The sequence below is a fragment of the Cupressus sempervirens genome, chromosome 4 (assembly GCF_028749045.1).
Source record: "Cupressus sempervirens isolate cs-2001-9-10 chromosome 4, ASM2874904v1, whole genome shotgun sequence".
In the NCBI taxonomy this organism is placed as follows: Eukaryota; Viridiplantae; Streptophyta; class Pinopsida; order Cupressales; family Cupressaceae; genus Cupressus; species Cupressus sempervirens.
The window spans coordinates 452,278,888-452,423,066 of NC_143121.1; the positions used below are offsets into that span (position 1 = coordinate 452,278,888).

The following is a 144,179-nucleotide window of genomic DNA, read 5'->3' on the forward strand; positions in this document are numbered from 1 at the left end:
TCAACATCCTTGGATAATGTGATGTATTTATATTTTGTAATGGAAAAACTAATTTTTAATCCTTGATTATGGTTAATGAATTAAATGGTGACTATTCAACTAGGTTTTTTCTCGCGTATCAACAAATTGATGATGTGGCAAATTCTTAGTAGGACATGGTTCTTACATATGGTATCATAGTAGTGTTTAAATGCTAGGGCCTTGGGCTACTGTGTTAATGTGCACCAATGTGTGTGGGTGCATGTGTTTGATTTGTCAACATGAGTAGTAGAGCTAGAAAAATGGATGGATCAAATAGTGGTCCACAAATTGATGAATCCAATCAAAGGTTGAATAATATATTGGCACTCCTATCCCAATAAGGGCCCTTGATATAATAGCAAGTTCAAAGGATGGATACCTTAAAACATGATGTTAGAGGTAGGCATGCTAAAGAGGGGGCAAGGAAGCAAGATGAGGATCACCTCTTGGATGTCCTACGCAGGCAGGAGGAGGAACAAAGGAAGAAAAAATAGGATGATCAACTGGTTGAGAATTAGGAGGCCACAAGAAGAGAAAAAGATAAAATATGATCATTGAATTGCTACAAATAATATTGATATGGTTTAGATTGCAATTGATTTGAGCAAAGACCTCAAGAAGGTCACCCCATCCACTTTTAATGGCAAAACTTCAAGGGAGGACACTGAAGCATGGATTGTCAATATGAAGAAATACTTTATTGTTTAAAATTACACTAGGAAATCTAGGGCTGTGTGGTCCATGTTTCAACTAATGGGTAAGGTAGCTACCTAGTGGGAAAACATGATGATAGAGAAGAAGTTTCAGCACAATGAGGTAACCTAGGAGGATTTTCTTTAGATTTTTTGCAAGAGGTGGTTACCTAAATTTTTTAATTACAAGAAATCGTCATAAATTTACAATCTATTACAAGGGAGTGGGACAATTGTGCAATATCATGAACATTTCTATCATTTGGTTAAGTATGTTCCACAATATCAAAATGACAAACTGTTCAAGGCCCAAAATTTTGTTATGGGCTTGCAACCTGAGATTTACAATGAGGTCAAAATGCATAAGCTTGAGATCATGGATTTTGCACTCTAAAGACTCTTAAACAAGACCAAAGACTGAAGGATGCAACCCCACTCATATCACATAACAACCAAAACTACAAGTGGGAATACTAGAATGATAGGACATATCAAGATGACATGTAGAAAGGGGATGGAAAGAAACAACAAATCAAAAATATGAAGCGAAATCCTAATAGGAACAAGAATAATGATAACATGAAAAACATCAGGAACCAAAACAATAGGATAAACATAAATGGAAATGAAAGGAATGGAAACAACATGAATTAAAGTAATAGGAATGATGATCAGAGAGGCTCACAACCAAGATGCTTTGTATGTGGTAGTAACCATTATACCAATAAATACCCTTAGCAATCTGATAGAAGACACTTTCCACCTCAGCATCACATTCACACTGCACTTGATCACAAGAAGGTAGATTATTGGGCCACTCCTATATAGATGTCTGATAAAAAATTTAGATACCCTATTTCAATTCTAGTTGGTACTAGTACTACATATTACTTTTTAAACCCTAAAATTGTAGCTAGAATACCTATTAGGGTTGGTTTTATGGCTAAACCTTGGACTATAGAATATGGTAACATAGTTGAGTGTCAGGTAGAATAATGTTGATTCTGTAGTGAGTTGGAACTCCCAAGATTCTAAACAAAGGTCAACCTACATGTGGCTCATTTGGGCTCATGTGATGTCATTCTAGGCATCAATTGGCTAAGTGAGCATAAATCCATAGTTAACTATTAAGACAAGGTCATTAAATACCTTGATGATTTAGGTCACTCAGTAGTACTAAATGGTATCAAACTCCCACTTGAACTGAGATAAATCTTTGCTATGTAATTGAAGAAAGCAAGGCAAAATAGATATCATTTATATGTGACTCATGTCAAAGACAAGGAAGAGACACCACCTCATTTAGAGGATTATCCCATCTTGCAGGAATTTAGAGATGTGTTTCTAGGTGACTTACCAAATTAAGTTCCTAAGAGAAAGTTTGACTTTTCTATCGATCTTATGCCAGGAGATGAGCCTCAATCAAAGTTTCCTTATCACATGACCTCCACATAAATTTATGAATTAAATACCCAATTATAAGAACTTTTGGATCAGGGTTTCATCTGCCCTAGTCTCTCACCATGGGGAACTTCTGTAATCTTTGTCAAGAAGAAGGATGACACCATGAGATTGTGCATTGATTATCACATGTTGAACAAGGTGACCATTAAAAATTACTACCCCCTCCCACAAATTGATGAATTGTCTAATAAAATGAAGGGAGTGACCGTGTTCTCCAAAATTGACTTGAGATCCAGATATCACCAACTTTAAATCAAGGATAAGGACATACCCAAGAGAGTATTCAGAACAAGATATGGACATTACAAATTTGTAGTCTTACCTTTTGGACTTGCAAATGCTCCTACCACTTTCATGAACTAGGTGAACATCATCTTCAAAGACTATCTTGAAAAGTTTGTGGAAATATTTATTGATGACATCTTGATATACTCCAAGAATATAGAGGAGCATGAAGAACACTTGCACATAGTTTTGCAATGCCTTAGATAGAGAAACTATATGGAAAAATCTTCAATTTTTCATTTTACCAAAAGAGATACATCACTAGGGACATATTTTAGTAGCAGATGGTATAATAGTGGACCCCACGAAGATAAAAGCCATTCTTGAATGGCTTACTCCTCAAAACATGGGTGAAGTTTGATGTTTTACTAGGCTTGCTAGTTACTACAAAAAAATTGTGGAAGGATTTTCTAGAATTATAGTGCCTATTACTTCCCTTTAACAAAAGGGAAATAGATTTGATTGGATAGAAGCATGTGAAAGGGATTTTCTGTTGCTGAAGAAAAGGCTTATTTATGTTCCTATCTTAATTATACTAGATCCAAATGGACATTTTGTTTTGACAACAAATGCTTTAGCGGCTAGACTAGGTGGCATATTAATGTAAGATGGCAAGGTCATAGCCTACGAGTCCAAGAAACTAAAATAGTATGAGGTGAATTATGCTCTACATGATTTGGAGTTGGTTGCAATAGTACATGCCTTGTAGATATGGAAAAAATACTTTTTAGGAAAGCCATTTGAACTTAAGACTGATCACATGGGTTTGAAATATATCTTCACTTAACCCCATCTTAATGCTAGGAAAAGGAGATGGTTAGAGTTCTACAAGGATGATTTTGACATTGAATGCATTAAGGAAAATGAGAATAGGGTAGCAGATACTCTCAGTCGAAGAAGGCACATCACTACTATTACTACTTTCAGGACCAACATGAGGGATTATATTCTATAGTATCTTTTAGGTGACACTCATTATGAATGGGTGAAATTAGCCTTGCATACCGACTCATCTAATCCACATTTTGATGATGATGGTTTACTAAAATACCTAAACAAGATATATGTTCCCAATTGTGAAGGGTTGTAAAAAAGTGGTTCTTGAGGAGATGCATTGCACTCCATTTTCAGGGCACCCAGGAGTAAAGTAAATGATGGTTGATGTGAGGCCACTATCCTTTTGGCTAGGACTTAAGCGAGGTGATAGAGTATGTTACCCAGTGTTTGGAATGTCAGCATGTTAAGGCTAAGCATGTTCATCTAGCAAGACTTCTTTATCCATGTGAGATTCCAAAGTACAAATGACAAGTTATTTGTATGAATTTTGTACAGGGACTACCCATGACTTGACACGAGCATGATGTTAATTTGGTTGTAGTACATCAATTAACTAAGGTATCCCACTTCATTCCTGGCATCCTAAACTATGGATCACCTATTTTGGCTAGAAAGTATGCACAAGAGATATTTTGACTCCATGGTGTTATGAAAACAATCATATTTGACAAGGATACTCGAATGACTTCAAGGTTGTGACCTTGTTGATTTTTGACTCAAACAACTGTATTATGATTATTTATTATGGAGATAACTAAAAGTAATTATCCTAATTTGGTGTTAATTGAAATTATGTGATACAATAATTAAATTGGTTTAGATGCTTAATTAAATACATAGTTGTACATGTTTTGATGCTATATGGAATCATGATGTTAATGACGTTATCATATTGTATGAATATGATAGTTTAAGAAATTTATTGGTTATGCTCATGTCATAATATGTTGACACTAACTCCAATATTAGAATCTTCGCTACCATATGTGAGTCTTTGAGTGGTTTCAGGGATGCCAAGATGTCAATGTGGTCAAGGTAGAGGAGGTTAGCTCCTCAAAAGGGGATGATCAGATATCTTGAGCAACCCCACACACCACTTAGATGTTAAATATTGATTTAATTCAATCTACATTTTATTTCTACCCTAAATATTTGAATGGTAAATTTACAATGATTAATATAATTATATATGACAGTGTTGACATTGAGTTATGTATTAGACAATTGGATGAGTAAATAAAATGTATTATTTAATGTCAAAGAACCATGAATTTTTTCTAAACAATGAATAGTTGCTTTGAATTGTTGTAATTAGAGGGGATTACATTTTATCTACATTTAAAACATGGAGAAATGCCAATATGATTAATGAAAACATGTAATGGTAGAAAATGATCTTAATGACATTAACCTATGCACGTACTTAACCACCTTATCAGAAAAGGGGATAAAATTAGTTTAGTAAAACAAGAGATAAAAATTATTTTTGGGCCAATTACAAAGAATGAGGTAGTTAAAAAGAGAATCGAGAAAAAATCTAAAAGGATGCAAAGCTGGAGATCAAGGGAGTTGGATTGAAGAATCACCAGTGTACAATTACAACAAGAACAACCAGGAGCAACCAAACCTTGGGAATCAAGCAAAATCTATAGGTTCCTTCTTTTTTTTCTATTTAATTTTATATAAGTGTGAAGGAACTAGCCCGAATGTACTTATTACTTAGTTGAACCAAATTCTACATGTAGTTCTTAATATCATGCTAACAGTTTATGTGTGTTGTTTAAGTAAGTTGCTATTGAAGTTCATGTTTTTCTCATCTATAAAGAAGTCATTAATGACTTGTAGACTAAAATGTAACAACAATGCAAAAGGTGGAATGCAAGCCTCTGTGCAAAACTATATTAGAATCTGTATTCCCCTTTTGGACTCCTTAGGAAACATCCACATATATCATCTGAAACCTTTCTAGAGGTGGCATGTAACAAGTGTACAATTTGTAGACTATATAAATGCTTCCACTAAAATCCATTGTTTGCATGTATAAGCTAGGTTGTTACAAAACTTGAAAAATATCACTGTACAACAATGAATTATAATTCTCTCTTAAACTTATGCCTACAAGCATGTCAATGCCATAACTTGCACATGTAAATCTTATAATGATGTAGACTCGGTTTAAAGGCACTGAGTGGAATATTTGAGAAAGTTAGTGAAATGGGATGATTGGACCCAACCTAGTGTTGACCTGGTTTTTCATCTTGTATAATTTTGTTACACTCTATAGTGAAAAACCAATAATCCTATGTTTAAATTGTGAGATATGTTAAAATACCCTAGATGAAATTATTTAAATTTCATAAAACCCTTGTTATGTGCCCTAGTTTTCAAAATTGAGGAAAGTGGTGTTTTATAAAAATTGTGTGGGAAGCTTATTACCCTGAGGTTTTACTTTTACCTTTTCCCATATTTATTTTAATTTTACTTTCGTAGAATTTAATTATATTTTCCCTTAACTATGTTTCTACCTTTCTTAAATTCCTTAATATTTTCCTAAAGTATCTTAACCATTGCAACATTTGTGTTTGATAACAGTTGATCTTTGAAAGATCTACAGTGAGCATTTCCCCCAATATGAATTTGCTCAACCTTTAGCAAATGTAGGGAAGCACCTACTTACCACGTAGCACTTTGTGACATTGCCCTTTAAATGTGCTACAAAAGCTTGAGATGTCAAAATGGCTTTAGTATTGTTAGATTGTTGTTAGAGCACATTGAGGATTTCAAGCAATTTCATTGGTTGAGCTAAATAGTGGGGTCACCTTTTCTATTATAAATAATGACATCGTTGATCTTGGGAAGATCTATGATAAGTGTATTACTACAATGAAAAGATGTGTGAAGTTTAATTGATGTAGGAAAGTGACCTAGCAATATGTGTACTTGGATGAGGTCATGCACCCCTAGTTTGAAAAAGGGTGGTAGTATGATTAATATAGTTGGCAAGTATCAGACAAGCTAGAGAAAATACATCATTTTATCGGCTACTCTTACTAACTGGGTCATAAAAGGTATGATATATATGCATTGTTGATCTTGGGAAAATCAATGGAAGGCACATTCTTGCTCCATGAAAGTGATCGAACTTTAACTAATATAGGGAAGCTCTTGCTTGCCACATGGACAAGTGGGGCCAGTCACTCAAAGGGTCGCTTAGTCATGCCAAGTTGGAACATATGCTGGCATGGTACATGATGATTGGTGGAGTGGTCTACGTGTTCAAAGAGTTGGAAAATGATTGTATAAGTGGGCCTGAATCTCTGAAGCCAGTCTTATAAAGTTGTAAGGAATTTCATGATCGTTGATCTCTGGAAGATTGATGATCAACACTTTACCATAATATAGAAGTGCTTGAGCATTATGAAATGTGGGGAAGTGCCTTGTTGATACATGGTAATTTCCAAAAGGGGTTAATGCAGCCATTTTGACTTCAAATTAAGCCATCTGATTCTTCAGGATCGACAATTGATTTTCAAACTTCATGGTGTGACACAAAATATGACTGTTGAAGCATTAAATTTGATCAATGTTGTTTTATGTGAGCTTAATGCCATAATAAAATTGCCAATTCACCATTTTTGAGCAATAAGATTGTAGAATTATCGTAACACAAGGATTTCCATAGTGAAGAGTGAAATTTTTGAAGGTTTTTGACATATTGCTAAGCGAATTCTAGAGAAGAAAAAGCAAGAAAAATGGGTAAGTTGTCTGAGCTTCTGAAAAACTGGGAAATTATAATTTATTTTAAGGTAAAATTTAAACATGCCTCCATGTAAAAAAAAATTGAGGAAAGTAGATTACCTATAGAGGGTAGTATATGATGATTTCTTGGAACAAATGCCACAGTCTATGAATAAATTAGCTAAGGGAAAAGAGCTTATTCTGAAAAGCCCTAGGTTATTGGTTAGTGAGGGTTTTGATGACAAGGAAAACTAGTTAAGTGATGCAGAAGTGCCTATTGGAGGATTAAGGATTTTCTGTAAGTGGTTTGTGGAAACAAAATTAGATACTCCAGTAAACAATGTTTGGGAATTCGATATAGGTAAATTGATTGTTCCAGGAGTCTTCCTTGATGATGATCTACTAGCAAAAATGGCAAAAAAGTATGACCCAAATACTAGAATTATGAAGAACCATATGGGTAATAATCTTTAAGGTTTCACTAGAACTTATCAAAGAAGTTTTTGAGCTAAACCATAACCATGTAATTCATGAAAAAATAGATATGGAAGGCCTCCAAGTTAGGTACAATGTGCAAAGAATATATCAGAGGGGGGGACCTTTGTAGGAGCATTTTGTAAAAATTGGATCATTGCCCTTGGTTACACAAAACACTACCGAGTCTCTGTTGAAAAAATACTTCAACCCTAGGGCACATGCCTTGTATTTTTCTCTTTGTAAGATCTTTGGCATGGATGAGCAAGATCACATTCTAGGCTCCATTTTTGTCATCATTGCTCAAATTTTTCAATATGCAATGAGTTCAATTTTTTATTTTGCTACTCACTTAGCAAAGGAGATTCATAATGGCTTAATAGGGATTGCAAAGGCTAAGGTTGATAAGCCCTTTTGTTGGTATTCCATGCTGATGTATATATGCTTATACAAGGGAGTTACCTTTTTCTCTAAGGAGATGAAACTAGAGTTGGAAAGAGACGGAGAGAGACTCCTTGTTTAATTATGGTGTGCAGATATGACATGGGAGGTAACTGATGCCAATTTTGTCAAGTTTGATAGATATTTTTCTTCTAGGCTCATAATGTTCTTAATAAGGAATAGGCCTAGGATACCATAGCCTCTATTAGAACTAATTAGACCTAAAGACCATGCTAAAGAGTTGTTGATGAGCCATAATTGGGGAGATATCATCCCATATGCAATGTCCATTATTTTCAGAGTTTATGGTTTTTTGAGAAAACCACATGTATTACCATACCAAGTGCCTTTAAAAATAAAGATTGTTGAATTATTGTGGCAAAATGGATCAGTTGAGGCAAGAGATTTGTTGGGTAAATGTAAAGGTACATTTTTTCCCTGTCTCACTATTGTTCACAATTTTGTTTTTGTTAAGAAGGGATAGAGGAACTTGGGAAAATTCTTAGATAGATATCAAATGGATCAGTCCTATGCTCATTTTGTAGACTCAGAGGGATTTTATGACCTCTTTAGAGAAAGGAGTAAGGCTAAAATTTAGAAGCAAATTGTATACTTTCTTGAGGATATAATCAGAAATAGGTTCTCATTGCAAGAATAAGAGCTCGTGAAGGAAAAATGGATAGTTTACAGTAAAGTCTCAGACTTTATAAATGCTTTTGAGCCAGAGTATGATCCCCTAGTAGATAGAAAATATTGGGGCATGAAAGTAGATATGCTAATGGAAAATTTTGCTAGGATTATGCAAACATTGAATGAGAAAAAATAAATCATTATAGAAGCATACCCAGACAAGGCCATTGAGGTGAAGAGGAAGATGGAAAGCATAATGATTTTGACCCTAAGATAGTATACATTATAGAAAAGAGTCAGGTATGTAGTGGCTAAGAATGTACAACATGTTCCTCCGTACAAAAGACCAATGTTTAAGAGCCCACCTGACACACATGCTCCCAAAAAACAAAAGTTTGAGCTAGGATCATATTCTAATGTTGAAGAATACTCACCCACCCAGACTCCACTCAGGATAGATGATGAAGCATTCTTGAGAGAAAAACTGAGGCAAATTGGAGGGGATAGGGATATTATGGTCACAAATACATATATTGAAGGAGTACCTAAAGAACCTACCATGCCATCACTTTATCTCGCTGTTGGAGATTATAAAGGTAACAAAATAGATTTTGTGATAGCATAGGTTCCCAAAAAAATATTAATTATGAAATTTTTGTAAAATCTAGAGCTTTTGCACAAGTCTTATGGAGAAGAAACATTGACAATTTTGAGAATAAGTGTAAGCTAATAAAAGTAGAGCAACCTAGTAGAATGGACTCTGAAATTGAAGAGGAAGTTAAAGCTAACTTCATGGAGGAATTTTCACAAATAACCCCTAAAGGGGGAAGACAATTATTAAAGGACTCAAGAATTTCAATCTTGCCCGAATGGGACATAGCCAATGTTATGATTTTTTATTCTGTCAGGAAAGGAAAAGACACTCAGTTTAAAACTAAGGAAGAGGTCCTACAGGCACATAGAGGATTGAAATACAATAATGATCACCTAGAATTGGTGATATGGTCCATTGAAAAATTGAACAAGATCAAAATACAAGAAGTTTCAAGTGCTAAGCATATGTAGGTAGCCTCATGGTGTATAGAGCAGAGGAGGTAGACAGTGAAAAAGTATCCAAAATGATTAGGGAAATGATGGAGTTGTGGTTGCTAAAAAGTATAAAAACAAATTCCTAGAGCTCAATTCCAAATTTGAAGAAATGTTGAAAGCATAGAAGGAAAGGGGAAACAATATACATCAATTAGAGGCTTAGGTAGCCCAAATGGATAAGCAATTGGGAAAGAGAAAAGTGGGAGAGTTTAGTCAGCCTCAAATTACTTATCCTCACCCCCCAATTGAGCCATTCAAGTCAACTCCCTTAGTAGAATTACCAGATACCTGACAGAGGTCAGAATTTTATACTACCGAGGAATTTGAAGAAGAAAAGAATAAACTTTGGGCCTTTCATGTAGAACTAAATGACTTATATAAGGACAAAATCAAGAAGACAATCTTATATTTTATGAACAACCGGTACAAATAATGGACATGTGGACTAAAATAAAGAATGGTGAAGATGCTTTAAAGCCCATCATGAGTAAATGGGGTAGCAAGGACAAGGATATCATCCTTTTGTTGATTTTAGTTATTAGTCTATCTTGTGAATAGATAGAAAAACCCTTTGATGTGGCTAATGATATATCTAATATTGATTAGAAAAGGGTTGCAATACAAAAGAAGATAATAATGTGTTTTTCGAAATATCATACTAAGAATTTTGAGCCTTTCCCCCATGCATTTAGAAAACTAGACAAATTAAAAGAAAAGGATGAATGGGGTAAAGAATTAGATGATTTATTATGCCTTAGAATAAATGGGGTTATAAATGAAAAAGGGCATGTGCTATGGGAAATGACAACTGAAAAAATCATTAAAATGCAATTATTCTATAATTCCATTAGAGAAGATTTTTTTGAAATTAACAAGTTAGGGAATTTTGTGATCAAGAAGCAACGAGAGGCTTTGAGTTTTGATTGGCCCGATGACACAATCTTTAATAAATGGATGGAAGATTTTGTGCATTCGAAGCAATTAGTAACTAGAGAAACCAATGACAAGGAAATGGACCAAGATGAGATGCAAGCAACTGATACATCAATTCAAGCAAAAGAAGACAAAGAAGAACAATCAGCTGCAATATTCAATGGTCCAAACTAATGACATGGCAATAGGAGAATTAGATGTAGTTGTTGTTTTAACAGTGCACAATGACATGGATGGAGACTCTCGAGTTGAAGTAACTCTACAAACATCTGAACCAGGTCCATCACAAGAAATTCTATTAGTTACATCATTCAAGGAATGACAACAAAATTAAAGCTAATCATGAACCTCTTAGCAACAAAAGGTGTAGTAGAAAGTGGTCCCCACAAAGGAATATTTATAATGAAAAGTCTTTCCGTTGCACTAATTTTTTTCTTTTGTGATAGTAACATTGTAAAAATCTTTATCTTAAGGACAATTGTCAGTACTCTCTAAGCCTGAAGCTTGTTGCATCTCACACAATATAAGTGAGATTCCAAAGTTAGATCAAGGGTTTGAGTCATTGTATAACTTTTAGTTTCGCTAAGTTTTCATTTGGTCTAGTCCTTGTTGCAAGTTTTATGATGTAATTTCCCTACAAATATGAGAATACATTAATTTTCTAGGATCATAGTGTCTTATCCTAAGTTGTTTTGAGTTCTATTTCAATGTTATATAATTCTCATAGATAATTAATACAAGGATGAATTGTTACCATATTCTTTTCTCTGAAATCTTGTCTCCATTTTTGTTGACTGGTTATTTTGAGGTTGTGTAGGCAAAGCCTTTCTCAATTGAATGCAACTAGGATAGGTTGTATATCAGTTCACTATTTCTTTTAATTCAATGGATTAAGTAAATGTTTTAGTGAATATGATAGGATCTCCAGGTAGTAAGAAGGATTTGTGTAAGATTGAGTTTCAGTGAGAATTGTTGATAATCTTGATTGTAATGTAGTCAATTAGGTCAAGAAATTTGATAAACTCTGAATCCTAATGGATGAGGCATTGATCTATTATTTCAGTTTGTATATGAAGAGATCATAGATGAATGATCATCAAGCACAATCTTAAAAATAAAAATCAATTTTACTATAAATGTATGAAGAGTGTCATTGCTGGTCAATACTTGTTTACACTTAATTTATGTGTTTTAGTTAGTTGTTGCTTAGAATTACTTGTAGATCTAAGAAGAATTGTGACTAATCTACTGTAGGGGATGATAATTATAGTAAAATGTGAAAGTAATATCAAATTCTGAATATTTTATCCCTAAGGTGCACCTGCCTTGGTTTTGCAGAGCCAAAAGAGTAGAAGATCTTTTATGATTTTGTTGAAGTTGGGTCTAGATCTAAAAATCATTTAGCCTATCATGGAAAATAGCTAATCCTTAGGTTATTTTGATCTTTAACATCTTGGTATCAAGTATTTTGTTGCCTAGTAGTGTAAACAACACCAACACCGAGCTAACCATTTTTTTTTTGTTTAACTTATGTGCTTCCATGTTACGATTTTGTTCATCAATTGAATGCAACAAGTTCAAAGATGTCTAGTTATTAAATGACCTATGCATATAAGGGATGAACCTAGACTAAATGAAAAACATAAATATTCGACAAGAAGGTTATTGCATCCATTCTAAAAAATCGGTAGAGGGAACCCCCTTATAAACAACCAAGCATCCTATATGATTCAACCAATTCAAGAACACCCAGCTACAGAAATTAAGAGTTTTTCTTGTTACATGTATAAATTCAAAAAGATAAATCTTGGAATTTGTTTGGGATTTTATGCTCTACTAGAGTGATAAGATGTGTGGATTGAAGGGAATTGCAGTCTATGTATAAACATCTCGAAACATATATTATTGATGTACATATATTTGTCCAATAGAAGAAACAATCATGAATACCATATTTAAACATGGGATCAAAATTGTTAAGAGTGATAGAAGCAGAGGTTCCTGGGTCATCACATAATGCTAAGATACAAATAAGATATATGAATTATGAATTCTTAAAGTTTTATGTGTTTCAGTCCACCTATAATATGTGAAGAATTATCAAATATAGTTATGGAAAAAAGTATAATATTAGAATGAATTAGTGCATAATTCTAAGGAAACTGTGCTATATTATGAGAACAATCATTACTATTTTGGTAACCAAAAATCAATGATGATTGAAGTCTTTGATTAGTTAAATGTGCCATTCCACAAATTCTCGAAATAAACTCTTAAATTATAAATGTTCCAATAATATTGAGATGATGCTCACATGAATGCCTGAATTCTCTCTTCAATCCTTATTTATTACATTTGATTACATCTCCAAATCAGAAGTATTGATTGTACAATCTATTACTATGCATAAGATCTAGAGGTGCATTATGAAAAGTTGTTCATTTCAAAGTTAATATTGATTATGGGTCTCCCTCAACCTTGTAGAGGAGTATATTCTCTTAATTTTATTGGTATGATGAATGTAGATAGTACATTCTCTCAGTTATGAATTTTTGTACATGTTCATTGTTCTGAGTGCATTTATGCTCCTTCACAAGATAAGTGAAATGTGGTTTTAAATCGGAGGGTTAGAGATGGATACAACATGCTTTGTTTCTCTTTATCTGCCAATTTTGATTCAAAATGGATACAATATATACTTTATTTATTTCTATAAGCTAAATTTGGCTCTTGAAAGTGCTTTGGCCAAAGTCATTTTATATTATTGCATATGTGTAGATATGTTGTTGTTTTATGTTTCTCTACCACATTTCGTAATTAGACTACTTAGACATATGCGAAAAGTAGTATGTTTCACGACTACACCATATCCATCTGATCCTCTTATTTCGAGTTGCTAGGATTCTCGTGCTAGGGTCAGGGCATTCTTCGTGCCAGAAAGGACCTCGACAGAGTTAAACACTCTGTGGTTGGTGTAATAAAAGCGTTTGGGCCACACTCCCATCTCAAACAACAAAAGGATGATTTTTTATGGTTGTGGAGACCAATACTTGTAGATGGAAACATGTTTGAGGCATCTTGTTTAATTCTATATTTGATGAGATGTGTATAATCATCTTACGATGATCATTTGGATGCATTTTTACTAATGGATAATGTATCTATCATGCTCCTTGAATGTATTTGTTAAATCGTGCATTTTGATGATGGATGGCATGTAGGTCAACATCATTGGATAATGTGATGTATTTATATTTGGAAAATCTAATTGTTAATCCTTGAGTATGGTTAATGAATTAAATGTTTACTATTCAACTAGGTATTTTTTCTGTGTATTAGCAAATTGATGATGTGGCAAATGCTTAGTAGGATATGGTTTTTACAAACGTTTAATACAACTTTGTATATTTGTGATTTCTTTATAATATTTTTGCTTTTTTTTTCATTTAAAAATAATAATTTATTAGTATATATTTTCTAATTGAAAAATAATTATTAATGCAGATATGCATTCTACAATGGTAGGATGGTGTGAGTGTTAATGTTAACTTTTATCTTTCTAGATTAAATTTGACAACTATCTAAACGTCAAAATTTTAAATTTAATTATAAACATAATATATTTTTAAAAATAATTTATAAACAACGCATTAAATATTTGTTAAAATTATAATGATTGGATAAATAAATCATCAATTTTTATTTTTATTTAAATGAAGATGAAAGAAATATAAAGAATTTTGGGTGTACTAAATTAAATTTCAATCATTTTATATTGATATTATGGGTATTCTTTAGATAGATTTATTTGAGATACTAGTTTAACTTCACAAATCTTTAAAAAAAATATTCCTTTTAACTTTTTAAATATTTAAGAATAGCTTTTTAAGAATACATATTTTTATTTTCGATCCAATTTTATGGGTTGTATGATTTAATATTAATATCAAATATATATGTTCTATGTTATATTTATTTTAAGTATATTTCATTTAAATAAAATTTTTTCATTGAACATTTTTATGAAAATATTAAAATTACCACTTCGAATATATCTTAAGAATTAATTTAATTTTTCTTAAATATTAAATTTATTTTTATAAATTAGAATAATAATAAAATTATTATGTAATAACAACTTTTAAATTTAATATTAAGAATGTATTGTGAGACTTGAAATTTGGTGGTTTCATGTCTCAATGTTCTCAACTTTATTCCAAAATAAATATATCCAACTACCCTAAATTCATATTCTTTATTTTTCTTCTAATGTATCATAGAATATATATTACAATCATAAGCATTACACCTCCTTTGGGTAGAAGCACTAATTTTTAGTTCCCAGGAAACTATCACATTCGTGAAAAGCAAATGAGTTTATTTATTTGTCCAATCACAGGCTTTAATTTATTTGCACAATTTTTCTACTTTAGTCATTATTTGTGATGACATTTTTGTCCAATTTCATATAAAGTATTTTTTTCACATTTTATTGGTGGTTGGTTGCTACAGTCATGAGTTTGGTCGTTTTTGTGTTTTGTTTTATTGTGTACAAAATGAATTTTTATTTCTCCAAGTTGTCTTGTACATCAAAAATTTAAAATATTATTTTCCCCTAAACTATAGAGCCATAAAAAAATATTTCCATAACAAGCACATAAAAAATAAATAAGAAAGCAAGACATTATTGACTATAGGTGGTGACTTTGCTTGTCTTGTATGTTTGTCGTACTGCATGGAATCAGATTAAATGAGATATAATTTTTGTTTTGTTTTTAAAAGACATTTATTTTCACCCAAACTATAGGGATATTAAAATATTCCCATAAAAATAGATAATAGATGTTTACAAGAATTTATAATTAATCCTTACATAGGACAAATGTTAACCTAAAATTGTGCCACAATTATATCAAAACAAGAAAAAAGCAAGAAAAATAATGCAAATGACAAAGAGAGGCATTTAAAGAAATATACCTAACATTTCACATTATTAGAGTGCATGTGGGGACTTGGTTTGTTGTTACTATGTGTCTTATTGATGGAATATGATTTAGTGAGTTTTTTTGATATAATCGTGGCACAAATTTAGGTCAACATTTGTCCTATGTAAAAATTAATTATGAATTCTTGTAGACATCTATTATCTATTTTCTATTTATAGCATTGTGTGGTAGTTTTCTAATTGCATTTCTTGAGGACTTTCCTCTCTGTCTTTAGTACTAGAAGGTATGTTAGTATTGAATATTTTTATTTTGATCACATATTTTGTTGTCTTGTTTTTGTAATCATAAGCTTCTTTTCAAATTTATGTTTGGAAAATCTATTTTATTCTAAAAATATAATTGTGGGTTTGTTTCTTGTTTGAAAATTTGATAGGGTTTCATAGTATTTCTATTATGTTTTTGAAATCTATTAAATTTTAGATCTATGCATATATTTTAGAGTAAAATAAGTTTGTGCATGGATAAGTGATTTTAAATTTAGATCAAGGGTCGAAATCTAGTTTATTCTAAAAATATAATTGTTGATTTTTCTTGGTTCAAAATTCAATAGAGTTTCATAGTATTGCTATTATTTTTTCAAATTTGTCAACCATTTTATTCTTACAATATATTTGTGTGTTTGTTTCTCGCTTAAAAATGTGATAGGGTTTCATAAAATTTCTAGTATGTTTTTGAAATTTGTCAAATTTGAGATCAAGAAGAAAACCTTGTTTCCCCATTTTACTTAGAAGGTTGTTTGTTGCCTACAATTTGTCTTTTTTTTGTATAACCTAGCAATAGCATTTCCTTGAAGAGGTGCCTCACCTCTCTTGTGTTTCCTTCCTTGCAAAGGCCAACTATCTTTTGCCTCTAAAAGTAAATGTAAGACCCGTTGTATAGTACCTTTCTTTTCATGCCCTGAAATTAGGATATTATATGTGGCAAAATCTGGATCCAATCCATTTTTCATCATCTGAGTTTTTAGGCTTTCTACCCACTTCAATACTTTACCTTAGTAGAGCCCTCAACTCTTCCCCATCTGGCTTGACACCTTTTCTCATCATATCTCATCCACCTGATAGGCCTTGTCAACCTCTTTTCTCTTACAAAACACAAGCAGAGTAGGGCTGTAAGACCTCAACTTGGGGGAGAGATTCAAACTCACCATTTTCTTCACCATTTCAAAGGCCATGTCACCATGGTTATTTCTTGATGAACTTCACCAGAGTCAAGCACCCCAAAGAGTCTATTATACATGTTTTATAACCAGCATGATGAGTGTTATGTTCTAGACAATTTAGGGTTTAAGTCGTAATTCCTTTCCCACACGACCTCATATATTATTCATGTATTTTTGTTCATACAATTTGTAGTTTATGATGATTGTTGTGTGCTGGATAACTTGGGGGTTAAGTGGCTATACTTTAACTACCTGACCTCAACTTATTCATCTATATTTGATTTGTACCTTTTGTGGCCTTATTTAAGGCTTGCACCTTCTTTATAAAAGGTCTTCCTATGTTAAGATACACGTCTTAGCTATGGTTTCTTTTCAAAAGCTCCAAAGCTTTTATTTTTTTGAGTTTTTTCTTTGGGAATGTGCCCTATACCACATTCATAACAGTGAAATTGGCAATGGGTATTAAATGTCTCTTCTTTGTTAAGATGCACATCTAATCTAGGTCTTCTCTTCATAAGCTTCAATTCTTTTACCACTTGACCTCATCTTATTCAAGCATGTGCCATACGTCATATTTGGTTTATGTTTGGGGCAAATTTGAGGACCCACAACCTCTAAACAAAGAAGTTGATGATGAGTAGTGAAGGTCATTTTCTTTCTAAGATGCATGTCTGTGTTGATGTCTTGACAAGATTTTGAAGTTGGTTTATTTTATATTATTTCAAAAGAAATTTGAGCTTTAAGAACAAAAAAAGTGCATTACCCATGGCCTCAAAAGAGCAGAGATATAGAAGTGCATTGCAATGAATAAAATTAAGCTTTATTCCTTGGGCCAATGCTTTTTCATAGAGTGAGATTGCTTGCGACATATGAGAATTCTAGATCAAATTGCAAGTGCCCTTCTGGAGTTTGATTCTATTCTTTATAAGCTTGGCACAACTTTTCTTTGATGTTATTCATAAGGATGATACTCATCACCTAAAACTTGTTATCCTAGCACTCAAAACTTTTAGGGCCCTTTATAGTAGGCATTCAAATCCTCCTTTTAAACGATCTAGAGCTGTGGATTTTAATGTTAAGATTATTTGTGTTCCCATTTCTTGGTTTTGAATATCATGAGGAACACTGCTACACAAGAAACAAGAGCCATAGTCCCCTCATGGAATCCTATCTTGTGAGTTTGCAGTAGCAACATATAATAGTTTGATTACTAGGAGTACATTCCTTAACCCAGTGAATTTGCTTGTAATCAAGTGTTTGAAAGTAGTAAAATAATCAAAGTTGATGCACTTAAAAGGAATTGAAAAGCAGTTTTTTTTTGTGATCATAATTAGAGAAATCAAAACTTTGTAGGAGAAGAATTTGGCTATTAAATTCTACATGCCTGGAAGAAGAAATTGCCCTGAATTGCTTTGCTTCTTCCTCTATTTTGTCCCTTCTTCTCAGTCAGTAAGATGATTTGGAAAAATTATAAAATTACCTACTTACAATTTTTGGCATCACATCTATTTACAATTCAAAAACCAATTTCTATTTAGCTTCCTATAATTTCAAATTGCCTAAGTAAAGAAGAGAACTGGCATAACATTGACAACATTTGTCAAGACTGTTACTATTTTGAACCAAGTTTTAGGAAAAATATTGAAATAATTGCACAATATTATAAAATAGATAAAACATAAATTAAAGTCTTCATTAAGACTAGAACAAGAAAAAGTCAAAAAGTTCATATTTTTCCAAGCAGTTGCCCTTTTAATTATACACAGCTCTAGAAATCCACTTCATCTGGGAATTAAGCTAAACAAAAATTTTGAAGGTTCATTAATTCAATGACCATTAGTTTTTAATCAAGCAATACATTTGCAAAGCACATAGTGATAAATGAAGGGAAAATAGATTTGTACTAACCAATCTTTTTAGAACTTTGTTTGAGAGTGGATTATTATTAAGTTTTATGTTATTGATAAGGTTGACTATTAGCCTAAATTTTTTTAAATCCGTAGTAAGTAATTAGTTGCTTCATTTGTTGGGAAATTTGTGGTTAGAGATGTTTTTTCAATATCCTTATTCATAATTTTACATTTGTTATCATCAAAACTAATGCAATGTGTAATTTGATGGAACTATCAATTAATAACCCCTCACAATCAAACATAGGAAAATCGAATACTAATGAATTTTTTTTTTCTATAAGAATAAAAGAAAAATTCAATTTTTTCCCCATATGTTGGATGATTCTTTGTCAGTGTTGTATTGGATTCAATGAAAACTTCAATTTGCAATAAACTAGCAAATTTAATTTTCCATTAAAAATGTTCAATTTCAATCCATGAGATACTTCTATTTAAGCCACATAAGTGAGATCCAATAACCAAAGACTAAGCATTACCTAACATACTTGAGAAAGTAGATTAAAGTGTGTGTGACATTGACATGGATGAATGCAAAGCCAAAGAAGCATAAAAATCCTATGGAAGAATCCTTCTAGAAGCCATAATGTGGTAGGTCAAAGGAATCCTTCTAGAAGCCATAATGTTTGCAGTTATCTTCCCTCCATAATTATGATGTTAACTACTCCGTGACTTCTTTCCACATTTATGGTTGTTGTGACCACATTTTGTTTGATATTTCTATCCTTATCGCATTATTCATCATCCACTAAAATTAAGAAAAAGACTCGATGTGAACTAATGTCCACATTCTCCTCAAGATTTATGTAGAGGGGCTTCCATGATTTAGTTCATTGTAGGGTCACATTCTATTGGTGTTTGGAGAGGAGACAAAAATAGTGATGTACAAGGCCCCACAAGAGACCTTTAGGTAGCAATCACACAAGAGTGGCAATTTGTGGTTGTGAAACTTATATATTATTATTATATATTTGTGTTTTGTTGTATTGTAATTGCACTATGTTAAATATATTAGCTATCTTGTTTTGCATGAATTTAGGTCTAAATGTAATCAAATTTAGACTATTTCATCATTTATTCAAAGATTTGTCCTACATTTTATAATTATCATTTATTATTATAGATTATAGTTGCTTGTTTGGACTTTTTTAAGACCTTTCTACTATATGTTATTACACAACCAAGTACATGTTTATATTTATTTGTATCTTATGATGTATCTAATGCCATTTATTTATCTTGAAACCATTGAGGAATATTAGAATGTGGAAAAGAGCATCTAGGAAACAAAGCCTCAATGAGAATATATTGCATTGTCTACATGTGACATCTTATTAGGTATCATTCATGCTTGTTTTTTGTCTTCGATGGTTCACTCGAAATTATAAAGGTGGTTTCCTATGTTTTTGGTTAATCAAAACATGACTTGAAATTCAATAGATTCCTAAGGATGTTCACAAATATGGCCAGTTCTTTCTTAAATTCAAAGTTTAGTCGATTAAGATAGACAAATCTAACAATCTACTCTTGCCAATTTATATAACATACCCAATGATGCACCACAATGGTACAAAAGTTCCACATTACTCTATCCCTTTAACAATTAACAACATAACCATACTAGCTAACATTGTCACCATACCACTTGCGTAATGCCCTGCCACTTGCTTTTGCTATTTGACAAAGACCAGAAGTTTCTTTCAAATAGGATTAGAATACTACATAGTTGTCATGTTATACAATAGGAAGAATGTTGACATAGTTATGCAAAAGCTACAATTAGTCTTTTACATGGTGGGTGGAGCTTAGTATCATCTAAACCAATGTTAGTGTGGGCCTTGGAGAACATAATAAAGTGGTGTCTAAAGGAATTTCAATAATTTAGGTGGGTATAACTATAGAATCCAATATGTGTACAAAAAAGATGATGTGATGGAAGTATACACTATGTCACTTGGGACATTCACATTATCAAAGGTATTGAATGAGTTGATAGAAGTTGTAGAAGGGAGTAGAAGCATAAGCATATGGGAGGGTGATGAAGATCACATGGCCTTGGTGCTGACATGTTATTTGATTGATATAGTAGGGTGGTATGTTTATGATTAAGATAGTTTATTTCATATTTCACATGTCACGGTGGGGATACCAATGAACCTCCTAGATCTAATGTGCATATCATAGCTGCAACATGACCAATTTTGATTTTGATTAATAGAGTCATCATAGATTTCACTTAGAAAGAAGCATTAATGTTGAAGAAGATGGGGGAATACATAGTGGGACCAATATATTCATAGGGTACAATTGAAATAAAGACATTGATCATAATCATATCTTATGTTACTGACAATATTTTCCTTGGATAGTCATGCAAATTTTAATTCATAGCCCCATGTAAAGTGGTATCCATTTTATGTCCAAGCATTTTTAGTAAGAATCATTTATGCCAATCTATCAATAAAACAACATTTCCCACTTAAGAACTTTCTTATTATATTTTCCATCATTAGAATATCTCATTGGTAAAAGAGAATATTTGATTTTATTTATGAATAAAAACTTTCACCAAATTTCTTTGAAAAAAATAATAATGAAAATTTTAATGTTGTCTATTGTTTTTGTTGAAAGTAAACCTACAAGCTCATATTTTCATGTTAATGATAACATGTACTGCATCTTGAATGTTAATATATTGCTATAATAAATAAAACATTGCAAAAAAACACAGAACTAATGAGTATTAATGTGCATCTTCTTGATTTTTCTTTTCAATCATGAAAACTTGTGTTATAGACAATACTTGCGACATGTTTTTCAAAATCTTAAATAATTACTTTCTCTGTTCAGAGAATTATACTAGTGACTAATATAACTAGCTTTAGAAATTTCAAAAATTGTAGAATCTAACAATTGGAAAGTTGATAATAGACTTTATAACATGAAAATGGATAAGCAAGTATGTATTTCAAGGCCACAGTGGGACTGTCCCATTATAGGACCAATTGAATCAACTATAATGTGACATGTCTTCATATTTGACTGTTCTTGTGTCGAGCAATCTCTAAGGACATTGATAGCTGAAGACTCTCTAAAAAATGCTTCAGGAACAATCTTCTATGCTGATATTGTTTCACAATTCTTGTCAAATTGTATGGACTTGCTACAAAAAGCAACAGTTATTGAGAAAATAGAAAATGCTTATGTACGATAATACTTTGTGCCACCAACAAGATATCATCAAGCAATTTGTGCATATTGAGGAACTCAACATGCATCTATTATTGGTGGCCTCTTTTCCCATAAAGCACTTGAAGAGTGTGAGGTTGTATCATGTGTTTATAGTGTTGTGCATCTAGCTATTACTAATGAATGTGATCTTGTTCTAGTTCATGCATTAAATGCACACGCTGCTCACTTGGGTGAACATCTTGTGACAAGAGTAACAAATGTGTACAATGCATTCATGTCTTTGTACATAGATCTACCCAACGGAACTAGTGTTCCATGTGAACAGAAGCATTCAAGTGAGAAACAACTCCAAATTGAAGCAGATTTGACTACTCCAACTATAGATTTGATTGCTCCAGCTCCTTCAACTACAAGCTCTTCATGAACTATTTGATTGTCTAGTAGTACTATAAATTGACTTCTACTCATAAATTGAAAGTACTAATGTCCTAATTATCACATCAACCTTTTCCTATGGTTACATGTATGTATGAAGTGTGAAAAATAGCATAGAGACTTATCCTTTTCCTATTGTTACATGTATCTATAAAGTATGGAGAATACTGCGAAGACTAGGTGCTCTATCTAGGCACTTTATTCTATCAATGAACAAGTATGTACAAGTAATATGAGTATTGTATTGATATATGAATAAAAAGATTATGAAAGTAATGTCTCTTCTAGCTTTGTTATGAATCTAATTGGTTGCAAAGTTAGGATACTATAATTACTATAGAGAACTTTAGAACTTGAATACTAATTATACTATTAACATGCAATGAATAGTGGAACACATCAATGCAAAATTAAACATTGTAATTGATAGTCATCTGTTGCACATTTATTGAATAGTATGTATGGAATCATTTATATTAATGATATTTGTATGATTATTTCCATAAAAAGTGTATTGATGAAAGAATGACACTAAGTTGAAGATATATCTTAGAACTAACTAATGCTTGGTAAATTCTAAGAAATGTTCCTCATTGCAAATAGTTTTTTCATCTCCATATTACACGAGTATGGATTTCCTAGATGCATTTATTTCATTAGATCACAATATGAATCACCTCTCTAAAAGTCCAAAATCTAGTATTCTTGAAAAAAATTTAGATCTTCAAACGAAAGCCAAAGAAAAATATTGGAAAGATATTTTTATGATAAGCATGTTTTCATGTTTAGATATGATGGATGGGGAGACATTCAACCAATACCAAACACTAATCAAATTTTTGTTCTATCCCCATTAATGACTAATGGTGAATTAATTTACTTAAGACATCTAGTGCGAGAATATAGGAAAGCTCATATCATAGTTTATTGTGAAGATATCATAAGACATTTCCCTCCTGGAAATCACATTGTAGAACAATTGACAACCATTTTCAATCTAACATGCAAGACATTATTTTGTGAACTATTACCATTTAGCATGGATGTTGAAGATGAAACACTTTTATCCATAATAAACCTTGTGGTAACATATCCAACCTTTTCACTTGAATGGATTATAAGACATGACAATACAGAGATTCTTGGGTAATGGTATGATGATGATACGGGAGCCTTGGTAGCTAAGACCATAAAACACCATTACTCATGTCATTTTTTTCTTATATTTGAGAATAATTTTGACCAACTTGGCATTCAATTTGTAGCATATATTGGGAGATGGTGCCTTCTTTACTGATGAACTAACGAGTACAAGATGACAATCACCATAAGAATATAGTGATGATGTATAAGCTTATGCTTACTATGAATGAAAGTTCACAAATTGCATGGAAAAGCTATAATATTTTTAACTATGACATAGTATAATATGTATTTGGTCATTTCTATGTCATTTGCTTCTTAATGAAGTATCCATTTAGGCTTCAACAAATGTACTACAATATGTATCTAGTAATCTCCATCTCAATTTATAATATATTAGAGGTTGTTTTGAACTTTGACTATTGCAAACATGCAGATCGCTTTGTTCAGGTAACCATTTTTTTGCAAAGTTTACTAAGAACTAGTAATAGTTTTATCTACTATGTTTAATGTGTGCACAATGATTATGCTACATAATAGATTATTTTTCACATATGTAGAATAAGAACTAGTGACCCAATTAATTACATCTAATGTTGTGAAGGTTTGATTATGCTTTTCTTAATATGACACTTTGATTGCAAACCAGGAAAATCAACAAGGACCAAATACACAACCTTGGCAATTGAGTGAAGAACAAAATAGTAAGTAAAGTTATACATTTGATTAGAATCCAAAAATTTCAAAGTTACAAGTTTCCAAAATCTACTTGTTTCCTTTTGTATTATTTCCTTAAGATCCATGTTAGCATTTCATAAGATCTCTATTGGCATAAGTTTCTGTGTTCAAAGTAATGATTGCTAACAAAAAAAGTTAGAGAAACATTGTGCTTGAATAGATCCCATAGATGCAAACTTACTAATTGTATCATCTTCTTGACAAGCTTACAAAATCTACAATCAGAACCTCATAGAATATATTAGAACACATATACACATTTGTAGGTCGAGACCACCCACAATCTAAGAATTTGTTTTCCAATTTTTGAACTGTGTCTCTAGATTGGTGATCCCCTTGCAGTGAATGGAGCATATCCACAGAACATGATGACTAAGTTGGCTGAGAACAAAATTGACCATGTGCCTACCTATGATGAACTTGTAACAAAAGCATGGATGGCACTAATCTTGATAATATTGGTAGATTTTACACTATTCTTCATAATGGAGAATACTTCATGGTTTGTAATGTTAATTGTAGTGTGTACAGTAGTCATATTGTATGCATTTGGTATGTAACCAAGCAACATACAATAATAGTAATGTCACTAGTAATGACAATAGTAATGACATTTAGTATTTATCGACTAGTAGTGTTGTGATTGATTATATTATGGAAATAATGTTTATAATGGAGATAAGTTATAAGTAACTATTGACAAAAGATGATTATAAAGAATATGACAACAACCATTTTTTAGATACTATTTTCTAGAATTGCATATCATTTTCATTTCTTTATAATTGAAACTGTTGTTTGAGAGGATTGGTAATTTGTAATGCAATGTAAATATTTATGTATTGAAACATGTCTTAACAAAAGTTTAATTGTGATATAGAAACATAAAAGAAGAAATGGAGAAGACATATACGGGTGTTCGTAAGAAAGCATCTGGTCAATTTTTAGCAGAGATAACATTGCCCAAGCTACGAAGACAAAAATGGCTGGGAACATTTGACACAGTAGAACAAGTAGCCTTTGCATATGACATGGCCAACATGTCGATGAGAGGCAATAATGCATACACCAACTTTTGCCATGTCAATTGTACACCTCATAATCAACCTTGCAATGTGCAGAGCACTCAGATCTCAACTATAATGAGATCAAACAGGAAGAAACTAAATTCATGAAGTTGTTTGAATTGCAAGAACGTATTGAAAAAGTTGAAGAAAGCAAAGGATATATGTCATTTTGCAATGGATCTAAAATTCGTCCAAAAGAAAAGTCATATCGAGGTGTTTGGAAACATTCAAGTGGTCATTATGTTGCACAAGTGTGGAATCCTATACAACAAAAGCAAAAATGGCTAAGAACATTTGATACCAAAGAGGAAGTTGCTATTGCATATGATATGGTTGTAATTTCCTTCAAAGGACACAAAGCTATTACAAATATTATGCGTCTAAATACAAAGATACATGAAACAAAAAGTATCTCACTTAGAGAAAGATCAACTTGGATTAAACCTTCAAGTTGAACAATATCCAATAGAAACATATAGAAATGGTCCATTTTCAATGGTCTATACAAATGATCATTTTGGTCATACAATACCTATCATTGAGAACCAACGCTTTCTAACTATGATGCACATGAAACCTAACATCCTTGAAAGTTTTCATACAAATCTAGTACAAGATCTTTCATGGAAATAACATATCAATTCCATATATGTTGCTAGCATAGATAACATGTATTCTTTAGAAAGTAACACAAAAATTCACTATCCATTATCCGAATCAACTTATCCTAGTGCAATTAGACTACCCAATTTTGAAACAAGTTATCAAAGTATGCATCCCTCAAATTTGATAAACTTATGCCCATTGCAACTATTGCAACAAGATGTTTCCCCCATGCACCTATCTCACGAAAAATGGAATTCTACAATTCTCAAAATGGATTCAATTATAGAAAAATATGCTAGTAATGTTCCCAGAGAAAATGTTCCTTCATTTCTAAACAATCTTGCTACCAATCCTAACAATATAGACATGCATGGTGTTAATTATGACACATTTGACTTATCCAGTTTCCATGTGACATCCGGATATATAGGTCTTGATTGTCATGTTCTAAGTGATAATAATGTCATTGAGCTTCACCATTGAATTTATGATTCAAATGGTACACGCATAGAGCAATCTCAACATTATTTCTATTGCTTGATGACATAGAATATCATATTTGATGCAAATATGTGAAGAGAAGGTGCAAAAAGCATAAAGATAACATGGAGACATGATCATAGCAATTTTTGTATTCACTACTTGTGTTTTGTATTAACATTTTTCTTTTTTGAATATTTCATCGATGACTATTTAATATTGTGGTGGCGATGTGAAGAGGAAAGGTGAAAAAAACATAAAGATAACATGGAGACATGACCAAAGAACAAGAGGAGTATCAATTTTTGTATTCGCTACTTGTGTTTTCTATTTGCATTTTATTTTTTGAATATTTCATCAATGAATTCTAATGATGCAACATGTTATGTGTTTTTAGTCTGGTATCTTAATATATCTTTTTCTAATATATGATAGTAGAAGAGATAAGAAGTATAAGTTTTTGTACTACCTACATGTCTTCAAGTTAAAATGTATCATTATGAATTAGTGTATCCAATTATTCCTCTATAAAAATATTAATGTGGAAGCACACTTTTCATGTCATGACAACCATAGTCCAAATCTAAATCATTCTATGAAAGTTGATTGTGCCATACTAGATACTTGTAAATACATATGACTAAAGATTGCAATGTATAGTATAGTTTCTTATAGCAAGTGTAATTTTAAAGAATGAAAAAAAAAAGTAAATAATCCAAGATAACTAAAAATAGTATATTGAATAGATGCATCTTGTCATGCAGGAAAGAAATATCTACATGTAACAAAGAAACATTGTGCAAATATACAAGTGACAAGAAAACCAAGGTGGTACTAGTCCTTTTTGGAACATAAAATGATACAAAATGAAATAGAAATTATAGGCCAAGAGTATTACAAGCCAACATGTCAAGTTAAAACTTGTAGTATTGACATTATACTAGAGAATGAAGGACTATGCAGAGTACCAACATTCAAATACAACATAGGAGACTACTTATTTGACTCCTTGGAATTCCTACTAAATTATAGATACACATCACTTGAGCTGAGAAATGGGACCATTGATTACTTCTTACAATGCAAACAAGAAGGTGAATTAGAAGCATTTCATTCATATAGTATAGAACTTCATCCATAAACTCTATACAAACTGCACCAAGTACATGATCCAAAAACATATTTGTGTAGAATGTGACTTTCTGCAAAACAAAACACACACAATGGAGAAGTCATACTATGGGGAGATATATTTTACATTCATTGGTTATCCAAGTGGTTAAAAATATAAATATGCATTTGGTCAACGATAATAGGAAAAAAGTACCTGCACTTCAATGAATCAATACAAGAAGAGGCATACTCAATCCCCTTTTATGATTCAAATCCTATTGCTAGTCACTTTGAACCACTACCAAGATTACAGTAAGAAAAAAATCATTCATCAAGCACATATGCAATACAACAAACTAAAAAGATTTATAAAAGAGCATAATGCACAACACATTGCAGAAGTTGCAAACAAAAATAATATAGGACATGACAAGATGCACATTAAAAATATCAAACTAGAAAACCCTAATAGAAAGCATGTACTTCAACTATGTCACCTCAACAGATTTATCAGAGATTCTCTAAGTAATACTATAAAAAATACAACAGATGCACTTCAACTATGTCATCTAAATAAATTTATTAGAGATACACAAAATAATACAACAAATGATGCAAATTAGAGCAAGAACACTCAAAATAAGTCAACATACACATCTAGAATCCAAAGAACAAAAAAAAGAGGCAGGACAATGTCATCTACTAAAAAAACAAAAACTAGATTGTAACCAATAGAGATATTTGAAACAATAATCCAGGATATACCAAAATGTGCTCAATTCGTAACTATTGTGTTTCATGAAAAACATTAGACCAATGAAATAAAAGGAAAAGAATAACTATTATACTCTAATGCAAATAAAATATGAAGCACTGAATAATTTCATCTGCCGAACATGCTTGTTTGCATTGAAATAATTCAACCTCCCAACATATAGTACACCAAAAAATATTAGAATTAATGAATCAATAAAAGATATGCAAATCTTGTCACAATTGGAAGAATGACTAGTGTCAATGAGAATTGAATTTGCTCAAATATGGGAATTGGGATACAAGAGATCACGAGTGGGACCGATAGGTTCTATTATCAATGTTCCTGTGAACACAAACATCATACAAAATGCACTACCACAAGCAACCAATAGCACAACAACTATTGACATTGCTCTCAAAAGGCACCTATAATACAAAAATTCATTTCAAATAGGAATGGTGTGGCCAAATGTAGTGATGCAAGCACTCTCAAAACTCACAAGTACACCACTACACATAATGGAAAATGTTAAAATAAAATATGATTAGAAAGAAGCTCTTGAGATTAATGTTGATAATGAAAGGACATATGCAAGTTCTAAAGATGAAACATCCTCTCCAGTTAGTGAAAACGCAACACATTTAGATGATGACAAAGAACATAATGAGCCTTTAGAAACCCTAGTACATGGATTCATTGAATCTAGATCCATACATAAAATGCAAGACAAGATAATTGATGTCGCATCTGCACAAGAGCACCGCCCAATTGGAATATTCAAAGACAAATATGTTGAGGAAATGAATTTTTCCACATTATTCTTTGGAAAACCATGTGACGAAGACATCAGTCAAAGATTTTCTTACCAAAAGATTGCACAATGGGAACTCCTAGAATCAAAAAGGTGCTTTGCATACCACACAAAAAAATCTTCTTCAAGACTATCAAGATATTGGTACAATAGGTACTTTGCACAATGTGGATAAGAATATGAAAGAGACAATTGAAAGGATGCAAACTCCAAGTGAAAGATGTTAAGCAAAAACCAAACTTGGAAAGAATTCTCAAATCAGACATTGGACATGTTGACTTCAAAAGAATAAGAATATCTCCAGACTACGTACACCAAATTAAGAAGAATGTTTTCGCAATGATACACCAACTAGGGCCTCCAACTTTTTTTGTTACTTTTACTAGTGTAGAACAAAATTGGGATCCACTACAAGATTATTGCAAAGTGTTGACATCTTGTATCCTTAAGGTTCTCCCTTTGGTTATCTCCCCATAGCAAACTAGCTTTGTTCCTGGCAGGCAAATTCTAGACTCTATCATGATGGTTCACAAAGTTATTCATTCTTTGGAGGTTGGGAACGGGGAAGGCTTTCTTCTAAAACTGGATCTTTCAAAGGCTTATGACAGGGTGGACTGGGGATTCCTCAAGGCTATTCTCCTAGCCTTTGGTTTTGATGACCAGCTTTGCAAAATTATCCTTCAACTGGTTTCTACCCCTTCCCTTGCTATTATGGTTAATGGTGCTCCCTCAAATTTCTTCTTCCCCTCTAGGGGGCTTAGGCAAGGTGATCCTATCTCCCCTATTCTTTTTATTATTCTTGCTAAGTGTATTGGTAGACTCATTTAGAGGAAAAGATAGGACAAATCTCTATAAGGCCTCAAACCATCATTTGGCAATGTTTCTTTCACTCATTAGTAGTTTGTGGATGACATCATTTTGGGAGGGGAAGCCATGGTTCAGGAGACCAAGGCTCTGAAAAATGTTCTCGACATTTACTCTAAGGGGATAGGACAAATCATCAACTGGGAAAAAAGCTCTGTTTTCTTTGTTAATACTCCAGATGAACGGCAAAGGAAGATTGCTCGTATCCTAGGTTGTGGGGTGGGTTCCCTTCCTTTAACTTATCTTGGGATCCCCTTGGGTCTGAAGCCTCCAAACTCTTTTTGGAACAGAATTCTAGATAGATTTAATAAAAAGTTGGCTGGCTAGAAAGGAGCCACACTTAGCCAGGTAGGAAAATGTATCCTTGTGAAGTCCACTTTGCAAAATCTTCCTACTTATGCTCTAAGTCTTTTTGTGATTCCAGTCAAATTTGATAATAGGATGGAAAAAAATCCAGAGAGATTTCCTCTGGTCTAGCCTTGAAGATAATAAAAGATATCACTTGGTGGCTTGGGATAAGGTCTACCTCCCCAAAAGCTTTAGAGGGTTAGGAATTAGGAAAATTAAGCACCTTAACAATGCCCTATTGGCTAAATAGATGGCACATCCACCACAGCACTGGAGATTGGAGGGATACCATTATGGAAAAGTACCTGAGAAGACCATCTGTTAGGCCTTTGTTAGGTGAAGGAGACTTGTCGGTTGGTTCTTTTATTTGGAATGGAATTCTCAAGGCTAGACCCTTGACAAAATCAAAGGCAGTTTGGAAAGTGGGGATAGGGGATAACATCCTCTTCTGGTAGGATAACTAGCTAATACAAAGACCTCTTATTAATGATCACATCTATGAACGGTGGGCTCACACTTGCATCAGGAGATTTGGCCCCAAAGTTAGTGACTACAAGATTGATTAGGGTTGGATTGACTTGGCTTTAATTTTGCAAGATCTCAAACCCTTAATGAACATGCTCAACTCCGTCATCCTCAATAGCAAAGGTGATGAACTTATCTGGAGTGCTAACTCTACTAGGATTTATTCGGTGACTTTTGGATACCTGTCGCTTTGGAATAGAATGGAAAAACCGGTCTGGGCTAAGGTATGGACTCTGGGCCTTACTCCCAAAATTAATATTTTTTTTGGCTAGTAATGCAGGATAAAATCCTCACCCTGGATAATTTAATTAAAAGGGTAGTACATCCGAAATTGGTTTATTCTATACAAGGAAAATCTAGAGATAGTTGATCATATATTCATTCATTTCCCCTACTCTTTAGAGGTATGGGATCTTATAACAAAGGATTGGAAAGTTTGTCGATGTAAACCAACCACCATAGTGGATTTCTACAGTCAATAGGACAGCCTGCATAGAGGCCTAAAATATGAGGTCATTAGTTCTTGGTCTCTTCCTCACTTCTACTGGGGAATCTGGAAGGAAAGGAATAATAGAATTTTCAGAGAAAGGGTCACTCCTGCCTTTGTCTTAGCTGATAAAATCTAGGGTGCTATTAGAGAAAACTACATGGTCACAAAAAGGGGAAACCTTGAGGAAGGGGGGAACCAAATGTAACGAAAGAAGGATAGGATGATAAAAAGACAAGATGCAAGGTGGTCTTTCCCCCCAGAAGACTGGCACAAAGCCAATTTTGATGGTTCGTCCAAAGGGAATCCAAGGTTGGCTAGATGCAAAAGAATCATTAGAAATAGCCATGGGATTGGAATTGTTGCTCTTTCCTACTCGATTGGGAATTAGACTAACCATTTTGCTAAGGCCAGTGCAGCCTACCATACAGTTAAACTGGCTCTCAAGGTTGGAATCAATAGCTTATGGCTTGAAAGTGACTCATTAAACAATTTTAATTGTTTAAAAGTTATTGTGTCACCATCGTGGACTATTCAAAACATGATAGAGGAAACTCTTGCCGACCCAAAAAAATTCAAAAGGGTACACATTGGACACGTGTACAGAGAGGCAAATCCCATGGCTGACTGGTTTTGCCAATGAAGCAATGAAAAGAAATATGGCCATGAGTTGGAATTACAACGATATCTTTCCGACAGCCGTGAATGAGATCTTACACCTAGAGCATATCTAGGGAAGTATGTTTCAAATCTCGATTTAATAGTGCTAAGTTATGTGAGACGTCTTGCATGCCAATGCCTTAATGAAAATTATGGGATGATCATGAATTATAACTTCATTTCGTACCTCTAGGACACTTTCTAGGCATTATCCCTTATTAATGCAAAAGACAATTTTACATGCAATTCGCAAAGAGAGGAAAAATATGTAGGGAAGGAGAAAGTGAGTTGTTTCTTTGTAATTGATATGAAAATGGTGGGAGAGAATAGTAGGAGGGAGCCTATGGGGGAGGCTGAGAAGTGGAAAAGCAGAACGAAGGTCTAGAAAAGGTTGGAGAAAGGGGGTGTCGCCCGATATATCAAGAAATTGCATGGTTTCGATAAAGAGGTGACCAATATCATGGTAAACTCATGGAAGACATGGCGAGTGAAATTTGATGGTGTCTCACATCAGCTCAATGTGGATGTAATTGCCCAGGTCACTGAAATCCCCAATGTAGGATTCAATTTCTTCAGGGACAAAAAGCTTTCGTCTAGCACTGTCAAGGATTTCACTAAGGATGCAAAAGAAATGAGGAGACTGGTGAAGGTGGAAACCTATTATGAAATGGACTCTATTAAGAAGATATGGTGATATATCTTGCGTGCGTTCATTGAATTTATCTCATTGGACACTAGATTTGACTAGGTAAGGACTCACCATTTCATTTTATTGAATCATTTTCGGCATGGGGTTAAATTTTCCTTTCCTTTCTACTTATTCTCTTCACTTAGCAATAATATTGAGGGTTTTAAAAAGAAGTCGAGTGCAAACCCTGCCCTCCATGAGGGTTTATTGCTTCTTGTGTATGATTTCTTCAAAGCCCAAACAAGGGTAAAAGCCATTAGCTCCACAGGGGGAGGTTCGAAAGATTTTGGAAGCTCTAATTTTTCTACCAATTCTGAAGATGTTCAAAGCTTAGACTCGGAAGCGGGGGAAGACACCTCTTCTTCGAGAAAGAAATAGAAAAAGGGAGAAGTTGTTTCTCCATCTTTTATTAACATTCCCAATAGAAGGAGCCCTAGGATTTCAAACCCTAAACCCATAATCCAAGGTGAGGATGACTATTGTGAGGAAGGAGATGAAATGATGAAGTTAAAATTCTATCCGAAAATCCTAAAAAGAGGAAAGTTGCAGAGGAATTGATCTCAGAGAGGAGCTTTGAGAAATCCCTTGAAACCCCTGGTCCTCGGCCCCAAAGCCCCCAATCTCCCATGGCCCCTGCTCCCTCACTGCCTTAGTAGAAGAATTTAGAGGTTTTAGTGGATGTTAGCATTAAGGAGGTTCAATGCTAAAATGGCCAAAATGGGGATAGTTAGAGAGGAAATAAATCCACAAATCCATGAGGACAGGGAGGGTAATATAAATTAGGAGCAACTTATTGACCCTGCCCTAGTTGTCATTTTTGATAATGCTCTTGAACCTAGCCTCGACTTGCTTAATAATGCAAAAAATTGCATGATTGACAATTTCCACTCAATCAAGGGGATTTTTCACGAGCTTGAGGAATTAAAAGCTAAAGTTGGCTAGATGGATCTTCAAGTCAGCAGCAGTGATCAAGCTCCTCTAGGTGACCAGGCAGGTCGCATCACTAGGGTGGAAAGGAGACTGTAGAGTTTAGAGGCCTTTAATCATAACCATACCAACCAGATGATTGACACCTTGGCCACTCTAAATGAGAACATCATTAGTCTGGGTGAATCCCTTAAAGTAGTTGGAATTAGGAGGGTCCAGGAGGAAAAGGACAGGTGTGAGCTCATGCAAACTGATGCTAACAAGGAGAAGATCAAGGACCTGGCAAGTCGACAAGATAACCAGAAGCAAGAGGTTGTGACTACGAAAACTCAAAGAGACATCAAGGTAGCCAAGATAATGCAAGAACTCGAAGGACATACATATTAATAGGGGTCTTCTGTCCTTTAGTCTTGCCTGTTTTCCTGTATGGATCCTATAGCTTTTTGTTCTATCTTTCTAAGTTGTTTAGGCTGGCTTTTTCTTTCTGGTCGTGGGTCTGTTGTTTTTTGGTCTTATGTAGCTAGCTTCACTTGAATTGGGCTTTTATTTTTATGCTCGTTTATATGTAAAAACTTTTGGGTTTTAGGATTCCTGTAAAACCTATTTTTCTTAATAAAAAACAAAATTGGGATCCACTATTAAGTGCACTTGAACAATTGCACAATGTGCATTAGACAAAAATTGAACAACAACAAGAGTATGAAATAAAATGTGACAAATTCAATTTGATAAAGAAAGACCCAATGACTTGTGTATGATACTATAGGCACAGAATAGATGCAATGAAGAAATTAATTTTAACTGATGAATCATTCTTTGGAAATGTTGTAGATTACTTCTCAGTATCTGAATTCTAGAATCGAGGAAATGAACATGATCATTTCTTACTCTAGGTAAAAAATGCACCAATATATGGAATGGATAGCAATACATCCATCACAAACTTTATCAACAAGTACATTACTTATACAATCAAACATATAGAGCCTAGTCTTTGAATAATTCACAAGCACCACCACACAAAGTGATGTAGAAGACTAAGAAAGATATCATGTAGATACAATTTTCCTTTTCCAACTCTCCAAAGGACAATAATACTTGAATTGTTGTTAGAGAAGAATGAAGCAGTAAGTTCAAAAGCAACAAGTATCTTTGCAAAATTATAAAAGATAAACTATGACCTGTCATACACATTTCAAATGTTCTTCTATGAAGTTGGAACTAGTGAAGAAGAGTATATCTTGGCTCTAAGATCAACTCTACAACAATCAACGCTCTTCTCGCCACAAAAGCCATTAGAAATTTGGAATAATAGCTCTACAAAGAAAATTCCACAACCATGGAAAGCTAATACTGATGCATAATTTGTACTAAATGCATATGCTGCAACAATGTATTGTAGCTCATACATGACAAGAGTGGATAAAACAATGACAAATACATTTAAAAGAGTATACAATGACCACCAAAAAGATAGTATTGATGCAATACGAATGATAACAAAGCTAGGAAATGCATTGCTAAATTTACAACAAATGTCATCGCAACAAGCAACACACATAGTTCTATCATTGCCACTAAATCATAGCTCAAGAAAGTGCATATTCATAGACACAAGAGATTATCACAATCATACATTTATACTCAAACACAATAAAAATTTACTTAAAGAATCTAATGATTCAGAAAATGTCCTCTCTAAATCCTTAGTGGACTACTATTTAACTCAACCTCCAATCCTTCACAGCATATGCCTTGCAAAATTTGTCTCCGAGTATAGCAAAAAGGGCACAAAATACACATGAAAAGCAAAACTAATTATAGTATGATTTATCAACTTCAATGGTGGTTTGATTTTTCACAGTGTAGAGAAATTCAAAAATATGTGTGAAAAATCATGTGATCCTTGTATCTTGCAGATTAGGGTTTCTTTTCTTATCATTTTTCAAAATCTTGTGTTACCCTAGTTATGCCCTGATCTCTATGTTGTTTTATTTTTATTAAATTCTCAAGGTGTATCATCAACATAGTCATTAAAATTCCCTAAGTATGTTAAAACCCTAGGTTTATCTTCAATTTTATGAAAGGGTTTGCAAAATTCCTAAATTCTTCTGCTTTACAGTTTTACGGTGTTAGGGTTTCCCATAGGAGTGTTGTGCTCTCTTTCTTTTGTTTCTATGGTCATGCTTCACTAAATGGTGTAAGAATGTAAAGGCATTTTCGGTTTACAAGTATACGGTTGTGTAACTTGTAACAACGAAGCGATGGACTTTCAAGCTTTTTGGTCATATGATTCATCCCTAGGCGAAGGTGCATAAAAGGTTTTCATATATGGTAAGTTTTGACTTACGGATCCACAATGACAAGTTGAGCAGATGAGTGGAAGCAATTCATTAAGATACCTCTAGCCATACATTTTCCTTTTAAGCATATGAGCGTAATAAGCTTTAAAGTGATCATGTTTGCTAATTTATGGGAGTACGAGTAATAAGTTGAGCGGATGGGCAGAAGGGTGTAATGGTTTGATTTACGCTCTCACGTTTTTCTAAATGGCATAAGAATGTAAAGACTCATCATAATATAAAAGGTATATCATAGAAATATAAAATGGGTTTTACGGTTCTACGCACGAGGGAAGCTCGTAAGAGCAAAGCAAGGTTTGATTTTGTCTACAAGCCTTCATTGTTTTGGCTTGCGGGCAACCGTAAAGTGATGTCATAAAAAAGAACGTGTTGTGTGGGACCTAATAAATTGCCACTTGGGCCCTGAGAAGAACGAATTGGGTTGCAACACATCACATATGTCAAATGGGCCTAGCCTGCGTGGAGGATAACTTAAGTCATTCATTTTGCATGTGCTTAAATCAACAGTGATGTTTCTTTTGAGATCTAATATGGGTCATTGATTTGTTGAAGAGAAAAAATTTCCTTACGCTTCTACATTAGCAAGGATAACGTGTGGACAAAGAGGCGCTTCACATCTTTCTCCACAGATACAAGATTGGCTTAGCATATGAGCGTAAAAGGTAAAATCAGGAACAAAATGAATGCTTTATGCTGGTATGAGATATATTGAAGCATAAGCACATAAAGGTATGTTGAGAGGGTTTGAGATCTTACAACAAAAGGGGCCACATAAGAGCATAAAATGAATTGCAAGGCCATGCTTAAAGAACCATAACGCTTCTACGCTTGGAATTTTCTGAAGCATCACCCGAAAGACATAAGGGTTTGCTAGTTGTATCTTTGGAGTTATGAGGATTGAAGGGTTTGGACTTAGCATATGAGCAAAAGACCAAATTTGAAAAAAGGAGATCAATTGAGGTGTCATGCCTGTTAAGAAAAAGGAGGAATTCATTGTAGCCAAGTAAAAACAAAAACAAAAAGGTACTTTAGGATCAAATTACACAATTGATATTCTTTGCTGACATCCTACAAGGGTGGTATTAAAACTCATGCATGCAAAATTTATTAAAGTTGGTAGATTGCATGATTAAAGTATAACTATTTGATTGAAAGTTCAGAGTATTTGCCATTTCGAAGAGCTTGTGTTTTTTGTTTTGAAAATTCTCTAGCCATCCATAGTTTTGTGTTCTATGTACCATTATTGTAGGAGTTTGAGATAGATTTGCAAAAAATAATGGCTGACATGGATGTTGAAGAGATTCCTGCTAAGGAAGTAAAGGTTGAAGAGGAAGGTGATGATGTTGTAGAGGTCTCACTAGAAGGGAAGAAGAAGAAGGGTATAGTAAAGACTGAAAAGAAAACCTAGGTCAGAAAGTCGAACAAGCATGTAGAGGACTGGTTGAAGATACTTCCAGGGTCATCCAATGCAATTTCAGCTAATGACCATATTTTCAAAGACCCTTACTTCTTATTTAGAGATGCAGAGTGCCCTAAGGTCAATGGGTTTAATCTATTCATGTATTTTTACTAGAACAACACTAAGAACATACCAGTATGCAACCCATGGAATATGAATATGGCAAAATTGATATTCCCTGAAGTCTTTGTTGATGGCTTTGATAAAATCATATAATCCAGTCACAAGGTCATTTCATAGACATAATGAGAGTATTTTATGCATACTTGATACGACTTCTTTCATAGAAGCTTTTGGTTTGGAGGGGCAAATGGATGTGCCCATAGATATTGATGACTTGTAGGGAAAATTTGGGAGGAATAAGACTCACTATCTGAATAATGTGATGCTGCAACATATCCCCTACAATGTCAAAAAGGCAGGGCAGATCCCAAAGAAAGTAGAGGACCATTTGCTGCTAAGTAGATTCAAACACTATTTCAAGAATACCATGTATGGATTACACAAGATTCTGGGAAGTGATGGGGTAGAGGATTGTGTATATGGCTCATAATTTCTAATGGCATGTGCCATACAAGACCCATTTCACAACAAGGAATATGATTATGTGGGATTCATCACGGATAACATGCACCATCAGATTGTCAATGCCAAGAAAGGAGAGATGAAGGACTTCAAATTTCATCATTACTCATTGCTAATGCACTTGATCCTGTATAAAAACATTGGTTATATTAGTCAAGACTTCATTGATCAAACGTTTGATGAATTTGGTGAGTTGCCTATGTAATTATGGACTCACATTCAGGATAAGAATTTTCATTATTCAAATGCAATTATGTTTTTCAATTTTTTTAGTTCTGTGATCATGAGAATAGTAGATCATACTTTCTTTAGGGCCCCTAATGTTTTGAAAACATTACTTAGACCTTCCTTTTTGGATGAGAAAATGAAATTAGACCACAATTGAGGTGATATATGTTTCTTTAAAGAGTGTACCTTGATGAGAATTTATGCATGTCCATGGCCACCTCATATATTACCCAAATATTTGCCTCCTATGTTAGCTATCATTGAATTCTTTTGGCAATTCTTATTGATGAACAAATAGATGATTCCTCCTTCCTTGCATAAACCTACATTTGTGTGTAGAAGTTTCAAAATAGGATATTTTATAATTGGAAAAAATGCTTATGAAGAAATCAGTGAGTATCTAGGTCAGTATAAATTTGCTACTGGACCTTACAGAATGTATGACCCAGACAATTATGTAACCAATGAGGCAAACCCATCCCTGTCGCAGATTTAATTGCTAATATAGTAGCAATAAGGGAGGCTGATGAGTTACTAGGGAAGTATGGTGAGATCAAAAAGGTAGAAGAGGCCTTAAAGAGGCCCAACCTAGACTTCAAGGGTTTTTGCACAGAGATCCCATATCTTGGCAATTTGAGGAAAATGATTGAGAACTTTGATCATATCATGGCCCAAATGCCAAGTGAGCCAATAGGAGAAGAGGCAATAGTGAAAAGAGAATCCCCTAAGCCTAATGTCCAATTAGAAATTGATGTTGAGGAGGAAGAACAACCATCATCTTCCACATGGGTGGCAAAAGGAAATAAGAGACGTAAAATTGTGCACATCCCAAAGAGGGTGGTGAGCAGAGCCCTGCAAGTTATGCCAAAAAATGATCAGTATTTTGCTGATATTAGGCAGAATTACTTGTAGGAAAGGGTAACAGAGGTAGGAAGAGCCTCAACTAATCTAAAAATTATAGCATCCAGATTGGATGATAGACTCATTCAATCTAAGAAATTCATGGAAGATGATGATTTTATTAAATCATCTGAATTCAAAAGTTTTTTTATGTGGAATTAAAAAAAATGAGCTCACATCGAGCCTTATGCCAGGAGAAGATCCTGAGAAGAACAAAGAACTAGTGGATAAATTGCTGGTATATGATCCAGACGATGAGACTATGACCCCTACAGAAACTAGGGAATTGGTGCATAGAAGTGGCATGATTTAAGTGCCAGGATGGGACATAGAAAGGGCCTTTGTACTTGACCAAATTAGAAGGCAAGACAAGGCAATCAGTTATGAAGCCATTAGCAGTGAAAGCCTGAAGAGAGGGTTAGGTTTTAATATAGATACAAAGACCCTAGTTATATGGAGTGTTTCCCCTGACACTAAGAAACCTAACATGATGAATATAGAGGAGACTGCTCAGGGAAATATGATAGTTTGGACATTGGACAATACCACAGGCAAAGAGATTTCCAGCTTGGTTAAACACTTTGCACTCATGAATGAGGCAAAGGTAGATCAAATTGAGGATAGGCTTGCTGCTACATATAATGAATGCTTAGATGTTAGAAATTTGTATGAAGAAGAGCTTAAAACAAGCTATGTGCAAAAACAAAGAATAGAAGAGTTGGAGGGAAAAGTTCAGAGCTTGGAAGAGGAAGTTACATCCCTAAAGGACCAACTCAAAACTATAGCAGAGGTAGAACATGCATAAGGAAATGTGGAAGAGGATAGGCACACTATTGAAGCAGAAATCCAAATAGAGGATATACCCATAGGGGTAACAGTGCTAGTGCCAATGTGGAAGCTGAGGTTTCTCAATCTGATAATGCACCAAAAAGGGGTGTAATGCTAGGTATGTTAAATCACGGGGTAGGCATCTTGAAGAGAATCTCTCAAGATGCATATAATGCATTCACCAATTTGTAAGCTACTGAACAAATGTGCAAAGAAGCGATAGGTTGGCTTGACCCCATTTTTTAGCAATGGGGACCTTATATGTAGTTTTTTGATAGATTGATACCTTTGCTAGCTAAGAATCCAGACCTTCCTGATAAAGTCATTTCTATTAAAGAGGGCATGGATAAAATAAAGGATTTGTTACAATTCTTTATAAGAAAATTGGCAATTATTCAGAATAACATGAAAGTGTTGATTAATGGCTTTTACTCCTTAATCCTTTCAATCCTCTATTTTGATAACCAAATAAAAGATTAGAATGAATGGTCTAGTTCTTTTGACCATATTGTAAATTTGCCACAGGTGATACCCATTTTTGAAGGTGACAATGATGAGTTTGTTTTTAATGAACTCATTGATACTTTGTTCAAAATTGAAATCGAAATAAATAGATTCATCACAGAGGGGAAGGTAGTTATAGATGCTAGGTGGAAAAAGTTTGTTGGTGAGTTAACAACAATCAAAGCATGCGAGTGGCCAACAAAAATATAAGTTATTGTATGGGAGGCAATCACAAAAAATAAAGGCTTTACCAACAGGGGGTAGTTGAAGAAGAGGACAAAATTGAAGATTTGATGCTCTAGCTATCATGCGCAATTGTTTCTACTTTTTTCTATTTATGTTAATGATTCAAAATATTTTGAGAAGTTTGTTGTTTCCCTCATCGTAAAAGGACACCTATCAGTCACATTTTTCCCTTTGCTTGTTGCAACTCATGCTTATATAAATGAGTTTTCAAGGCATTGTGACGAGTCTAAATGGCTTATATAATTTTGTTTTCTTTCAAAGAAAAGTACAGTCGGTCTAGTTGTATGTAGCTGTTTTGAGTTTGCTTTCAATTGTGTACTCTTTGATAATATATAGAAATGACATAATCAACAAGATATTTTGGGCTTTTCATTGAGTTTCTATTGGTCATTGTATTAGTCATCTAAAAGGATAATACAAAGGGTTACTTATATTAGATCTGTGTCACCAATTTATGTCTCCATTTTATGAGTTTGTTTACTTTGAAGTCATTTAAACAAGGTTTAATTGATCGAATGCAATCTAGATGGGTTGTATATTGGTTTTATTGCTGCTTTTAATTCAAGGAATTATGTAAATGCTTTAGTAGATCAATAGAGTTTATGAGTTTATGAGGTGGGTAGTTCATAAGAATGGAAATGGGTGATTACAATTGATAGATTCATTTACAAGTTATTTGAATTAGATCTGCTGCCAATAGTTAATCTTTTGCCCAATGGATAAGGCACTAGTCACCTAAATCAGAAGTGAGTAAGGGTAAAATTCTGTCACCACATATTAGATCAATTATGAATTCAAAATCATTTTCATTCCATTTTGTTTAAGGTTATAATGCTGGTCAGCACTTGTTTATATCTAATTTTTGAGTCTTAGGTAGCTGCTATTTCTAGAAATATTTGTAAACCCAAGGAGAATTATGACCAAATCTACTTATGAGGGATGTATATGAATTTGAGAATGTCAAGTAATAGATAAATTGTGTATGTGTTTAAAAATAGAAGATGAGAATCAGAATGAAACTAATATAATTCTCATATAATAGTATGCATTTGAATCATCCCTTAGGTATACCCACCTTGGTCCTATAGAGCCTAAAGAGTAGAAAACCATCCTTGGTTTTGTTGAAGTTAGATCCAAGTGGTTTGCACATGTAATTGTTAATAGGAAGTGGCTAATTCTAAGGTTATGTGAGTGATCACCTTGGTATTGAACATTTTGTTGTTCAGTAGTGTTAAACACCAACATTCAACAAACACACAGACCTAGAAAACTATTGTAGAGAACAACTAATACTTTATGTGCCATTTATAGTCAATGAGAGCACATTGAAACAATGTTTTGCATCATGGAAACAAGCACATTTATACTATCAACAAATAACCATAACGAATCAAGAAAAGTTTAATTATAACACAACTCCTGCATGGGGTGACATGGAAAAAGCAATCAAGGATCTAGATATTGAAAATGGCAGAATGGATGGCCAAACCCTCACAGTCAACAAACATAAAAAAATTGAGCAATATGACATACAAAAAAAATCCAACACCAGGTACACAAAATACAAAGCGACATATGTTATAACACATTTGAAATTAGCCACTGTCCACAAATTATGGACAATGAGTACTACAATTTGAGGTAAATGCTAAATACAGAAAACAAGCAATGGTCAAAGATATTGTTAAAAAATAAATAAAAAACAATGAGAACCCATTGCATCTGTATTTAATAGGTGGAGCTAGAACTGAAAAGATTTTCACTGCAAAAGTTATATACCAAGCTCTACTTTGGATCTACAATAACTACATTGATAGTGATCCCAACAAACCAAAGGGGCTAATAACTGCTTACACAAGAAAAACAACACAATGTAGGTGGAGTCACATTACATTCAACATTCCACGTACCTTTTATCACACCTGACTTCTTGTCACTCAATAGTGACATACTAGATGCAATGTCAAAGCACTATCATTAGTTAAGTGTACTTCTCATTGATGAGATATCATTAGTTGGTGCCACATTCCTATGATACATTGATAAACGATTGTGTGAGATAATGCAAATGCCCACTATATACTTTGGAAATGTCGATATATTTTTTTGTGGAGACTTGTACCAAGCTCAACTAGTACTTGTCGTAGTCATATTTAAGAATAAAGCAATTATGTCAGAATTGATGCCTTACAATTTTTGGATAGATGATGTTAAAAGTTATTTGTTAAAACATACAGTAAGGCAAAAGGATGAAAAATTCATTAATGTTCTCAACAAAATATGAATGGACATGCAAACAAATAAAGATCTACACTATATCAACAAACAATGCATGAGGAAACCACCATCAGACCCAATACTGCCATTCCTTTTCTATAGAAGAATCGATGTCGATGCTCATAATTAAAAAATGCTTGCAGTAGTTCCTAGTGAAATGAATGTCCTCAATGCCATTGACAAACATGATGAAAATAATAGTGCATTATGCCTACACACACGAACAATTTCACTCCCACATCAAATATATCTTGAAAACCAAATATTCTAGTGGAACTATATGTAGGAAACTACAAGATGGTCTAGTAAATGGATCATATGACATATTCAAAGCATACACAAAATATAATGATTTTGACATAGTTTGGATAAGATTTAATGACAATAAAATCGGATAACAACAACACAAGAAACTCGTACAATGCTATACAGGAAAAATTGAAAATGACTAGGTATCGATACTATGCATTATTTGACCTATCCAAAAGACATTGATCAAAAATAAAATTATTGTATGAAAACAATTCCCTATACAGATAGCATGTGCAAAAACAATACACAGGTCACAAGGGCTTATAATGGAGGCAATGACTTTTGACCCCATAGGTGAGAGACAACATGGATTAACATACACAACACTATCACGAACTAAAACAATTGACTCATTATTCCTGTTAAAACCTCTAACATCAAAAAAATTTAAAATCAAAGAGAGAATACATCTTTAAATGTCTTGCCTACAATCAAGTGCAAAATGACAATTTGAGAATGACGATACATGTTCTCATAAGACACCATCCATGCTATTATATACACTAAACATGCATAGTTTAAAGCCTCACGTAAATGACATAACCAATGACTACGATATAATGTCATCTGAAATCATCTGCATTCAAGAAGTGTGCATGCAAATCCCTAAAATAAATGACCAATTCCAACATTTCAACAACTTCAATGCCTACCACATACATGGTATAATGACACTAGCCAACAAAACCCTAGTCATTTCAAAGATAAAGCAATACAACACAACAAATATAGAATCTATTACAATAACAACTTTGATAAAAAACAATGAACTAAATATATGTAATCTTTATGTAAGACCTAACATACCCATTGAACAACATGCCACTATTGTTCAACAAGTCACCGCATATGTCAAACCAATGATTAATCTATAGTTTGTAGGTGATTTCAATATTGATATGTCAACAAGAAATGCTAGAAAAAATAAATCTTGAAAAATATATGCAAGACCACAACATGAATTACATCATAGAAAAACACAAAATGTATACAACCCATCAATTGATCACATCTAGAAAAACTCGAGTAATATATGTTATTTTTACAAACTGCAAGCATATTGGATTGATCGCCTTGCTACATTCATAAGGTTCCATACTCCATTTTAGATTGCTAATACATAAACAACCAAACACAAAATTAAATAGAAGAACACATATAGTAATACAAATACATCTTACACTTAAGAGTTTTATGTATCAAAGATAATAACTCTAAATTAATAGTATATATTTCAACGTTCTACACTTTTGTGCAACACAATAATGGAAGGAAACAAAAGAACAAGAAAGGGAACACATGTTAAGCAGGAGCAAACAACAAAAAGGTATTGAGCTTTTCTCATCTCCAATAACATGAATTCCCACATGAAAAATGATCAATCAATATATAAATTTATAGTATTTGAAGAAATGTTAAATATCAAACCACTACAATACTAGACTAACACCATAATACTTTGTGCAAGTCTAAACTAGGAAACCCCCATGCAATATCAATCGAGGACTTCAATGCACGAAAAATAGGAAACACTTTTGAAGGAGACATACTTGTCATAAATATAGCAACATTGGATGGAGAAAACAAAATGCTAGAGGTGCTAAGTGTAGACTTGACAAACTTTAAAGGAGAAATGACAATAACTTTAAACGTGACAGGGAACCTCGTACAAGAGTACCAAAATAAGATAGTTCCAGAAACATCCATTATAGTGTTAGGATTTCAAATAGGACACAAAATAACCTTTGACCATGGAGATTCAGATTGCATCTTGAAGCTCCAAGATTCAAGCACAATTGAAACTATACCGTGACTTTGCCAAGAATACAAATTCATACCAAACACCACAATCAAACAGCTATTCACGAGCACAAGTACCTATGCCATTGGTTTAATAGGTGCACTAGTAGTTGCAGGATGATAGATAGGCTCCTAATATGTTGTTGACATAAAAGATGAAAACAATGATGATGACAAAGTACAGGCAAAAAACACACTAAACACTCCTCCTTTCTATGCAACATGTACAGTAGTCATGTTTCTATTGAGCATAAAGTTTTTAAAGTAGAAAATAAAAATCTCTTGTCAATGACTAGCTCCAATTCAACTCTACATTCCAAGAAGAATTCATGCAAATAACAATCCAATTACAAAAGGTGAGACTCATGCAATGTTGTTTAGAAACATTGCACGGCGGAACAATATGGATAGAACATTTTGCATAGGGGTTGCTACATACGTTTGTACACTACAAGACAAGAGAACATTGGATGTCTTGAATGCATTACTACAAACAACACTACAGGTAAGCAAACTCAGATAATTCAACACTTCAACTACTAATTAATTCATACACAAGTTACATTAATATCAAAACATATCTTGTAGGTTGATGGGGTTCTCAAAGTAGCCAACTCATTCACAAATCCATTTCATGCATTTTGTTCCCAATGCAACTTAAAATTTTGAGAATTATGGAATGCTATAAGACAAAACAACTCATTGCAATAGATGCAATCAAGAGGTTCCATATGTATATTCATTATACCTAAAGACTATCATCACAACTGAAAACAAACAAATCATCCAGTGTTCAATAGACAAATCCATTGTTGAACAACTACTACCAAGCCTGAAAGACACAAAAGTTGAGGACTACACATAAGACAAATCAAAGTTCATCTTTATCCTCCAAGATTTCATCATGAAAGGTCAATTCACGTTAAACTAGAACAATGCATCAATCATGTTGTGACAAATGGAGATTGAACAATTTGTCAAAACAAAAGGTAAATATGATTAGTCACAAATTATCATTTATTTAAAATATGAAAGACAAGTTATTATGAGACATAATTACAATATACTAACATGCACAAAATGAAATTTGCAAGTATCATGAATAGCTATAATGACATATCAAGCAATAATTAATGGTAGTTACAAAAGATACCAGTTAATATAAAGTAAGGCGTGTAATCAAATAATGCATATGCATGAGTCTCATATCCAAGTACACTCTTTGTGTCATATGTGTAAAATGAAATAATGTATATGCATTGATTTGCTATGAGACATACTTTTGCTATAACATGATTGAGTAGATGCTTTGCTAATGTAAACTATTATTGAAATACAATGAAAAATTGCACATGCTTTATCCTATTGCATATCCAATGTATAAAACACTATCTAAATTGCTACTTTTAATATGTAAAAATTGTACTTACAACATGTTCTCATGCCACTACTTAGATTATTTTAGCTAGAAATGGTTGCTCAACTTTTATAAGAGAAATTTGTGGAGCTAAGTAGTGGCCCCATGCAGTGGCTTATTTTACTGTTGATTTTTAAGCAACAATTTTTATTGATTTTAAAATTAAAAAAATCCAAACTAATTATTTTGATAGTTCAAAAAGGAGGAAATTTTTTTTATGAAGACATGTGGCAGTTTTTTTAATAAGCAATGACTGCCTATTTTCAGCCTCCCACATGTTTCCCCAGCTTATTTCATTGGCTACAAAATAGCTGCTCCACTTTAACAGAAAAAGATTCTATATTATCCTTTTTTAAACAATTTTAATTTCTCATTAAAACATAAAACTGCCTTAATTTTAAACAAAAAACACTAATAAGCAGCAGCAGCATTAGAACATGATGTTAGATAGGAACTTTAACGTTTTGCATTCTTGTTTCTATTTATTTCAAAACCCAAAAAAAACAAAAAAAGAAGAAAAGAAAAAGAAAAAGAAAAAGAAAAAGAAAGGGCTAGTGGGACAGCGGCGGTTCGAAAGAGAAAAAATTATATGGGCAGTTTCCTTTTTTGAAACGGAGGATGGGGGGACGAACGATATTCTCTGTTTTATGCGTCTCTTGGCGCGAACTGATTGTCAAATCTTATAGCGTGTGGAGGTGGCATTGGTTTCGTATATATATTCGATAGGCTATGAATTATCTAACGTGAGGAAGAAGCCATCCGAGGGTTGGGTCGAGATGATGTGAAATTTGGGTTCCAATCCTCTGCTATTGATATTTCACACTCACCTCTACTCTAGTGGTTTGGGCGGTTCAATGGATAGAACGAGCAGGAATTTCTCAAACATGTCGCTTGAATCTGCGGAGAAGAGGGACGGGAATGGCAAGAACACTTCTTCACACTCATTCCCTCCGCCGCTTAGGCGCCCTCTCGTATGGATTGACTTGGAAATGACAGGTACTCTCCCCTTTTAACTTTTTTACCTGTAATTCTTCTTCTTCTTCTTCAAATGAGTAAAGCTTCAAGCTGGGACAATGTTTATAGGTAAAATATCAACTTTTAAATTAGCATGCATGCGATTAAATTGCTAAGTCGTGTAATTTTGGAAAACCAAATTTTGAATTAGCTGTGGCTCAAACACGGTGTGGCCATGAAAATGACCTAGGTTTTTACCTCAAAGTCATGGAACACTAAAAATGAGCATTGGGGGTTTAGCCGACAGAGCTTTTGATCCCTAAAGGAGTTGTCTTCCAAGCAAGTAGAACTGAACGTTACAAGTTATCATAAAACTAGCTGAATTCAAAGTTAGAGGGCCGTTTTATTGTGGCTGAGCACTTACATAGGTTATATTGAGATTCTATAAAACATCTCAGTGTAAAGTAATGCAAGTGATTTACTACAAGTGGTTATAGCGAGATTCCTTAAAACATCCAATGCAATGTATTGTAAATGATCACTTACAGAGTTTATATTGAGATGCCTTAAAACATACTGGTCGAATCCCGCGTAATGAAAACTCCCAGCTAAATTATTTGTAAATCATCATTCTTGTTATTTATTAAAAAAGCTTACCTATTATATAAATAGGCAGCCACATTGTTGCAAGCTTTGCAAGGGTCTCTCAGCATGAGCAGCACCAAAGCTGCAGTTCTTCTGTGCATTATTATCGAGTGATTGAGTGTTTGCCAAGAAAAAAGATGAGTTACCTACAAAGTCGAATGTTCAACTTGATTGACTATGATTAGTGAGCACGATGACATGTATTCAACATGCAAATACATTTCAATTGATGACGTGCATTCCATTCAAATGATTTTGGCTGTTTCACGTTTTTATGCTTACTTTGATATTTGTTAATTAGATTTATCATGAATTGTGAAGTACCTTTTCTTATTGTTGAAAATTTGAGCCTATCTGTGTTTTTATTTGTGCTTGAGCCACCATTAAACCTCATAAGTCTTGAGAGATGACAGTTTCTAAATGTAAAATTCATTGTTTAGGAAGGTGCAGCAATACTTGATCATTTCAGATGTTGTGAGTGAGCATCTTTAATATCGACATTTCCTATTGTTTGTTCTTCAAAAGAATCCAAATGTATTTCACGAGTAACTTTTTAAGAAAGATTCAAACATGCCAGAAAATTTAATTTGGATGTGAAAGTTTTACTGAAAAGAGTATGCGTACTCAACGCTCAATAGGTGTGAAGCAAAGAAAATAGAGGTTCTTATCCTCACAAATTTAGCTAAGGGTGAAAAACATGATTTAGAAGAAAAAAGAAGCTAGTAAGTTTGGATATTTTGGGCTCTTTTGCCCTTTCTTGCATTTTGAATGAAAAGGATGTAATGTTTTGGTTTTTGTGATTTTGAGAGCTTACTTATATATTCTTGTGTTTATAGTATAGCAACCAAACTTGGTCTCAACAAAATGAAAAACCCAAGAACTTTCGAGATTTTTGAGGATTTAAAACTTGTTTCATACTCTTGTTTGAAACAACTTCAAAGACACAATAACCTCATCAAATAGAAGCTAATTTGACCACATACACAAGTATACATTGTTCACATAAGTATAGATGCAAACTATAGCTGAAGGAATTAGAAAACTTAATTATATACATTTTGTCGAATGTATAAAAAACTCATGGAATATGATGTCCATGATATAAAATGTTCCAAGCATATATAAAAAATAAATCTACAAGTCTATGGCTTGGAGGAGCTTGCATCCCTCATATGTGGGCATCTAAGGTAGGTTCTAAATGATTCATCAACCATATTATATGCTTGTGACTCTGTGCCACGCTTACCAACATTAAGTGTGCTTGTGTTTGCTTGTGCTCTATCCTCCTCTTCTGCCCATGGCTACAACCTCAACCTCTCTATTTGCTTGGTCGATCTGATCAAGGTCCCTGTCACTAAAGACAAGACCTGTAGCCTTAGTGATCCAGTCAGATTGTGGATCGACCTCATCTAGTGTTATTGGGGTGGAGTCATGGTCCAAAACTTGTCCTTGACCAGTAGAACTAGATATTGTGAAAAATATGACTTTCAAAAGCTCAAAGCTGATGCAATACGACATAATTACAAAAAATTAACATGTGTATTTTCATTTATAAGCTGATACAAAAAAAGCTTGGTTGCTCCAAACTATAATGTAGGGTTCGTAATTTTCTTCAAAATAAAAATAGGGTTTGTTGATTGTTTTGCCTTTTGAAGTTTGAAGAAAAGAATTGAAATGATTAAAAAAAAAATCAAGTTTATGTATAGAAAATAAGTGATTTCAAAGAAAAATCTAATTGAAAATGATTCTAATATAAAACATGCATGGCTATTACATCAAATGTATTGCTATTACCATAGTTTAAAATATCGGCAAAATAACGCCAAAATCGTGAGCTATCACAAGTCAGCGGGAAAAAAGATTTAAATGTTGGAAAACGTGGCAATGGTATTTCCAATAAATTGCTGTGTGTATTTTTAATTAAAATCGCGTGTAACCAGAAAAGGGTTAATGAGGCAGATTGTAACCTCAGTGTCGATGAAGACGTAGCTTCACAGACCATTACTAAATCCTTCCACGTTACACTATGTCGTGACATAAGCTATGATCAATGATGCCTTTTGTTTCATTTTTATTTTGGTTTCGTAGGCGTTTTCTAAAATTCGATATGGGTTAGGACTTCATTAATATGTTTCTATAAAACTTATGAAACATAAATCATATTCTATTAAATTTGATATATCAAATTTTTGATAATATAAATTTAAAATGTTACATTTAATTAGTATAAATTGTTAGATTAAAATATAATCATATTATAGAATATTATATTTCAATTTTATTAATTGAACCTTATTAATATATATTAAATATTTAATAATAAATGTTTATAATATTTTTTTTGATCAGTAAACGGCCATAGGCCATAATAGTATTTATTAAAATTAAAAAAACAATTACAATAGCGTTCCTTCGTTCAAATGGGCATTGGTAGGAAAGAACAGGGAAATAAAACCTCCAGTCTAGCCTGAGACCATATTCCTTTATTATTACAAAGTAAAAGGGGCATACCTTAGTCCAAAAATCCATGGTACAATACAACCAAAATCAAATGATGATGAGCAATATGAAAGAATTACATTCCTTAATATACCTGATCACCTATTGACGAGGGTATAAAACTTCTCTTGCAAATACAAAATCTGAATATATTGTCCTTGTCTGATCACTCCAAACAATCTGGTTAATAAAATTACGTCATAATAAGCCAAAACCTTTTAATCTCTAAATAAAGTTGGAAGAATCTTTTATGAGAAGTTTAATGTAGAATCCAAAAATAGAGTTATCCTAACCTCTATACATAAAGCACAGTCATAACCATAGAAGGAGAGTTAGGCATCTACCTGAATATTCTTGTAAGAAAATAAAAGCATTGCCCAGAAATTTCTTTAAGTCATAAACCTTCTTATCATAGAGGCCAACATCCAACATCAGTCCAACATTAAAAGCTAGACCTCCGAAATTGGGATGGTTACCACAGTGAGCATATATACTTATCAGAATTCCATTCCTGCTCCTAATACTAACCTACGCATGGAATGATGACTCTACACTAGTTTAACATACCTAATAATACTCGAATCCATTAGTGATAATGCTTAATAAGAGAGGATAAATATTACTGCAAAACAAGCCACCAATATCTACTATCTGGAAATAATAAAAAAAGAGAAGGGCTAGAGCCGTCAGAATTTCTTGCAATCCATATCCACTTATTAAAAAATCATGATCCGAGTGGGAGAGAAACACCCAACCCTTTAATTATCTATTTGATCCTACCATCTGCATCTAAAACAAACAAGTTACTTTGACAAACCAAATTACTATCCAATCTGGAATCTACCTCATAAGATCAATATCATGCTGAAACAGAGCATCGTGAAAATACCAGATCACAATCTCATTATTTGATTAATTTGAGACTAGTAGAGTACCCATTATCTAAACCTTAACCAAAATTTCTTTAAAACCAAATGATGCATCATAAGGACGAACCATAAGCTGAAAAATTCATGCAAATTCGCAAACCATCATCAGATTAAAAACAAAACCATAAGAAATTGAAGGAGTAGCTACAAAAACGATATATCGATATATTATTATTATAATTGTTGATGCCAGGTACAAAATAAAGGAGATGCAAAATTCTCCTTACGATTGCTGTGAACGAATACATATAACATACTATGATATGTTGCTTTTCATAACAAATTTATCGCTTTCAGTTCTGAATAAACTAAAGTAGATACTATAATCACTAAACCAGATACTAACACTATTACATACAACCTACCCCTTCCCATCCACATTACATACTATCTGACTAAGCACCCAAGATTTCTTATTTTCGATATACCATTATGACCGCAGAGACTTCATTGGGATTTTTTGCTTGAAAATTTGGGGGGAATTCGAAGTCGAACTTCGCCTTGCTTGTCTTCTCTGTGTTAGGTGTAACGAAGTTAAGGGCATCCAAATTCTCAAAGGTAATCCCAGGTTCGATGTATGCATTGACGGTGTTGAGATAATTCGTAAGCCAAGATTTGTTCTTGTCTGCCACAATTCCCATCCTTCCGAGCAGGAAATGGATGTTGGCCTCCATCCTAGGCCATTCCCTATAAAAAGCATAATTTTCGTGAACAACCAGTGAGGGTCGGCGAAAAGTGACCTCTAGCTCTAGAGAGCCAGGTGGAAGCTTCATGTATCTCTCTAGCAGCGGTATTCGTAATTTGTTGTCAATGCTTCTAACCGCATGTTCAAGCCCCTTCCTCCATGTAGGGTTGAAAGTGCTGCAACAGAGTTGGATGATTGCTTTCGGTTTGATCCTTGCTCTAGCCATGCATCCAATGAAGGAACCAATTATATCGCTATTTGTTCTCTAGGTAAAGCTGTAGTCAAAGACACCTTCTCCAATGGCTTTGCTCACGGCCATCCTGGCCATGTCATCCAGAGGGTTCAAAATTCTACTCCACTGCTCTGGCTTAACATTACCACAAAATGCCATGGTGTGAGCCTTCATTGTGTGGAAAACATAAACGTTGGAATCCATTGCATAGAAGACAAAACTAACCGAGGGCATTGACAGCGACATGGATATAAATAACCCAGACCATAAGATCTAGAAACCTCCTAGAATGACCTCATGTTAAGGTGATGCCAGCAGCCCGAGGCACGGGCTAAACATAGAGGATGAGGTAAATAAGCTAGTTCCAAAAATGATGATCAGCCACCTAGACATCCGAAAGGCAAGTTTCATCTTTCATAATGATTTGCAAAGGTGGTGGACTATTAAAACACACTATGTAAAAATCTATAAACACTACCAATTACTTATGTCAAATAAAGGACTGCTCCCCAAAGTGAAAAGGGTCCTCTGTACTATGATCTTAGCGCAAATGACCTATTATAACATAGGGTAACAAATTAAGAAGAAAGTTTGAAATAAGCCTAGGGCCATGAAAGCTCAAAATGTGTATATGCTATGAACCTTTAATAACTTGGAGATTTATACCGTCCGCTCCTTTGTTTGCTAAAGCATCCGCCTTCTGGTTCCCTTCTTGGAATATATGGCATATCCTAGAATCTTCGAGCTGATCAATAAGCGTAAGAACATCGCTAAGTCTAGAGTTTAGTACCCAATTTGGGGTAGCCCATTTCCTAATTGCATTGAGGATAATCTTCGAATCACCTTCTATAATGACTTTTGTCAATCCTAACTCGAGACATAGAAGGAGGCCTTTTTCCAAGGCTTCTAATTCAGCTAGATTGTTGGTTGTAGGCCGAATCGATGATGCTTTTTTGGCAATCCAGTTGCCTGAATCATCATTAAGCCGATAGGCTTTCTACAATCGCAGCAATCTTCAATATAAATATTTTCCATTTTGAAAAAAATTTGACATTTATTTACATGTCAGAAAAACAAAATAGAAATAGACTAAATATTATTATAATTAAAATCGCGAAAATTACAGAGAGGAAATGGAAGTAAAAATGAGGCAGATCAAGAATCTTGAATCCTCTTAGACTCACATAAATATGCAATGATGAAAATTATGGAATTATGAAAATAGGCGCCTCGAGAAGGATATCTCTCGGCTTATATATATATATATATATATATATATATATATATATATATATATATATATATATATATATATATATATATATATATAAATATATAATATAAGCTAGTTTATAGTACAACCAATACTTGCCTTTCCCGGATTGCCTTGGGCTGCTTCGTCGAAATTGAGTTTATAACATCCATGTGGGGGAGGAGACCATTTACAATCTTCCCTAGCCTTCTTGCTGCTCTTGGTATATACTAGGGGCAGGTTGATTAGCTTACTCCAGTTCTTCTTCATGAGTCCATCCCAAGCGGAAAGGGAACCTTCCTCTTTCCTAACCTTCTTGAGATGTGAATTAGTGACTTCCACAATGCTAACTTCTATCTTAAGAAGTAATCCTTCCATCGCCATTTCTGCATCTCAAAAAATGCGTTTGTTTCTCTCCTTCCAGATTTTCGAGGACACAATAGTTGGGCATATGTTCCAGAGTTTGTTATATATCCCCTTAACCACATTAGTTGGCCATCCTTTCAGGAGCTCGGAAAAGGATCTCGATAAATGGGATGATCATCGCAACTTTAGTCTAAGCCATTCCCAACAGGATTGGGAGAATGGACATCTATATAATAAGTGGTCTACATCCTCGATATTATTTTTACATAGAACACACTTGGATGGGCCTTGAAAGCCAAATCTATGAAGCCTATCTTCTGTCAAAATCCTATTTTGAGAGGCCAACCATAGAAAGAAGCTTGACTTGGGCAGGCAAGCAGCATCCCAACATAGATTGAGAGGAATTTCTATATGATCCCATCTTTGTGAATGAATTAGGGTATTGTATCCATTCCTTACACTGTATTTGCCATCCTTCGAAGCTACCCAAATAAGTTCGTCTTTCCTCTTGGTTTGCTTAACTCTCCTGTCAAATAAAATCTTTTCATAAGCCTCTCTTTCCTTGGAGTCTATCCCAACTCCATTCAAAGGTTTCCACACCCATTTGACTGGTCTTTCAGAGGAGATTTTCATCTTATCATCCCTTACTTTATCTCCCCAAATGGATACTAATTTGTCTTTGAGGTCTGAGGGGAAGGGTTTGGAGGCTATCAGGGGGAAACCATCCCAAGAATCTTCCCAAAATAAGGCCTCACCACCCAATCCTACATCCCAGGATAGGAATTTGCTGATAATGTGACGGCACTTTGTCATGAAATTCCAGCTTTCAGATCCCTTGGGGAGGTTCCTCATTCTAAAGATCGACAGAGGATCATCTGCATTAAGGTACTTATTGTATAAATTTTTGGCCCATTTCTAGTTTCTTCCTTTAAACAAACACCAGATAAGTTTAGCACCTAAGGCTTCATTTTGCCATTGTAGGTTCTTAATCCCAAGACCACCCAGCTCGTTAGGTTTGCATATATTCTCCCATTTAACAAGAGCTAGTTTCTTATCCTCTTCGTAGTCCTTCCAAAGGAAGTTTCTAAGCTTCGATTCCAATTTGCTCAATGAACTCTTAGAAAGGGGGAGACATGAAAGAGGAAAGGTAGGGACGGCTGATAGAACCGATTTAATTTTTGTACTTTTTCCAGCCTTTGAGAGCCATTTGTCTTTCCAACTCCCAATCCTAGCATCAACTTTTTCAATGGTGTTCTACCAGATCTTGTTGGATTTAGAACCTTTTTCCAAAGCGATGCCCAAATATGTACAAGGAAATTGACCTTTATTGAATCCCATCACTTTGCAGATTTGGTCTTCTACTTCTTTATTAGTGTTTAAGAAATAGATCTCTGATTTGTCCTTATTTAATTTTTGACTACATGCTGCCATATAGGAATTAATTATAGATTTTAAATTCAAGGCTTCTTTGACTGTACTTTTACTAGGCAGGATAGTACCATCAGCATATTATTGATGTGTGATGTTGGGCATATTACTTGCCATAGTGATATTGGAGATTACCTGTTTGTTGTAGGCATCTGACATCGCTCTTCCAAAGGCTTCTGCCATAATAATGAAGAGGGAGGGGGATAAAGAATCACCTTGTCTGATGCCCCTTGATATTTCAAAAAAGCCCTCAGGTGTTCCATTAATTAGGACTGAAATTTTGGGAGTAGAGATGAATTTGAAGATGAGATTGATCCATTGATGCGAGAAACCAAACATTTCGAGCACCTTATAGAGGAATCTCCAGTCAACCATGTCATAAGCTTTTTGAATATCAAGTTTCATGAACATACACAGCTCTTTACTCTTAGAAGCAGAATGAATGGTTTCTTGAATAGTGATGATACCATCAAGAATAGATCTACCTGGAACAAAACCTATTTGGTCCTTCGAGATTATCTTCGGGAGAAAGACCTTGAGTCTCTTTGCTAAGATCTTATAAATAGTGTTGCAGAGAGCAATAGGTCTATAGTCCCCAACAGTTTCAAGATCATATTTTTTGTGGATCAAAGTTAGGAAGGAATAATTAATTTATGATAACAGAGCTCCACCATTCCTTGAGGCTTCAATGGCTTTCAATAGGTCTTCTTTGATAATGTCCCAACATTTCTGATAGAAGAAAGCCTGAAAGCCGTCCGAGCCTGGGGATTTGCTGAGGTTCATATTAAAAACCTCTCTAACTTCTTCCAAAGTAATAGCTTTATTTAGGAATTTGTTATCGTCGGGAGTAATTACTTTTGGAATGAATTTGAGTAATTCAACTTGCGCCTCCTTGTTAGACCCTTAAAAATTATTTAGAATCCCTTGATAATGTGTAACAAAAGTGTTTGCTATTTCACATGGATTCTCAGTGAGGAATCCCTTTGTATTTCTAATACTAGTTATTTTATTCTTTGATTTGTTGTATAGGGTAGAGTTGTGAAAGAATTTTTTGTTCCGATCCCCTTCATCTAACCAATTCTCCCTAGATTTCTATCTTGAAAATATTTCTTCTTTGGTTAATATGTCCTCCTGCTTGGCAAGTAATTATTTTTCTAACATATACCCTTCATTATTCATGCCTTTCTTTGTTCTTTGTTCCATTTAAGGATCCGTTCTTTCATCATCTTCATTTTTGAAACAAAAATGAACATCTTGGAGGATTCGAAGTTATCTTGATCCCACCATTCTTTTAGATTTTTATTGAAATTTGGGTCTAAAAACCACATTTTTTCACATTTAAATGGGTTCCTTGTTGGTTTCAATGGCTCTACAAGTTCCAGTCTAACTGGGTAATGATCTAACCCAACAATTGGCAAAATGGTAGAATGAATGCTAAAATTATTCCCATGCAAATCTTCTTTAAAGAAAAATTTGTCTAGTTTTTCTGCTATATATGCAAAATCTTTCCTTCTATTGTTCCAAGTATACTTCCCATTATTGATTGGGATATTAATTAGATTATGTCCATCACACCACTCTTTGAAGACCAATGAGGCTTGCGAGAGATGGTGGATACCACCTGCATTTTCAAATAAATTTAAGATAGTATTAAAGTCAACACCTACTAGGCATGAATCATTGATATGTTTATTCATAACAGAACTAATTTCATCCTAGACCCTTTTCTTTCCTAAATTACTTATTGGTCCATATACATTAATTAATAGGAAATGAAGATAAGATTTCAGACTCTGAACCCTTACGCTGATCCAATTATGATTGCAATTGAGGAGATCTATAGACACTTTCCTAGGGTTCCAAGACCCCCAGAGGCTCCTGCTGATTCATGAAATGTGGAGCTCCAGAAACCAAGCATCTTTTTTAAGTTCAATCCTTCTGTCTCACTTAATTTTGTTTCCTGTACTAAAATAATATCCGAATCAAGTAATTTAAGGTTTTGTTTTAGTAACCTTTTTTTGCTAGGGGCGTTTAAGCCCCTAGCATTCCATGTGGTAATCCTCATGGCTCCTTGGGAAGGTTCTTCCCCTTCCTGTTATTAAGTAAATGATCTATCTTCTGCTGTTCCTTGCCGAGTTCATCTGCTTCCTTGAGTTCCTTCAAAGACTTTCTGCATCTCTTCCCTTTCACTCTCTTGTATTTTGGTGAGCTTAGTCCATGATTCATCTGTATCCCTAGATATTCCATGTTCTTCTGAGCACTAGAATTTTCCTCACAGAACTTTCCTTCTGTTTCATCAGCTTCCAGTTCTCTAATTATCTGGTCTATTATGCTTGGTTGATCTCTTTCCTCTAAATACAGGTCTTTTTTATTCATCTTAGGAGTCCCTTTGCCTTCTTGCTCTGCATCCCTTGCATATTCTTTTGACTGAATTTGACCTTGCTTGTTATCCTCATCCTCAATCTTCTGTTAATCACACTTTAGATCTTCATAAGTGTAGTTGTTGCCTCCAGTTTTAAGTATTCTTTGCATTAATTCCTCCTTTTGAGCTTCTGTGCTGTTATTAATGTTCTCAGGACAAAATACTTGAACTAGTTCCTCAGTTGGCTGCTCAAGAAACTAATCTTCTGATCTTTGAGTTGCCAAAATTGAGTCCAAAGCACTGTCCTTATTAAGGAAATTCAGGAGCTCGTTTGCCATGGATCTTACTGTTGTCTTTGTACTGTGGTCCTTAACATTCTGGTTGTCAGCTGGAGTAAATGGTGACCCATCATATTCTGTTGGGGTCTGCCAAAATTTAGATCTATTGCATACCTCTCTGACTGGAGTTATATCTCTATCTTCTGAAACTTGAAACTGACATTGCTCTCCTTTGAGATCTGCCTTCGGATCTTTGTGTACTTCTTCATTACTTGGACTTAATTCAAATAATAAGGAATTCTCAATATCTTCCATATTGTTTTGACTTGTCGTCCCTACTTCTTTGGATTGCTGAATAGATATTTCCTTTGAATCTGGAGTTACCTTACCTGTACCTTTAAGGTCATTGTCCATTGATATCCTGCAGAGGGGAATTTCTGAGTCTTGTTGCTTAAGTCTTACCAAATTTTCTTCCTTCTCACCAGATTCAGACTGATTTTGAGCATTTTGTATCTCACATTCTTCTAAACCTTTAATCTCTTTTGAAGACCTATTTTGCTTTGTATTACTCTTTTTATCCTCTTTCCTACTTTTCGACCTCTGTTTTGCTTTTGACTTATTCTTTTGAGTCCTGTCCAGATTCTTTTCAGATTCCACCACTATAATTGATTTGAGTCTTGTTTTGGCTTCTGGATTAGTCTTATAATTCTCCATGATATTCCTATCATCCTATAGATGCTCGATTGGACTTTCCTCTTCCTAATTATACTTTGAAGATGTCTTTTGAATTGCCGAACTTAACCTCAATTTCTTTTTCTGAATTCTGATCCATGGGAACATGCTAAGAAAGTCTGACGTAAGTGGTAGGGTTCTGAATCTGATTTTTCTGATATCATCAAACTTAATAATTTCTGATATTTCTCCTTCAAAAATTTGTACATTTATGTCATAGGATGCTTTGTTGGTTATAATCTTCCTATGAGTTTGAACTGGTTGGTTAAGCTTGGTTCTGATGAGCAGTTTCACATTATTACAATATTGAAATGAGGAGTCAATGCCTATCAGATCTCCCAATGTAGACCCTAATGACCTAAGGATCTCGATTTGGATCAGCTCTGGTGGTAAGGATTGAATGATGTACCACCTGGGACTTGTAATATCTATCCCCTCTATACTAAAATTTGGACTCCATTTTACAAAATTAACCGAAAACCCATTGAAAAAAACATTCAGAAATAGATATGAACTCATCTTTGATGGATTCATCCATACATCTCAAGTAAAGGATTCTTTCGGAAAAGTGAGAGATACTTACCTGTTCTTCACAGTTATCTTCCAACCAATAAGCAAGTAGAGCAATATCTTCCTTCGGGCCATTCCATATCGCAAAAACTCCAACTTTTTGGCATTCATCCCATAATTCTCCAATTTCCACATTGGAGATGTGGATGGGTGTCTCACTAATTTTGGTACTCTTTTGTGAATCTAGGGCATTACTAGGGTTTTGTGGAACTCTGGGAACCTTGGCCATAGACCGATGGTGGGGGGGAACATAAGAGCTCCTATATGTTTTAGCCAGAGATTCATTAGGTTTAACCCTACTAGAATGCAGAAGTGCGAGAGTCGCTACCAGATTTGATCCTGTTACCGAAGGTGGGGTTTGGGATTTGAAAGGCTGAGCGTACTTAGTTAGGTTAAAGACCTTAAATTGGTTGTCCAATTTCTCAATAGTGAAGATAGACTGAGCTCGCAAACTACTTGAGGAAACTGGATTTATGAGATAGGATTTAGCTTGAGCATTATCCGAAGTTGTATGCCGGAATTGTTCTTCAGGATCTTCTACCTTCTCCAAGATTGAGAAGCTGTTCTTTGTTTGGATTTTGAAGTCATTATACCTTCGATACTTGGTCGAAAGCCTAGATTTGCTGTGATTTTTCGGTTTCATCCATCGGTTTCTGCTTGCGTCGTACGATGGTTTGGGATTATTGATTTGTTCGCTGAAAGCCTACTCTGCCTTTTTCACTTGAAAGCCATGATTCGCCATTTTTCTTTTTTTTTATGTGTTTTAGTTATAAATGTTTATAAAATTATTATTTACAAATTACATTTTAATTATTTAATATTTATTATTATTTTATTAAAATTTTCAATTTATTATATATTCTACAAATTTGGTGTATGTATGCATTTTTAAGAATATTTTAAGAAATTTCATATGTTCAAATGTTAGATAAAAGTGCTAATTTATTGCCGAATTTTTTGCCAAGTTTTTGCTGATTCCGAGTTTTTCAAAAATTTTGGGCTGGCCGAGATATTGCCGATACTGAGTTCTTAAACTATGGCTGTTATGATGCTGGAACATGCATGAAATTTACATGCAACATACCCACATAATTCCCCTCCAATATCATCAAAACCCAATGAGATATGATCCTTTAAGTTTATACTGTCATAGCCGTTCACAAAATTGAACATGTAATGCACCTGCAAATCCTGAAGCAAATCCAGCAGGGGATGATTTGGGTTATCGGCCAAATCACCAAACCATCTAGGGTTTCCGTCCTAGGATTTTGCCGAGCCTTCAAGTAAAACTTCTAACTTGTAAAGAAAAGACTCAAAATAAAAATAACAATCTCTAGAATGCCTTCACATTTCCTGTTTTCATCTTTTTATAATAGCCTTTTCCCTATTTTGAGAGATATACTTCATTTCATATCCCTCCAAAATGCAACTTATATTACATTATAAAGTTGAGATTATAATAAAGTCACTTTATTAATTGACTTTTAATAATATTAGTTTTATTGAAGTCACTTTTAATTAAATTAATCAAAATAAAGTCATCCTTTCAATATTTAATTTGTTTGGATAACTTTAAAATAATTTTAGTTTGCCAACATTTGGAGACCTTCTCAGAGATTGCTTGCCCTCAAGCAATCTGCACCTATTTGCTGAACCAAATACCTCGATCCTATATCAACCTTTGGAACACTGCTCCACCAAAACACTACGGTACTCTGATATCAATGCCAATACACCGCAACTTGTGAAGCAACATAATGGAAATCATATGACACAATACACCGAATCGGTCAATACGTAGATCCCAAATATAGAACCTGATGTATGAGATGAAGTAATAGCCTAATACCAAGGAATCATCACTAGTGATCCAACCATACATGGAGACCAACCAAAGAATGTGATAAGCAACTTTCACATATTCAAAAATCAACAGACCAAGCAAAAGTAGTAGACTCATCTCATGAGGATTTCCCATCAATTAATGGTGTTCCCACATACTCCAATGCATACCCAAAGCTGATGGAACAATTTTGAAAATGTAGTGAACAGTCATGTAGGACAGTCACTTGCCCCTAAACAACCCATGTCATTTGGATCAGATGCCAACCAATATGCAGCTGAACCATCACAATAAAATTTGGAATACAGATGCCATCATCAACACCTAAAGTCCACTCAGGAGTGGCTAGGCCACTGATAGTAACTTCCATAGAATCATTTGTCTGCCAATAATAGTAGTTTGTTGCAGGGGAATTTTGGTTTGTTCGGCTATCAAATACGCTTTCTTTGCCTTTTCAATCCAACTCTCAACTATCACTTGGGGCTGATTAGTGCTGTTGTTCCAAAGTGAATAAATTTTATCCTCTTGTTGGATGCATCATTTACCGCTGATTCATGTTCAACTTTCAAAACTTGAATGCTAGCATTAGGTGACTCAATCACATTATCTTCTCCACGAACATGAGCTGCATTACCTTAAGGATGAAGAGATATATCACTGTTGTTATAACAATCAACACAATAATCACCTGTTTGTGTCGTGCCTTCAACTTTTACAATTATCTCTTTATAAGAAACTTCATTCTCAATACTTGCACTTTGAATGCCATGTTCTGATTTTTTTCATGTGTTTGAATTGCATTATCATTGGAATCAACAAATACACTAGAAGCTGCATTATGGTCACCCAAAGAATCTATACCATCATTATCCATATCAATCTCATGCTTAACATCAAGAGAAGTCATGGTTATCTCTCTTATAGAATTCATTTGGGAATCTTCTGGCAGAAATGATGATGGATCATGTGAGTTGATACCCGATGCTTTTCTTTTTTACTCATAAACTAAATCGGCATGTTTGTCAAATTCTGCAAGTAGGTTTTTGCGTATCTCCATTGAATTTTTTTCTCTCTTGTGCTGCTGTTGTGAACTTGTAGATGTTCTTTGCTTTTTTGTTAAAAAGTAGGTTGAAGTGGTCTATCAGACCTTGTACTTGCTGTCCTAACAACATTAGAGGTTACTCCAGCAGGATTCTCTTGCCAGACTTCACTTCTTTCATCATCTTCATTCCTTGGGTGTGGTTGTACCCTTAAAATTACAAGTCACAGTCAAAAGTTGTTGTTTTGACTGTATGAAAGTTGCATCATCTGCTGCTGTTGTTGTGCCAAATGTGCCAAAACATCTTGTATATTAGGCTGACCATTCCCACCATTATTCCTTTTCTCTGCCATATTCAAAGGGTACTGCTCTTTTGCTTCTTTCAGTTGTGCCTGTTCTTGTTGTTGTTCTTCACCACAAGTATATTACTTGTGTGAACCAATCCCTTGAGAGCTCATATAATCAATTCAAACACATGCACTGTTACTGTTGATAACTGCTATCTGACCCACATGCATCTATTAATTAATTCCAATGTGCAACTAAAAATCTGACATGCAATAACCAATTTTCACAAACTGATTTAAAGTGACATTTAATCATATCTGGGTATCCACCAAACTGACTTATAACACAAATCCACCCACAGTCATTTTCATAAATGACATACAATGGTAACCCTCTTCATAAATTGCTCTTAAACTGACATGCAATCATCTTGGTATTCACCAAATTGCCATGTAATCACATCCAACACATGCACCTACAATATCTGACATGCATCCTGACAGGCTAATAAGGTCACTGTTCTCTGATACAACTAAAATATCCCGAATCAGGATATTGTCTCAAATTTGATTTGGGTTTTTGATTATTCACATGTGCTTCATTTCATTGTGAGATACAATATGCAAATATGTGAAGTAAAAATGCCAAGGAAACGATATAGATTCTCAAGAAAATAATTGATTTCAAAGACAAATCTAATTGAAAATGATTTTGATATAAAACATGCATGGCTGTTGCATCAAATATGCTACTGTTACGATGCTAGAACATGCTTAAAATTACAAAGGTGATCAAGGTGCATAATTTTCCCACCATGTCATCTCTCATCTTTTTGGCCTTCTCAATAGCTCTCAATCTTGTCTCTTCCAATTTCCCACAAAGATGATCTGGTATACTTCCTTTGAGTTCAATAACATTTCTCTTAAACTTCAATAGATGTTTCACAATTGCATTTTCTAATTGTTTTTGTTGATTTTCATTACATCTCCTGTAGAACTTATGCACTTGGTCAAGATTGCCATCAAGTTCAATCCTTTGTGTGATTCTCATTAAATCAGGTTTCCACTACTTTCTTTCTGTTGCTAGATCTATGCCAGGTTGTTCTGCAACTTGTTGTTTTCTGACCTCTTTTGCTTGCTCTTCCCCTCCTTTTCTCCAATCTTTTTTAACTTTTTCTCTTTGCTTTTTAAAGCTTGGTCCACAAGCCTTTGCTTTTTGCCTGACGGTCTTCTTAGGTTCCTCTTGTGATTTAACTTCTATCTTGACTTGTAATCCTTTTAGACTCATCTTCCTTTTTAACTGCAAGCGAAGTCCTTGTGAATCTTCTTGGTGTCATAATCTGTGGTATAGCTTGTACATTGGTAATTTTAATGTCATCCTCTTCTTCCGTTTCTTTTGCTACTGCCTGTGAACCAGTCCCTTCCGTGATAGGCTCTTGTGTTTGCTTGCTGCTAGAGGCTTCAAGTTTAACCTTTGACTGTATCTCACTAGCTCTCATCTTAGCTTCCTGCCATTCCTCCTTGCTCATACATTTTTCTTTTACAATCTCCTCAACCATTTTAGGAACTTTTCTTTTTCTAGTTCCACTATATAGCTGTTCCCTCACTTCGCTTGACTTTTCTTTATATGTGCCCCATCTAGGACATGTAGTCTCTATCTTTGATTCCAATATTGCCTTTGCATATCCTTAAAGCATATTTTTAGTAACCTCATATCCCATAGGATGGATAAATATTTCTCTAGGTTCCCCTGCTTCCATGCAGGTGTAATTAGTCTTAACCATAAAGCATATTGATTCTTCATATTTTTCTACTACTGACCTTGGTATTTTGATCCTCTGCTTCATTTCCATTTCAAATGCCTTACCATTCCAAATAAATCTGCAATGATCATAGACTTGGGCTGTCTGTTTTAATAATCTATGATTAAATACATGGTACATCTTGCAGTAGTCCATTCAATATGTGGCATGTTAGGGAATTTATAGAAAACACGGAAGAATAGATATATAACTAAGGATCCAAATTGTCATGCTTTATCCTCTTTATATTCTCAAGCAACTACTGTCTCAAGATCTTACATACATTAATCTGCTCTCTGTCAACAACCATCTTGTACGTAGTATGAATAAATCCTGCTAAAATATGTTAGGTCTTGAGCTATAGTTCATCTTATACCCAGGAATTTTGTTGATCAATCAAACATCAGTTTGTCTTATGTCTGACACACTCATGCCTCTCCTATCCCATTTGGCACCAATGTTCTTCTCCACCTCTTTCTTAATCAGTTTTTCAACTATAGGTACAATTCCACTATTGCCAAGTCCAGACACCTTGTTAATTAGCTCATTTGTATGCATAACAGGTTGATCACCCATCCACACCATATTATCATGAATTCTGCTTAGAATTATCCTAGTCCATTCTAGTTCATCGAATTCCTCATAAAAGATGTATTGCCAAATTTCAAATCGACCTAGGTGTTCAAACCCTTCTTCAAATGACATGTGATTGTGATAAACCTTGTCTAGATTTGCATATATATATATATATATATATATATATCACTATCCCCAATCAACTCAAAATTTACGAAGGATTTAAGCCCTAATATCCTCTATGTGAAGTACTCCTTTAGGGGTTTGCAAGAATGCTTCCGCAGGTTATCTTCCATGGATATAAATGGATGTTTATTAAATTGATATCTAGGCCGTTCCTTGATATTCCAGACTTGTGGGGTTGCCATTATACTCAGACTTCAAAATAACTTAAATTCAATGCTCATAACAATCTGACAGAATTGATAAATACCTTTGATCATTACGTGTTAGGGCATCAATTGAATTCACTTCCAAATGCTTCAAATCTCCCTCAAATCGTTCTGCTAACTCCTTGCCCTTACACTTTGCTCAAAAGGTAATGAATACCTTTGATCTTAACCCTTAAATCCTTCAAAAAATGAATCTGCATTAATTGCGTTCAAAAAATTTACCAATAGAGCTGATAATCTTTGGTGTCCTTCTGTACTTTCATAATAGATTCTGTGAGCTTAGATGTAGATTCCATTATGTCTCAAAATGCTCTAACTAACCTCGCAGAACTAAATTCCATCACTCAGGGGTCTTGAAATTTTCTGTTGAAATATCCCCTGTTTATGCTTAAAGAATGATCATTCATGAAGATGTAGAAGGTTCAGTGCTGGGCACTGCTTCCACTATGTTCTCTGATGTTTCCTTCGACTTTTGCTTCCATACCTTTGTGCTTGCTTAATTCTTTCCTTTTCAAATGTTTTGTCAATGCTTTCTACCTGTGTTCTATTCACATTCTCGTTCCTTCTTCTATTGCTCACGTTCCTTCTTACATTAGGTGTTCTCATATTGTTATTGTGTCCCTAAGTTACCAGTGTTCACCTCTGGACCCCCCGAACCAACCCATGTTTGAACTGGTCCGTGGATCGAGTCTGGTTTGCTGGGTGGTCTGGGCAGAGTACAATTTTTTCCCTGCTGGTTTGAACTGTTTGGACTATGCTGAAAACTGGTGAATCAAGTTTGAACCGCATGAATAATGGGCCCCGCGAACTGAAACTGCTTCAATATAATGAACCTTGCTCTTCCCACGACATCTATGATCTAGTGACCAAGGCTCCTTGCATGTAAAGTACGAATTTCTCCTTCTTGCTCATTTCTTGACCCAAAATCAGTTTTAGGAGTTTCACTCTTATTCTGATTTGAAGATTTCAGATTGGTCTTAGGTCCTTTAAAGGGCTTTTTGGGAGGTTGAACCACTGGAGATGGGCTATCCAAATCAAGTGCCATCGTGATTGCATCTTTTAAAGTATTCAATTTCAACACTTCGACAAATCCCTTGAACCTCTCACTCAAACCTTCCATGAACAACATTACCTTTCTGTTTTCTGTCATGTCTAGGACCATGACATCCTTTGAATTTCATCAATATAATCCAAGGATCCACTGTGTTTGAGCTGAGCTAATTCCCTGCAGTAAACCTCTATGTCCTTCCTGTCAAATTTACTTATTAGTTTATTACTAAACTCCTCGTACGAACTAATCATGCCATGGTCTTCAGTTACTAAACCATGGTGCTGCCAATCATAAGCTGGTCCATCCAAATGCATAGTACCAAATTTGATAGCATCGGTTTTAGACATGGGCTTAAGTGTGAGAAAGGTATCAGTTTTCGTATCCACACCCTGGCTGTAGTCTTTCTGCTGCCGTAAAATGTTGGTAAGGTGAGCTTGCTCATAGCGTGTTTAAGATCCCTATTTGAGGCCTTTGGCCTTCTATCCTGCCTAGCTCTCACGAATTCCCTTCGCTGGTTCATATACTGAACAAAGCCCAAGACTGCTTTAACATTATCTGGAAATAAATCCCATTTAGCATATGTGGCCATGACATCATCTGGGATGTCTCCTATAGCTCTGACATTAACAACCTCAACCTCATCCTGATGTTCAACAAAAATTGCCATTAAAGGCTTGTCTGAGGTTCAAGTAGGTGAACACCTAGCACGCATTAAGCCAACCAGACTACCACCTGCACTACGATGACTTTGTGGTCTTCTAGGCACAGTTTTCATCTGCTGTATAGCTTGCATGAGTTGTTGCAGAACATTAGCAACATAATTTTGGCCATCTATAAGAGCCCTTAAAGTTTCACTTGCTTCCCTGTCTGCTTCCTCGACTGTATTTGGCCCCGTTTCAGCCATTGAATGCACTCTTCTAACTTCTGAAGTTGTTTTAGTTTTACCTTCTGGAATTTGTGGGGGTTTCCAGATTTGGCTGGGTTCCTTGCGTATTGATGCATTCAAAACGAAAACCCACAAGGTAGTAGGTTCACTGCTCTGATACCATTGTGATGTCCCTGGCTATATGTTCTCATAAAAAATGTAGTGGCTCTTACAGTTGATGGTTCAAACCAGTAGACGATGACGATATATGTGTGTGTGTGTGTGTGTGTATTGCAACTGTTAAATGAGGAACTCCAACTAACAACAAAAAAGAACACCTCCAATTTGAAGAATGGTGATAATAGACAACTCAAATCAATCCGAGGATTAATTCAGATAACATAAAATCGGTATCAGACAAAGAGAATCGGAATAGCAGAGTCTGACAGCTGACGAACAAGTGCAAATCCTAGAAATTGTAGGAAAGCTTATTTAATAACTCACAAACATACAGATGTTCAATTCTTATTCCAGAATGAGTCAATTCTACCAAATTCAAACAATGAAGTGGCAATCAAATATACGACTTGCTGATGAAATACAGTTATATGGGGATTTGTGATGAGCACCTGGAATCTGAGAACAACGTGGCTTGAGATGGCATAGAACCTCATGCATCAACTGATGATACTGGAAATGTAACTTCTTGTATACTTCTTGTTGCTAGCAATGGACTCAACGAGTCTTGACTTGTTGATGATTCGTAGACTTTGGACCATGCAGAGTCCTTCCTTCCTTAGTTACGACACAACTGTGGCTGCCAGCTAGGATGAGGAAAAGAAATTGCCATGCAAGGAAAGAGGCCAACACCCAGGCATGACCGACAGAATTAAAACAACTGAGGCGACATAGATAAAAATATATCCTTTCTCAACTTCTATGCCAAAGACACCCCTTGCAAAAACACTTAGGCCTATCGGGGTGCAGAATAGGCTAATTGTCAACTTTGAATTTAGCTTACAGAAGGGGACATGACACTAGTCGAATCTGGCCAAGTGCACTCGCCACTGACTTACACAGTGAGTCCAAAAGAGTTTTGGGGATTACTTGTCGAAGTCTCACCCCAAGACTCTCCGAGTCCCAAACTTGGGCTACTGAGTTCTAGGCACAGACTCTCAGATACACTTGGTGCAGCTAGGGAGGTAACAAATTAAAAAAAATTGACATTTTTTTTCACATTTTTTTGTTGAATCTTGTCCGAAACAGGTCTGAACAGCAAAATAGGGAAGGAAGGAGAGGACAAAAGCAGTATTTGAGATTCAACAACACAATATTGAAGAAACAATTCACCATCATTTTGATATTGTAGCACCTTTTAGTTCGAGGCCTGACAAATTGAGGAGGTGAAAGAGAAAGATGTAGATTGTATTTGGTTGTTTTTCTCATTCTGATGTGTAATTATATGTTAAACATTTATAAAATTCTGATGCTGTTATACATGTGAAAGTTTGAAATTAAGTGTGAATTATGAAATTTTGATATAATGAGTGTTTGAAGATCATACGACGTGTAATGTTTGAATTATGAAAAATTGATTGTCAAATTAGGATTTTATGTTCTCTACACGCATTAATTTCTTTTTATGTAATACTACGGTCTTTGTTTGGCCAAGTCTATGCCAAGTCTTCAGTCCAAGTACTATTTTGGGCTGCCGAGCTCAAGTCCTGAGAGACCCAAGTGCGAGTCCTTTTTTTCTTTTTCTATTTACATTATATGATTTCATTGAAAAGCTAGTAATAAATTAGCACCCAGTATTTCAGGACCTTCATAGTCTATCCAGTGTGCACTTGTTTGATTAAATATTTAAGTATTTTACATTCTAATTGAATTCTTTTAAAACTCATTCATTCTTATTGGTTTACTGTATGGTTTAGTTTCGCAAATAATCATTTCAACAAGATGTTTCTTAAATGAGAAGATATATCAATTTGTGCATGGGGCTACTTTGACTAATGGAATCAGAATGGCATGTCACTTGCATGCAGGTTTGGATGTTGAGAAGGACAGAATTTTGGAGATTGCTTGTATCATTACCGATGGAAAACTTTTTGAAATGGTTGAGGTAGAACTACCACCATTCTATTAATTTGGTTTTTATTGGTGTGGTTGTGCTCTTTTACTTGTTCTATTTGATTTTATGCAGTGTATTTATAATTGAACTCAACTCTGTCCACTCTTCCACATCTCTTTCCTTGAACTTCGATTATAATCATAATCTCAGGGATTTTTTAGTAGAATTAGTCTAAAGCTATGCCATACTAGACATATTTGAGTCGTACCTTTAAATTTTTTAGCCTATATTATTAGAGAAGGATACGAGTAATAAGCCTTTACAATGTATTAATGATGGACCCTTTACAAGATCTATTTTTATAGTTAACTTAGACAGTAATTGAAAGAATAAAGACATGGCCAATATGTAGCCTTTTATGACCTTTATATAGTTTAGTTCAAACAATAAAATTGTATGGTGTGTTTGACATGCTTGCAGGGTCCAGATCTAATAATACATCAGCCTGAGGAATATTTGGCAAATATGGGTGAATGGTGTCAGGAGCACCATAGTGCAAGTGGTGAGTGCATGTTGGCTTTTGTTTCAACAATTTAAGCCATTTCTAATTTATAATATTTATCGGCTAGGCGCCAAATTATCTTTTTCTGTAGCTTTCAGTATTTTTCGCGATTCATTGTATAAAGATATCTTGCACTTTCTCCCACACAGGACTTGTTGAAGAGGTTCAGAAAAGTGAAGTGACAGAAAAGGATGCTGAGCAACAGGTTTGACCTTAGAAGATAATCCTTTAGTCTCTCTAGGAGGAATTCACATATACTTAAATGAAGTTTTATAGTGACAGCATAAACAGGACAAATCATTGGGGGTATCAAAGCAGATGAATGGACCCTGAATAATGAGCATAAATTTGATCACTTGACAAGGAATAAATCAGAAACACGCCTTCGCTTATGACTTGTAAATTTAATGAAGGCTGGAAGTTGGATTGAAAACTTGTCTGAAAAAATTGAAGTTCAGTAATATGGTCTACACATAAGATAAAGCCTCAGTTTTTAAGAAAGAGAATCTTGGCGTGGCCATGTTTAAATCTAATGATCACATCAAGTCTAAGCTCATGAAAATCATAATATTATGAATGCAAAGACTCCTGGATCATGTAATGAAGTAATAAAATGGTATAATATAGGGAACTCAAGCTCATAAAGGCTTCGAATACTTGTAGGATTTTCTACTAAGAATTCCCTGTTTTAAAAATATTCTCTTTTGGAAGGAAACCATAGTAAGCCATATGCAAAACGATGGCCACTTATTCTTAAATCTCCATTCTCAAGGCTCTGATCTCTGAGGTAAGTATCAGAATTTTTTATTACTGCCACACCTTGCATCAGCTTCCTCTATGACTTGCTTCAATTGAACAGAATATTTGTTTTTTCTTGACCTCTTGTGAAGCTACTTTTTGAAATGATAGTACCTAACTGGCATCTTTATCCAGAGGAGTCCACCAAATCACCATACTTACGAATGTTTATATCTTCATATCATTTATAACTCAGACAGAAGAAAAAGGTCCAAGCCTCTTGTTTCTATCCAACCTTTAGATCTCTATGGTATGTATCAGAATTCTATAGTAGTTCCACACCATGCAGCATCCTCTTCTACATCTTGCTTCAATTGGACAGAATTTTCAGAGGTTGCCCAATTGTGCATGGGTACATGGATATGATACATGATTACGACAGATTTTGGAGGAGAGCTGGTCAAGTTGAGAGTATATATATATAAGATAAAATTGAACTTCCTGATTCACTATAATGACATATGTGTGCAAACAAGGCAGAATTGAGGTGCTTATCGAAGAAGCAGATTGGAAGGTCATTACAGTGAATCAGTAAGTTCAATTTTAACTTTGCTGAATTAATGATTTTCTACTGAAATTCATATTTACTGTTCTTAGGATTAGTGCAATCCTTGGTAGTGTGTCTGAATTGGGAGGGACAGTGACTTACTTGGCTTCCAGCCTAAAACATTGTAATCAGATATTTTGATATAATGAGTACTTTTGTCACCGTGGTTTTTTCCCATCTTGAGTTTTCTGTGTAACTCTTGTGTTCATGTGTGGATGGTATCATTACTTTAATTTTTGCTGATTGTAATTAAACTAATTCAGTTCAGAGATAGATTTAATAAAGTTTTAAACTCCATGTTGTCATTGAAGTTAAGCCTCTTGCGTAATGATATATGGTATTTTAAACTTAATTCTATATTTAGGTTGTATATGGATGAGTTCACCGGTAGCTGCACCTGTTGACAAGTTCATATGTGGTTTAATGTATTGCACCTGTTTTGATTGCAATTGAAAACATCAATTGCAGGCATTTCTTCACCTGTTTTTCATATAACTCTGCTGTAAACTTGATTGATCTTTCAACCTCTTGACTATCAGAATATTAGTGTTATCAGATTTCCACGATCCATACAAAATCGTTTCAGTGTGATCTGAAATGTCGATGCAAAAAATTACAAGAATATTATTTGAAAATATTGGATCGTAATCGTTGTTCACCAATTGTGAAATTGAATTACCAGAAAATTGAGAAATCTTTACCAAGGGTGGTAATATAAATTTGATATTTGTACTCCATCAATGATTGTAATTTGTAGATGAAAACAGTTGTACATAGCAGGAGATCTGAGTTGTGCAAGGAATTGACTACCATTCTTATCTGATTTCCTCCATATAGCTTTTGATTAGCACTTTTGTATAATCTAGTGCTAAGAATGCTTCCCTGGAAAAGCTGCATCTGTGGTGGGGGACAGTATAGATAACTTATTGATCCATCTTGTTTTAGAAATTGTATTGTTTAGCATCTAGTGTTTTTGTTTAGCTAACTACTTAATATGCTTTTGCAGGTTTTGGAATTTGTTAAGAAGCACACAGGTCCTGTACAGCCGCTTCTTGCTGGGAATTCAGTCTATATGGATTTCATGTTCCTTAGGGTACCATATGAATTTCTTTATCCTTGTCTTTAAAACTTGTTATCATTTGCAGAATCAATCTAATGTGTGGTGGATATGTTGTTGTTTGTATGTTTGGGTTTTGAACTGTGCTTGAATTATCTTGTTAAAACATCTAGACTATGGTTTGTACATTTGTCACTAGCTGACCTGGACAATATGTAGGTGGAATTATATTTAAATCTATAAAAGTCAGAAATACATGCATTGATATTTGGAACACTTTTTGTAATTGTTTTTGCTTTGATAAGTAAGTAATTTTTATGGTGGTCAATGCAGTTACTATAGACTCAACACGAGCACAGTCTTTCTGAGTTTATAATGGCCTTTTCCATTTGGTTGCTAGATCCGTTGCTAAGCTGTTAACCTATATAAATTTTATAGATCTTTATTAAGAGTGGATTTTAGCTATTGGCACTGCAGGAAAGATACTTAACATGCATGGGAAGTAGTGGTTATGTTACCAGGTTCAAGTTTGTGTGTGTGTTCGGCAAGAAAAGTTCAAAAAACATTATCAATGATAAAGCTAATGATTAATTTTGAAGAAAATAAATCAATTTTTTCTAACTTAGAATATTGAAGTGTGATGTCCCTAATTTTTATTAGCGGCTTGGTCAAATTAATTAATGAAGTAGTCCCAGAAGTGTAAATGATATTATAAGGACCTTAATTAATTATTGCATAAAGGGGACCTAATTAATAAAATAATAAAAATATTCTATATTGTAACTTTCTAGATACTTGGAGGTCTTTATAAGGTGATGGTTGGGCATTGTAAATTATCGTGGAATGTGCCTAACTTTTCTATGTATTTGTAGAAGTTGAAGGTTGAAGGTAGTTCGCATGCAATTTTGGAGGTGGAAGATCCTACCTATTCTGTGATCACAGTTGCAGTGGTTCACAACCACCCTAGTCTACAATTGGAAATATCATTCCAATATTTCACATTGTGCTTCAAATTTGTAAAGTCTTCATTCGAAGCCAAATTTGTTTGACATCTTGGTCTGAAATTATTGCAATCTGAAGTACTTTTATTATTGTAATCCCTATCTCTGTTCATTTATATCTTATGCGAATATGTACCTTGGTGGAATACCTATAGCATTAATATTCATCATTGTCTGGCAACACTACCAGGTTCAAAATAGTGCCAAAACATACCAAGCACATAACTACCAATGCTATAGTTGTACAGATATTCTGTCGAAGGGAGAAGATATTGTTGCATGGAGAACACAAAAGCATATTGTTGATTGCCATATGGTGTGTACGATTGACACATACAAACAAGTTGTCATAAGCACATTAACTTTGTGGAATGGTCGTATTGATGCACTGATTTGGCCATGTGAAGATACCTCCTAAGAGTGGGAGGGTGAACACCATACGACCATATGGTGATGAAAGGTTGCATCGCCCCTTCGAGCCAAGATCCCCTTTGGGCTGAGATTTCTTTTGGGTTGAAATCTCCTTCAAGACATTGTATTGGTATCAAAGCTGGTGATCTTACTAGTTTGTCGAGAAATAAAATTGGATCATTGCAAGAGTGATGCATTGAGTGAGCTAAGAAGAAGAGAGTAGAGACTTTGCAAGACTTTCAACGCAAGTTCGTCGTTGTTGACCTTCCTTCATATGATTAAGCAACAAGAAATACAAGCACCACTTTTGATTGAATCGCTGAAGCAAACAAGTAGGATTGGGTTATTAGTGGACAAAAGAGGGACATATCTCTCAAATGTTATATAGGATTGCGAATGAAGTATTTGTCCTTTGAGTGTAGTATACTCTATACAAATAGTTAGAAGCAAAAGATTGATAAATGACTACAGGATAAGGACATGCTCACAGATCCATAATGGGATGCAAACACGCAACATACAATGACTATCCCTTCAAGTGGAAGACACCTAAACCTTCAAGATTGCCGCAAAGGTGAAGACGAGGATTACATACATTTCATTGAACCAACACCCATTGATTATCTTGATGGAAATGCTGGCCCTATTGGCAGCCTTTTAAATGAGCATATTCTACCAGTGGTTGATGAACTTCATGGAGATGCTACTGATAATCTCTTGCAGGAGCAACTACAATTGGTTGAATAGCCTTTGGTTGTGCATGAGGCGTGCATGATTATTATCTCGCCATGTGAAGGGCTACCTCATGGAAACAACAAATTCTACTTGAGCTATGAGATTTCACAAGAGATTGATGAGCTTAATCGCATGAAGGCTTGGGATCTAAGCATTGATATATGTGAAGATTGGCTTTTATGGGATCCTAGTGACTCCAGGGATAGCAATGTTTTTATCAAAGTGGCATAGCAGAAGATTGTTGGTGATTTGCTCACCTCACCTACATCCAATTGTGTATAGGTGATCATGATGCATTGTAGAGATTTCAACAAACACATCTACTGACGTCTATGCATGGTTTGGGATCCTGGAGCTTCAGGTGGACAAATGGTCTAATGGCTGATTGCTCGAGGGAAAGCAATCTTTGGGCAGCGAGGATTTGTAATGTCCCCAATTTTCATTAGCTACTTAGTCAAATTAATTAATTTAAGTGGTCCCAGAATTTTATATAATGTTATAAGGACCTTTAATTAATTATTAAATAAAAGGGGGCCTAATTAATAAAATAATAATAAAATATTGTGGCCCATGCGTGTCGTAACTTTCTAGACAGTTGAAGGCCTTTATAAGGTGATGATGGGGCATTGTAAATCATTATGGAATGCCTTTGATTCTTTGTATTTTCAGAAGCTGAAAGCTGAAGGTAGTTCATGTGCAATTTTGGAGGTAGAAGGTCCTCCCTATTTTGTGGTCGTAGTTTCAGTGGTTCACAACCACCCTAGTCTACATTTGGAAATATCGTTTTGGTATTTCACATTGTGTGTCAAATTTGGGAAGTCTTCATTCAAAGGCAATTCTATATTCAACATCTAGATCCAAAATTATTGTAATTTGAAGCACTCTCATTATTGAATTCAATTTCCTCTTGCTTGTGCAAATCTCTTATTTATATCTTGTGTGAATCTGTACCTTGGTGGAATATGTCTAACATTAATATTCATCATTGTCTTGCAACACTACCATTTTTGAAACAGTGCCAAAGCATACCAAGCACATAACTACTGACACCATAGCTATACAAATAGTCTGCCACATGGAAGACATTTTGTTATACAAAGAACACAGAAGCATATTGTTGATTGTCGTACCGTATGTATGGTCTGTACATATAGCAAGTTGTAATATGGACATTAACAATATGGTTGTGGAATGGCTGCACGAATGCACTAATCTGTCCGTGTGAAGATACTGTCCAAGAGTGGGAGAGTGAAGACCGTACGACTGTATGATGGTGAGAGGTTGTGTTGCGCCTTTGGGCCAATATGCCCTTTGGGTTGAAATCTCCTTTGGGACATTACATGAAGTACTTAACGTATTCCAAAATTATTTAGTAGCATAATTGAATATTAGTTACCATAAATATTATAGTGTTGCATAATGCAATTGTATGTACACTCACCAAAGATACGGCCAATGGGTGAAAAATTATAACGAATCAAGGCATGCATTTTAAGATGAAATCTGTGAAATATATGAGGGCTATAAACAGTATGTGCAGACTGGATGTATTTTCCCATATAGGTCTAATAAACATATATGGAGAAAATGAAATTGGGAAAAGATGAAAAGGGAGAAGTGCAGTCATTATTTTCTGGCATGGGTTGCAGGGCAAGGAGCTTAACTGGGCATGAGTGTAAGCCGGCACAGGTCTCCTAGCACTGTTGCAATATTGCAGTTGGATCTGGAATTGAAAAGCAGTCCCGATTTTTCATGCGAACTTCTGCCTTAGTGTAGGATTGTTACCCTGGTGGTGAAGTGTCATCTGTGATATCTTCACGTGCTAACTCAATGGCTCACAAAGAGACATTTTTTGTCAATTTCAAATGATTAAGGCACTGGATTTTGAATTTTTGTCCTGGTGACATAGGTTGTAACAGTTGAGAAAATCAATTTCATGTGACAAACTGGTGAAGACTTGACAATTCTGTACCTAGTGGGATAAAACAATATCAGATACAAGAAATTCCAATTGAATAGGGACAGGTCATTACACCAGCCAAAAGTCAGAAACCCTTAATGGAACATTTTTGACTCAACGAGTTTGCTCTCTTCTTCTTCTAAGGATTGTTGTTAGGGTTCAAACAAATGCTTCTAGAGATTGGTACAAAGTTTAAATATTACAATGGATACTTCTACTTGTCTTACCATGCCCATTTCACTTTCTGATCCTATTTCATTTTGTTGCCATGCATATTCTCAAATTAATGTGTATGTTCTGTTTTTTTAGTCTTGTGCAGTCCATGCATTTTTTAATGTGCCTTCACCCATGAATATAATTGAAAATAGTTGAACAACTTTATTTAATTTAATTTTATCACTGAATATTTGTGAAGATTTTCTCATAGGATTTTACCATTTCTGATCTAGCTGCCTAAACAAAATGTTTATAATACTCGTATGTTTGGTCTGCTGGACACTCTTCATTTTGCTTGCTTCAATCGACTTTTTCTTTTACTTCCTTTGATTCTAAAGATGTAAGAGTTCAAAATGATTACTCTTAAGCTGTTTGTGTTTTACATCATGCTATTCTTGTCCTTCCACTTTTCTTTAGCTCTGGAATATTTCAGTATCATTAATTTTACCTGTTGGCTGAGATTTATTTCTTTATAATTATCATAATCATTTGGGTCCTTACTATCATTCTAAAATCATCTTTCTGAGTTTCTTCTATTCCTAAAGGGATTATTTTGGTGACTTAAAAGGAATCATGTTGGAAGTATGAAGTCCACTAGAGCAGAACAAGTGTGATGGCAATACATATTTAAAAGTCTAAAAAATTACATGTGCTAGAAGAAATCGAAAGGAACGAGGTTGATGGTTATTTAAAATCTGCAGGCAATGGCCAGCAGTCCTAGACCCTCTTGTTTGAGAAAAAATGGAAAAACGTAAGTAGTATGCATTACTTATTCTAGAACAATGGAAAAAGAAAACTAAAAGCTACTTGATTCAACTGTGAACAAAAACAATAAATAAAAAGAAGACAACAACAGAAACACATTAAACCAATGCCATTTAAAAATATTTAGTTATCTTATAAGCTTATGAGTTTATAAAAAATCAGATAACAGAGCATAGTAAGCATGACATAAGCTCATGTTTGTGACATTCTTGTGCCAATTTGGCTCAGAAATGTTTATTCAGATGAGCAACAAGGGTCTGCACAGTAACTACATCAGCAATCTCAGTTCTCAATTTCCTAGGGAGCATTTACAAATAGATGGAGCCCAAATATATGGTGTGCTGGTTCCCAAAATTGTTGGTTGAATTCCTACGACTCAATGCTGGGAATTACAACATAATTTTGGTCAACATCAGAGACTGAAACTTGATAATTTGATCTCCACACTTCAGGCTCTGTGGACCTAGGTGGGTGCACCTTTATCTTAACCCTTGACATGAGTTAAGGCTTGCCAATGCAGACTTTATGAATGATACTCTTGAGTTGGCAAGCATCTTTTCAAGGAGAAATAAAATGTGTTAATGTTTTGATTGTTAATAAAATATTAAAGATGAACTCTGCAATACTTGTGAATAGAACTTCACCAATCTGCAACTTTATATTAACTTACAAGTAGTATGCAAAGACCAGTCCTTAATCCAATTGGGCAAATAGAGTCAACATCCACATGATCTTATCACGAAACCCTCGAAGACAATGTGCACCCCATCAACTATTTGACAGAGAAAATATAAATGCAATCCTTAGCGTAAATGAATTTAACCCCTATGAAAGGAGACCAATTAGACAGATACCATAGTGCAGTATGAGAATATCTGATAATAAAGACCATGCATTACTTTAATCCATCGAACAATAGAATAGATCCAAAGGGACAATAAAGAACATGAGTAATTAGAAAACCATGTGCCAAAAGAGATATATGGAAAGTATCATTGTAGTAACTTCGTTGAGAAGGAAAAACTATTATGATAATAGATAAGTGTCTATTATTAGTCGGTAAAATTATATATCAGCCGACGGGGCCCTTCGGGAAGATTCTTATTAGGTCAGCAAGAAGGTCCGAGCCCTCCAAAAGGATATGATCCGAATGATGAAAGAATTTAAGAACATGCAGAAAGAGCTGAACAGAAATGACCTCTGGTGCACAGAATGTAAGATAGAAGGTCACACGAAGGGATCTTGTCCAAAGAACTAGTTCTGCGACATCTACCAGATCATGGGACATTCCACGAAGGAATGCCCCTTCAATATGAAAACAAGAGGACCTCAACAAGTGTTCCTGACACAGGAGGCTTTTGCGTCAGGAGGGAGCGGAAACACTAGTACAGAGGGTGCCACGTCTGGAGGGTATAGAAATAATAGACAAGGGCAAAACAACAACAATGTCAACAATAATATGGGAGCCGCAGTCAAATTCAGTATGATGTGAACAGCCGGTCAATGTTTTAATGCCGAGCATACAATTTGTGGGGCCACTTTGCCCAAGACTGTACAATGGAAAACATACCAAAGTTGCTATGCAGATGGTGCAGTCCTGGAGATCATGAAGATGCCAAGTGCTTGAAATCAGGAGTGAATCTGATCACCATCAGGACGGATGAAGAGGAGGTTCTGGAAATCATACAGAAGCAAGTAAAATTGTACCCCGACATGAAGGGGGAAAAGAAGATATTAGAGGAAGCACGGGCGAAAATGGAGAAGGTGACGCAGGCAGACAAAGCACACTTGAAGGACACTACTAGTACCTCAGCAAGAAACTGCGCGGAACAAAACATCGTACGGCAAATATTACAAACCGAAGTGCCAGTCAAGATAAATGATTTGCTGCTCACAATGCCTTAACTTCGATCGACACTCGCAAACATCGCTCCAGTTGCTAAACTACCAAGAGAACATGGAAGGGAGAAGGAAAATAGAGCAAGTACAGTGGACCCAATGCTGCTAGCCCTCTCATCTGGATGACATCCGATAGTCGTTGAGACGGAAATTTTGGGAACTGTCCTGATAGATACAATTGTGGGTGGCGGGTCAGGTGTGAATGTCTTACTGGAAGATACCTGGAAGAGGTTGGGACAGCCAACGTTGTGGTCGCCTACGTTTCAATTATTAACAGCGGACCAGCACGGTATCAAACTGTTGAGAGTCCTGATGGCACAACTAGTCACTATCGGAACACAACCGTTCTTGCTCGACTTCGTTGTCATCCCGTTGAAGAGGAGAGGATATGATGCTATTTTGGGCCGAGGATGGCTCATACCAGCAAAGGTTAAGCATGACTGGAAGAAGAATACCCTATCAATGGAGCACGGAGGCAGAAGATTCATAATTGACCTGTGCACACAAATGGCAGGTGAGGAGGTAGCGTTGTCGGATTTTGAAGGCGAAGGTGGAGAGGATGACGAGGGGAAGAAGAGAATGGAATGTGATGAAGAGGGAGTATTGAGACTGGAAGGAGGGTTAAATGAGGACGACCTAGACTCGTTGAATGGCCTTTTCCACTGGTAGATGGAGGATTAGGAGCTCTTTCCGAGCTGTAATATGTTAAGAGTTGAGGAAGGTGAGAAAGAAGAGAGAAATGAATGTCCGAAGGAATACAGAGAAGTGGAAGAAGGAAAGGTGGTTGGGAGTGAAGTTGAAGGGAAGAACATATAGTATGAACCCAGAAAAAGGAAAGATTCCACCGTACGAGTGTGCAAAAAGAAAATGTTACGGCGAACTGGAGATATAGTAGAAAGGTTCCGGCAGTAAGGAAAACACATCATACAGTCTACACAGGAAATAAAGAGGAAGGGTTTAATAAAAGCTTTAGCAGTATGGAGTGAAGGTTCTAAAATCAAGAATACAGTTATTGATGGCAAGGAGTGGCAGTCGATGGAATTCATAGTACTGAGTGTCGGGAACAAACTAGGCGAAATGGAAAACCTGAGGGAGAGATCGTGTAACTTAAATAAATTTGATGAGCGACGATTGTAGGCACAATGGGCCACGGACTTGATACAGAATAGGTGCAAAGCATGCTATGATAAACACCTCAAATTGAACAAGTTCCAACCAAAACAGCTAGTTTCGAAGTATGACAGACGGAATGAAATCAAACTAGGCAAGTTTAAAATCAAATGGGTTAGGCCATACCAGATCCGGGAAGTAGATGGTAATGGAGCAATAAAGTTGTGGACACTGGACGGGCAGGAAATCCTAAAAATAGTGAACGGCTTGAAATTGAAAATATATCAAGCGTGACTTGTTCTGTTGTCGACAAATATCAAGGAGCAGTAGAATTTTGAAAACAAAAAAAAAAAAGAAAAAAAATTGAAGGAAAAAAAATTAAAAAAAGAAGGGAAGAAGAATAGTCACCATATGATATCTTAAAGTAATCTAGGAAGCGCCGTACGGTGGTTTCCATAGCCGTACAAACTTTTTTTTAACTAATCCCATGCCCATACGGATTTTGAAGATAAAGTTCTTTGTTGGGCTGTATGGATTTTGAAGATTAAGTTCTTTGTTTGGGCACGTACGGATTTTGAAGGTTAAATACTGTGTCTGGGAACCGTACAGTATTTGAAGTATTCTAGCCGTACGAAACAAAGAGCAAGAATGGTTTTTCCCATCATACGAACTTTTGAAAGGGTTTAAAGCTTAAGTTAGCATCGTACAGAGTTTACATGCAAGAGCTGAATAATCACCGTACGGACCCTTTATTTGCTGCTATTGATGGTTGATACAAGTTTCTCTTATGGATTTTATATTGCCATACGCCAATTGCCAGGTTCATGTTTTCTAAGCATCGTATGGCTTCCAGCCCCTATGGGTTGCTAATTTTGTAGAACCATCCTAGCTTCCCATATCTGTACGGTGTCTACAGTGGTAGGATGGAGCCGTATAGTGTACAGTGAAGAAAGCACATGAATCTCACAGGAAGCAAGAAAGAGATCCATATGACATTTAAAGAAGACAATTAAACTGTACGTGGGTAAGGAAAGAAGATGCAAGACGGACATAACCAGTTCGTCATATGCTCAAGAGGAGCAAGCAAAGCATAACCAGTGCAAGCACAAATACCATACGGGAAGCAGTCAGAAGAGAAGGCAGAAGGAAGTAGTCAGAAGAGAAAGGAGCAAAAAAACAAAAAAAAACGACAATAGATTGAAACAGTTCAGAATGAGTAACGCATGATGCTCAATGGAAGGGAAGGACATAAGCAGGAGGAAAATGCAAGCAGTTGCCAGAAAGAGTCTGAGATTGGAAGAAAATGACAAAAATGGTGTATTCCATAGGCTTTTGTGTGGGTTTGAGATTGCTAATTTGGTCTTGGCACTACCCATCGACCTCGTTGGGGGCGATGCCCCCTAGACCCCCAATCGGTGTGGTTATCAGTCGTGGGAAGTGTGGCCAGTTGATGAGACTTGGAGTTGCTGCAGGCATGGAGTGTCTATGTATTAGAGGCACTTGGAGTAGGTGTTGGATGTGAGGCTGTCTTGGTGGATGCATAGAGAGCTCGGGAGGAGCTGATCATCTAGTTGGAGGTAGCACAACAACACTTGGCTCAGGGTACCCAGGAGTTGGAAACAAAGAAAGCAACACAGGTGGCTATCAAGGTTAGCTAAGGAAACAATATTGTGTTAGTAAACGTTGCAGATGCGACGTGGTTTGGAGATCAGTTTGGTGCAGACACATAACAAATGAAGTGGTGTGACGGAAGCAGATCTATCTTGCTGTAGTTAGTTAGTTAATGTATTCCAGTTGTTAATCTGTCTCGGATATTTTGTAATTTTTGTCCGGAGATGACTTTTTCTTTAGTTAATGGTTATCTGTTTGTAATATATTGTAAATATTAGAATGTTTCTAATATTTAGTTAGCTATAGTTATCTGTTAGCTTTCTTTAGCTTTCTTTTAGCTAGAATAAAATATTTTTATTCTTTTCAATCGTTTCCTAAGGAAACATCGCTTTATTATTTTGTATATATTGACCTCTTGGTCTCTTTTAATATCAAACAAATATTTACCAATTACTTTTTAATATGGTATCAAAGCCATATCTTTGAAAAGTTTCAAAAAATATTATAATTTCTTGTTAGAAATTTTCAGAGCAATATTTTTCGAAATTATATTCTGTGATATTGGCTTCTTATGGCCATTTTTTCTACAATTGTCATCTTTTTTTCTGCACGTTTCCGCCATTTTTTGTGAAAGACACCACCCTTTTAAATAAATAATTCCAAATCCAAAAACTGACTTAGTTTATGCCATTAAGTACCATTTTACAAGTTCTTTAGGCATATTAGAGGTAATTTAAGGCTATTTTAGGGGTATATAATGGATAAATGATCCAAAAATGACGTAAATACCCCTTCTAGTGCTTTATAGTCCATTATTTATGCCCATAATTATATTTACATTTTGATTTAATATTCTTCCACAAGGGTAACACATATTAGTGATATTACTTATCCCTCTTACTCTTGAATGCATGTTATCTTAGTTCACCTTTATTCATCTTTTACTTCTTATCTATGACTTCAGGCATTTTGCATAAGTGGTCACTTCTCTATCTCGTTCATATGCCAAGACTTCAATTCATTACATTATTCTTTTATGGTTTATTACTTTTCGCACATATATCCACCTCTTAATCGTTTGATTTGTCACATCATCAGAGTACTTGATTTGTATTTTAAGTTATTAAATTAATTATTTGTCCTCTTAAAACTCAGTGAAACTCTTTTTTCCTTCTCGCGCCTCCGTCTTGGGATTATTTCCAAAATTAGAATTTCACCTGTTCTTTTCAACTATTTCTCCAAAATCACAATTTCGGAATTCATCTTTTTAGTCATTAGCAAAATTGCGATTTCAGAAACCTTCTTAGTTACCAGTGAAATCGTGACTTAGGAATCCTTCTTCTTAGTTACTAGTGAAATTGTGATTTCAGAATCCTTTAAAGAGCTGATATCTGAAATCTCTAAGTCATTGCTTTTTTGCTAACTTTATATTTTGGACTCTCCGAAATACCGATATTTTGCCTTTTTGTTGATAGCTTGATTTCCTTCACCCGAATTGGCGAAAATGCATCAATTATTTTGTTTTCGGACTTTTTCATAATATTGTCTTTGCTGCTTTCTACTCATTGTGACTTACCCTCCACAATAGGGTCTCTTTCCCTTACCATTTGCCCCTTATCCCTGAAGGGGTCTAGCAATTGTCCTCTCTTTGCTACCATCAAAACCTTAGGGCTAGTAGGGATAGAAACAAGTCTAACTTGGGAAGGGCTACTGAGGGTTGAGGGAAGAGTAATAGACCATTTTAGGAGTCAAATCCTCGGAGGGAGAAGGATATCTCTCCTTACTAAGGTGCAGAGGTAATGAGGAAGAAGCACGGTAGTTGCTGCAAGTGGCAATCATAGGCTTCAAGATTAAAACATGTTTAATAAGCCTAAGGATGAGATAATGGTGCAAGGTGGTGGCCCCAATTCCACTACTGATTTAAAGAACAAAGTACTTGAGAGAGGATAACCAAAATAATCGGAAGCACACTAAATGATTGTGAAGAAAATGACTCAACAAAGTAAATGATGAGTGTAAATGCTTGAAGCAGTCCTCAAGCATAACTCATGGTATGGATCACCACTATGTCGCATTGTTGTGGAGGAGAAAACCTAGCATAGTGCATTAAAATCCTTTTAACTTATTTGCCAGACTTGAGGAACAAATTCAACACTTCTGCCTTGTTCTTCTAGTCCTTGTAAATCTTCATCCCATTCATTGATAAGCCAAAAGTTCGGGCTATCAGCTTCTTAGAGATCTCCAGTTCATTTCCCCTTATTCTAATCAGTCTTAAATTCTAGTTTCTGGCAAACTCCACTAAGAATGTAGCATCAAACCCGTTAACCCTTTTCCTTGTATTTAGAACTAAAATAACACAATTTAAAAAAGATATAATTTTTAAAATTAAGTACAAAATACAATATGTTGAATATGCAATAACAATCCATTGATTTTATTATTTATCTGCTGATTATAATATAAGCATAATTTGTTTTTCAATGTTTCATTGATTATTCAATCAAAGTTACATACTAAGTATTTTTGACTGAGTATACTTAAAGTTGCCAAAACAAGAAATGTGGCAGCATGCATACTACATAGTTACATTGAGTGAGAATCTTAGGAATTAGAGTCATCTAGTGGATGTCTTAGAAATTAATCCCCATAGTTAGAACTACTCCAGTCAAGTGCCTCTTGTGGTGGGACACTAACTAGTCACCATCTCATCCCTCATCATTTTGCACCAATTCCTTGGAATCGACATTTCACAATGCTGCTAGCCTTTACTTGTGTAAAAAGCTAACTTGGGGCTGAGAGGCTGGATATGATAAATCTGATTAATCTGGATGAATTTTCAATAAATATCCTCCTTATTATCAAGTGACACATAAGTAAACTATAAATATATTAGTTATTAACTTATTCGTGAAGAATATGGTCAAGGTTTTCTTTGCTAAAATTTCAAGCATAGATGGAATTGAATTATTTTCGATGTCTAACTGGAAGTCTATGTAGTGATGCTATCTTTTTGTAACAAAAATGAATATTCAACATTTTTTTCTCCATTTTGTGGATGCTATTTCATTTCTATGGGCAATTAAACTGATGTGCAGATGTACCAAGTTGTAATATAGATTACTTGTTTTCCATATTAATTATTTTTCTTAGACTTGAGAAGAAAGCAGCAATCAGACACGAGGTTTCATGCCTGCATTATTTTTTGTTAATTTACATTTTATCACTGACAACATTAAATTTGACTGCTTTTTTTTTTCTGCAGAAGTACATGCCACTCTTAGCTGATGCGTTTTCGCACGTGCTTGTTGATGTTAGTAGTATCAAGGCACTATGCTGTCGCTGGTATCCAAAAGGTAACTTCTTTCGTGCTTTATTTTTTGCTATGTTCCCATGGTTAGGGAGGCTCCCTGTTTTCTATGCTGAAATATACCGCTTAGCTTTTTAAGACAATTGTATGAAAATCCAGATTTATTGGCAGATACGTCTATTTTTCAGACCCTTTTACATCAGAACAGTAACAGATAGGAGCTTTCTTTTCAACTAAGCATACTGAATAACACTTGCAAGATGTAGATTTCACAACAGTCTGATTCAATAAATGGTCTGTTACTTCAAATAATTAGAAATTACAAGAGGTACTATTGATCAGATTAATCAACATATACAAGAATAGTTGCTAGTGTTAGAAATAGGAAATATTGAGAGGGGTTGCCGGGGGGGGGGGGGGGGGGGTGTGTGTGAATCAGTATTCCACAAACTTTTGCCCAAATATGGAGATATCAATCACAATCTTACAACTCGCATAAATAAATAAACTGATTAAGCTGAACAGTAAACACAACCATAAAGCAATGCAACACATAAGACCATTATTTGTTAACTAGGGAAACCCTGGCCAAGGGAAAACATCAGTGGGGATGGTACCCACAAAATGATCCACTAATCAAAAGTATCGTTTGAAAGATATTGACCCTGTTAGGAGTTTTACATCTGTATAGTGTCTCGGTCCTTGTTAGAAGCCTCGACTCTGTCAAGAGTTGTTAATACAATTACAAAAATGTATGCAAAATGAGCCCACTGCCCAAACATGTCATATACAATGATAATCTGTATACACAATGAGTAGATACAATAACCTCTTTCTCAATGCTGATATCTTCAATATTGGATTTGATCTTTATAACTCACCAACTTTGCATACTTTGCCTTTACATTGCTATAATCATCAAGTTTGTATCACAAAACAGTAGCATAGTTATCACACTAAACACACTTAATTTCGCATTTCAAATCTTTCCTTTATACCACAATATTCAATAATTATTCACTGTTGGCCTTCATGCTTCCACACGTGTCCCAAAATACAAAATTATACTTTGCCCACTTAGGGTTAACCTAGGATGTCATCTCTAATTAGTCAAGTAATTATTTTGGTAAACAAAATAATTCCTTAACATCAATTATCCGATTCCTTAACTCCATCTTGTTTTGTTTGTGCATATCTGCAACTAGTAAAACCTTAATAACTCTTCTGTAGAGTATAAATATCACTCAAGTTGACAGAGATATAATAATCATACAGAATAACAAAATTGAGATATACAAGTAAAACATATAATGAACCATTAATACCACAATACTAGTAGGCGAGGAAATAGTTTTTTTATTAATACCAAAAACAACATGTGTACATTGACAATATTCCAAGTACTTATAGAAGGGTCAGTTGGTTGGAAACCAATCGACACATTCCCTCACCTCCCAATTACCTAGTTTGACTAGCTTTAACAAGTACTAAACACAATATTTAGTTTATTTCGATTACATCTATCCCCCCCCCTCCAAGAAGAAGTCGTCTTCCAGATGACTGCTGAACATGAAAACGACAAAAAATAACTTTGACTTCAAGAAGAAAGATGAGAGGACATCCCTGTGCTTGGAGCTCCCTGCAATTTAGCTTTCTCTATTTTCCAAGCTTCTTGTATTGCAACTTTTTCGGCTTCCCCCTGATGTTGAAGATTCTACATTTCTAGCCCCCATGCCTTAGCCAGGCTTTTTTTTTCTGTTGAAGTTCCAAGAAGGTTCCTTGAAAGGAAACTTCCATAGCTACAAGGGCCTCCATGAGAGGTGGCGATTGTTCCTGTCCACTAGAAATGATAGAATTGCTTGTCCATGTAGTGGCCATGGCCTCTGAATATCCACCTTGCTCTAATAGTCCCCAATTTGTATGGCAGCTAGTCTGCATAAGTGCGGCCAATGCTTCTGTTGCTATTATGATAGCTTTTAGGTTTCGAGACCTAGCCTGTTGCATGAGCTCCCTAGTAGAATGCTCCATGACATGCAACTCGGTGAGAAACAACTTTGCCTTGGCTGCAAAAGAAGCCGTGTTCGGGGGTTCCCCACGCTCGCTTTGTATCTTTACTTGTTCCTCAGCAATTGCTTGTAGAGGGGAAGACACCATCCATGCCTTCTTCCTCGAGTAACTTGTTAGCCTCCTCCAAGACCGTATCCACCATAGCCACAATCGTCATACTTTCTTGAGTGTGGACTTCCCCTTTTTGTTTATCCACTGCTCCTATTGGCTGTACCGCTAGAGCAACTAGATGTACTACTTCTGGGCTGAGAGGTGTTTGCAACCTCACTTTATGCACACACTTTTTTTGGCATCTCAAATCTATTACTTTAGTATAGGAGTGCTATTTTGGATAGATTAGTGACGCCATCTTCGGAAGTGATATTTTGAAAGCCCCCCATGTCAGAATTTGTTGCCTGTCGCCTGCTCCTTCCTCTTCTCTTGCTTGATTTGGTTCAAAAATATTTGTTGTAGCAGTTCTTTCGGGATCACCAATCATGTTATGGTAAATCTCAAGAGATTTTGATATTTTAGTTGGAAGCGGCCCCTCTGCAGGTGGTAAGAAAGTAACTTCTTGTGGAGTCCCCTGCAAGTGACTTAGGTGGATTTCTGTCTCCTGTGAGTCTGCAGAAGATGAATCCGTATCGCTGCCCTCCTCTTCTGAACTCTCTTTGTCCTCTTCATCCTCTTCAAGTGTCTTAGCCACAACTGCTTGTTTCGGTTTCTTTTTCTTTCGTTCGCCCCCTTGTGAGATCCTACACTCATGGTATCCATATGGAGCTAGAATGTCATAGTAGGCTTGTAGGGTTCCACCCTATTAGCCGGTATCAATCTCACTCGGTGCTCGCTGCTCACCTAAGTCCGTACTGCTTTTAAGAATAATGCCACAACATGATGGGGCATGTAAAAAGCTCTGTGTTTCAACTCCATGGATTCCCGAAGTTTGTTAGAAAGAAATTGAGCCTAGTTATATGTTTGTCCTTTACACAGTCCATCCACTATGGGCAACATCCAAAGGGCAATGTCTGAAGTGCGGCTGTCGACTTTGAGCTTACTTTTCACCAAATTTACAATACATCGCCATTCATCATTTACAGTGAAAATTTTCTTGAGACCCCTACTGTTCTTCAAATTTCCTTTCCATTCCAGACTTGTAAGATCTTTTTGGCACATTAGTTTCAATCACTTCTTGTCTTCTATTGTCATAAGGGTTTTTTCCAGTTCCTGCCCTCTATCGGGAATTCCAAACACCCTACTTATTTCTTCTGCTGAAAAATAAATTGTCACCTCCTGTTGGAAATGTTGCACTGTAGATCTATGACATGATCTCTCATAACATGTGATTAAATTCCGTAGTATAGGTTCAAACTCTTTTAATTCAAAAATTGGCATGAAAATTATTTTGTCTACTTCTACTGTGCAAAACACCTTTTTCAGAGGATGATCCGCTTCTGCTTTCTCCCACTAGGTGCTGCACTTGCTTCCCATCACACTTTCAAATGTGATATTCTCAGCCGTGATTTTCTGTGCCATTTTGCCCTTGCTGTTTGTTCTCTTCCTTATCTCTTTCAGTGCTTTCAGTGCGACAGGCTTCTTCTTTTTGGAATCAATAATGTTCTCTCTGCTGGGGTTTCCTATACTTAATTTCACCATTGCGTGGTAATACCTCACTTCCCAACAATTTTTGTTTGTTTGTATGTGCCAAGTGTGCCAACCATTCGTGTGATGTGTTGTTATGCACCCTTCCACATGGACCTTTTCTTGCTTTTGTACGGCTGTAGTGTCTGCCCGTACAGCTAAGGAGTAAATGTTTTCGTACCTACTGACAATGAATAGTACGTAGGGATCTGTTATGGAGTATGTGTTCTATACAGACTCCTTGCCTGGTGTCCTTCATATGGCCATTTGAAATGCTTGCTAGATGTCTTCCTTCTGTACGACAATCTGAACCTCTTCCTTCTGTACGACAATCTACAAATTTATTGCTCCACGTATAGCTTCCTTCGTACACCTTCCCTCCTTCTAGGTCTATACAAGCTGGTTTCCTCTTGTTCTCCTTCGTACGACTGCCTGTTATTCCTCCCGTATGGATACCTGTTTCTCCTCTTGTACGGATGCCTCCTCCTGCTCTATGACTAGCTCCTCCTTGATTACTTCCTCCTGCAGTACAGATGCATGTTTCTCCTTACGTACAGATGTTTGTTCCTTCTGTATGGATGCTCCCTCTTGCCTTACGGCTAGCTTCTCTTGGATTGCCTCCTCATGTTGTACGGATGCCTCTTCTTAGCGTACGACTACCTTCCCCTTCCCTACGATTGTCGCTTCTGCTCCTTGGGACTGCCCTCGTACAGCCACTCTTCCCTCTCTATGTGCACGTACGGCTGTTGCTTCTTTTGGGATGTGAAGCTTGCTGTGAATTATAATAAGTGTGGAGCAACCTCTTTATAGGGAGAATGTTTTCTCATTGGTCACTTTTTGCTTTCCTTGTTTATTTCCTCCTTCCCTACTTATAAAATAACTGGTTCCTTGTTTATTCCTTTCTTCATATACTTTTAACTTAGACCCATTTACTAGGTCTCCGATAGGTTCACTATCTAGAGTAGATAACTTTATTGGGTCATTCTCTTTATACTCTGTGTAGCCCTCTGGGTAGCTTTCTTCCGACTGAGATTCTTTTATTTGCAACATATTACATTTTGCGTGGAAAACTTCATAGTCTCCCATTTGCTAGTGAAATAATCCATTAAGGGAATTTGTGTTGTCATATGAGCACCCCTTCCTCATCTGGTTCCATCCCTTCATAGTTTTCTCCTTCGGAGTCTGATGCAAGTCCTGACTTATCGACTGGTTCCTGAGATCTATGATGTACTTCCTTCCTTTAGTCTCAATAGATAAGAGTGTTCCATTTCCAGTTATGGGTAGCTTTTGCTGTGACCAACCATCCCCTGCCTAATAAAGCATTGTACGCTTTCTTCTCTAAAGTGATGACCACAAAATCTAGAACAAATTTTTGTGTACCAACTATGACCTTTTGTCCCATCAAGGTTCTTATACTTTTGATTCCATGTTGATCGGCTCCCACTAGTTGAAATGTCGGTGGCCAAAGTGTAGGTTTCCCTATTTCCTTCCATGTTTCTTCTGATAAAAGATTTACGCTAGAACCTCCATGAACAATGGTATTTGAAAGTTTGAACCCTAATATATCCATCTCTACTACCATTGGTGGTCTCCCCATTCCTATAGTGAATAGAGTATTGTCTTCTTTCCATACTTCTCCTTCCTTCTCTTTCTTTGAAGTTGTCCCTTTCAGGTTTGCCCCTTGAGTTAGCGCTACCTGCAATTGGGGTAATGTTTCTAATAAATCAAAGATTCTTATTGGGATAGTGGTTTCCAGTACTTGCCTCACAATATTTGGTACATCCCTATTGGAAGTAGGCCTCGTTTTTCCTTCCTCTTCCATGCTATCTCGAATGTCCTTTGCTTCTTGAAATCTTTCCGTCTCCGTGGTAACATCTGGATAGGTTAATTTTCTAGTTTGCATCTTGGTGACTACAAGAATTTCTCCTTTTGGGTCTTCAATATCTATCATATTTACCCCCTTCTGTTTCAGGCAAGTCACATCCTCATGATTGCCTGGCCCACACCATTTACAGAGCATCCCTCCATTTTGTCCTCCGCTTTGGCAATCTTGTGCAAAATGTCCCCATTCATTACATCTCCTACATTGGATCATAGGCCTCCCCTTGGAATCATACTGGATTGGACGTCAGGATGTGTTGTTATTGTTGTTGTTGTTGCTATTATTATTACTCCCTCTCCTGTTATTTCTATATCCTCCTAGTGAGGCTCCTGTATTTGTATTCTTCAGAGGAGTGGAGGGTGGTCTTGATGCAGTGCAAGGCAAGAGAATCCCCAAAGGAGATGTCCTAGCCCCCAACAAATAACCACATAGTGGAAACACAACAACGATGCAATTTTTGACATCAAATCACAACTCTTTATTCATAAAATAACTGTTACATGTAATGTGCCGAGTTGTAAGGCCTTCTCGGTTACGGCCAAATACAATAGCAATTACAATAATAGTTCTGCAAGATCCCTCAAGATCTAATCCAAACCCAAGCTAGTCCAGATCCACACTTTGGTAGAAAGCTCCAAGGAAAATCTGAACTTGTGCTCGCAAGCCCACCATGCAATCTCCTTGTTTTCCAAGACGCAGCTATTAGCTCTTCTCAAACTTTATCCAAGATCCAAGTGTAAACTATCTCATATTCGGCGTTCTGTCCACACACTCTAAAAATCTTCTCTCACTCAGCTACTCCATCTTCCATGCTCTTCTCCAAGTTGGATGATAATCACAATCCTGTTGTAAATTGCCTCACATTCGGCGCTTTGTCCATAGATTGAGGAAAAACTCGCTCTTCAACTACTCTCTACACTCACTCCTCCAAATGAAAGAACAATGACAGGACAAAGCCCTCTACTTATACCAAACCAAGTCATAAGTCAGTCACTAGCAAGTTATAGTAAATAAACCCTCAAGCCACTAGTCGGCATAGCAAGTTACATTAAATAAACCCTTTAGTCACAAGTTACATTTAGTAATGCCACCTATTAAATGCTTTTTCCCTCTTTTGTCCATTTTTATTTATTTTAATTAATTTTTTGTCTAATTTTCATCACTTTCTCTCTCCATTTTAAAAAAAAAATTAAAATAAATTTTTTTTCCCTCTTTATTTTCTAATGCAAGATGCTCCTGCATCAAGTGTAGTTTGCTCCCCTTGGGTCAGGGATACTTAAGTGCTTTGTCTTTTTAAATTGTAGGGACAATCTTTAATTGTGTGCCCTAGTACCTGGCAAATCTCGCAAAATGCTTTCTCCGAGCATGCTCCTTTTGTATGGCCTTCTTTTTCACCATTAGTGCACCAAAGTTCTCTCTTTTCTTTCTTTTCTTCTTTACTCCTTGCCACTTCCTTCATCAATTGCCTCAGGTCTTTTCTTAGGGCTTGAATGGTTTTGGATTCTTCTTCGCTTTCTTTGGAACTTTCACTTGCACTTCCATGCTTTCTTGCCTTGGGAAGTTTTACTCTCGCTTTCTATGTCCATGGTGCGAGTACATGCATCCCCAAAGGTTGATGGTGGGATTGTCTTCATATTTTTCCTAAGGGAAGTTGTTAATCCTTCAATGAACCAAGTTTCCCTTTTAGCTCTTTTAGCTTTCTACTAAAGGTTTTAACCGATTCACTCTTCGCTTGTCTTGTGTTATAAATCTTGGTAACTATTTCATCATCGTCCCTTAGGAGTCTGAATTCTTCCTCAAAGGTTGTGCAGATATTACTCCATGTGTTTTTCTTTGCTGCCTCCAGATCGGTATACCAGTCAATGGCTATACCCCTTAGTGTGGCAGGGAAAGCTTTTAGCCACTCAGCTGGGTCATTTTCTTTGTTGGCTTGCCATATTGTTATGCATGTTTTACAATGGCGAGTGGAATCCTCAAAGCCGTCCCTTGTGAACCTTGGTAATTTTTGTTTGTCTATTGCCATTATATGGGGCTTTTCCCCTCCTATCGGAACACCTCTTCCGGATGGAGCACTTCCTCCCAATGGAACACTTCCACCTGATGGCACACTTCCTCCTAACTAGAAGTTCGCTTTTGGCGAGGAACACGATTCTTGATTACTAACAGTATCCTCTTCTTCTTGACTTTGTTTCTGTCAGAGATCTCTCTATGCAGGTGTCTCTAGATTTTTGTATACCAGCTTCCTTGTTGGTGTCTCCGAGATGACCAAATTTGCTATACCTTCGATTGTATGCTTGATTAACCCTTCTTGGATCTTTGTGGAATCCCCTTGTCCTCCCCTTGAGTTATGATGTCTCTCCTCCTACTGATGTAGACGTAGTGTCCTCAAGGCGACTTTTTGCTTAGTTTCTTCTCCTTGTACCTGCCTGGGATATATGTTTGGAATCAGGGGCATGAATCAGTTTTATTGTCTTTTCCCTTTGTGTCTCAGCTCTTTCCTTTTTTATTCGTAACAAATTGCTTGCTAATAAGCGAGGAATCTCTCCTAGGAGATCGTACACCGTTGGTGGCACAGAAAGTTCGTTGCATACCGTACCTTAGGGACTGCTCTCATGGGCTTTCCTTTGTATGTATTGATCAACCAACTCTCTAGGTCATCACTAGATCATGTGTTAACTGATCTTCCCAGGTTATTTCCTCCTCTTCCAATCACTATTTGTTACTTGGATGAGCGGTACAAAGGCCCTTTCCATTACTCCATCTTGCTGACCTCCAAGTTTGGACTTAGGCAACAACGCCAAAAATGTAGAGTGAAAATATCACCCAAGTTCACAGAGATATACTAATTGTACATAATAACAAAATTGAGATACACAAGTAAAACATAGAATGAACAATTAGTACCACAATACTAGGTGGCGAGGAAATGGTTTCTTTATTAATACCAAAAACAACATGCGTATGTTGACAATATTTCGAGTACTTATAGAAGGGTCGGTTGGTTGGAAATCAACCGACGCATTCCCTCACCTGCTAACTACCCAGCCCGACTAGCTTTAACAAGTACTAAACACGTTAGTTACTTTATTTCGACTACATCTTCTGTACTGGCCGTATTGACTTGTGCACTTAGGTACGGTATCTTGACATACCATTCTATCACCAGGTAACTGCACACGTGCCAATAATGTCTTTGTGAAGCCTGCCAATCAAAACTATGCCTGTTGTGACAGATAATTTTAATGATACTTAGACAGTTTTCTAGGTCATCATACCAAAACTACCTCTTCATGATCTGCTCAGTCAATACTGAATATATGTTGCCATAAATGGCAACCTCATATCATCTACCGTAGCCAAATTGCCAACAACACACCTTATACCAATGATGTCCAGATCAAACAATACATCCACTGACTGGCATTCCAACTAGCAGCTTCCATGGATTTGTCCAATCCTAACTAACTCAGGTGAATGACGATATCAATGCTAACCTAACAGTGCACACCAACTGCAGGAAATGTGATGGTACCAATATCTCCTCCTATTTCGTATCTCCTTCAAGACCCTAAGGATTTCCTCCCAGGTGACCTCCACACATTTCAAGGCAACATCCCTTCCAAGCTGTGGACATTTGGACATAGACGAAAATGACAAAATTTAGTGAGCAGTGAAGAGTGCAGGTGAGGGTATCATCCCACCTGTAACTCATCCCTTCAGATTGTTGCCCCAGTGAGCAGACGTACCTGAAGACTATTCTTCCAAATCAATGCTTTCATCTCAACTCCAACACTAGTTAACACTCTTGCTCATCTAAGTTGGCCACAATGGGAAGAAGTAAACCGTCATACAAAATATTTGATCAAGTTGGCCAAGCAAGGAAAAATCGTCACAAACAAGTGTTGGCCTAAAGGGGATGTTGAGTCAATTAAATTTATCTAATAATTTTATTTATTACTAATTTATTTAATAATTAATTTATCTATTTAATAGAAATGGAAGTAGTTGGTCTGACTGACTGAGCATCTAACGGTGGTCATTACATATGCTTAGGACATCTACATGGAGATGTAGATTTGAAAGATTGATTTTATATTGGAAATTTCTCATAGAACATATCTGTGTGCTAATAATAATGAGATCGATCTTCAGTCTGTTGCTTGTGTATGTCTCGTTGTTGATGTTTTGTAGCTTCAGTCAGATAAATCCTACGAGACTAAACTATATAAGTAATTAATGTAATAATAATTCAAAGATATATATATATATATATATATATATATATATATATATGTATGTATGTATATAATTATAATCAATTGTTATTATATTAATCTCACACACACACACAGACAGTTACATAATCAATTGTCATTATATTAATCACATAATAATGAATAGACATGTGCCATGAAGGGACATGTCTCTTCTTGCCTCATACTCAATATAAATGCAAGAGAGATCGCTGCATTTGAAAAACACAGATTCTAAAAGGCAGTGCTATTACATTTGCAGCAATCATATCTATCTTAACAAGTCATCAAAGCCAGGCTGGAAATGTAAGAAACCAAGAGATGCAGCAGAACTACATACCATAAGAAGGGGATCGGATCAAACAAGGAATAAAGTCCACGAGGCAATAAAAGAAGCTCTTACTAAACAACAGAACTGAGAGATATACTGTAAGGTGATCGGCAAGATTACGGACAGCAAATTCTATAGGAAAAATATATTAAAGCAATCATATTAAAAAGGGGAATATGCATGGTGATTCAATGAGTGGTACATAACATTACTGGAGGCAGTAGCAACAAACAATACAGTTTTCCACTGCCGTCAAAATGGTGAATTACAATTTTACCTTTAAAGAGATCATTATCCTTAAATAATAAAGTGGCAGTGTGCTATATACTGAAATCTCCGCAGTAGCATAACATGTCAAAGCATCAACGAGTTTAAAATAAAATGTTGAACACCACAGTCATTGTGGGTATCATCCTACGTGTAATCTGGTGACCAATACATTTCAATGAGAAGACGGCAGCCATTAGAGTCCAGTAATGAAAAATACGACAGTGACTATGAAGATGGGAACCATGAAGGGATTTATTAACAAATATACAAATGGTGATCAAAGACATGCGCAACTTGAACAATGGCAAGGTTTGTTTAAATGATACATAAAAAGAGAAATCGAACAAACATACCCACAATTCTAACAGTCGAAGGATGCCAAATGAGAGGAAAGAAATGAAATGTTAGTAAAGATATCAAAGAAGAAGAGACAATAATGATTGCAGTAGGGTTCTTAGATTAAATTAAAATTCCAGTCACAGCCAAATTGGGAACATTATAGCTCAACATCTATTGTCAAGGATTGAGATACAGCAACAGATGTATTGGATCTTGACTTGCAATTGGGGGTGGGGTCATGAATATAGAATCATAAGGCTGTTGGATGCAATTTATCTCTGTTGTTCAACATTACTTAATCATGTACATCTATGTGGGGCTTTAGCAATTCTACAGAAGAACATTGAAATTGTTCCAACTTACATTCAAATATTCAAATCAGGAAAGATGCAAATGGATTTTTTTTCTAAAAGATACACAGATGATTATACAAAGAGAGGGAGCATATAGAGATATGTTTCAGTTAAATTTTGAGGATCTTGATGATGTTTATTCAAAGGGAATTTGACACTTCATCAGAGGTAACTTTGGACAAGGAGTTAGAAAATTGATATCAAATTCAGAGGGAGTCTGATAGTTTATCATAAGCAATCTTGAATGAAAAGATCAACATATTGATATTTGCTTAATGCATTCATCTCTATGAGAAGTTTGAGATGAAAACCCTTATTTTCTAATATGGTTCATGGTGGATGTCATGACAGCACCACATAAGAGTATCTGTAGTGACTTCATGTGAACTTTTGATGTCATGTTTGTGACTCCGATTTTAATGGGCCTGTCCCTTGTGTACATCATTAGGAAGCGACAACTTCCAAAGGGAATTTGACACTTCATCAGAGGTAACTTTGGACAAGGAGTTAGTAAATTGATATCAAATTTAGAGGGAGTCTTATAGTTTATCATAAGCAATCTTGAATGAAAAGATCAACATATCGGTATTTGCTTAATGCATTCTTCTCTCTGAGAAGTTTGAGGTGAAAACCCTTATTTTCTAATATGGTTCATGGTGGATGTCATGACAACACCACATAAGAGTATCTGTGGTGACTTCATGTGAACTTTTGATGTCATGTTTGTGACTCTGATTTTAATGGGCCTGTCCCCTGTGTACATCATTAGGAAGCGACGACTTCCAAATGATTATCACTTGTATTTGTAGAAGTTATTGAGAGGTTACGATCTTACAATAACTTCATCTTCTATTATGATGGATAGCTTATGATGTCTAAGCAGATCATGATAGATTATATCTTTCTTGGTGATTCATTTCCTTAAACAAACCGTGATTATAATGTTTCTATGGTAAGTATAATTAAGGATACATGTGCACATACCTTATAGACATTTTGAGTATTTGGTGAATATCATGCGACTTGATATTCTGTTGCCGTTACTCGGGTTACTTGGTGAATATCATGCGACTTGATATTTTGAGGCCATTACTCTTGATATCATGTGATGATATCTAATGGTGAATATCTTCTGATCAAGGATATTCTTAAACATGCCATTCTTGATATTACGTTGAGGTAATATCATTACCTATGTTTATCCTCCCTAGCTAAGAGGGAGTGTTGATGTTTTCTAACTTTAGGCAGATAAATCCTATGAGATTAAACTATAAAATATATATGTGTGTGTGTGTGTGTGTCTAAACTTGTATCGGGAGAAATTAATATAATAATAATTCAAAGATATATATATATATATATATATATATATATAATCAGTTGTCATTATATTAATCACATAATAATGAAAAGACATGTCTTTCCTTGCCATCTACTCAATATAAAAGACAAAGAGATCATTGCATTTGAAAAACACAATTAAAGAAGCAGTGTTATTACATTTGTAGTGATCATATCTACGTTAATACTCCTGATAGGATTTGATGCTGTGTAATGCTGGATAGGCTACAATGAGCTTAAAAAATGAGGATTCATTTGGTAAATGACATTTGATTATACCCTTTCTTCTCTAAAGTGATGACCACAAAATCCAGAACAAATTGTTGTGTACCAACTATGACCTTTTGTCCCATCAAGGTTCCTATACTCTTGATTCCATGTTGGTTGGCTTCCACTAGTTGAAATGTCGGTGGTTATGATCTTACAATAACTTCATCTTCTATTATGATGTCTAAGCAGATCATGATAGATTATATCTTTCTTGGTGATTCATTTCCTTAAACAAATTGTGATTATAATGTTTCTATGGTAAGTATAATTAAGGATATATGTGCACATACCTTATGGACATTTTGAATATTTGGTGAATATCATGCGATTTGATATTCTGTTGCCGTTACGGGTTACTTGGTGAATATCATGCGACTTGATGTTTTGAGGCCATTACTCTTGATATCTAATGGTGAATATCTTCTGATCAAGGATATTCTTAAACATGCCATTCTTGATATTATGCTGAGGTAATATCATTACCTATGTTTATCCTCCGTAGCTAAGAGGGAGTGTTGATGTTTTGTAACTTCAGTCGGATAAATCCTATGAGATTAAACTATAGAATATATATGTGTGTGCGTGTAAATATATATGTATTATATGTGTGTGTATGTAAATATATATGTATATATATGTGTGTGTGTGTGTGTCTAAAATTGTATCAAGAGAAATTAATATAATAATAATTCAAAGATATATATATATATATAGGTATAAAATCAGTCCTCATTATATTAATCACATAATAATGAATAGACATGTCTTTCCTTGCCTTGTACTCAATATAAAAGACAAAGAGATCACTGCATTTGAAAAATACAATTAAAGAAGCAGTGCTATTACATTTGCGGTGATCATATCTACCTTAACACTCCTTATAGGATCTGATGCTGTGCAATGCTGGATAGGCTACAATGAGCTTAGAAAATGAGAATTCATTTGGTAAATGAGATTCGATTATACCATTTGAATCCATTCCCAACAGACTGAATATTGTAAAGGAATAGGGGGATGGGGATTGTGAGACAAGTAGCATATTACAGTGTCAGCCTTATAAAAAACATCAACCCAGGAGTAGGGGACTCCAAAGAACTATTTCCTTTACTGTCACTTGCCACCACACAAGAAGCATTGGCAGGACCCGCACTGTCCACTCACAGTGCCTTATCACATAGGAAGGAGGAGCTGATTTATCTATTAACTGTCTTTGATCCTTCAACAATATGATAGCCTCCCTTTGATCCCATTTAACAGAAAAATCAACAACAACAGCACCAAAGTAAAGCCTACCTGATGCACAACCATGGAGGAGGGAATACGAAAGCCATGCTTCAGCCTTTTTTTCACACTAGATCTAATAGAAACACTGTAGAAATTTGAAAAAACTGTCTAAAGAGAAATTTGGCTGTTTTCCTTAGCATTAAGGGATGTGATAAATGTCAAAACTTTCACTAGATCTAGATACCTCACTAGAGAAGCATTTTGTTGCGACTTTAGCCACAGATCAATCAATCTGTACTCCACCACTTCTTCTAATGATCTGCTAAATTCATCGCCCTCTTCTCCCTCTTTTAGCATGTCCTAGATCATCCTCAAATCCCAATCATAGTAGAATCTTGCTTGTATGCTTGCAGCAAGAGCTCCCACTCCCACCATTCAAGATCTCCATCTCCCTTGAATTGCTGAAGTAATATCTCTATGTTCAATCCAAGACAAATAAGGATTTAGGGGACCTAAGTGAATGTACGTGTATTCTATAACACTTAAAAGGAGGACCATAAATTTCTTATGAATATGCCAACAAAAAGTCACCTATAAATGATAATTCTGGTAGAGAAACATCAACAACACTTCAAAGGCTTGAGGGGCTCTCACATTTCCCATCGAGACTGTAGTCTTCAAGCCTAGAGAATGACAATAGTGTCTTCTCATTATGTTAGGCAGGGCGTTTGCTGAGAATGTAGCCATGGAAGATAAACTGGGCCGTCAAATCCTAACTTAAACAATGTTGAAATGATGTAATCCATTCCATGCAGGCCAGCAAGCAAAAATGTAAAGATCCACCAATTTAACCTTTACGATAGTTGAGTTAAATCGTTGATTATAATACATGGGTACCAAGAGATCTAGAGTGGTACAGTTTGAGAGGTATGGACAGTATTGGTGTACCATTTTTAAAAAAGGTACTTGGAGATGGCAATAAATGAAAAAACATTTACATATAATTTAAAATTAGGAGAAAACCATCTAATGGTATGCGACTTAAATAATATAAATTACTAAAATGCTAAAAAAACATTTCAAAGTATTGAAATATGTCATTGAAAGCAAAGGTTTTATGTTGATATTTGGTACTCATCAGCATGATATATTAATATATATGTATGTATTATGTATGTATGTATGTATGTCTGTTACTATATATCATAGTTCCAAGAATCACGGCGATTCATGCGATTCACGCGATTCGGCGATTCGATTCAAGCCAAACGATTTTTTGTGAATCGGTGAATCGAATCAGCGATAAAGGGTTTATGAAATAAGTTACTCACTAAATTTCAAGGGTTTTTTAAATTTTTCGATTCATGGCCGATTCGATTCCGATTCATGGCCGATTCACGATTTGATTCGGCCTTGCCGATTTCGATCCGATTCCGATTCTTGTTACTTTGCTATATATATATATATATGTATGTATATATTCTAAACCACAATCCCTTGGATATGGTGGATAGAGATTGAGAGGTGCCATTTTTCAGAAAAGTTGCAGATGGGTACTTGGAGAAAGCAAAAAACTGAAATTTTTTTTACAGTTAGAGGACAAAAAATACAATGGATATGCAACTTAAAAGAATTCAAGTTACTAAAATGTTTGGATAGACATTTCAAAGCAATATATGTCAATGAAAGCAAAGTTTATTAAAAATTTATATTTGGTAATCATCAGCATGATATAAGTATTTATTTTAAACTGTAATCCCATGGGTATTGCATATAAAGGGTACTGGGGAGTGCCATTATTTTTTAAAAACATGGCACAGAGTTCCTCAGACATGACCATTTTCAATCAGTCGATAAAACTTGAATGCCTATACACATCTTTTCCTAATATTTTTTCTCTGCTATTATGGTATTGCCTCCTTGAGCTCTGATATAAAAAGTTTGTGTAAAAAAAATCATGTGAAAAATTCAAAAATACAAATTTAGTGATTTGTAAATGTATATTTCTAGTTCCTCTAGCTTTTGTCAACCACTTCAACATTCTAATTTATATATCTGTAAACTCTGTAACAAGTTTCCTGATTTTCAAGGTATGTTTCTAGAACTTGTACAGAAATGCAAAGAAATTTCATCTGAAGCCAGCTAATGTTTGGAGACATTCCCATATGTGTCTCCAAGATGGTGACTTGTTTCTTTTATGGGAGATAGATACCAAGGGTCTACATATGAGGCTACCGGTAAGCTGGCTGTAATATTTTTAAGCCAATGATTGGGAGCTGTGAGGAAAGAGATCAAACAGATAATTGCTTCATTTTTGCTCCACTGGCATTGTTTTGGTTGATGATGACAGAGTCGTTCCTGTTAAATATATTTTTGTTCTACAGCAACTAATTCTTATTAATATAGTCAAGTAATGCTAGCACTTGGTGCGTTGGGGTACATTGAAGTAAAGCTGAGTCCATTGTATTCAATGTTGATGACTGGTGTTTTATCCTTACATTGCCTATTGGAAAATGACTGGTTATTGTGTCACAATAAGATTCAATAGTTTCTTTTGAGGTTATTTTAGAAGTTAGGATATCAGCTTTTCTTGTAATAATATTATAGCAAACGATTGTCATCATGGATGATCCATTGATGTCACAATGACACCTATGCAATGAAGTATATTTATGGTAGCTTCTAAAAGGACTCAGTGAAACGCTTGAGTAATGGTTATATCGGACACCTCTAATAGTGCAAGTCTCATATTGTCATGTTGAATTAATGGTTGATAATTTTAGATTTATTTGTGTTCCTCGGCAAGATATTTCCCAATGAGGACCACTATTATGTTGTAAGATACCCTAGATGGAAGCAATGAATTAAGTTACTCTTTTAAGATACCTATCCTTGCCTATATCTTTGTCCATCTCTTCTTGAAGAAGGAAGCATCCTTCTCTTGTGCGATGAGCTCTTTCCCTCCTGCCCATGTGCACTTCGGCCTTTGCTCATGCAATCAGTCTCGTGTGAGCTGAGTGGTTGGGTTTGTGTGTTCATTTTTACAGGGCTGTTTGTGTCATCGCTTGTCTTGTGTGTTAGTTGTTCTGCTGTTTTCGTTTTCGTTTTTGTTGCATGTGGTGTGGTGGCAGTCATGCTCTCTCTCTCATGTGGTTTGTCGTCACTTTTGTCAGTATTCATGGGTTTTCTCTATGTTTTCCGTGGCCTGTGGTTGCTACTTTGCGTGTTCCTTGTTCTGTTCTTTGGTATATTTTCTTCCGCAGGTTGCTTGCTTTTTCTGTGGGTTGGTTGTTCTTCCTTTTGGTCATTTGGCATCGTCGTTCCTCTCGCGGGTTGCTTTCTTTTTCTCTTCTGCTATGGGTTGGTTGTTCATGGCCATCAATCTTTTCTTTGCCCTTGTGGCCTTTGTGTTCTCTCGTTGTCTTCAGCTTTAGTGTTTTTATGCTGTTGTGACTCCAGTGTTTTCACCTTGTTTGCATTTGGCTTGGCTTTGCTCTCGTGCAAGTGTGTTTGTCTCGTCTGGGCTGAAGTTGCAGGCATGATGGCTACTGCTTCTACCGTAGGTGGTCTTTTCTGGTCTGCATTCTGGTGCCATTGGTTCTGTTTGTGCTTGCTTCTCTGTGGTGTTCTCACTGCGGCTGCCTGTTGTTTGCAGGGTTCTTCCCTGCTTGCTGTGGATGCCGGTTTTGGTCTTTGTTGCTCTCCTTTTGCTGGCCTGGTTGTTTCAGGTTGGTGACTCAAAATGGAGTCTACTTGTCACACCCAACCTCAGTCTCCTGTCTCTTACTATAGGCTCATAGATCAGATGCTGAAGCTTGAAACCAAAAATCAATGCCTTCAGGACACCATGCAGTCCCTGTCTAAGGCCTCTAATGACTTGAAACAATATGTTGTGCTAACTCTAAACACATCAAAGACTTCTCTGAAACTTTAACCTCCGAAACAACATACGCTAGAACACATTTCTGATCCATTATTGAATAGATTGGGTGTATAGGCAGCATTAAAGATAAGCAGACCTAACTTGTTGACAAGCAAACCTCTCTCATGATAGAAACTGAACAACATATTAAATCTGGGGCTTCCATTTGCAACAACCTTAGTTCTGCATCTCTATCCGGTGTCAAAAAGATTGTCCAGGATAAGTTAGCGGATGAGCGTGTTGGGCGGCTCGTGAGTTTGGGTACTTCTTCCTCAGCGATTAGCTAGGCATTTTAGACGTTACTCTCGATAGAGCATGGGTTGGGCTTGACGACATTCTTTTCCTCAGGTTTCTCTCTGTTTGACTGGCTTCGAGTTCTTAGGGTGAGGAGGAAGCTTTTTCTTCTTCTTACTAATTTAAATATGGGAGGATCTCACAAAATCATAGGTAGCAGAGCCGAAACATTCTCGGGGACTTGTTGTCGAGGCTAGACAGGAAAGTGGGCAATTATTTGAAATCTCAGGGCTGTTATTCGTGACTCCCCTCCCCTTGGTTTGGAATTGAGACCAACCTCCAAGGCCAAATGATACTCTCAGCAACAGTCGGACAGGTTGGAGCCCCTCAAGAGTTCCTTGCTTGTCAATTGCTGGAACAATTGTATTTTGTGGTCCTTGTCGGGTCCTTTTCAGGTTGTTATTTGTTCTCTTGATATTCTTGTCATTACCAATTCCCACAAGAGCCCTATCCATCCTCTTCCTGTGCTCACAGGGTACTAGTGGCTATCTGTTTACAAATGTGAGGTCCAAACTTTTGGGGGGTTAGAGGTTTTGGGTGGTGTTGCCCGTGTGATTAGAGATTGCCTCTTTAGCGCTACTTTAGTGGTTCACTCTGACACCTCCATTAGATTCTTATGGATTTGTATTGGCTGTGCAATGCAACACAACAAAGATATCTATATTGTCATTTGCTACTTTCCACTGTCCTCCTTGTCCCATGTTGTACACAATACGGAGGATGGTGACCCTTTTGTGGACTTTCACAAGTGCATCTCCTGATTTTTGATCATGGGAGACATTATCATTCTGGGGAATTTCAATGCCCAGATTAGGGATCTATAGACCCCCTTCCACGATCGTGCGTTTGACTCGATTTGTACTTTAGAGGTTCACCGCTTTTCAAAGTACAGCCAGGCGACCCACACCCACAACTCCTTTTTGTTTTTCGGAGAGTGATCGTGATGTCTTTTAGCTCCATCTTAGGTGGCTCGTTCCCCATGCTTCCTTCATTGAGTCTATCGATGCCTCCTCCATGTCTTAATCATTGGCCACCCTCCTTTCCATCTGCCATCATATTACCTCTCCCCTCAGTTCCATGCGCAGGAACACTTGCCCTATGAACCTTTGGTTTGACGATGATTACAAGTCCCACTGATCGGTTCATTTAGTCGTTTCCACCCACTCCTTTGCCCAAGTGAGACTCTCATACCGTCACTTCTACGCCACAAGAAACAGTTGTACTTCATGTTGCAGTGCAGATCCCTTTGTGCCTCACTCTTATATTGTCTCGAGCTCTTCTGGCACACCTTGTTCTCTTGTCATCCTCCTTCCACCTTGGACTACTGTTCCTTGGTCACTCACATCTCTGCTCATCACAACATCTCTGACTAGCCCCCTCTCCATCTCACTCCATACCCCATTGCTCTTCACCTTCTCCAACATCTGGGAGGCATTTAGATCCATGGGTTGCAGCCAAAAAAAGACAAGGAAGGGTTCCAGACAAAACTCTTCAAGGTTGGTATCATGGTTTTGGGTTCCTTCCTCTTGATGCTCTTTAATAGAGTGGTTTGCACTAGCTTTCCAGACTCTTGGGCGAGGCACATTATTTACTCAATAGTCAATTTATAAGGCTGGTTTAGCATCAGACCATGGCAACTAGAAAATCATAATGGTCGGGCACACTTTTGCCAAACTTTATGCTAGAGTGTTGAACATTGTTCTATCTAGAAAGCTTGATCATAGACATTGCTGGGCTAGGGGTCAAGTTGGTTTTCAGACTGATTTTTAGAACATGGACCACATTCTGATGCCATAGACTATCATTGAGGAGTCTTGACACCACTCGATGAAAGTTTATTGTTGTTTTGTGAACTTTTGCAAAGCTTTTGACGCTATTGCTAGAGGGACATTCTTTTAGAGGCTTAGAGAAATTGGGATTTTTGAGACTCTCGTGGTGGCTATTATAAGCGTTTATGAGATTATGGTTGGCAAATATAGGACTTAATAGGGGTTCTCCGATTTGATCTAGAGCACCATTGGGGTGAAGTAGAGCTGCCCTCTCTCTCCCACCCTATTCAACATTTACATCGACGAGCTCAAGGCTTTCTTCAGGGATTTCTCGCTCTCTAGGGATGGTTGTTATTTACATCAGGTTTTGATCTTTTCTCTTCTTTTTGCTAATGACATGGTTCTTTTGGCTTCCTCTCTGAAGGGCCTTCAATGACTTCTTGATGGTTTAGCTTCCTTTTGTGACCTTTGATGGCTTGTGGTGAACTTGGTTAAGACTTGGGTTATGGTTTTCAACTACTTGAAGACCTTTTACTCCACTTCTATTTTTAGGGTTCTGAGATCAAGATCACATGCTCTTACACTTCAGTTCTTTGATCCCCACTTTAGTTTGAGACTTGCCATGTAGTCTAGAGTCAATAAGGGGTTGGGTTCCTTGACCATGCTAGAGAGACAGTGCGTCAGACAACACTTTCAGGACACTACGTCCAAGTTGTCCCTCCTAGATTCCTTGGTCAGGTCGACAATACTCTATGGATCTGTAGTGTGGGGCCTCTCCCTCTTGGACTATGATTTTGCTTTAGTCGAGTGGGTCCAGATCGTTCTCTGATGCATCATCATATGTCTTCGGTCTACTCAGAATGTCATTTTCGCTGAGTTTGGGCCCCATCCTTTCAAACTTAGGGCTATCTTCGATTTGGTTTGGTTCCTTCATCACCTTTGGGGGTTTGCAGACTCCGCCAACGATTGTAATAGATACTCTTGTTTTGACTATTGTTCCTCTGAGGTTGTTGTTGGTTCTGACTTTGATGGAAGGGCTTGTTGTGGTATGTCCCAAGTCTTTGCTTTATTGAGTTCGATTGGGATTGACATTGATCATTTCCCTCCCTTCCAGTTCTTATTGGATGTGCTCTCTCACCTTCCTTCTCAGCAGGAGTTGAACGGGCATGTCAGTCGGGACACTCATAGACAATATATTCTCACAACTTGGAGTAACCCTACAGGGGGACTTTGTTTAAGGATGGCCTTCTATGTAGAGCAGTACATGGATATTCAGGATGAGATTATCTCTTGCCGCTTTATCTGATTCAGTGTTGGTGTCATGCCCTCCGCATCTTTTTGGGTTCTCTAAGAGCCGGTTCCCACCGGTTGCGTATTTAGACTCACCATCAGATTGACAAGGCTGATTGGATCTGCCACCTTTGTGACCTAACTGAGGTGGAAATGAAGATACATCTCATCTTTCGCTGTCCCATCTATTATGAGATTAGGGGGCGATTCCACTGCTTGTTAAGGGAGTGCAAATCTCTTTCATCTTTATTTAGATACATTGACCAATGGTGTCTTGCACTTTAACATCTAGGAGACCACTTGGCTCCGCAACTACACATAGCAGCTCCATTTCCCTTTGTGCCAGATATTGGATCAGCTTATCACCTCCTTTTCTTGCCAACATCTCCTCAGGGCACAAAGTGGCTGCTCGACTCTCTTGGTCACACCAAGTTTGTGAGACTCGTTGTAGATACACTCGGTAGTGGCACCCCCACCACCAGCGGTATTACGAGACAATTTGGGGCTCACTCTTGCCCCAGACCATATCCTTCGATGCTAGACTTCTTTCCACCTAGGAGGGACCCTTAGTCTTTCCCTCTCCTGGTTCTTTCTTTGTGGCTTCCTTTCTTGCTCTTTTCCCGAACACTGATTGGTGCTCCATTGTTGGCTGTTGCCTTGTTTGTATGCTTTCGGTCTCTTAGACCCTTTTGTGGTCTCTTGTTGGACATTAATAAATTTATCTTATCTAGCTTTGCAAAGTTGATAATTTTTGCTTGCTGAGAACTACGAATAACAAACATGACTAAATTGCATTGATTTGTTTTTAGATTAGGTTGTGTTAAGATTTTTACCATCAATGTTTCGAATCACGCTACGTGATCCATCATCAGGATGAAGAGCAAGATGACTAAATTAGTTTGGTGAATACACAAAGGATAGGATGGTGCATATGTGAACAACATTACCAATAGTTAGGGATGCATACACAATGCTTCCATCCTTTAGAATTTTTACTAGTCACACATTTTGTTTGATCTATGTTTTGATAGCTATATCAATTATATTGAAGAAAAATTAAAATGTTGTCCCTATTCTACTAAGTGGGAGTCTAGGGTGGACTCTGTACATTTTTGCCAATTCCATATATTCTCATTGTTATAGTAATCCTAGATTTAATAGTTATGCAGTGCAAATATCTAAGGAAAAAATCTTAGATATTCAAAGTAAATGCAAAATTGCCTTTTATTGCATACTCTATAAATTAGAAATTTTTGGGACCAGGACATGTCTCTAACTTTGCAAAGTTGACAAATCTTGCCTGTTGAGAAGTATGGAGAATATAGACATGATTAATTTAATTCGGTGGATATATAAAGGAGGGGATGGTGCATATATAACATTACCAATAGTTAGGGATACGTACACAATGCTTCCAACCTTTAGAACAGTTACTAGTCATACATTTAATTTGAACCATATTTTGATAGCTATATCAATTATATTGAGGAAAATGTTGTCCCTATTCTACCTAATGGGAGTATAGAGTGGATTCTTTACATTTTTGCCAATTCCATATATTTTCATTGTGCCTGTAATCCAGATTTAATAATTAGCAGTGCAAACATCTAATGTTCAAAGTACATACAAAATCACCAATTATTGCACTCTACAGACTGGAATTTTTTGGGACCAGGACATGATTTTACCAAAGAAATTTGCATCCATTTGACAGATGACACTGCTTGGTGGGGAGGAATATTTTTTTCTATGGTACAAGCCTTTGGTTGGAAAGTCCAGAAGGATAAACCAGGTTCATCTCTGTTATGTGTCTTACTTGAACATGTCGAGCCTCAGAATTCTTCATCCATTAGTCTCCTCGTGACTTGACTAATAAACAAGTTTCTTTAAAAGTTATTTAAAATGCAAATGCAGACTTCATTACTTTGCCTGGCCTTGATTATAACACTCATAGTAACAAACTATTACTCCAAAAAGAGCGAGGGACATTTTGTACTTGTCAAGAGAAAATCTGTCTGGCCCACGTTCAATTAGAACAGGAGCTGTAATGGCAGCTCATATGATTTTAGCAAAATGTTTTTTTTGTCCTTTTTATGCTTCAAGTATCTTTTGCTAAGTTGTATTTGAACTTGCACTTCAACATTTCACTTTTTTTGATGATAGGCTATCTATTTCTAGATAAAATATCAGTGGCTAAGAACCAAGAAAAACTGAAACTTATGAAGAAGCATAGGTATCACATGCAGCAGGGAAAGATCAACATGATAGTGTATGCTGTGCATTGAGCTGCAGATCGGGTGCTAAATTTAAAATGACAGGGCCGGGTGGCCACAGCATTCAAATTTATGTTTATTGTTACTATTAAGCAAAAATGTAAATTGAAGAAATGAATCGACTTACTGAGATCAACAAAATTCAAGGCCATCTAATGGCATTGCAAGGGAAATCTACTACCAGCCATAGTTCAGAAGGTAGAGAACCCAGTCTGTTGAGACTTGAGTTTCATTTTCCCTTCCTGAAGGAAACGGGTAGTAAAATGTCTGGCAATGGACTGCATTGCTTTTGAGTTTTCAGTGAGGACAAATACTTTTTTGTTGTTGTCTCTTCTAATTGATCTTAGTGCTTTGCAAGTCTTAAATAATATTCTTGTACTCAGTGAATTCAATTGTGAAGTTTTTTTAAAAATGTATTTCTTTTCTTTGCTGCAACAGATGCAGAAAGAGCTCCTGCTAAGAGAAAAACACATCGGGCCCATGAAGATATTAAAGAAAGCATAACTGAGCTCAAGTATTTGAAGCAAACCATTTTCAAGTCCTCCAAAAGATGACAAACAAAAATTCATTTGTTACAGAGATATCATCTTGCAATGCCAAAAGTAGGCACTTTGCAGTTCCTGGCATCTTCAGTTCTGGTTGACTAGTTATTGGTAAATGAGGGGTATTAAAGTTTCTTATAACTATTTCTGATTTGAACCTGATGTAATCAATTCTCAACAACAATTGGCACGTGCACTGTCATTTGGGAAGAAGTGGCTTGTGTCAGATTACAAATATTCTTTTAATGACACATATCCATTGAACTCATCATGAATAGATGATTCACAAACATATATTAGAAGTCTCAATGGATATTGAAAGTTCTAATGGCAATTTATGTTGGAGCATATTTCCATTTGTCTACTAGAATCTCCTTGGTCATGATGCATTGCTTCTTGAAATATGATCCACAATAACGATTTATAGAGGTAAAAAAAGAAGTCCAATGGAATAATTACTGTCTTATATATAATAACTTTTATTAATAGGAGTTAAATTATTCCAGTAAGTATTTCATCTTTGAACTTTGACTGATACTTGTTTGGGTTGTCTGATATGTTACTCGTCTCTTCACTGTTACATTCCCCAAGGAAGAGCACCTCTTGTCTTGGCAGTGTGCGGGAAGAATTAAAAAAAACAATTAGAAATACCAGAATTTAAGAGAGGTTGGGGGAGTCACCCAAAACCAGACCAAGCACACCGAAACATTCAGGGGGTATAATCCCCTCCCATAAAGTTGCAAGAAACCAGGAATGGTACAGGATGGAAGAGAAGCTGCCATGCCATTAATAAAACATAACATCCCTACTCCATTTGCACTGGAAGAGAAGAGAAGAGAATGTTGCCCCAGAAACAATTGAAGCATTTCGTGACTCAGGTAGGAGGGCACATAAGGGGCACAATGTGCGAGTTTCAACTAGGGCACATAAGGAAGATGGTTGATCTATCAACTGGCGCACCCTAATAGAGAGTGGATGGGATTGCCTGTGGCTGGTTTCGTTTGTTGAATTAACCAGCTGTTTGCCGCTCTCCCTTGCATTCTCCTGCCCTGCTCATCCTAAATCAAACTTGAAGGGCATCATTACAGTGAGAGGTGGGAGAAGCCATTTTGTGAGCCAAATAAAGGGAGGAGACTTGTTGCAGCCAGGGAGGAAGAATTAAAAAAACATTATTATTATTATAATAAATTATCGTTTTCAGGATAGAAATAAAGAAAGGTACATGAAGATGGGTCTGAGAATTGGAAACCAGACGAGGGGTGTTCTGCCAGGGTGTGAGAAATGCAGCGATGGAATCCAGACAATGGGTGTTCGGTTAGGATTCCAAAAGTGCACTTTTGTGGAAAAAACCAAGGAATGAGGTCATAGGGCTGGTCGCTTACAAAGATTTCGCAAATATTTCTACAAAAAAAGCCATTGTCTAACCAGCATAACCCTTTTTTGTGAATCCACGATTTCACTTTCAGACTTGGAAAACGGGGTTCTCCTCGAGGCATAATGGTTTTGATAGGTAGAATATTTGGGATAGACGTTGCGACCATCTTGGATCTAAATTTGAGCAGTGTCCTTGACCTAGACATGTAGATGAACCCAAATAGAAGAAGAAAGAGGGACCCTGTGGACTGAGGATATACGAGGATGGGGAGACGTCGATGGCAGTTGAAGCAAGATTGCAAGGGTTTCAGAAGTGCAATTGTGTGACAAAGTCTAAGGAGGACATTGCATTGACTAGGATTTCACAAAGATTTTTAGGAATATAGCCATAGTCCAGCCTGCTAAGTCGCTTCTTGTTAACTCACGCCCTCAGGTCCAGAATTGTGACACAAGGTTTTCTTCGACACAGAATGGTTCTGTTCAGTAGGATATCTTGCATAGTAATAGACTACGTATTGGTTCTGAAACTGTTCAACCCAAAACTGATTCCATTTGGCAGCGCCCTCGACATAGACAGGCAAATCTTCATTATTCTGATTCTGGGGCACCCAAATCGAAGAAGAAAACCTATATTTCAGAGGAAACTGCTCTTGCTGGAATCGTAGGGAAAGAGGGACGTCGGTCGCATAAAGCTTGCCCTGCAAAGTTCTGGAGGAAAAAACAGCAGATACCCACGAATGGGGCAGAGCTACAGGTCATAGTTTCAGATTCAGGGCAAGAAAAGAACACTTTCCAGATCAGATTAGATGAGACAAGAATATATATATATATATATATATATATATATATATATATATATATATATATATTTCTTTTTTCCTTTTTCCAGAGGGATTGGGAAACTGTTCTTTCTTTACCTGACAATCTTATCAGTTCCCATGTTCTACTGCTGAAGGAGATGACTCTGATAGGAAAGTGTTGGGTTTCCTCTTTCCAAGTTGAAGATATTTTTATATGGGCCAAGAAGTATTGGATAGGGATTAAGGAGGTATTACCTTTAGAATCTAACTCTGGTTTTATCATTGCCCTATTTGAGTCCAAACACCATAGAGATAACGCTCATAAATGGAAAAATTGGTTTTGCCATGGATCGGGTCTTTTCACAATTCCATGGACTCCTAATTTCTTTCTAGATCTGGTAGTTTGCAACTTTATGCCATTCTGGTTATCTTTTCCCTTTTTGCCCTTAGAATACAGAGATCCGGACATTGCTGAGTTTATAGCAAATTGTAATACCCCACCTCATTATAGACTTAGACTCAATTGTAAGAATTTGATTAATGTATGTGTAAGGTGTAAGGTTTAATGATGTACACGTTATGAATTATTAATGTGGCTACTATTCTTGAAAAGATTGTACCTTAAGAAGCAGTTATAGTAAAATGAATGATACATATTTGTAAATGATTTTCATATGCAAATGATTCATAGGAAAATGATGTTGGAATAGGATATCGATCTAATGTGTTGATCTCTGGTTTAATTAGGGATATGTATTAATGCTTACAGTCATGTATTTATGTATATGTTTGGGTTATTGATGTTTAAATCGAATTGTGCAGAGGCTGATTGTGAAGACTTTCAAAGAATCTAGGCCAACTCTTGTACAATAGTTAAGTTTGTCTCTTAGAGGGGTTAAAATGGACCTTAAAGTGCATTTTGGGTTAAAATAACTTAACCCACTTATACTTCCTAGGGTTGGGGGTTAGTTGAAGGTCAAATCATGGATAAAACTTTCACTATGACATCTCAAAGGTTCCACTTCCCAAGAGTGACGAAAATGAAAAGTGGGGGACACAATCCATGCCATTCCCCTTTTTAGGAGATGTGACATTTGAGTTGGAGAGAAGGGAGGATATAGAGCCTTGTGCCATCATTAAAATAATGGGGATAGAAAGTGATTGTTAGGGTTTTAAGAAGGTAGGAAGACATGGAAGTGGGGACTCATTTTTTTTTCATGGGAGGGAGAATAGTAGGAATGGGGAGAGGAAGGAGATGGAGGAAGAGGAGGAATGGTCCTTGGTGGAAGATGAAGCTCTATCTAAAGTGAGAGCTCTTGAAAAGATAAGTAACTTATATGCATTTAGAGTAGTTCTTAATTATTAAGATGAAATATTATTAGAATAATTTCATAATGTTTTAGAGAGAACTCTTAGGATTGCATCGATGATCTCTTGGTTGAACTAAGTTCTCTTCCTCGGGGGTATGGCTAGGGCACAAGAGGCCTCATGATGCCATTATGGTAGGGTGGAAACATGGAATGGTGTGAATGGTTTTGGTGATTATTGTTGTAATCTTGTAAATAAACTTGAATGGAAATTAGATCTTAAAGTCTTTGTTAATAGAGCTAAACTTGTGTGTGAGAGAGGTTTGTGATAAAAAAAAATAGAAATGATGGTATTGTTATTTGGGAAATTGTAAATCTTTTCTAAAAGTTATTGTTATTTATGGATTGTTAGTTAAGCTTTTGTTAAATGAGAAATTGTTTTGGATATAAATTTTGTAAATTATTTCATTTAGAAACAATTAACCAATCTTCAAAATCATGTTATCAAAATATCTATTACAGATCTAACAACATTGAATCTAAATTTTGTTATTTATTAATTCAATTTAAGTTTTTTTGTAGGAAAAAGTGGGCATGACATTTGGTATCAGAGTTAGGTTTCCAACACTAGGACCTATGTTCATTATGTTTTTTTGTTTGATTTAAGAGAAGAAAAGATTTAAGTTGCAAATTTACTTTTAGGTTACAAATCTGATGTGTTGCTTTATTACATAGACTGTGGTAAATGAATAAGAAAGTTACACTATAATACAATGTTTATTTGTAGGTTTTAAGTGTTTCTTCTATGTTAGCATATAAATGAAATGATATAAAAAATTGCAACCTTTCTGTGTAGATATGGTAAAATATAATTTGTTGTGTTATTCAGGCAAGAAATTTAAATGTATTGGTTATATGGTATAGAGAAATTAGTATATCTATAAATCTGGTCATGAAACTCAAATTTGAAAAAAAAATTGATTGTTAAGTTGTAGATCTATCCAAAATAAATAAAAAAATCCACTTTGCTGAATTGTTCAAGAAAATAAAAACCTATATTAGTATACATGTCATAAGTCTACACATTTTACTGTTATATTTATGAAAGGAGGATGTGAAAACATTAGTAAAGATATATAAGATAAGATAATGATATTAATGTTCAACAAAAGACCAAAAAGAGGTCTATGGAATTGAAAGATCACAATAGTGAGCTAGACACCAACAGGAGCACACAAAGGTGTCTAAAAATAAGTGAAAACAACTAAAGAAATAGTGACAAAGAATAGAGATAGAGAAAGCACTAGGAGGCTTTCTTGGACAAAAAGAAATATTATCTTATATTATCTTATGAATTAATTTCTCAGTGTGTTCTTCCTTTAATTCTTTAGCACTAGTGTCATTTTTTGGCTATCGATAGAGGATAGTCTTGTTTATAGTTTACAATGCAACCATGGTTCAACATAGTTATAATTCCCATAAGTACCAAGTTTTGTTGCTATGAAACAAAAGCTCATTCATTATTATAATTTGCAAATACCATGGTTCACAACCACGGGTCACCATAATAATTGAACCCGAAAAGTATAAGATTGTTCTTTTCTTTTAATTTTGATCATTGTGTGATAACTACATAGGGTTAGATCATAGTCCCCATAACATGTTCTTTCCTATATTATGCATGTAGTAATCTTGTATAAATCTGAATCTTATGATATTCTGACTTACTCAGTGGTATTTGTTGTATAACAATTGAGGTAAGAACCATAAAGGTATTCAAAGGAAACCATGTGATAAAAGATCTCATTATTAATAGCAGTCTCATGGGATGCACCCAAGGCTACTGAAGTCGGCGTGGAAGGGTGGAGAGGAGAGGAATCCTAGAAGAAAAAAATGAATGATCTGACCCTATGTAGTTTTCACACAGAGATCAGAATTAAAAGAAAAGAACAAATCTTATACTTTTAAGGTTCAATTGCTATGGCAATCCATAGTTGTGAACCATGGTATTTGCAAATTATAATAATGAATGAGCTTTTGTTTCATAGCAACAAAACTTGGTACTTATGATAAACAAGACTATCCTCTATTGATAGCAAAAAATGACACTAGTGCTAAAGAATTAAAGGAAGAACACACTGAGAAATTAATTCCCATAAGTACCAAGTTTTGTTGCTATGAAACGAAAGCTCATTCATTATTATAATTTGCAAATACCATGGTTCACAACCACAGGTCGTCATAGTAATTGAACCCAAAAAGTATAAGAGTACAGATCATATTAGAGAATAAATGAACTAAGATTTGGAAGTTAAAATAAACTTCTCATAGTAAAACCTAAAGACATTAGCAAGCACTATATAAAATTTAAATTTTTTTTAGTGCAACAACTATATATATATATATATATATATATATATATAGAAAGCTGAAAACTTTACTCTTGAACAACATTTAAGGTCGAGATACTAACTCGTGATATGAAGTTTTATAGAAATTAATGGAACTATGTATGTTAGTATGCTGAAGTATACTAAAGATGGAAGAATGAATAAGAGTACCAAACATGTAGTTTATTAAAACTAACATACTAATTGCATCAAACATTTTCAATATTACTATCCATCAATATTGTCAATAACCCTATCACTATTTTATGATAGATTATTTTAAACAGTAAAAAAATTAACATATACTTACACTTTGACTACTTGATAACTTGTATGCACAATATTTTATTAATATGTACAATAGATATTGTGTAATAAACATATAATTCACATATACTAATACAGAACCGTATGATATATATATATATATATATATATATATATATATATATATATAACAAAAAAATGGTGGGGATGGGGCTGCAAGCTCCATAGTTATGAGAGTCACGACTCCCAAACCCAAGAAGGTGTGTGGGGCTGCGACCACCACCGTCAATGCCATGGATAGGCAATGTTTCAGCTTTGCTGTCCCATGATGGGAGGGTAGGCTGCGGCTCTACAAATCCCACTATGGGTATGACAACAATCGAGTTGTCTCCCTTAGCCCTTAAGGTGTACATGACCAACTACACCCCTTCATGCACACATAAAAGAAAAGAAAAGAAAAAGTAAATGCCAAGATTGAAACCACACGCCCAGGTAAGGGAAAACAGAGAAGAAACCAGAAGAATGAAGTGCTGCAATAAGCATATACCTAGGACCCATAGCAGGAGGCAAGCAAAATAAATCCTTACCCACAACACTTAGCCCTGCAACCAAAAAAAAGAGAGACATCCATTCAACAAAATGTATTAGATCTGTAACCAAATCTATTATAATAGAGACACCATGCACAGTTGAGCATGGCACTCGATTTGGTCTTCGAATCCCATGGATATATACATTTTACACATATATACTCACTCAAAATTGTGTGTATATATGTTTAAAATATAAATATACAATGACCTCCATGAGAGCTTCAACCTACAAGTGGAACGACAAGAATAAAAAAAAAACCAATAAAAGAGAGTGCACAAGGGTTTAAAACCCAAAAGAAAGAAAATGACAAAGCAACACAGATTAGGGTAAAAGGAAACTTTTATGTTGCCCCAAACCCTAAATTCAAATTAGGGTTAGGTTGAGAAGAAATAAAATAATAATTTTAAACGTCCATGGTTGACTTGTTGACCCACAAATTTGGAAAGGGACCCCTTTTACAACAAGTTCTACATTTTGAAACATGAAGTTAAAAGAGGGAAACTTGGTTAAGATAGACTGGGGAAAAGATTAATAGATGAGAGGTTATGTGTTCAAATTCTACTCGTCACTTACCTTTTATATTTCTTTTGTAGATATTTTAAATTATTCATTTAGATAATTTCTGTTTCAAATATTTTTATTTTAAATTATTGATTTATTAAGTGAGTGAGATAATTTCTGTTTGATATATTTTTATTTTATAAAAAGAAAGCGTTTTTGAAGTGGGCTTTTAATAAAAAAGAAGAAGATGATTTCTTTCTAATTTCAATATTAGTAAGTTAGTAAAGTAGTGGGTTTTTTAATCTAATTTTTTTTTTTTCTAATGTCAATGTTTTGAGTGATGTAAAGTGATTTGGGGAAACATGATTTCCCTATTTTAGTAAATATTAGAATTTATAAAGTTCTTTAAATTTAATTAATGCAAGTTGTGTTTCTAAACAACATTTTAGAAATTGGATTTTAAATTTAGTATTATAATAAATTGGATTTTAGATTGAAGTAATTAATTAGAACATTTCATTACTATCTTTAGTCTTCAAAGTAATAAGTGTATGTTTAAAAAAAAAAAAAAAAGTAAAATAAAAAATTACTAAAATGAATTTCTTAAATTTAAGAGTGAGTTTAACAAAGATGATTGTTTAGATTAAAGATTTTGTCCATTCAATTAAATGAAGTAATAATGTTGTTTAAAAAAAAAATTCATTATGAAGTTAGGGAAATAATTAATCCACAATAATGTATTGGAATTAATTAATTCATTTAGATATTAAGTCATTAAACGAAAAGATGATTTAATTAGATGATTTTGAAAAATACAAAAGAACTTGATATGATTGAACAAAAGATGTTGCATAAGAATTAGACCAAACTATAAAGACTATGCACAAATTAGTTTTTCTTTTATAAGAATTCTTTTAATTCTTTTAGTGGGACAATAGAGTTGCTTGCAAATCTATTCTTCAAAGAATGTTCTATAGAATTTGATTAGTACATAGTATTGAAGATTGTACTAGGATAGCATGGATGTTATGATGACCTTACCTATTATGACCTTGTACATTCGTCTTTCATCTTATAGTTAATAGTGACATTGGCAAATAATTGTAAAATTATTTCTCATGCAATACAATATAGTACTTTTGATGTGAAAGATAAGCTCATGATGGAAAGCCTTTGTGGCTAGCCCACTAGCTATTACTAAAAGAAAAAGTAACATACATATATATATATATATATATATATATATATACTTCATCCATGAATTGTTTGAACTCATGCTCTAGTATGTCTCAATCCATCATGTGTCAAAATAAAATGAAAATAACATTGGGGATGATATATATATATATATATATATATATATATATATATATAGTTAGTGAGTTAGTGAGTTAGTCAAAAATCAATAAATGAAAATTCATTGCTATGTTGTAAAACAAAGTAAAGAGGAGCTACCAATAAGGAAATAGTATAAAGTGACCTTGCATAGAAGCTTACATATATGGTAACTCTGGTGTAAGTTAGATTTACATACATATATAAGTATTGGCAACTTTATTGTTTTGAGCATTCATTCTGTTATCTTGTTAAAATAATAATAGTTGTTACTTTGTCACTTAATTTTTATAGCTTGAAATGACACTGTATTGATAATGCATAGAACATTTGAATGAATGGTAGAGATACAATTCTATTAGTGGTCAACTCACTTCTTTCTTACATTAAAGATGAAACAATGGATGATTTAGAATTATAAGGTTAAATGGAGAGGACAATATTTTTATACCTAAGGTATAATCATCATCTAGGAATTATAGAAATAAAGCTCATATTATGCCGAATGGAGATATTTTGTTTAGGTCATGTCTTTGAAATAATATCCATTAGCTTTTCATCTACTTTAAGAAGTAAATTTAAACTCAATAAAAATTTAGTAATGAAATAAAAATAAAATACTATATTAAGTAATATTTGGAAGTGAAGACAGTAGATGTTCAAATTTAAGCATCTGGTTTGAGTAAATTAGGTGTTTAGATTTTAAGATTTTGAATGTCATATAATTAGTCAAGTGAGAATTTTACTAAATTAGTTTCTTTGAAATAAAACCTTGGGATTAATGTTTTAAGAATAATTGTATGCAACAAAAGGGTAGTTTAAAAAATAATATGGTTATATTCAAGCACCTATTGAATATAAGATTCCACGTTTAATGGACAAGATTATCAAAAGTAGTGGATAACATGAGAACCCTAGCTGAAATGCTAAAAGTATAAACTATGAAAGAAAATTCTACTTTTTCTGCTAAGAAATATAATCTCTAGGAGTATAATTAAATTAGGATTGGTACATTTAGAAGATAAATAAAGCTTTACGATGTTTTCTTGTGATAGATATAAGGGGGTACTAGACCAAAGGATTAAGATTATAGAAAACTGACATCATTTTTAATAGTCATTCATAGTTTTTAAATTTTGAAGGATGTAATAAGAAGCTTCTTATAGGAATTACATTGCTAAATGTACTTAAAACCTTTAGTAAGGCCTTAGTATGAGGATAATCAGGAACTATAGAGGAATTGGAATATAAGTTATATATCATTTTCACTCTCAAATTTTAATTAGTGATATACCATTTTATTTGGTTAATTTTCTCTATTTTCCTTGTTTAGGTGTGTATTCAACAATTGAATGTTTATGTGTAGCATCTTATATTATTGATTGAAAATGTTAACTATGCAAGTTCCCAATAGATGCTCCTTGCTTAATTTAAGATATATATTGCAAGAGAAGAAAATTTATACGTATTTAAATAACTTGTATGTTATGGTAATGACAATGTAAGGTATTTTTGTTCAATAATAAACTAGTGGGTGGAATAATAAGTACAATAAAGATCCAATGGAAAATGAAATCATGCAACGATGTACATGGGCTAATATGTTCTTGTGTTGATAAGATTTTTATGTTGTGGGAATATCTTATGTGGCTATAAATAACATCTGATGTCCTCATCTAGGGAAGATTAGTTGAGCATTATGGTTAATGTTGATATTGTATGTGGTTATGTAGATGCAAGCTTATGGGCTCATGAAGCAATGAAAGATGTCATACCTTTCTTTAATAGATGTCAGTAATCCATGTGAAGCTATGAATCATGTCATCTTGTGTTCCCTCATCCATGTGATTACACCAGTACCACTATTTGTGCTAAGTGTTTTGTAAAACCATCAATTGTCATGTGTGCCCATGAGAATTAGAAAACAAATATTCTTAGAAGTTATGTTTGTACATAAGTATGTGGAAGTCATACCTTGTATGTGTTATTGCTTGGTTGTAACCCTACTAAGTACCACCTTTAAGGATGTTTACAAATGATAATATTGTTACCTATTTCCACAGTTTTAACCAAAATACCAATACTCAAATTGAGACTCCTTAGACAGATTTGTGTATATTTTCCTATGAGATACAACATGTGGAGGGAGGATTTCCCATGTTGTGATAGATACCATTTCGACACATGTTCTAACATGATGTAGTGGGTATGATGCCACATCCTATTGATGGTTTAACCTAATATGGGTTGATGATGCCGTGTTGCTAATGGTGGCGAGCCGAGCTTGAGAGCACAATGCCATGTACATAGTTACGTGAAGGTGCTATTGTTTTTGTATGTTTCAGTTTCCCACTTGATGCAGAGCATATGGGAGATGCTTGCATTTTGTGGAGGGGTGCCCATGGATGCTCAGTCATGTCTATGCGGAAGTGCATATAGGTGGACCCTAGCCATGTACAACTTTGGCTACGACGATGCTTACATAAGATCACTATGCGGAGTGTGTCCTGCACGTGCTTTCTCCGTGAGGAACACTACCATGTGACATATGACTCAAGTGTTCTTTCTCCACTTGGTGTATGGTCATGCCGGGTGAGTCGACGTGCTTAGTTTGTACCACTTGATGCGAGGTGAACACCCCATACTATGTGGTTAGTGCACCTAGAATGCCCACATGAAGGGCTATTGCACTAGCCAGATGTTGTTCCCTCCTTCCTTGTGAGGTGGCTAGATATAGTTATACAGTGATGTAATGTGCATCTTATGATTTATTTTATTGTGTAGGCCAACAATTTTATTTGCTTTGTCTTTGATATTTTGGCCACAACCTTGATCTTCATTTTTCACTTAGCTTATTGTTGCAATACATTGAAACTTTCTTATTTTATTGTTGTTGAAATATACGATTTAACTTCTTTCATTGGAAAATTTATGTGGCTAGATTAGTTTCTTTGGTGTTTTTCAATGTTGGTCTTGTGTTGTAATTTGATTCCTCATCATGGATGGTGGAGACAAATTGATGAGTGTATACAAGGAAGTAGACACAGGGAACCCTTGAGGATGGGGGTGCGTGAGGCTGTTATGCAACTATTATCCACTACCTTCCTATGTGTGTGGTGTATATTCCTTGGAGGCTAACCACCTTACATAAACAAGGGATATGACATGTGGTTTTGTATGGATGACCTCTTTGTGTGATGGGTCTGTTTACCATCGAACCACCAAGTGAGGCTTGGATCACAGATTATTGATTTTGGACTATGGATTATGCACTATGGTTATGTATATGGATTTCAGATAGTTATATGGTACAATGGACTTCAGACCAAGAGGAGATTAACACTTTATCTCTATGACCATTCCTAAACCTTGTGATGTATTTATCCTAGTGATGTGGCTTGTGTATGGGTGTATAGGGTGCATATCTAGTATTGTTGTACATAAAGGAATAATTACTTCTCAAAATTAGGTGGTAGAAGTCTTAATGAATGAAAGTATGTGTTGGTGCATTTATATTGTTGGGTTCAACAAATTAGTAGTGAAATTTTACATGTGGATAATGTGAGTTATTTTATGGTTACAAGAAGAAATTATTAGTGTAGTAAATGAATAAATATTTTCTACCTCTATTTATTTCATGGATTTAGTATGTAGCTTAAAAAAATTATTAACTAAGATGAGTGTTTCAATTTTGTTTAATATATCATGTTTTATGTGTGCTCATACAATTATAAATTGATAAATGTTGGAAAGATCACTTACATAAGTAGGATTTGATAGATAAAGGAAAATACATAAAACATTGCTAACTTCCAGGAGGAAGTCAAAGAATAGTGGAGGGGAATGTAAGGTCCCATCCAAGTAAGAACTTGAAAAGACCATTAATTTGATCTCAATATAATTTGTTTGGTTTAGAAGTAATCATATTTATTTTTTCATTAGAAAACATTACATGACTTATGCAATAACATGATTAAGAAGAATCTCTATGTGATTTTCTATAAATCTTTCCTTGTTATGAGATTATTCTATTGAAGTGAATTAAGTATCATATAATTCAAAATAAAGAAGTACAAAAATGAATAGAATGTAGATAACACATTGAATATTAGTGAGACTCGTTATTTTATACTAGGAGATGTTACGAGTTGAATCCTATAATTAGTGAGAGAAAGTACTTATGCCTGATTACAAATGTGTAAGAAATTGCCAATCAATTTAAATAAAAGGATCATTGATGTGAATAATAATCTAAAGATGGAAATGCTGTCATAAACATTGGTGACTTCCAGGAGGAAGTCAAGGACAAGGGGGGAAGTATGTAATATCCCACCTCCTTATAGACTTAGACTCAATTGTAAGAATTTGATTAATGTATGTGTAAGGTGTAAGGTGTTATGATACACACATTATGAATTATTAATGTGGCTGCTATTCTTGAAAAGATTTTACTTAAAGAAACAATTATAGTAAAATGAATGATACATATTTAAAAATGATTTTCATATGCAAATAATTCATAGGAAAATGATGTTGGAATAGGATATCAATCTAATGTGTTGATCTCTAATTTAATTAGGGATATGTATTGATGCTTACAATCATATATTTATGTATATGTTTGGGTTACTGATGTTTAAATTGAATTGTGCAGAGGATGATTGTGAAGACTTTCAAAGAATCTAGGCCAACTCTTGTACAACAGTTAAAGTTTGTCTCAATGCAAAATTATTGTAAAATCAAGTGTAAACTAAAGTTTTACTTTAGAGGGGTTAAAATGGACCCTAAAGTGCATTTTGGGTTAAAATAACCTAACCCACTTATACTACCTAGGGTTGGGGGTTAGTTGAAGGTCAAATAATGGATAAAGCTTTCACTATGACACCTCAAAGGTACCACTTCCCAAGAATGACGAAAATGAAAAGTGGGAGACACAATCCATGCCTTCTCCCCTTTTTAGGAGATGTGACATTTGAGTGGGAGAGAAGGGAGGACATAGAGCCTCGTGCCATCATTAAAATAATGGGGATAGAAAGTGATACTTAGGGTTTTAAGAAGAAGGTAGGAAGACATGGAAGGGGGAACTCATTTTTTTTCATGGGAGGGAGAATAGGAGAAGTGGGGAGAGGAAGAAGGAGATGGAGGAAGAGGAGGAATGTTTCTTGGTGGAAGATGAAGATCTATCTAAAGGGAGAGTTGTTGAAAATATAAGTAACTTATATGCATTTAGAGTAGTTCTTAGTTATTAAGATGAAATATTGTTAGAATTATTATTCCATAGTGTTTTATAGAGAACTCTTAGGATTGCATCCATGATCTCTTGGCCTCGGGGTATGGCTAGGGCACAAGAGGCCTCATGATGCCATTATGGTAGGGTGGAAACCTGCAATGGTGTGAATAGTTTTGGTGATTATTGTTGTAATCTTGTAAATAAACTTAAATGGAAATTAGATCTTAAAGTCTTTGTTAATAGATCTAAACTTGTGTGTGAGAGAAGAAGTTTGTGATAAAAAAAAAAAAATGATGGTATTGTTATTTGGGAAATTGTAAATCTTTTCTAAAAGTTATTGTTATTTATGGTATTGTTTGTTAAGCTTTTGTTAAATAAGAAATTGTTTTGGATATAAACTTTGTAAATTATTTCATTTAGGAAAAATTAACCAATCTTCAAAATCATGTTATCAAAATATCTATTACAGATCTAACAACATTGAATCTAAATTTTGTTATTTATTAATTCAATGTAAGTAAGTTTTTTGGTTGGAAAAAGTGGGCATGACACAAATAAATTGGGAGTGTTCTTGAAGTATGATCTGATTCCATTTGAGGACCTTAGGAGATCAATTAGAGTTCGTGTCTTACTAAGGCTTGAAAAACTTCTTCAAGCTCAAATAAGATTAGACTCTAAGAATGGATCATGGAACCAAGTAATCAACATTGAAGATGCCATGCCAGTTCAACTTCATGAAGAAAAGTTGGGTCATTTTAGTTAGCAGTGTTGTGATTCGAGCAATGGAGACATTTTGGTTTGCAAAGATCCTTCATCTAATCCTTCTCTTTGTAGTCAAACTCTTTTGAGTGACAAGAATCATCTTCTTCATCATGGAAAGGATTGTGATTTGATTGTTGGAGATGCTTTGGTATGCTTGGACCCTCCTACGATCTCTCCTACCTGCAATCTATCTCAGAATGTTGACAATAATGCTATTATTATTGGGAAACCTTTTGATTAGGATCGTCATTTTAAAATTTCACTTTCAAAATATTATGCTTTTGTTTCTTTCTGTGGTAATATTTCAATATAGTTGCTCCCACATTTGCGTAAATCTTTTCTTAGCAGTCTAGTCTTTAGTACACAACTGATTCAAAGCCTGCCGGTTACTTTGCCCAATTCATCTCTAGTAGATCGTTAAGTCAGATACAAAGACTCAAAGGATGTTAATGTTCGTGATGCTATTCTTGGTAAGGCTCATTCGGAAGAGAGATTGTTAAAACCTGATGCAGAACTAAAACTCATGGCAAATAAGTTTTCTCCTACTATGGCTCATGATTTATTTAAAGAAATTTTAGAAGAAGAATTCTTTGGTAAATATAAGGATTGTACTATCCCCTTTTATTGCAACAATAAGCAATCTGGGCTACCAAAATTTAGTCCTCAAATCTTTGGTTCTCCTCCACAAGTCAGTGTTTTTGAAGATTCTCCAGTAGAGGTTCAAGAGGGTTTATTATCACAATACAACATGGATGGAGAAGAGACATCTCTTATGGCTCTCAAGGATAGTTTTGATTTCTCAAAGGTTTTGTCCATTTCAATGACACCTTCTAACAAATTGATAGCAACTGGTAAAAAGACACCCAAGCCTAAAGGGAGAAAGTCCAAGAGCACTAGAGCTAAAGAGGAGATTGAGGTTGGGATTTGATCCACCATAGTAGAGAAATTTACAAATCTAAGACGCTCCGTGAGAAGAACCAAGCATTCTTCTTGACTGCAATGAAGCTAATTTCGTGGGCTGTTGGAGGCATCAATGCCTCTAACAAAAGGCTTAGGGTCAAACATTAACTTGACTCTTCCCAAGCAGACATTCTTCTATTGCAAGAAACAAAATTATAAAATGAGACTTATCTCAAGATAGTCTAGAGATGGCCTAAATGGCATTCTGCTCATTGTTAGAGCACTGGTGCTTTTGGGGGTCTTGCTACACTTTGGAATCCCAAGACAGTTGTTGGACAACTAGTTTCCCAAGGACTGAATTGACAGCTCTTATCTTTTCAACATTATAATTTGTCTTTTATGCTTTTTAACTTTTATGGTTCATCTTCTACTGCTAATAAAGCCATATTATGGCAGCAATTATCAGACATGTTTAAGAGATTTGAAGTTTAGAACTTTATTCTAGGAGGGGATTTTAATGCGATATCATCTCTACATGAGAAGAAAGGTGGTATATGCCCCCCACCTAGAACGATGGAAGATTTTGTGGCTTTTAGTAGTGATAATGATCTGTCTAATATCCTTCTATCTAATGGCTCCTTCACTTGGATTAATCATAGAGATGGCTTCCTTCAAATTACGGAACATCTGGACAAATTCCTTATTTCCCATAGCTAGAAATTATAGAAGCATGGTCTCTCCTCTGATATCCTTGCCTATATGGCTTTTTTTCACTTTTCTGTTTTGTTAAATCTTACTAAGGAGTCTATTAATAAATCTTCTAGAAAATCTACTTTCAAATTTGAAAGTATGTGGTTTAGGCATCCACATTTTTTACCTCTATTACGTCAATGGTGGGTGAGCTCTCCTTATTGTGAAGGCACCAAAATGTATCACTTCTATTGTAAATTGCAACATGTGAAGGGTAGGATCAAGCATTGGAATAAATATGTCTTTAAAAATATTTTCTACCAAAAAGATCATGTTGACAAACAATTACAAGAGATCAATGAACATGTAATTGTAAATGGATTGGATTCCTAAACTTTTACTAAACAAAAGGATCTTAAAGATGAATGGGAACAACTGTGCACAATGGAAGAGGTGTTCTGGAGATAGAGTTCCAGAGAACAATGGCTTAAAGAGGGTGACAAAAATAAGAAATTCTTCCACATGTCAGTTCAATAAAGAAGGACCGTGAATACCATTTTTGAGATTGAAGAAGCTTCCTTAGGCAAATTACTTAAAGAATCTCAACATATTAAGGCTAAGGGGGAGGGGTTTTTTCATAACTTGTGAGCTCCATAGATTGTAGGCTCTTCTTGTCACAATCATGAACAAGAATTAATTGATGCTATCCTTACACTTGTTTCTAGGGAAGACAAAAAAAATCTAATGGCTCATTTTTGTATGATGGAATTATAGAAGGTTGTTTTCTCATTGCCTTCTAACAAAGCTCCTGGTCTTGATGGTTTCAGTGCTCTCTTTTTAAAAAAATGTTGGGATGTGATTGGTTTCAATCTTCTTTCTACAATTGAAGAATCTTGTAAAAATGGGTCCATGTTAAAAATTTCAATACCACATTCATTGCTATGATCCCAAAGATCAATTAACCTAAATCATTTGCAAAATTTTGACCCATTTCTCTGTGTAATATAGTGTACACAATTCTTACTAAGGCAATTTACACGAGACTTCAACAGAACTTATTTAAAATTATATCACCTGAATGGGAAGGCTTTGTTCTAGTTAAAGAAATAATGGAAGGGGCCATTATTGCACATGAGGTTTTATAGTCTATCCATTCCAATCAGTCTCATGCTATGATGATCAAACTTGATATGTAGAAAGCTTATGATTTGGTGCAATGGTCCTTTTTGTTTAAAGTTATCTAGAAGTTTGGTTTTGACCCAAAATGGTGTAAGTGGATCAGGTCATGTATCTCTGGTGCCTTCTTTTTAGTTTTAGTTAATGGTGAGTCAGTTATTTTCAGTCTAGACAAGGTGTATGACAAGGTGATTTGCTATCTCCAACACTTTTCATCATTATGGCTGAATCCTTCAGTAGGATTATCAAAGTTAAGCAAGATCAACAGAAATGGATTGGTACTCAGATTGAAGGTACTTCTTTCAAAATCACTCACTCTTTTTTTGTGGATGATACTTTGCTGTTTGGTAAAGCCAATAATTCTGGAAGCTAAGGAAATTAAAAAACTTTAGATCTATATCTGGAAGTTTTGGAGCAAAGGGTGAATGTTCAAAAGTCTAAAATTTTCCTTTTCTTTACGAATCCTGTGATTTCCAAAAAATTGTTGAACATTCTTGGCTTCCACCAAGAGCTGCTACCTTCTCTATATCTGGGTATCCCTTTATTTGCTAGTACTAACAAAGCTATATTCTGGAAATTGATTGTGAATAAGATCAAGAGTAGGATTTTTAAGTGGAAATATTGATGCCTTACTTTATCTGGGAAGATTTTTCTAGTCAAATCAGTCTTGTCTTCTATTCAAAAATTTTCTATGTTTGTCCTTAAAGCCCCAATTGGTATTATTGAATAGATTGAAAAAATTATCAGGGGTTTTATTTGGAACAACAATTTGACTGATGCAAAGAAAGTCCCTTTGATCTCTTTAAAAGATATGTTTTTTGATAATGACAAAAATGATATTGGCTTACACAACATGAGCAAGAGAAACATGGCTTTTGGTGCCAAAATTATATGGAAGATGTTTAGGAAGCCTGATAGTAAATGGTGTAAGATTATGCAAGAAAAATATCTTGACTTCTTGGATCCTAATAGGATTATAATCGTTTCTAATCCCTCAAATGGTACTGCCATGTGGAATTTTATAATTTCCTCCAGAGACATCATTACAAACTTTGTCTCTTGGGAGGTGCACAATGGGGAATCTGAATTTTTTTGGGAGGATTCTTGGTCTGGTTTTTCCCCATTGTTGCTTGAAAATTATTTGAAAGATGTCATTGTCATTGTGAAAGACATTTGGGGTGATTATTTGATAGAATATGTCCTGGATGTTCATAGATTTTTTTGTAAAGTTATGTGGAAAGACCCTTTCACTTTACCAATTTCTCATAGCCTTAAGTAGACAATATTCTTAAATTGTGATAATGATGTTCCGATTTGGGCTCTTGCTCCTAATGGTGAGTACTCCATAAAGGTTGGTTATAGAGCATTGAAATTGGTGGAGCAACATGAAATAAAATAACGAGCTTTTTCTCTCTATTAGAACAATGTTGTTTTGCCTAAGGCAGGTTGCTTTGTGTAGCTTTCTCTACGAAAAAGAATTTTAACCAGTGATAGGCTTCACAATCTCAATATCTTGTAGCCTTTTCCATGTGTCTTATGTAATGAATTAGTGGAAAATGTTGATCATCTTTTTGTTCAATGCTCTTTTGCCCAACAATGCTGGTATTTTGTTATGCAAAAGCTTAGTCTAATGATGCCTCTCCCTTCAACAGTGTGGGAATTGTTTCAATCTTGGCTGACTCTTTGTTCTAATTCCTTCTTTACTTGCATATAGAAATGTTCCCCTGCACTTGTCATCTGGGCTATTTGGTGGGAACAAAACAAACAGATATTTAGAAACACAAATACTCCTTTGGATTTGGTCCTTAAGGAATTAGAAAAATCAATTTTGGAAGGAGTCAACATGTGTCAAAGATAAAATCAGTAATTACAACTTCACCCAATGGGACAACTCCATTCTTAAAGAGTGGAAGTAGATTTCTATTCCTCATTTAATGGCCTCTTCACTTCTTAACAACGTGTTGACAGATCTCAAATCAAATGGCTACCCTCGTCTAATGGCTTCATCAAAATTAATTTCGATGGTTCTTCGTAGGGTAATCCAGGCAAAGTAGGTTGTGGAATTTGTTTACGTAGCCATTTGGGTGATGTCATTGCTTTCAAATGTCTCTCTTTGCCTTTAGGCACAAATAGCATGGCATAAACTTTTGGTTACTTTATGGTTTGGTTTTAGCCAAGAACTTGGATCTTAAAGTGATACATATTGAAGGCAATTGCACTCATTATTACGCTTGCATTAAGAGACAAATTCTTAACTGGAGAACCACAAATTCTTAACTAAAGAACCATATATATCATGGTTAAAATGAGGAACTTGATTGATTCTTTTGAAATTTACCACATTTCTCATATCTATAGAGAAGACAACACTGCTACTGATTTATTAGCTAAATGGGGATCTGATGGTATCAATCTTGATTCCACCAGACTTAATATTTATGTGAATGACTTTCCAGACTTAGCATAGTTAATTGCTATAGATAAAGATTATAATGTTGTTCCCTAGCAATACTTTCATCAGCTGTAACTGTTGTTGATGTTGTATATTCCTTTTGTATTGGCCATGAATTTGGGTTTTCTTTCTTGATTCTTTCCCTAATGAGCTTCTGAATCTAGTTACTTTATATATATAAAATTCATCTTTCCTTTAAAAAAAAAAACAATAATCATTTTCAGTATCATTATATGAAATTATCTTCTTAAATTTCATTATTAACCTAAATTCATAATAGATAAAAAATCATTTAATCAATGATTTGTAGTTGTTTAATCACTTTCTACAATACATTAAATTAACCTAAAAGATCTTGAAGAAGATTGAATTTTCTTCAAAATTATATCTAACATAAAAGAAAGAATTAATAAATGAACTAAAAGGAACATTCCAAAGTTTATCTAACATAAAAGAAATAATAAAAGAACTAAGAAAGAAAAAAGAATCTACAAGGCAAGGGTAAATTGTGAGGGTAAATTGCGAGTCTCTTAAGTGGAAGGACTTGGGTTCAAGTCTACTCTAACTTATAGTAATTATTAGTTATAAGAACTAATAAAAAATAATCTTGGTTTTGGCCTATAAAAAATCTTATTTATGATAGTTTTTATTTAAAAAATAAAAATAAAAATTTAAGAAGAAATGAACAATTTCATTAAAAATGAGATTTTTGCTATTTTTGAGAAGTTACTCTAATAGATATATAATTATCATAATAACTTAAGTAATTTCATTATTACTAATAAAAATTACACATATATAATATTGGTCTAACTCATTTGTAATGGAACATTCAAATAGTAGTATAAAGTTTAAGTATAATATAATCTAGCATTAATGTTTATATTAAATAATTAATTTTTTAATATTAATTATAGAGAGTTCAAAAAAAGAATTTACAATGAAAATGGGAGGTTAAGCTTCACACTGAAAGAGTATGAGTAAAGAGTTACATTAAGAGTAACAAAATAAAATTAATATATGTATTTTAAAAAAGTTTTATAGTTTATTATTGTCATAAAATTTCTTATATTGAAATATTACTAATGTATTCAATTTTAAAAAAAATAAAAAAAAAAATTGTAATTTTAATTATATGAAATATAATTTAAAATATAATCTTAACTCAAACTATTTTGTCAAATCAAGAATGATCCTAAATTTAATTATATTAAGGGCCAAAACAAAATACTTGTTATGATACATAAAATTATAATTATATTATATATTTATTTAAATATCTATTTTTTATAGGTAAAAGACCACAAGACCCAAAATTAGAAATAAATTTGATATCCATTTTTTGAGGTATCTATGATTAGGGATGGATAATAATATTTAATAAAAGCTTAACTAATTTAATCATTTGATGCCAAGTTTGTAACTTTCATACAACATTTTCTAATCTATTATACAATCAAAATATGCTTTACAAAATTATTTTTTATTATGCATATTTATATTTTATTTTATATTTATATTTTATGGAGACTGACAGAAGGAAACACAGGATGGGGAAATATAATGAAAGCTAAATATTTGTCTTATATCTCCTTTCGGTGAAACCTATATAATAATGACCTTCCAAGAGGTTCAAAGATTTGGCAGAACATTGTTAGAAATAGAGGGCTGCTAAGAGAAGGATTGAGGTGGATTGTGGGCAATGGCTTCAATATAAGGTTTTGGGAAGACAGGTGGATGGATGGGAAACCACTGGCCTTAAGTAAATATAGTGGTGTAATGGAATTCCTTAAGGAGGACATAGGGGTTAAAGTGGGAGACTACATGGATCAGGGAAGGAGATGTAAGAAGCTATATAAGGAGGACTATCTGTGGGAGATAGTTATTCTCATAGAGGAATTGGAAGAACTAATAAAGGAAAAGAGACTCCCATTATTGCCGTAGAAGGATATCATGGCTTGGGATTTAACTCTGAATGGGAACTTCACTGTCAAATCTGCTTATACCTTAATGTTCAATAAGGAACTATGCCCAACTACGTGGAGCAAGGTATGGATCAGTAACCTTATACCTAAGATTAATTTCTTTTGGTGGACGGTTCAACATGGAAAATTTTTAACAATTGATAATTTGAAAAAAAGGGGATTCTACATAACAAACCGTTGCTACCTTTGTGAACAAAAGGAAGAAAGTATTTACCACCTTTTCATTGAATGTCAGTTTGCGGTTGACATCTGGACTAAGGTTTGGGAAAGATTGGGGGTGGCTTGGGTCATGAAAGATAACTTGGGACAGTTTGTGGATAACTGGGATTGCCCATTCCATCATCCAAGACTAATCCTTTTATGGAAGATTATCCCACCATATGTATGCTGGCACATATGGAAAGAAAGGATTAACAGGATATTCAGGGAGGAAAAAAGGACGGTTGAAGTGGTTTTTGGAGTGTTGAACAAAATGTTAAAGGAAAATCTAAGGGTAGCTAAATACAAGATCCAAAGGAGGAACCCAAAAGACTCAAAGGCATTGTGGTTGAGAATTGGGGTTGTCAAGAGGATTTCTTCCTATTTGATAACTTCGCTAGGAGGAAGAGACAACAGACAATATGGAGACCACCCACCATCACAAAGTATAAATTGAATTTTGACGGAGCTGCCAAAGGAGGACAGGGAGCGACTGGAGGTGTGCTGAGAGACAGGAATGGTGATGTGCTATTAGTTTATGCAGGCCAGGTGGGGATTGGTAGCAATAATGTGGCAGAAGCTATGGCATTATTATGGGTTCTTCAACTCGCTAGGGAAAGAAACATTTTAGAGTTAACGATAGAAGGGGACTCCAAACTAGTGATTGATTGGGTTAAGGGGGAGGCAAAATTGGGATGGAAGATTAGAAATATCATCCTGCATATTAAAAATATACTGGAGGAAATGAGAATGGTCCACTTGTAGCATATCTACCGAGAGGGTAATCAAGTGGCAGATGCTGCGGTTGCCATGGGGTTTAACGTTAGGACAATCATGTGTTGGGAAAATTTAGTGGATATCAACAAAAATCTAAGGATGTTGATATCCAAGGAAAAAAGTGGTAAAATTCAAAATGGTGATCACTAAATTTAAAACTAAGGCCAAATTTGGCAAGATGGAAAAATTTGTCGCTAAATTAAACTTTAGCATTTTGGAAAAAGAGACAGACGTGGTCGTACAAATGACAAGTGGAGTAATTACGAATTAAGGAAATTGTCTTTTCATAATTATAGAAACTCGTTGCAAGCTTCGAATCACTCTCCAAAAAGAAGTACGATAGATATTATGGATTGGTATATTAGAAATCGACAGGGAGAGAAAAGTAGGTTTTTTAATACCCACGAATCTCATAATAAGATGTTATGGGATTGTGGAGCACATCATACACGGGTCTATAATTTTGATCCTTATTCCCTCAAAGGATTTAAGCAAGAGAGTAGCCATAGAGAATTTGAAAGTGATAAAATTCCGATGCATATTTCAGAGGAAGAGAGGCTGGATAGTGGAGGAATTGAAATGGGGGGTGATCTAAATCGGTTGGAACCAACGAGATTAGAGAACTTCAAGGATAGGATGGATGACGACCTGGTATCTTCTGAAAGAAGGGGGTTTTTTTCCCTATATGATGTCCATGGCTGGGTACAATGAAAATTGTGTGTTACAATTTGTGAATAATTGGAACGATAGAAAGGTTACAATCAATGACATTACATTTTAGGTCATGGAGGAGGTAATTTCCATGGCAACAGGACTCACAGTGAAGGGCAAAAAATGGAAGAAATTCACTAAAGTCTCAGATGAGGCTAGCATGAATAACTTCTTTGCAGAGAATGAGGAGTCGATTCGCTACAGAGGAGGGTTTACAAGGGATAAGTTACCTGAGCCTTGGGATGATGTTTGTATGGTCTTGATGAAGTATCTCACACTGGAAGGCAGGTTTGGAGTGTGCTATTATTATCATTTTCCATTGCTGAATCACTTTAGAAATAGGGATTTCATTTCCATTCCGTTTTTCCTTCTGCATTCGCTCGAGGATATGGTTAATGATATTAGGGAAAAAAAGAATAAAGGCTTAAACTTCATCATTATTCATTAGTGGTTAATTTTTTGTCTATACCAGTTCCACTTAGCTTTGTGTCCCCCTAGAGACGTTGTAGTGGAAAACCCCCACCATAGTCTGGGTTCCCCCCCGAGCTCCAATACGAGGATGAAAATCCATACTCCTAGGCCATCTCCTAGCAAGGATACTAAGAAAAAGAAAAAACCTGACATAGCCCTAGAACAAAAGGGAAACAAGAAAATTAAAGTTGAAAATGTGGTTGAGGTTGTTGGGGAGGATTTTGGTGAGGATATTGGGGAAAAAGCTAGAAGAAGGTCTAGTAGGTTAGCTCAGTCCCAGGCTAGGGTTAAGTAGAAGTCCATTAGATACCAGGTTGAAAAAGTTGAAGAAGATAGCTCAGGCAATAACAATGATAGAAGGGAGGAGGAAAATATTTCCAACTCCAAAAAGGATGAAGGTAATAAGGAGGGGGAAAAAAGTTTAAATTCTAGGGACATTTTAATGGATGATACTGAAACTCAAGTGTTAGACGACAAAGAAAGGAATACTGAGACAACCCATGTTTCAGCCAACTTCTCACTTAAACCTATTACTTTTTGTGATGAGATGAGCAAAAAGGATAATTTCCCAATTACCATTTTTTCCCCTATTAAGGAAAATTTGAAGATTTCCTCTAACCCACGAGTGCTACAGGATAAACCATAGGGACAGAAAATGAAGGAGGTTGCTGCAAAGAAGGGTGAGGAGCATAAAGAGGAGACTGAGGTGGTGGAGGAGCATTACATGAACTTGGAGGAAAGGGTCAAAGCTTTGGAGGAGGGGGTTTTCACCTTCTTTAAGTTTGGACTTAAAGTTACTCATGTTGCTGCAACTACCCTCCAATTGCTAGCACAGGAGAAGGAGGAAGTTGGCTTGGACATGGAGGACAACAAATTACTCTTCAAGTTTCTTGCCGATGACTAGGCCCAAATTCTACTTCATGCAAGGGGAAAAGGGAAAAAAGAAATCTAAATCTTTTTTAGTTTTGTTCAGTTATGGGGATCTAAGGACCCAAAGACTTTATATACTTTTTTGGCAGTTATGGTTTTGCTGGTATTCAGCTGTATTTAATTTTTTATTAGGCTTGGGTGCCTTTATGGACTATGTGGTTAGTAGCTAGGTTGTTTCCTTTCTGGTTCTAGCTCTTTGGTCTATGGTTTAAGTCTCTACCTGTTGGTACTCCTATTCTTTTTTTCTACTTTTGTTACTAGCTGGTAATGTGCTGGTTACCAGCCTTTTGACTATTAAGGGCCGACCCCCTTGTTTTTGGTCACTTTTAATTTCAAAAACATTCTTTAGGAAATTAACATTCAAAAAATAAATGTTCAACAATTTCAAATTCTTTTTTGCAGAGAGAACATCTTGACAGTCCTTCAAAACCCATTTTTGTAAACCTATCTACTTTTAGAATTCTCATTTGGAGAGATGGCCAAAGGAAGATGCTTTCTTTTGAAAGATATACCAGATCCCAACATAAATTTAGACAAATATCAAAATCTTATTCCATTGTTTTGAGTTTATTATCTTTCCAATTTAACTTTGTACTTTCTATCTATTGATGCACCCCAAATTAGTTTATCTTCCCTTTCTTTACAATTTATTTGTCCTTTTTTAATATATTGACTAAATAGGTGTTTCTCCCAATCTAATAAAGGGGTTTCATCTAAAGATTTTCATTGCCATTCTCCATATTGGTTATTGTTTATTTTAATTTTGTAATGACACACATACCCCATAGATTTGTCAAGATATGTTTTATGTTCAGTGGTAGATTTGTACTATCTAGAGAAGGAAGCCCATCCTAAATAATAACAATGCCATATAGGATTGACTTATTGGGAACAAAACCTATCCGTTCCTCTGAAATAAGTTTTGGGAAAACTTTTTTAAGTCTATTGGTTAACACTTTCAAGAAAATCTTGTAAATTATATTACATAAAGCTATGTGCCTAAAATCGCATGGATCCTCATATTTTGACTTCTTTGGGATTAACGCTAAGAAGGTATTATTAATTTATGTCAAAAGATATCTAGAATTCCCAGTTGCCTCGATTGCTTTCCAGAGATCATCTCCTAGGATATCTCAACACTTTTGAAAGAAAAAGGCTTGAAAATCATTTGGTCCTGGAGATTTATTTGGATTAAGTTGAAAAATGGCTATTTTAATTTCCTCTTTAGTAAATTTCTTATTTAAGGGTCTTATTATCTTTTGAAGTGATTATTTTAGGGATCCATTCTAACATCTTATTTCCAGCTATTAAATTTGGGGATTCATAAGTATTAAGAATCTTAGTATAATATTTAACAAATGTTTTTGCTATCTCATTAGGGGTTTATGTTACCCTACCTACATGATCCTTGATTTTTACTATTCTATTTATATTTCTTCTATTGATAGTACTATTATGATTTTTTTGTATTCCTATCTCCTTCTAACAACCAAATTTCTCTTGATTTTTGTTTTTAATTTTTTTTTTTAATTAGAATAATTTCTTGTTTAGACAAAAATTCCTTTTCTTTGATAAATTTATCATTTTCCATTCCTCCCTTGGTAACTTCTTCATTTAAATTTCTTAATTCCTCTTCATTCTTTAATTTACGTTTAAAAATATCATTAAAGTGTTCTTTATTTCCATTTTTTAATTTTTTCTTTTAAAGATTTTAGTTTTGATATAAAACTAAACATTCATGATCCTTCAAAATTCTCTTCATTCCACCATTGTCTAATGTCATTGAGAAAATCTTTGTCTAAAAACCACATTTTTTCACAATTAAAAGGATTTCTTAATTGTTTATGTGGTTCACCTATTTCTAGCCTAACCGGGTAATGATTAGATCTTGCATTAGGAAGAATAATTGTACCAAAAGGGTGATAGAAGAAATTAAGTTTCCTTTGAATATAGATCTATCCAATCTTTCTGCTATATTACAAAAATCTACTTGTTTATTGTTCCAAGTGAAAGTTCCATTAGTTGTTGGGCTATCTATAAAATTTTCTTTTGCAAACCAATTTTTGAAGTCTAGCATAACTTGGGAAATGGTCGAGGTTCCATCACCTTTTTCTTCAAAGTCTAGGCTAGCAGTAAAATCTCCCCCAATTTTTTTTCTAAAGGATTTGTTTCTAGATAATTAGTTATTTCATTTGACAATTCTCTCTTATTTGATGTTGGAGTTGATCCATATACATTTATGAAAATAAATTGAGTATCGATTTTAAAACTTTTAACTTCCCCCCATCCAATTACTTCTTGAAATGAGTGGATTAAATTCTACCTTCCTAGGATCCCATAAAATACCTATCCCCCCATCGGTCCTAGCTGATTCAATCAATTCTATTTTCCAAAACCCCAATTTTCTTGTAAGTTTGTCTCCTTTATTATGTTTCATTTCTTGAATTAAAATTATATCATATTCAAATAATGACAAGTTACACTTTTGTAAACACTTTTTATTAGGGGCATTAAGATCCCTTTGGAAATTTGGCTAAGAAGATAAGTTGGAGTTGTCATTTATGGCAACATATGTCGAGTATTAAGAAGGCAGATCTTAAAGATGAAGATTCACTAGTTAGCCTTAGACAATTGTCTAAGTATTAACTAAGTTATTTAGCAAAGCAGGCACAATTTTGATATTTACAAATGACTAAAGCATTATGGGCACATGCAGAGTAAGCTATGGACGGTATAAAGTTTCAGGATGATGTGTTCAAGTGCGCAAGTCACTACGAAAGAAGATATGATAGTTTTACCAGTTGTGACAACATATAGACAAGAACAAAGCATAACATAAAATGAGTAATTATGAGTTAAGGAATTATTTTTTTAATGAAATAATTATTTGAATAATTAGGGATGACATCCTAGATGTTAACCCTAAGAGGACAAGAATTAATTTTGTATTTTGCCAAGTGTGTGAAGCTTGAATGCCGACTAGACAATGTTTTATAAATTACAAAGGTATAATATAAAATTACAATATACGAAGTTAAGAGTGCTTCTAAGGAAGAAAAACTTTATATGATGTAAATTATAATGTATGATAAGAGGGTTGTGAGTTATGTGATGAGAAACAAAGGCATAGATCAGATATTGAAGATACCAACATTGTAAAGAGGTTTGTAATTGTCTCTTCTATTGAATAATTTCATTGTAAGTCACATGTTTGGGTAGTGGGCTCAACTTGGACAACATTTTGTATATGTCTATGTATTAACTCCTAATAGGGTTGAAGCAACTCCTAACAAGATTGAGTCTTCTAACAAGGCCTAAGTCCTTTAACAATAACTGAAACACTATATGCATGTAATAGATTCCTAACAGGGTCAATATCTTTAACCAAAGACTTTTGATTAGTGGATCATTTTATGGGTACCATCCCCACCATAGTCATCCCTTGGCCAGGGTTTCTCTAGTTAACAAAATATGGTGTTATGAGTTCTTTTATTATGTGGTTATGTTTACTATTTAGTATAATTAATTTTCTTTCATATGTAAGTTATAAGACAATTAAATATATCTAGTTTTGGGCTAAAGTTTGTAGAATACCGATTCATCCCCTTCTCAGTATTACCTATTTCTAATAATTAGTATCAGAGCACAATTACTCAAAAGAGTCTTAACAACTTGAGTAAGATCCCTATGGATACGAAACAGTTACAAAATAACTTAGAAGAAGCTCTTTAGTAGATTGATATTCTCATTGTAGAAAGAGACAACCTGAAAGAGAGATATGAAGATGCAAAAGACTACATTGGGAAATTGAAAGATAAGATTGATCATCTTAGATCCAAAAAGAAATCAAAAGATCAGATAAAAGATAATGATGAAGTTTCAAGATTGATAAAAGAAAATGAGATTCTAAAAGATGAGTTGAAGATCATTGAACTGAAGCTAAGGTTGAAGAAAGATGATAGAAAAGTTTTAGATTAAGGTAAAAATAGGTTTTTGAAGGGGACCCAAAACCCTTAACAAAAATTCAAAAGATAAACCATTAAGTTCCACTAGGTTTTACAAGGACCTGAAACCTGCAGTTTAAAAAGATTCAAATTCAAGTTTTACAAAGACTTGAAACTATAAGATAAAACCAAAAAATAAGACCAAGTTTTACAAGGACCTAGAACCTAGTTTTAAAACAACAAAACTAGATAAAAGACCTAGACAATCGACTAGAAACTAGGACAACTACCAAGATAGAGACCAAAAACCAAAAACACAAAAAAATTGCTACTGCAGTTCTTTGATAATTTGGACCACCTCTTTTCCAACCTCTCTGGTACTTTAGATGGTATTAACTGTAGATCCCATAGTGCCCTCAGCAATTTTTTTCCTAGAGCTCTGTCTAGTTCGTTTACTTGGACCACATGGAGATAAGATTTCTTCATTAGTTCTTTTCCCTAGGTTTGCAGTAGCAACAAAAATGCTAGAAGTTACTTGCTCCATCTCATTACTGCTTTCTTTGATCAATAACAAGAGCTTGTTTTCATATTCCTTTAGTTTTTCTGGTATATTAGCAATCTAAATTTCCAACTAGGTGACCTTTGTGTGATCAATTTCTTGGTTCTGCTCCATTGTTGTGACTTTTCTTTTCTAATTCATTAATTCTTTATACACCTAGGAGTTGGCTTGAAGGGAAGGGTCCACCATGAGCTTTGCAGTAAACAAGAAAGAACGCTTAGTATCTCTACCAAAATAATCATCCTTATCCTCCCCCATGACTTCCTTACCCATTGACTCATTCTTCTCTTTCCTTATGTCTTCCTTCACATTTTTAGCATCCTTATTAAAGAGTTCCTCCTTGCCCTTCTCCATTATTTCTTCTTCATCCCTCACTCCTAGGGATTGTTCACTATGATTGGTATCCTCTCCACCAAAATTACTTGACCCAGTATTTTTATCATTTCTTTCATCCATCTCCTCCTTACGATATTCACCCTTGCCACCAGAGTAACCTTCCAAATTAGAGTTAAAATCTCCCACATCTGTATTCTCATACTCATCCACATTTTTTCCTTCATTATTCTCTGAGTTATTAGACTCAGTAATTGCTTCCACATTTTTCTAAGGGGTTTCTAGCTTTAGATTTCGTCTTTTCCCACTTAACCCTTTCTAACCTTTACTCTTCCTAGAGGATGTCCTAGTTGTAGAGCCCTTCTTTTTCTTAGAAGGAGGGGAAGAAACAATAGCCTTGTTCTCAAAATAATTCTCCATCAGTAAAATTAACCCAATCAGGCAGGATTCTTTTTTTCTATGAGCTTGGAGACTATGAAGTAAAGAATATCTCAAATAAAAAGGAAACAAGATTCTATCTATGTGCCTAAAGTGGTTTAGAAACACAAAATGAAATTTATGAACATGTTTAGCTCTACCATCTAAGATAAAGTACTCACGAATGCATGAAAGCACATCCTACCAGATAACCTTGATTTGACCCAGTTCATAAAAATCACCATTCTTCTCCAGGTTCTTTTCCTCCTCATCCATTTTTGGGAACTTCTTAAATGCTACATTTGAAATACTCATTTCCTTACTAAAATTTATGCCATCCTTTGGCAATCCTGTCACCTCGGCAATAAAATATTCTATTAGATGTACCATCACTCCATGTAGAGAAACCCTATCCTCCACCTATTTTTTGAAGAAATCCATAGTGACATGAGGTTTACATCCATGAAGTCACTCCAAATAATTGGTGACCTTCCCCTTCTACAAAATTTGCCAAACAATTTTTTTGGCTTTCCAAGTCTTGTAGTTATTAGGCTCCAATTTATGTGGTTCACCACCCATTTCAGAAGACTTTTTTATGCTAAGGAAATCCAGAGTCAAGTGAAGAAGAAGAAATAAAGAAAAAACCATAACCAAGGTATTCATAATAACAACTAAGGTGCTCATAAAAAAAAATACATGCGAAGCTAGGATTGAAGTCACATTAATGTACTTTCTTGGGAACATAACTCTGACTTCCATATCTACACCTCCAAGTTTCATTATATTTATAATCTTGGAAAATCTTTCCCTCCATTGTGTGAACTCTATCATAATTAATGAGAGATTTCAAATCAATATCCCTGCTTAAATCATCATTCCATGTCATCTTGCACTTTCGTTGGATACTTTTCCATTGACTAAAGAAATCCAGAAGATTGTCCGACATGCACCAACAAATCTCAAATTCCTAGGTTAGGAACTCCCAAACCTCCCTGGAGTAAACACAATGAATGAAAAGATGGTTTCCTGAATCCAACTGGTTTTTACAAAGAGGACATCTATTAGGCATAACATGTCTTCTCTTTATAAGATTATCTTGACTGAGGATTTTATTCTGAACGACTAGCCAATAAAAGATGTTGATCTTTGGAATTAGAATAGGAAGCTAGGCATTTGCCCAAGGGGCTTTCTCCCTGATACACCAAAGAGAGTTATAGTCTGAAGAAATAGAATAACTACCATTGGGATTATTCCCCCAAATCATTTCATCTCTCTTATTACTAAGAACCATAGAGTTTAATATTATCATAATCAATTTTAGATCTTTAGATGAGGGAAAGATCTCTCCAGCCCTAACCAATCCTATAATTGCTAACTTTAAACCCAAAATGTAGCATACATTCATTCACCCAAACTTCATAGGTAGGATTTTTAATAAGGGGACCTTGAAATAGCCAACTATCAAACCAGAACTGAATATCCTCTCCATTACCCAACTTCCAAGAAACCTTGGCCCTTGCCAGGTCCCTGGCCTTCAGGATACCATTCCAAATAACCGACCCTTTAAGAACATCCTCATTGTTTAAGATAAAATGAGGAGAAGGCCTTTTGATATATTTATTAACCAAGATATCTCTCCATTCACTAGTGCTGTTGAAGATATGCCATATTTGCTTGGCTAGAAGAGGCTTATTGAGATGGGTTAACTTTCTTATGCCAAGACTGCCATACCTCTTTGGAAGACACACATTCTCCCAAGCCACCAAAGGATACCTTTTTCTCCCTTCAAAGCCTATCCATAGAAAGTGTCTCTAAATTTTTTCCATCTTCTTAGCAAATCTCACTAGACTTCCATACAAGCTCAAAGCATACATAGGCAAGTTTTGTAGAGTAGATTTGACCAACTAACATTTTCTTTCCTGGTTGAGCGAAGCACCTTTCCTACCAACCAACTTTATATTGAATCTATCCAAAATCCCATTCTAGAAGGATTCTGGGGGAGAAGATCCCAAAGGGATCCCAAGATAGGTAGAGGGAAGCTTTCCAACTCCACAACCAAGGATCCTAGCAATTTTTCTTTGTCTGACTTCTTAAGCATTAACAAAGAAAATCAAACTCTTCTCCCAATTGATTAGTTGACCAGACCCTCTAGTGTAAATATCAAGGATCTCCTTCATAGCCTTAGCCTCCTTAACAGAGGCCTTCCCCCCATTATTGTGTCATCTACACATTTTTGGTGGGAGAAAGGCTCACATTTTGATGAAGGCTTGATCCCCTTGAGACTTCCATCTTTCTTTTTTCACTCAATAAGCCTTCCAATACATTCAGCCAAACTAATGAAAAGAATAGGCGAGAGAGGATCTCCCTGTCTAAGACCTCTAGAAGGTTTGAAGAAGTTTGAGGGAGCTCCATTGACCAAAACAACAAGAGAAGAGGTAGAAACAAGTTGTGAGATAATCTTACAGATTTTTTGACGAAAAAAAAGGCCTAAAGGACTAACCCAAGAAAAGACCAGTCAACTTGATCATAGGCTTTAGAGAGATCCAATTTAAGCAACATACCTTCACGGTTACTAGTTTCCATAGAATGAATAACTTCATGAACCATCATTATTAAATCTAAAATTTGTCTTCGAGGGACAAAGCCAGTTTGTTGTTGAGAAATAATCAGAGGGAGAATTTATAGCATCCTAGAAGTAAGCACCTTCGAGATGATCTTATAAAAAGAGTTGCATAAACTGATAGGTCTGAACTTGTCCAAAGAAAGTGGAATTATTGTCCTTGAGAATACTTCTCACTCCAAAGAACTCCTAAACAACCTTCACCACATCTTCCATAACCACCTACCAATAGAATTGAAAAAAGAAGGTAGAAAACCCATCCAAACCTAGAGATTTATCAGTAGGCAAGGAAAAAAGAGTTTTTAAAACTTCCTGCACATTAGGAATATCCCGAAGCATTTTTTTGTGGTGGGGTTGGATTATCTGAGGGATACAAGAAAAAATGTCCTTTTGATCCACCCTTGATAACAAGGGGTCCCAAGATAGAAGAGAAGAGAAGAAAGACACCACCTTAGTAGAGATATCATTTTCTTTGGTCAGCAAAAGCTGCCCCCTCTTGATTTCAGAGATTCTATTTTTAGCTCTATTCTTAAGAGTGGAGAGGTGAAAAAACTTTGTGTTCTGATCTCCATCCTTGAGCCAATTTATCCTTGATCTTTGTCTCCAGAATTTTTCCTCCTTATTGATGATATTGTGAAAGTCTGTAAGAATAGTCAGCTCAACCTCCCTATTTATCTCATTATAGCCTTCCTACTAAATATTTTCTTGAATAGAGGTAAATTTATCAAATAGATCCTCCTTATCATGAAAGATATGACCAAAGTCCATCTTAGTCCAAACTTTAATCATCCTCTTCAGATTGCTCAGTTTCCTAGTAACTCTGAACATAATAGTTCCTTCCACATCAATCCCCCACTAGGATTTCACTTTTTCTAGAAGCTCTGGGTGAGAAGTCCACATTTTTTCAAACCTAAAAGGAAATTTCCTTCTTGGTTCAATAGGAACAACCAAAAGGGAAATAGGAGAGTGATCAGAGTCAACTCTAGGAAGTAGAGATAACTTACAAGAGAAAGATTGCAACCAATTAGGAGAAATTAAGGATCTATCCAATTTGACTTGAATATAATCCTAACCTAATATTTTGTTAGAACAAGTGAAAACACCTCCCATGAGATCCAAATCCAAAAAAGTCAAGCCATTAATAAAACTAGAGAGGTCCTGTTTACTCTCCCAATCTAGAGCCAGGCCTCCCATCTTCTCCTCATCCACAAGCGGAGTATTGAAATCTCCCATTATTATGCCCTTCCTTAAGTTACTAGACTACACCAGCTCTCCTAACTTTAGACCAATAATTCTTTCTTTCTCTTTTATTATTAGGAGCATATAAATTCAGCAAAAACTAGCTTTCATTAGAATTAAAATAATAGACTCTACAAAAGAGAATGTTACCTTCATTATATTCTGGTTCAAATTTATAATGCTTGTTATTGTATAAAATCAACAGGCCCCCAGATGGACCCTCTGAGTTAGAAGAAACACCACTCATGATGTTGCTAAATTTAATGTTCCCCAAACTTTCCTTCCTCATTTCAGTTTACTAAACTAAAAAAAGATTAGGCCTTTGGTCCTTGATCATATTCATTACTATCTCCTATTTGTGGCTTCCATTAAGTCCACAAATGTTCCAAGATAGAATCTTCATGCTTTGATTGATGAACAAGATTCCTAGATGGTACACTGCATTCCATCCATTAAATTTCTTCTTGTTTCCTCCTTTTTGAGTTGGTTCTTGCTTTTCCTACTTGATTGATTAGAGATAAGGCCAAGACCAGCTTTTACCCTACTTCTGGTTGTAGCTAGAGAAGTAGGAGACGGGTCACAACTATTCTTCTTTTTTCTATTTCTAACCATGGACCAGGGAGCTTCATCAGTGTCCTTGCAATTATCAAACAAAGCCTCTAGTTTGGCTAGGTGTCCCAGTGTGGTGGCTGAGAGTTGCTCAATGATTTTGTTCATAGTCTTAGGGGTTACCCTATTGACTAGGCTTGTGTTGGATTCTTGGGACAGAGGAGGATCATCTACCATAGGCTCCTCCAAAGAGTCTGGGACAAAGGATAACTCAAGTTCTAGATTTGTAGAAATCATGACCTCATGTATCTTCTTAGGCCCTTGGGTCACCCCCTTACCTTCCTCATTTGGAAAA

General features: G+C 35.1%; 1 protein-coding gene across 4 annotated transcripts; it reads left to right on the plus strand.

Moving 5' to 3' along the window:
* The first annotated feature begins 47,179 nt into the window (after window positions 1-47,179).
* Window positions 47,180-113,162, plus strand: LOC149561940 (oligoribonuclease-like). Of its 4 annotated transcripts, none has more exons than XM_089825462.1 (7): window positions 47,180-47,435; window positions 69,272-69,348; window positions 69,778-69,859; window positions 70,009-70,064; window positions 72,211-72,297; window positions 85,232-85,322; window positions 112,310-113,162. In XM_089825462.1, exons 1-7 carry the CDS (start codon window positions 47,294-47,296, stop codon window positions 112,339-112,341), a joined length of 567 nt encoding a protein of 188 aa, XP_089681588.1. In that variant the 5' UTR covers window positions 47,180-47,293; the 3' UTR covers window positions 112,342-113,162. The 4 variants fall into 4 exon arrangements, with proteins under 4 accessions (XP_089681588.1, XP_089681586.1, XP_089681587.1 ...); XM_089825460.1 differs by lacking the exon at window positions 112,310-113,162 and adding an exon at window positions 109,210-109,677; XM_089825461.1 differs by lacking the exon at window positions 112,310-113,162 and adding an exon at window positions 101,326-101,911.
* The last annotated feature ends 31,017 nt before the right edge of the window (window positions 113,163-144,179 follow it).

Coding starts and splice junctions, on each gene's coding strand:
- LOC149561940 (XM_089825460.1), top strand. CDS start 47,294: ATGGATAGAACGAGCAGGAATTTCTCAAACATGTCGCTTGAATCTGCG. Junction 69,860..70,008: donor GGAGCACCATAGTGCAAGTG/GTGAGTGCATGT, acceptor TCTCCCACACAG/GACTTGTTGAAGAGGTTCAG. Junction 70,065..72,210: donor AAAAGGATGCTGAGCAACAG/GTTTGACCTTAG, acceptor ATGCTTTTGCAG/GTTTTGGAATTTGTTAAGAA.